The sequence below is a fragment of the Onychomys torridus genome, chromosome 2, assembly GCF_903995425.1.
Source record: "Onychomys torridus chromosome 2, mOncTor1.1, whole genome shotgun sequence".
NCBI lineage: Eukaryota > Metazoa > Chordata > Mammalia > Rodentia > Cricetidae > Onychomys > Onychomys torridus.
This window is the reverse complement of record NC_050444.1, coordinates 130,505,633-130,633,861: the sequence shown is the minus strand read 5'-3', so window position 1 is coordinate 130,633,861 and position 128,229 is coordinate 130,505,633. Positions and strand designations below refer to the sequence as shown.

Below are 128,229 nucleotides of genomic sequence, written 5' to 3'. Positions count from 1 at the left end.
AGAGGTCAGGTGTTCCGGTGTGTATTTGGAGGGAGCTGGGAGTGGTGGTGGTAGTGATGGTGAGTCTAAACCTTGGGTTGAATGGAAGCTGAGTGGGAGTTTCAGTTAGAAATGTTTGGGGTTACAGCGAACACAAGCTCATTGTGGGTATGGTGCCAGGTACATGCTGAGTATTCAATTACACACATTCAAAGAATAATGAGTGTGTATAAGCCCACAAGGAAATGTAATGTATCAAAAGAAAATTAACCTGGTTTATACTTAAGCATTTTAAAACATTGTTTCTTAATCTATAAACAACCCATTGTTACCAACATATTGTTGGATACAAAATTGCTCATTTCAGATAGGTAACAAATAAGCTATGGTACAGAGGAATGCCAATGTGATTGTAAGGCCTTTCATGAAATCCATGGCTCCCCACTTCACCCCCTCAGTCACTCTTTGCATAGTCTCCTAGGAGATCAGGCAGTGTATTGATTTGCTGTTGCTGATGTAATTACCACAAACTATAGTGGCTTAAAAACCAGTTAGGCTGGGCATGCTGGCACATGCTGGCAATCCTAGCCCTCAGGGGGCTGGAACAGGCAGGTTGCAAGTTTGAGGCCAGCCTCAGAAAAGGAGTCAGACTTGGGTGAAAATCCTCAAGCTTTCTGAAGCCTGTAGTCTTTGACCAAGGTGGAGGGTTTCTACAGGCTGGCTCCCTGACAATTTCTCCTTTCCAGTACCACTGTGTACTCCTTCTTCTCCAGGCAGAGGTAATTACACTCCCAGCAGACTAACCCACCCTGGGAAGCGCGCGCGCGCGCATGCACACACACACACACACACACACACACATACACACACACACACACACACACACACGTATGTCTCCTTTATAATTTTTTTTTATTCCTTAGTGATTAATTATCGTTGATACTAGATCCAGTTTTTTTCTTTTTTTTTAGTTCCTGATTCCTCATCTCAGTCTTCTCTTGGGCATAGGCATATACTCAAATGTGTCAATATATGTTTGAAAACATATCTTTAAATATATATGAGTATGTGTTTGTGCATGTGTGTATGTATATGATCCTGGGCTTTTACATATTTAATATGTATATATGGTATACTTTGATAGTAAACTAACTTCTATCATAACTTGTCCTCATATTTCAGTGACTTAACATAATATAAGACCTATTTTTCACTAATTCCACAGAGCACAGATATTCCTGGTTAGACAACTCTCCTCCTCCCTACCCACGTCAGGCCCCATACTCCTTCCAGTTTCAATGGTGACACCCTGATTCCTGCACCGCAAACTTTCCCTCCAATTTTTTACCAAGTTATTTTACCATCCACTGAGACTCACTGGGATTAAAAAACTATGATTTTTCCAGCACTATTAGTATATTTTTATTTATTAGCTCTAAATCTGTACAGAAAAACTTAATATGAACATTTAGTTGCCCTGAAATAAAGTTCATACCAGAATGATAAGACAAATGCTCATGTGTCTTCCATTCCCCACCTCTTTCCACGCCCATTTTTTGTTGAGCAGAGTCTCACATAGCCCAGACTGGCCTTCAACTCACTGTATAGCTAAGGCTTACCCTGAACTCCTGATCGTGCCTCATCTTCCAAGTACTGGGATTATAGGCCTACACCACTATACCTGGAGTTATAAGAATAAACAAAACCCAAACAGGGTCTCACATTGTAGTCCAAGGATCCTCCTGCTTCGGACTCCTGAGACTAGGATTCCATGTGTGTACTACCATGCCTAGTTTTCCATGTCATATTCCAAGTAGTAATGGTGTTCCATTATTTCCTTTTAGTTTACTCTCTTCTCTCTCTCTCTGTTTTTTTTTTTTTTTTTTAAGATTTATTTATTTATTATGTATACAGAAGAGGGTGCCAGATCTCATTACAGATGGTTGTGAGCCACCATGTGGTTGCTGGGAATTGAGCTCAGGACCTCTGGAAGAGCAGTTGGTGCTCTTAACCTCTGAGCCATCTCTCCAGCCCCCCACCCCCTTCTTTTAGACAGAGTTTCTCTGTGTAGCTCTGGCTATCCTGGAACTGGCTCTGTAGATCAGACTGGCCTCCAATTCGCAGAGATCAGCCTGCCTATATCTCATGAGTGCTGGGATTGAAGGCATGTGCCACCACTTCCCAGCTATTCTCTCTTTTAAAGAGCTGGCTCAGTGGTTAAGAGCACTTGCTGCTCTTCTACAGGACTCAAGTTTGGTTCTTAACACATCCAGAAGTTCATAATCACTTGTAACTCCAGCTCCAGGGGATCAGATGCCTGCACTCAAGTACACTTACATTCACAGACCCACGTACAAGCACACACACCTACATATAAGTAAAAAGAATAAAGGAAAATTTTGTTTTGAGCTGGGTGATGGTGGCACACATCTTTAATCCCAGCACTTGGGAGGCAGAGCTAGGTGGATCTCTGTGAGTTCGAGGCCAGCTTGGTTTACAGAGCGAGATGCAGGACAGGCACCAAAACTACACAGAGAAACCCTGTCTCAAAACCAACCAACCAAACAAACAAATTTGTTTTGAGACAGGGTTCTCTGTGTAACAGCCCTGGCTGTCCTAGAACTCACTTTGTAGACAAGGCTGGCCTTGAACTCACAGACATCTGCCTGTTTCTCTGAGTGATGGAATTAAAAGCATGTGCCACCACTGCCTGGCAAAAGTAAAATTATTTTATGTCTACACATATGTGACTGTATGTATGTGCAACATGTGTATACAGGTGGCATGGTGGTTAGAATAACTGGAGATACGGTGGTTGTGAGCTGTTCTATATGGGTGCTGGGAACTGACCCCTAGCCCTCTGAAAAGGCAGAAAGTGTTCTTAATCACTCAGCCATCTTTCCAACCCTAAAAAAAAAATCTGAAAACAATATCAAGATGGGACTGGGAATGTGGCTGGGTTCTGGGCAGGGTGCACACCTGACACGCATGAGGCCAGGACAGTAAAGTAAGGTATGGTGGTGCACTCTGTAACGACAGTGTTGGGAGATAGAAACAGGAAGATCAGAAGTGCAAGTCATTCTTGGCTATAGAGATAAGTTGAGGCCAGCCTGGGCTACATGAGACTGTCTCCACAAGTAAAATAATCAAGAAAAAGTAGAGGAAATAGAGTAATGAATTCTTATATACCTACCAACCAACTTACTTTTTCTTTTTTGAAGACCTTAGTTTATTTATCAGGGGTAAGGATGCATGTACCATATAGTGCATGTGTAGGTCAGAGGACAGCTGTAGGAGTTGGTTTTTTTCCTTCCACCATGTCAGTCCTGGGGACTCAGATAGTCTGGATTAATAGCACATGCCTTTACTCACTGAATAATCACACATGCCCGTGAGGACCTGTGTTTAATCCTTAGAATCTACATAAAAAAGCTAGGTGTGATGGCTAGCACTAAGGGAGGGTGAAACAGGTAAGCCTCTGGCTCATGGGCCAGTCTCACTAGCATACCTGGTGAGTTCCAGGCCAATGAGAGACCCTATCTCAAAAACGCAACAAAACAAAACAAAATGGATACAGCTCCTTTAATAGACTCTGCCATACAGTGAGCACTTGAGTAGCGCATTAAGTAGAAACAAAAAGCTAAGTAAAAATGCCTGCCACAGTGCAGGTACTAGTTTCCTAGAGGTGGGGCAGTTAGAAACAGCTTCCAGTTGAATGCAGCTCTCAGCCAGGCTCAAGGAGTGTAAAGCTTGGCTTTCATAGACCTGAGTAGGGTGGAGCAAGCTGCCAGCTCAAAGCTGTTTAGCAGTTTAAGATCTGGCTCACAGGTCAGAAAAGGCTAGAGACATTCAGTAAAGATGGGTCCAGATGGGAAAAAGCTTCTAAACAGGTTACAGCATGTTTAAAAATGTGCGTAGGCTTAAGAAAAAAAATGAGTTAGACAGTCATAGGAAAAAATAGTTTAAAAATAATCAGTAGAGACTTTAAAGAGAGAGCAAAGTGATACATAAGAAAAAAGCTACATAAAGATGGGAAATACACAGGGAGTCTTGTCCTGTATGGTATTGTGTTGACTTGAATGCTGACAGCTGCTGAGAGACAGGAGATTGTAAAAGGGATTGCTGAATTAAACCAGCCTAGATACTTTAGAAACACCTTAACTTTCAAATGGAATTCAGATAATGTGTTGGGGAAGAGGTTATGCTTTTGTTTCCCTAGGAAACAAAAGGCTGTGGATTCCTTCAAGCTTAATAGACATCAGGTTTGATGGAAGAGACCTCCTGAAAATCTTGGTCACAGACATAAAGAAATAAACCAAGAAAAACTATAAGACAGGTTCCATATATACTGATCCCTCTGCATGGCAATAGTTCAGAGATTGGACAACAAATGTTACAACTAGTTTCCCCAGGACTTGACCATTGTATCAATTTTTTCAGGGTCCCCTAAAGATGCCATCTCCCTCAGGCAATAGGAAGCAGTCTAGAAAACACAATGCCCACATTCCCTAGAGGTGGGGTGGGTGTTTTTTGTCATTTGGTGGGTTATGGATGTTTGTCTTCGTTTAGTGGGGATATAGGAATATAGGATAAAAAGATAACTATTAACCTCAAATATTTTACATTGGTATAGATTTTGATATATTGATACAAATTTAAAGTTACTTTGTTATACTATATGTATGTTTCTACTTTTGTTTGAGGTATTGGGCTTATGCAGCTCATTTAAAAATATAATGTATAGGGTTGGGGATTTAGCTCAGTGGTAGAGTGCTCGCCTAGCAAGCGCAAGGCCCTGGGTTCGATCCTCAGCTCAAAAAACAAAAAGGAAAAATACAATGTATAATTAAGAAATATAGGTTAGTAGTCATCTCTAGTAATTAAACTTGTAGTCATATTAGGTATATTTTCAAGGTTAAAAAGATATATTTTAGATAGGTGCACTTCAAATGCTTCAGAGACCTACACAGAATATGGAATTTAAGATGTTTAATAGCCTGAGGCTTTTCATGACAGTGAGACACATATCTGCTCCTGGCAGAACCAATTTACTTCAGAAAGGATGATGGGCATCGAAGAACCTACATATGGAGTTTGCTTTCAATGTAGCAAAGCTAGCCATTTGGACATGAAACTGTCCTTGCCTCGACTGCTGACAGTATACTGTCCAAACTGGACATGCAGGACACAAAGGAAAACAATTGCTGAACTTTGCCAGAACAAGGGAGAATAGTCCATCAAATATCCTGCTTCATAGAAAAGCCTGCCAGATATTCTAGACCTGTAGGCCGAAGATGGGTGCCCCAATGTTGCAGAGGAACCTTGGGTGACTGTCCAGGCAGTCAGATGTCTCTGTCATTTCTATAGTTTTGGAAGTGTCTTGCACTGCACTTCCTTTTTACTCAGGTAATAAAATAACCTTCTGGGGTCTTTGATGGAGTTGAAGACCAGATAGTTAAAGTTAGTTTTCCTAATTATAATAGAAGGTAAATTAGGTACAAAACTTTGGACTCACCAAGATGGGATAAATAATGGAGTATTTTCTCTGAATTTGTCAAATACAAATGGATCAGATATTATAAATGTAATTGTTACTTGATAATTGTTCTTATTGTATATAGTTTTATTATATTAAAGTTAAAACTTTTCCTTTTTGTTTAGATAAAAAGGGGAGAATGTTGTAGAATATGTCTTTAACTACCCAAAGATGTGTTACATTTGTTTATGTTGTGGAATATTACTTTAACTATGTAAAGGTGTGTTACATTTGTTTATGCTGCATTCATTTAAACTGCATTTTGTAACATAAATCTTAAATGGTCTTTTTAATAAAAAACTCAGAGCCAGATATTGGGGTGAAAGCTGAAAGATCAGAGAAACAGAACAAACCACAGCCAACCTCACCTCACCAACTCCTCAGCTGATTCTGTTTCCTCAGACTGAAAGCCTCTGAGTCCTCACCCAAAAGGGTCTTAGTTGAATTGCTTAAAAGCCTCTAGTTCCTGTTCCTCATACCCTATATACCTTTCTGCTTCCTGCCATCCCTTCCTGGGATTAAAGGTGTGTTCTTCCCAAGCAAAGATCTCAAGTGCTGGGATTATAGGTGTGTGCCACCACCGCCTGGCTCTGTTTTCAGTGTGGCCTTGAACTCCCAGAGATCCAGACAGATCTCTGCCTCCTGAGTGATAGGATTAAAGGTGTGTGTGTGCCACCACTGTCTAGCCTCTATGTCTAATCTAGTGACTGGTTCTGCCCTCTGATGCCCAGATGTTTTATTTTGTTACAGCACAAATAAAATATTATCACAGCATTTGTTTAACTATGTGAAGATGTGTTGCTGTTTTATCTTACCTGCCTAAGGCACCTGATTGGTTTAATAAAAAGCTGAACCAGAAACGAACATAAGCTAAGGCCAAGCAGTCTAACTAATAAGTCTCCATGTCATGATCTGGGAGCTAGTTAGTGGCCCAATAGAAAGCCTGCTAAAATCCAGTGTTGTCCTTTGCCTTCCAGACACCTGTACACACATTTACCTACACACCTACACATATAAGTATACCTGCACACACACACAAGAACATTCAAAACTCAATACTGAAAAAGAATCCAGGATGACAAGATAAAAGCAGGTAAAGGGACTTGCTGCTAAGCCCAAGTTAGGTCCCCAGGACCCACATAGTGGAAGGAGGTTCTGAATGGGGTGGGGATGGAAGGGAAGGGAGGACAGGACTCAAAGAGACGCCAGACAGACTACTAGAGACTAAGGAGTTTATTTTAATTTTTTAAAAATTATTTTATGTGTGTTTGCCTGCATGAATGTATGACTAGGTACTATGTGCATGCCTGGTCCCTGAGGAAACCAGAAGAGTTCAGATCTCTTGGAACTGTAGTTACAGATAGCTGTCCATTGTCATGTGGGTGCTGGGAATCAAACCGAGGTCCTCTGGAAGAGCAGTCAGTGCTCTTCAGTGCTGAGCCATCTCTCCAGTCCCAAAGGAGTTTATTAGAAGAGTTATTAACACTGATGAACCAACCTGCCTCCACCTTAGGCTTAAAAGCCATCTTATAGTAAAGACAAACTAGGCTCATTCTTGTTTATGATTAAACCTGTTTCTCAAGGATTAGACTATGCCCCACCTGTAACCTTAACTACAGATGGTTCTGTGCTGCCTGTTCCAGGAAATGGCAAACATGTCTTTGTTTCAAAAAGTTATTATAACCATTTGCAACCCTATCTTTATTTCAAAAGGTTGTTATGACTACCTTGTTACAACCTCCTTGTGACCATGCCTTTGTTTCAGGGGGTTATTATGACTAACTTGTTATGCTTATGTTCTGCTCCTGAACCCTGCCTATTTTGCCTGTCAAATCCATTTGGAAACCCCCTACCCATAAGCTATAAAAACCTTGTCTTCCTCACATCCAAGGCTGACCTCTTGAACACTGCTTTTAGGAAAAGACAGTACATGAATTAAAAGCAAACACACACACACACACACACACACACACACACACACACCAAGCAAACAAATTTGCTTTAATTAATTGCTTGCTTTAATTAACTTGGCAATGATGATTTGGGTCAGTAGTCTTTCTTCTCGAATCACTGGGATCAACAACATCATAGACAGAGGGACAACAGCATGGTGGAAGAGAGTTCAGGCCTCAGCACCAGAGAAATGGTGGGATCTCTGAACAGATTCAGAGCAACATGGCAGAGTAGGGAGCCTCTTTTCTCCAAGATTTTATTTTTATGTATATGAGTGCTGGTCTGTACGTATACCTGTATGCCATGTGAGGGCCTGGCACCCCTACAACTGGAGTTATAGATGCTTTTGAACTGCCATGTGGGTGTTAGGAACTGAACCTGGGTCCTCTGCAAGAGCAGCAAGTGCTCTTAACCGCAGAGCATCTCTCCAGGGCCTGGAGACCCTCCTCTTACACCTTGTGAGAGCTGAGGAGGCTCACAGCAGGAGGCTATAGCTAGGCTTTCAGATTTCCAGGCTAGAGGCAGGAAGCAAGAAAGAGGGTAGAGAACAGGACATGGCACCCCTTTGAAGTGAGTTTATATCAAGTCTGCTAGGAGACAGTGACCTAGTAGGGAGTCTGTCAGCATCTGTGAAGAGGCCTGAGGAGAATCTACAGTCTAACATTCTTCTTTTTTTAAAGATATATATTTTAGAATTATTTATGTTTATTGAGTGCTTTGCCTGGGTGTATGTATGTGCACCACGTGCATGCCTGCTGGGAGTGCCACCATCTGGGTGCTGGGAACTGAACCTGAGTCCTGTACAAGAGAAACTAGTGCTCTGGACAATCGAGCTGTCTCTAGCCGCATGGTTTTCTTTGACATTATGTGTATATCTGTGTGTCTGTGTATCTATGTGCATGTGAATGTGGGTGCTGAAGAAGGCCAGAGGCATCAGACACCCTAGAGCAGTTGTCAGCCATCCAACATGGGTGCTGGGAGCTGGACTCCTCTGGAAGAGCTGTGTATGCTCCTAACTGCTGAGCTATCCCTCCAGTCTGACCATTACACTCTTTTAAGAAAGACTTGTTGAAAGTCGGTGGCTGCTAGGAGAGGAAGGGTCAGTTTTCTTTTGGAGTTGAAAGCCACCTTTAATTCCAGTGAGGAACTAGGAGTAACATAGATTACATGATAGGCAGACAGGGAGAGGAGCCAGGACTAGATAATAAAGATGGAGAATTTTCAAGATGGCTGGTTGTTTCTTCATTCTTCTGACCTAAGACAAAAACCTGGAAGCTTACAGCAAAGGCCTGGCAAGTTTTTTCTCTGACCGTAGGGACTCTGGCTTGTGGATCGGTCCAACAAATTCAAGGCCAGGATGCCTTTACTCCACAGTTGTAGATCTATTGGTCTTCCTGTCTTTGTTAAAATCCCACCAATCTGCTGGACGGTGGTGAACGCCTTTAATGCCAGCACCCGGGAGGCAGAGTCAGGTGGATCTCTGTGAGTTCAAGGCCAGCCTGGTCGACAGAGTGAGTTCCAGGACAGGCACTGAAACTACACAGAGAAATCCTGTCTTGAAAAACCAAAAAAAAAAAAAAAAAAAAGAAGAAGAAAAAAAAAACCAAAACAAAAAACCAAAAAAAAGCCCACCAATCTGTGTGTCCTCTGCTTGTGCATAGTCTCCCATCCCTAACACAAGCCTTTCTTATCTCCCAGCATGGAGGCAGAGGCAGGCAGTTCTCTCTGAATCCCCGACCAGAGGTGCATAGTGAGAACTGAATTGAGTCCTCTGGAATTAGCAGGAAGCATACTTAACCACTGAGCCATCTTTCCAACCTGGCCTTGAACTCAGAGATCTGCTTGCTTCTTTCTGCCTCCTGAGTACTGGAATTAAAGGAATGTGCCACCACCAACTGGCCTCTTTTTAAAATTAAAAAAAAAAAAAAAAATTTAAATGTATGTTTTGCCTGCATAGCTGTCTGTGTACCACATATGTGCTTGGTGCCTATGGAGGCCAAAGAAGGTATTGGATGCCCTGGAACTGTAGTTACAGATGGTTGTGAGCCACCGTGTGGTGCTGGGCATTGAAAGTGGTCCTCTTAACTTCTTTCCAGCCTCCTAGCTGGAATTTTTGATTCTTAGCTAGTGAGAACATTCAACCAGATTCCAGGGTGTGGGGCTCTTTTCATTTATCATGTTTCTATAATTTTCCTGTCTTTCCATTCTGCCTCTTCCATAGCTCTGGGCATGATGTCGAAGGCCTATGATCCTAGGTCATACAGGAGGCTGAGGCAGGAGGATCTCAATGAGTTCTAGATCAGACGAGGCTACACAGTAAGATGTCTATACATCTCAAGCCAAAAACAAAACCCAAATGTAAACCAAAACAACAACAAACAAACCCCAAACCTCCAAAATGTCCCTGTGAAAAAGATGCTGTCATTGTTACCCACACACTGTTGGGCCCTCTCTTCTGAGAGCGATCCCACACCAGCAGTTATCTCTCTCTTGAAGTAAAAGACTTAATAGGTTGAATACAAGTAGCACAAGTTAATTCAATGGCTAAAGACTGGAGAAATCAGAGTCTCGCTTGCTAATCAACTTCTTTACCCTTTAGGGGTGGAGAAGTCATGGAAAAAGGGTTAGGGACACTGAGCCTGGTGGCTCAGATCTGTAATCTTAGCACTGAGAGATGGAAGCAGGAGGATCAGAAGTTTGAGGCTTAGCCTTGGATACATGAGACCTGTCTCAAAAGAAGCAAAACAAAACAAACCAATAACAGAAGAAATCAGGGGGACAGACAGGATAATAAAAGAGAATATACATTTTCTAGGGCATTTTTCTTTCCTTTAAAAATAAGTTTTCTAGCCAGGAGGTGGCACACGCCTTTAATCCCAGCACTCAGGAGGCAGAGCCAGGGGGATCTCTGTGAATTTGAGGCCAGCCTGGTCTACAGAGCGAGTTCTAGGACAGGCACAAAAACTACACAGAGAAACCCTGTCTCCAAAAACAAAAACAAAAACAAAAAAAGAAAAGGAAAAATATGTTTTCTGTTATTAAGCGTGTGTGTGTACATGTTTGTATGAGGGTGCACATGTGCCATGTTATACATGTGGAGGACAGAGGACAATTTTTGTGGATTCAATTCTCTCCTTCCATCTTTGTATGTGTCATGAGGATTGAACTCAGGCCACCAGGCTTGGGTGACAAGTGCTTTTTTACACATCTACACAGCCTCTCTTCCCTCCTTTTGAGACAGGTGTGGCCCAGGCTGGTTTCAAACTCATGGCAATGAAGTTAACTTTTCTTTTTGTGATGTGTTTTTCTTCTTCTAGTTGCTCACAGCCTCCTCTGCTCCCAGGAAGAGATTCCTAGGGAAATTCAAATTTCTTGGCTTCATTGTTTGCAAAGTCTAAAAGCCAAAGAAGGGACACAAGTATCTCTTTATGATATCCTCATTCCTGCCAGACAGGATGGTGACAGAGGATCCTAAGTTTAAGGCCAACTGGGTTACATAGCAAGACCTTGTCTTAATCAACAACAAATATTAGCAGTGATAGGAACTGAACCTATGGCCTCACGCTTGCTAAGGAGTACTTACATACTGAGCTAACCCCTGCCCCAACAAACAAACAAACAAACAAACCCACACAACAAAACAAAATGGGGACAATAAACCTACCTTATAGCTGAGGACATTAAATGGATTATTATAGCTAAGAAGATTCAGGTAGGTAGTGGTAAATGTCATTGTATGCTTTGAAGGTTAGTGAGCGTTTAGGTGATGCATGGGACTGTGTGAAGTACTTTGTACACTTTTTTTTTTCTTTGAGACAGGGTCTCTTACAGACCCCTCGATGTTCTGGAGCTCACTCTGTAGACCAGGCTAGCCTCATGGAGATCCTCCTGCCTCTGCTTCGTGAGTGCTAGGATTAAAGGCATGCATCAACAGACTCCACCATTTTGCACATTTTAATTCGCATCTGAGAATAACCCTGTAGGGGAGGTACTATAATATCACTTAGATAAAGGGAAACAGGTTTTGAGAGAATGGGTGATTATGTCCAATTTGAAAATCTCAACTCCGCCCCAGGAAACGATGGCTTATTTCAAGACACCTCAGCCCAGCATCAACGCTCCCTCGATTGGCCTCTGGCCTTGCCTACCTCCAGCTCCGACTTCTGCTCCAGGTCTGGCATAGGAAAGATACTCACGGCTCTAAGAGCCCGGACTAAATTCCCAGAAATGTGCCGCCTTTCCTAATCTAGTTCAGGTAGCGAGTCCTCCGCACGCTAGTTCGGCGCAAACCATACATTTGGTTCACCTGCTTGAGCCAAATTCAGCAGCCAGGAAGGCTGACCATCCTGCAAGCAGGAATCCCGTCACCTGCCAGTGGCACCCAACGGGCTGAGCCACGCCTCCTAGAGATCGGTTGACCCTCTAAGCGGAAATCCAAGACCCTTAGCAGCCTGAGCCCTAGCCCCGCCCCCTCCTTCAGGCGGGAACGTCGAGCGCCAAGATCACTGAACGCAGCCAATAGGGGAATTTGGCGGCAGAGTGGCGGGAGGTTCGATTGACACTGCCTGGAGGCTGTTAACGCGCGCTTCGGGAAGAGGAAGGGTAGGGGCAGGATCCCGGAGACGCTCTCTAGCATTTTCTAAGATTCTCCTCCTCCCAACCTGAACCTTTTACTGGCCCTCCCCGCGTTCCTGTTTAACTTCCCTCAAGTCTTTCCTGGGTCCCTACTTGACCTCCCTCAGATTGAGGCTTGGCATCAGTCCAGCTCCGGTAAATTCCCATCCCCCTCTCAAGGATTCAGGCGCCTCGCCTTCGTACTTAAGCCTCTGCTTTTCTCGCGGCTAGTGATAACCCTCAGGGAGGCAGCCCAGCTAGGGACGTTTTTCTTATTCCACTTTCATCTGCAACTTCATCTGCTTCCTCTCCCATTCAAGTGCAAGCCTGGACTTGAACTTGCACTTTGGATTTCTTGAGCCTTGAATAACTGGCGACCGACATTCCTGGTCTGGACCCAAGTTCCAGCCGCTGATTGCGTCTCCCCCACCCATGACGACTCTTTAGACTTTCTTTTCAGTGATATAGCAGCTCCGCTCCATAGCATGGCTGAGTCCTGCATTGTTGGTTGCTGGGTGCTTTTAATTTAGCTGATGGATACTTGACATCTGATGCTTCTGGGCCCAGGATGGTAAGTGTGACCTTAAGCAGATTTAAGGGGCCTTTGCTGCAGGATCTCTGCAGGTACTCACTCACTGTCCTCCCTTACAGAGGAGGAGCTTAGCTCCCAGCCAGTTGGCCAAGAGGCAACCAGAAGGCAGATCGTCTGATGATGAAGCCTGGCAGCCTGAGGCAGTAGTGAGTTTTCAAGGGAATAGGGAAAATGGGGATACAGGGCTGTTTGGACAGGAAAGGAGTCTGGAGTTGGTTTCTGTGGTTCAAAGTCATCTTCAGAAAGTATCTTTTTTTTTTTTAAACGGAGCTGAGGACCGAACCCAGGGCCTTGTGCTTGCTAGGCAAGGCTCTACCACTGAGCTAAATCCCCAACCCCAGGAAGTATCTTTCATACATTTAGTAGCCTTTTTTTTTTTTTTTTGAGACCGGGCTTCACTAGGTAGCTCAGACTGACTGTGGTCTGTGGTCTGCCTTCCCAGACCTCCTGAGGTCACAGGCATGCACCAGCACATCTGCCACTTATTAATGAAAACTTACAATGTACCAGACATTGAATAAGATTAATAAAATTGTTGTCCTTCAGGTAGGTTCACTAGAAAATAATATAGCCTCTGTTTTCTTCATGGGAGGGGTATATTAAAACCAAGGAATGGGTTATGTTGAGTCCCAAATACCGCAAAAAGTGGGTGTGGTGCACACCTGTATTCTGTGTGCTTCCTTAGACTATATAGTGTATTCAGGCCTGCCTGGGATACGTGAAACCCTCCCCCCCCCCAAAGGAATTTTGCCATGTAGGAGCTTGTAAGGAACTTAAGGAAGGATTAGAAGGCACTTTTTTTTTTTTTTTTTTCAAGACAGGGTTTCTCTGATATCTCTGGCTGCCCCTGGAACTTGGTCTATAGACCAGGCTAGCCACTGAATTTAGAGATCCACCTGCCTCTGCCTCCTAAGTGCAAGGATTAAAGGCATGCACCACCATGCCTGGCTGGCACTTCTTTTTTTAAAAATTTAATTTAATTTTTTTTTTTTTTTTTTTTTTTTTTGTCTTTTTGAGACAAGAGTTCTCTATTTTGTAGCTTTTTGGCTGACCTTGAACTCACTATTTGTAGACTAGGCTGGCCTTGGACTCAGAGATCCATCTGCCACTGCTTACAGAGTCTGGGATTAATGGTGTGGGCCACCATACCTGTCCTAGAAGGCACTTCTTGTTAGGGTCTGTGTGTGAGTAAAGGCACTTGAAGAGAAGAAGGCCTGGTAACTGTTTCAGGTGTGCCTTATAGATTCATCATGGATTCAGTCAGCTTGATGCACTGGTACAAATGTGCTCTTGCCTGATGGCTTGGGGTTAACACCTCCCCCCAACCCCCCAGACAGGGTTTCTCTGTGTAGCTTTGCGCCTTTTCTGGATCGTGCTCTGTAGACCAGGCTGGCCTCGAACTCACAGAGATCCGCCTGCCTCTGCCTCCCGAGTGCTGGGATTAAAGGCGTGTGCCACCACCGCCTGGCTCTTTTTTTAAACTTCTTTTGGTGAGAGTGTATATGCTATGACATTTAAGAGGAGAGTCAGTTATCTCCTTCCACTGTGTGGGGTTAGGGGTTGAACTCAGGTCACCAGGCTTGGTGGCAAGTCCATACTTGCTTAGCTGTTTTCAGATATCTCCCTTTCCCCCACCTTTTGTGACAGGGTCTCATGTAGCTCAGCCCGGCCTCAGACTTGTGGTGTAACTAACAGTGACTTTAATGTGTGAGCTTCCTTCCCCCTTTCACCTTCAGAGTAAACCACCATTCATAAAAATCTGAACTTGGGGCAGCATTCTCTGCAGGTGAATAATGAATGGAGCTCTATTTGGGTGTTACTCCTGAAAGCTGTTTTTTGTTTGATTGTTTTGAGGCAGGGTTGAACTTCCTAGTCCAGCCTGGCCTCAGACTCACAGAGATCCACGTGCTTCTGCCTCCTGAGTGCTGAGGCTAGTAAACATAATACCTTAGGGTTGCTGTGATAGTCATATATAATAATACATGTTAAGAGTTCAATGTGGGGGCTGGAGAGATAGCTCAGTGGTTAAGAACACTGGCTGCCAGGCGATCTCTGTGAGTTTGAGGCTAGCCTGGTCTACAGAGCGAGATCCAGGATAGGCACCAAGGCTACATAGAGAAACATTTGGCTCGAGTCTGTAACTCCAGTTCCAGGGGTTCTGACACCCTCACACAGACATACACGCAGGCAAAACACATACAATACAAATAGATAAATTAAAGGAATTCCATTAAAAAAAAAAGTTTAGAGTGGTGCCTGAAAATAACTACTTTTGTTTTTGTTGAGCCAGGGTCTCATTTGGCCAGGCTGGCCTCAAAGTTGCTATGTAGCCAAGGATGGACTTGAACTCCTGATCCTTTTGCCTCCATTGCTCAAATGCTGGGGTTACAGGTGTGTGCCACCATACCTTGCTGGCACTTTTTTTCTGTGCCCACTAGTACTGGTTTTTATATTTGCTAGACAAAACTCAACAACTGAGCAATGCTGCTAGCTTCCCTCAACCTCTCAGATCCCTGGGACTACTCATGGTGCTCAGCATGACTCCTGTTTCTAATAAGCACTCAAGGGCTGTCCCGGTGTTGCAATGTAACTTTCCAGTTTCTCTCCTAGATTCCTAAGAAAAGAAAGTCCAGTAATGAGACCCAGTGTTTCCTGTCTCCTTTTCGTAAACCTTTGACTCAGTTAATCAACCGACCACCCTGTCTGGATAGCAGTCAACATGTAAGTCATAAGTACAACTGGCCTGGTTGTGTCTGTGTATGTACCCAGTTTGGCTGGCCATTTCTGTACGTTTTCCCATCATGATCTTGATGTCCCTTGCTCATAGAATTCCTCCTCTCTCTCATTGATTGGACTCCTGGAGCTCAGCCTGGTGCCCGGCCATGAATCTCTACATCAGTCACTGCTCTATGATGACAGTTAGGGTAGTCACTAATCTGACTATGGGAGTAGGCCAGTTCAGGCACCCTCTCGACTATTGCTAGAAGTTTAAAGTAGGGTCATCCTTGTGGATTCCTGGGAACTTCCCTAGCACTCTGTTTCTCCCTATTCCCATGATGTCTTCATTTAGCATGGTGTCTCATTCCTTGTTCTCCCACTCTGTCACAGTTCCAGCTTGAACCTCCCATTCCCTTATGTTCTCATCCCTCATTCCTTGCCCTCCGTTACCTCCCCACCCCCACCTCCAGTTTGCTCATGTAGATAGATCTCATTTATTTCTCTTTCTCTGGTCTATCTATATGTCTCTCTTAGGGTCCTCCTTGTTAGCTAGCTTCTCTGGAGCTGTGGGTTGTAGTCTGGTTATCCTGTGCTTTACATCTAGTATCCACTTATGAGTGAGTACATACCATGTTTGTCCTTCTGAGTCTGGGTTACCTCACTCAGGATGATATTTTCTAGTTCCATCCATTTGCCTGCAAATTTCATGATATCATTGTTTTTTTACTGCTGAGTATACTCCATTGTTTATATGTACCACATTTTCTTTATCCATTCTTTGGTTGATGGGCATCTAGGTTGTTTCCAGGTTCTGGCTATCATGAATAATGCAATGAACATAGTTGAGCATGTGTCCTTGTGGTATGATTGAGCATTCCTTGGGAATATGCCTAAGAGTGGTATAGCTGGGTCTTGAGGAAGACTGATTCCCAATTTTCTGAGAAACCACCATACTGATTTCTAAAGTGGCTGTACAAGTTTGCACTCCCACCAACAGTGGAGGAGTGTTCCCCTTGCTCTAGATACCAGTACTTGAGAGGGCAGAGGCAGGCAGATCTCTGTGAGTTTGAGGCCAACCTGGTCTACAGAGTGAGTTCTAGGACAGCCAGGATTGTTTCACAGAGAAACTGTCTTGAAAAGCCAAAAAAACCCCAAAAAGACCAAAAACAAACAAACAAAACCCAAATAAAAACCCAAACCAAAAACCGCTTATTTATATATGTATGGGTATTTTGCCGGCATGTATGTCTGTGCATCATGTATGTACCTGGTGCCTGCAGATGCCAGAAGATGGTATCAGATCCCCTGGAATAGGAGTTACAGACATCTGTGACCTGCCTAACGTGGGTGCTGGGACTTGAACTCTGGTCCTCTTGAAGAACAGCCCCAGCCATAAACTTTTAATCCTCCTTCCTCTACCTCCTGGATGCTGGATTATAGGTGCCTGCCATCAAACTTGGTTTTTTTCATGGCTTAGAAAGTACTAGAGTTCTATGGCTTTCATTGTTTTCGATAGTAATCAACTTCTAACCATGACAGGGTCTTGCATTATCTTGCACAACTTTCTTCTTTTGTTTTTTCTAGACAGGGTATCTTTGTGTAGCCTTGACTGTCCTGGAACTAGCTCTATAAACTAGGCTGGCCTCGAACTCACAGAGATCTGCCTGCCTCTGCCTTCTAAGTGCTGGGATCAAAGGCATACCACACCACCTCCTGGCTTTTTTTCTTTTCTTTTTTTCCTTTCCTTTCTTTTCTTTTCTTTTTTTCAAGACAAGATCAAGACCAGCCTTGGCTGATCTGATTGAACTCAGAGATTTACATGCCTCTGCCTCCTGAGTATTGGGATTAAAGGTGTGCTCTACCACACCTGGCTTTTTTTTTTTTTTTTTTAATTGTTGCACATGTTTTTATTTGACTGTGTTTCTCCAAGTATGTGTGTATATGTATGGCCATGCATGCCATACATGTATGGAGGTCAGAGGATAACTTCTGAGAGTTGATCTTTCTCATTTTACCATGTGGATTTCAGGGATTAAATTTAGGTTGCCAAGTTTGGTGGCAAGTGCTGACCAGCCCAAGTTTTTCTCATCAAACTTTCTGAGAAATGTTTGGAAGGAAAATGGGACTATATAACTGAATTTAGCCATTTGTGTATTCAGCAAGCATTTAAAAGTACTTTTGTATGATAGTGGGTGTTGGAAACAGAACCTGGGTCCTCTGCAAGAGCAACAAGTGCTCTTAACCGTCTGAGCCAGCTCTGCAGCACCGACCTCTTGCTTTATGTGTTGAGTGTTTTTTTTAATTCCAAAAGAATCTTGTTATGTGATCTGTAGTCCTGCAGAACAGTTTCCATTAGGCTTTGTTCAAGTTGTCCCATGAGCGCCTAAATGGCTTCACAGTTTGGAGCTTCGAATGGCTGAAGTGTGAAGGGTGTGCTAAATTAACTTCTGATGGTTCTGGAGGTTAGCCCGGTGAAAGGAGTAGGAGAGAGTTTAGTTGAACAGCCTGAGGAAAGCCTGGCCACAGACTGAGGCAGCTCCTGAAAGGTGTTTGCCGAGTTGGTCAGGTGGAGATGTGGGAAGTTGGCAGGAAGAGAGAGATGGTAGGTGGGGTGGACAGCTGTGTAGAGTCCCAGAGTGAAAGGCCTCTTTGTAAGCCATGTTGTGGGAGTCTGGGCTTTATTCTAAGGCAACTGAGGATTTTTGAAGTTTTTTTGTTTTGTTTTATATATATATGTTTTCAGTGTATGAATAGTCACAGGTGTATGTGTGCCCACCAAAGCCAGAAGAGAGCATCAGATCCTTGGAGCTAGAGTTACAGGCAGCTAGCTATGTGCTGCCTGGTGTGGGTGTTGGGAACTGAACTCTGCTCTGCTAGAATAGCAGCAAGGGCTCTAACCACTGAGCTATCTCTACCTCTTTGAAGTCTTAAGTGTGGGGGTAGGAGGTATACAGTGGCGCAGAAACTCCATTTGAATGAGGAATGAGATGGAAAAGCCAGTAAGAAGGTGGAAGTAGTGCCAGGCATTTATCCCACTTCTTGGGAGGCAGAGGCAGGGGAATCTCTGAGTTCAAGACCAGCCTGGTCTACAGAGTGAGTTTCAGAACAGCCAGGGCTACACAGAGAAACCCTGTCTCAAAAACACAGAAAAACACACACACACAAAGAAGTGGAAATAGCAAGACTACAAAGGCTATGGCCTGGACTTGCGTGCCAGGAGAGTGGGAATAGGAAAAAGCAGCAAGTATTTATTAAGACATTAAATATTAGTATGTTTAATATATTTCTATATAGTAAGATATATAGAAAGACTCTGAATTGACTACCTATCAGCAGAGAGACCCTTAAAATGAAGTTGGGATTTCAGACAGAGGCAAAGGAGATGATACTGTTTACTGAGATAGGAAGCAGGAAGTAAGGCATTTGATGGGGGCATAAGTAAGCATCTTAGTCACAGGGCCTGTGATAAAATTAACAGGCCCAAAGGATGCTTTCATTCGGGCCCAAAGGATGCTTTCATTCTTTTTAATCATTAATTTTATTGTTTTCATGTTTTCTAATCAGTATGTTAAGGAGATATTTATGCACTTCATTAATTGCTTAAGTTCTGCTATCCAGATTTAAGCATGTGACCATATGATTACTTTAAATATAACAAAGCTATTGGTTTAATGAAAGTGTCTCAATGTGCTTTTTTTTTTTTTTTTACATTTATTTATGTATTTTTGTGCATGTGCAAGCATACACATGTATGGGCACACTTGTACATGTGTGTCTTGTATATATGTAGAAGTCAGATGACAACTTGTGGGAGTCTACCCTATGGGTTCTTAGAATCAAACTCAGGTCATCAGACTTGCCAAGAGCCTTCACTTGTTAGCCATCTTGCTGGCCCAGCTCAGTGTATGTAACAGCAAGCTTATAGAAACACAACAGGAGTCACAGCAATAACACACACACACACATACATACATACATATATATATATATACATACATACATATATATATATATATATATATATAAAACATATATATATAACATATATATATCAGCTTCAAAAAAATTCCATGGATGGCCTACAAACACCATTTAATTATTGTCAATAAAATAAGACAGTTACATGTTTTGAAAAAATAAGACTAATGATGGCCTTGTACAGAAGAATTTAACAGGGTTATTTCTCCCTCTTACGGAGTTCTGAAATTTGATTCCTGAGATTTTTTTTTTTTTTTTTTTTTTTTTTTTTTTTTTTTTATTGTTTCTAGACAGGGTTTCTCTGTGTTGTTTTGGTGCCTGGAATTAAAGGCATGCACTGCCACCGCCTGGTTAACTTTTTTTTTTTTTTTTAAGATGGGGGTCTCACTTGTAGCCCAGGATGGTCTCAACTCTCAGAGATCCACCTGCCTCTGCCTCCTGAGTGCTAAGATCAAAGGTGTGTGTCACCAAACTCAGCTCTACTGAAACACTTTGATTTGCATTAAGACTTTGCATTTTTTCATTTTTATTAAAATTCACTCCTAAATGAGAATGGAAAACTGCTAATATCTGATTCTTGGCTCCTATCTTTCTGCTTATAATCATATACTTAGGTACTTCCTGAATCCCATGGGAAAATTTAGAACTACCAAATACAGAAAGAAGAGATTTATTTATTTAATTTGTTTTTAGGCTCTTTTGTTTTGAGACAGCATCTCATAAAGCTTACTGACCTCAAACTTAATATAGCCGAGGCAACCTTGATCTCCTGGCCTCTTACTTCTATCTCCCAAATGTGAGGTTCCAGGCCTGCACCATCAAGCCTGGCTTCATTCTTTTTAGAATGAGTATTTTTGCATCATAGTAGATTTTTGTCATGTTCTTTTTGGTTTTTAATTTTATGTTCTTTGGTGTCTTGCCTGTATGTATGTTTTTTTTGTTTGTTTTGTTTTGTTTTTTGTTTTTTTGTTTTTTTTGAGACAGGGTTTCTCTGTAGATTTGGAGCCTATCCTGGACTAGCTCTGTAGACCAGGCTGACCTCGAACTCACAGAGATCATCCTGCCTCTGCCTCCCAAGTGCTAGGATTAAAGGCGTGCGCCACCACCGCCCAGCCTGTATGTATGTTTTGTGTGAAGGTGTTATCCCCTGGACCTGGAGTTTACAGACAGTTGTGAGCGGCCATGTGGGTGCTGGGAATTGAACCCGGGTTCTTTGGAAGAGCAGTCAGTGCTCTTAACTGCTGAGCCATCTCTCCAGCCCCAGCTTAAATGGAAAAAGAGACTAAAAGGTAAAATGTCTAGGTCTCACAAAAGCCTTAGAGATGACGACTTCAGCCTTGGACATGATGAATTTGAAGAGCCCATACATGTTTACTTTTGGAGGCTGTTGCAGATGTGTGTAGGAGTATGGGATGGATTAGGAGGCTGTTGCAGATGTGTGTAGGAGTATGGGATGGTTAGGAGGCTGCTGCAGATGTGTGTAGGAGTATGGGATGGATTAGGAGGCTGTTGCAGATGTGTGTGTAGGAGTATGGGATGGTTAGGAGGCTGCTGCAGATGTGTGTAGGAGTATGGGATGGATTAGGAGGCTGCTGCAGATGTGTGTAGGAGTATGGGATGGTTAGGAGGCTGCTGCAGATGTGTGTAGGAGTATGGGATGGATTAGGAGGCTGTTGCAGATGTGTGTGTAGGAGTATGGGATGGTTAGGAGGCTGCTGCAGATGTGTGTAGGAGTATGGGATGGATTAGGAGGCTGCTGCAGATGTGTGTAGGAGTATGGGATGGTTAGGAGGCTGGGGAGATGGAAAAGAGCACTGGCTGCTCTTCCAGAGGTCTGGGTTCAATTCTCAACACCCACATAGTAGCTCAAGACTGTCTGTAACTCCAGTTCCAGGGCTTCTGGTATCCTCACACAGACACACATGCAGGCAAAACACCAATGCACATAAAATAAAAATAAGTAAATTTTTAAAAAAAGAATAGATTAGGTGGTCTTTGGCAAAGAGACATTTGATATCTCAAAGTGTGTTGGATTATCAGGGTGAATCTACAGTTGGAAGAGATTTGGCTTAAGTCCTGAGCCATGAGGAACACTGACTTTTTAGAGCATTTAGACAAAGGTGGAAACCCCCACTGGGCTGAGCATGAGATTCCAGAGAAGTGCAGTAGTGGGAGAGTGGTCAGGACAGCATATTTGAGAGGAGAGAATGGTTAGCTTTGTTAAGTTAAGAATGGAAACTTGTCCATCGGAATTAGAAGCATGCAGGCCATAGCCTTGTGCAGAGTCACTTAGGAGGAATGGAAGACAGATTGGAGTGGGAGATAAGAAAGAGGCATTGAATTCTTTCTAGAGGTTTGCCTGTAGAAAGGAGAGGTAAAAGGCTAAAGGCATTTTGTTGTCCAGGTAACAGTGCTCATCAGCCTGGTGAGAAAGAACTAGCAGGGATAGAGCAGTTGAGGTGGAAAGATTGGGTATATATAACTACTGAAACAGGAAACTGTGGGGTGTGGAGAATGCTTCTCCCATCAGAAGGCAAGGACATTGTAGAACACTATCCTCCAAGCAAAATGGCCACCATCTTCATTAGATAAACTGACAGTAGGTAGGGCTTGGGGACTGGTGACATTCTCTCTCAGAAGGGAGAAGGGGAGGGTCACTGGACCCCATCTGGGATTCCAGCCCATTCCATTCCCAACCATTTGTGTGCAATTCTTCTCTAATTGTGGTCTGGGGAGGCCCTAGAGTATCTAGGCTGGGAAAAGGTGAAGAAGGGCTCCATCTAAGCTATTGGGAAGCAGTCATCCTTGCTGGGTGAGGACTTCCCAGTGTTACTTTGATGTCACCTCTGTGCCCTGTTAGGGTACTCCCAGTTAATAATAAACTCATTGGCTTCCTGGAGTGAACTTTAGTGGAATTTGGTTGGTTGTTATGGGAAGGAGGTAGACATTGTTTCTTAGGAAAGGAATTCTCAAAATACATGGTATGGATTATCAACAGCTAGTGGAACAAGAGACTGAGAGCATGTCTGTGCCACAGTTTGGTATTGCTAGAGCAGATCCTCGGGGTCTATTCATGCCAAGCCCTGCTGCTGCTTCCCAGCTGATGTTGGCTAAGAGTTTTCATAAATATGAATACCTCAGACAGTAACACAACCTGCTCTTTGCCCAGATTCTATGGCTCCTGAGTTCTATTGGAAATCTTTTAAAGCTTGGAATATAAATTCTTGGCTACTTAGTGTCTAAATCTAGCCTCTCATCCTGATTTATGTACTTATTTAAGTTTTCCTTTTCTCTTTCTTTCTCTCTCTCTTTTTCTGTTTTTTTTTTTTTTTTTTTTTTTTGAGCTGAGGATCGAACACAGGGCCTTGCGCTTGCTAGGCAAGTGCTCTACCACTGAGCTAAATCCTCAACCCTTCTCTCTCTCTCTCTTTCTTTCTTTCTTCTTCTTTTTTTTTTTTTTTAAAGAGTCTCAAGTTCCCTGGCTAGCCTAGAATTCTGTAGACAAGGCAGGCTTGAATTCAGAGAACTGCCCGTCTCTCTCGAATACTGGGATTATAGGCATACACTACTATTCTTAGTGCCAGTAATCTTGAAAGTAACTTTTTAGTTTTAGAATTGATATCAAATCTTTTTTTTTTCTTAATTTCATTTATTTATGTATTTTTTAGGTCTGAATGCTCTGTCTGCATGTACGTCCCCACATGCCAGAAGAGTTCATCAAATCTCATTATAGATGGTTGTGAGCCACCATATGGTTGCTGGGAATTGAACTCAGGACCTCCAGAAGAGTAGCCAGTGCTCTTAACCACTGAGTCATCCCTTCAGCCCTAGAACTGATATCAAATTCTAGTACAGTTCATTCCCTGCTTTTTCTATGATTTATTTGGTTTAGAGAGGTTTTTTTTTTGTTGTTGTTGTTTTTGGTTTGACAAGCTTTCTCTGTGTAGTCCTATCTGTCCTGGGTCTATCTATCTATCTATCTCTCTCTCTCTCTCTCTCTCTCTCTCTCTCTCTCTCTGGACCAGACTGGCCTTGAACTCAGTGATCTGCCTGCCTCTGCCTCTCAAGTGCTGGCATTAAAGGTGTGCACTACCACTGCCTAACTTTAATTTTTTTTTTTTTTAAAGATTTAACCATTTTATTTTATATATGGGGATGTTTTACCTGCATGCATGACTGTGCACCACATGCATGCCTGGTGCCTTCAGGGGTCAGAAGAGGGCAAAGAATCTCCTGGAACTGGAGTTAAGGATGGTTATGAGCCACCATTTGGGACTTGAACTTGGTCTTATGCAAGAGCATCAAGTACTCTGTTTTTTTGTTTGTTTTTAGAGATAGGGTTTCCCTGTGTAGCCCTGGCCATCTTGGACCAGTCTGGCCTTAAACTAAGAGATTCCCCTGCCTCTGCCTCCTGAGTGCTCTTGGTGTGTCTGAGCTATTGCTTTAACATCCCCCTCCTTCCCTTCTTTAAACAAATCTTTGTAGTCTTGGTTGGAACTCACTCTGTAGACCAGACTGTTCTCAAACTCAGAGGTCTGCCTGCTTCTGCCTAAAGGTAGTTGTTGGTAGCATCTTTTTTGTTGTTTCTGTAGGAGCTGGGATTATAGGTTACAGGTGTGAGCTACTGCTCTGGATTCACCAATTATGACAGGAGATAGAAGCTGGTCAGGTAGAGAAGGAACTCCAAAGTAGCAGTTCCATTCCCTGCTGGAAGCCAGAGAGGGCACAGAAATCCTGGCTCCTGTTTTCCTGTTATCTCCTGCACATCTGCCTAGAGCTGTAGATGACTGACTGAACTGGGAAGAGTTCATCTGGACTGGTGATGACCAGTTCATCCCCTGCCCCATTCCCCCACCTTCTGCCATAAAGTCTTTTTTTTTCCTTGTGTATAGCCCAGCCTCGGGTGTTACTGTTTTTTTTTTTTCAATATATTTATTAAAATTTTTTTCATTTTACATACCAACACCATTCCCTCTCCCTCTCCTTCTCCAGCCTCCTCACCTCCCTCCCACTCTACCCCCATCCACTCCTCAGAGTGGGTAAGGCCTCCCATGGTAGTCAACAAAGTCTGGCATACCAAGTTGAAGCAGAGCCTAGCCCCTCTCCATTGTATCAAGGCTGAGCAAGGTATCCCACCACAGGGAATGGGCTCTAAAAAGCCAGTTTATGCACCTGGGATAAGTCCTGGACCTGCTGCCAGGGATCCCACAAACAGATCAAGCCACATAGCTGTCACCCACATTCAGCAAGCCTAGTTCAGTCCCATGCAGGTTCCTGAGCTGTCAGTCCAGAGTCAGTGAGCTTCAACTAGCACCGGTCAGCTGTCTCTGGGTTTCCCCATCATGATCTTGACCCCCTCTTCTTCTTCTTCTTTTTGAATGCCGAATGCCGTTTATTGAAGGAGGGAGGAGGTCTTAAATACAGGCTTACAGCACAATGGGAGAACCCTGGAGGGCTGAAGTTCGATTCTGATTTTTTTTTTTTTAATTTGTTTTTTTTTTTGTTTTGTTTTTTGAGCTGAGGATTGAACCCCAGGCCTTGCACTTGCTAGGCAAGCACTCTACCACTGAACTAAATCCCCAACCCTGCTTCTGATGTTTTACATCTTGCATCTAAGCTGTTAACGCCTAATATGCTGGATACACAGACAAGGAGCTTCCCTTAAGCATTCAGGAGGGTGGAATCTTGCAGGGAATTAGCATAGGGAGGATATCAAGGTCAAGGTCAGCAAGCAAGGCAACAGTTACCCAAAACGGTGGCCAGGGACCTACAGGTCCCCCCCTTTACTAAAAAAATGAGCTTCTGACTTAGGTTGCGTGGGACGTTAGCAGATCACCTTACCCGTCATGGAGACACCTGTCCAGGACACACAGGCGTTCTGTCTTAGGTTGGTGAGCGCCCCCCAGGCATTACCCATCTCTGAATACTCATTATCATACAGGCTCAACCGTGTGAGAGCTGCAGAGTTAACTGTTGCCAAAGATCTCTAAGTGGCGCTGGGCTTGCAATCTGTGTGTTTGACACAGAAAAGAACAACAGAAGTCTTAACCCACCCATAGTCTGTAGGCTAAAGGCAACTGAGCGAGTCTTACTGCAAATTGGAGTCCTTGTAAGATGGTATCCCAAGAGCAAATGGAACTTGAGTTTGTAAATTTATAACTTTCAAAGCCAATCGAAATGTATATAACTATTGATTTAACTTTGTCATGCTCAATAGAATGAAAGATTAACTAACTGTGGTAGCTACTTTTGCTGCCAGGGTCTCCACTGTGCTAGCTGTAGTAACCAGTTATGAAATGGCAATCCCAGAAACAGTAGTAGCGGTGGTCGTCACTGTTATAGCAGCAACATCGGCAGCAGTGATGTCAAATTCTCTTCTGGAGAGTGTGGGTATCCATTGGCATGGACATAACTCCAGGAACACTAACCGCTGAGGCCCATTATTCTTGATCCCAGCACGACTTAAGCTGGCAGCTCTGCAAAAGAACAACTAAGAACCGTAAAGGAAAAATAGGCAGCTCACAAGGAACAGAACTAATGGTCTCATAAGTACCATAAATTCTTTAAAATGCTCCCAGACTAGGTGCTTCAGTGGTACCCTGTATCTTGGGACCTCTCCTGCTAAATAGGAGCTCTGCTCATTCCTGCTCTCCCTTTCCCCTCCCTCTCTTTCCTCCTTCTTAACCTTGTCCCCTCCCATGAATCTATACTAAATTTCCCTCTGAAACTCACCCTCAGGGACTGAAGAGATGGCTCAGCAGTTAAGAACTTTCTGCTCTTGCAGAGGACCTGAGTTTGGTTCACAGATCCCAGGCAGCTCTGACATCTATAACTCCAATTTGGTGATCTAGCACCCCTTCTTGCCTCCCTTGGTGTCAGGCATGCACACAGTGCACTTAAATATATTCAGGCAAAATACTCATAACACATAAAAATAAATAAATTTAAAAAAAACCTCACCCTCTGTGTTTGAGAATTTAATTGTTTGAATTTTTAAAAATATTTATTTTTTATATATAAGTGACCTGTCTTCATGCACACCACAAGTGAGAATCAAATCCCATTATAGATGGTTGTGAGCCACCATGTGGTTGCTGGGAATTGAACTCAGGACCTCTGGAAGAGCAGCCAGTGCTCTTAACCGCTGAGCCATCTCTCTAGTCTTCTAATTGTTTGAATTTTTAAGACAATCTGAAAACTACTGTCTCAAGGTGGCTTGGTGGTTGCCAGGTTTTCTGGGGTTCTAGTCCCTGGAGTCAAGCTAAGATCTGAGAAAGGCTGTGAAATGGCTCTCAAGAGACACTCCAATATTCCTGTATCATTAGCAGGTTTTTTCCTAAAGGCACCACTGTCTCATGTAACCAGGCTAGCCTTGAATTTACTGTGTAGCTGTGGAGACCCTTGAACTCTGGATCCTCCTGCTTCTCTCTGTTAGTGCTGATGTTACAGGCATGCGCTCTCTCTCTCTCTCTCTCTCTCTCTCTCTCTCTCTCTCTCTCTCTCTCTTTGAGCAGGGTGTCTGTATCCCTGGCTGTCCTGTAACTCACTCTGTAGACCAGGCTGGCCTTGAACTTACAGAGATATGCCTGACTCTGCCTCCTGAATGCTGGGAGGTCAAAGGCGTCTACTACTACCGCTGCCTGTAGGGCCCGCAGACTTTTTTCTTTTTTTGGTTAGTGGTTTTTTTTTTTTGGTTTTTTTTTGTTTTTGTTTTTTTTAAGACAGGGTTTCTCTGTAGTTTTGGGTGCCTGTCCTGGATCTCGCTCTGTAGACCAGGCTGGCCTTGAACTCACAGGGATCTGCCTGGCTCTGCCTCCCAAGTGCTGGCATTAAAGGCATGCGCCACTACCGCCCGGCTAGTGTTTTTTCTTAATGATTATGTTTGCTGTTCATAACTACAATATTCATGCTAATTAAGAAAATTTAATTCTCAATTTAAGAAAGAAATTAAAATCACAAATTTAGTCAGAGCTGGGCATGCTTGCATACTCCTAAAATCCCAGCAGTCTAGAAGCTGAAGAAGAATAATTGTGAGTTCAAGACCAAACTGGATTCTATATGGATTTCTAGGCTAGTCTCAATGTAATGACACTGTTTGAATAAAACAAAAGTTTTCTTCAGATAGAAATAAACAGGATTTAGTATTTTGTCATATTATTTAGTGATGGTGATGTTCATTTACCCTTTCTTTTAGTAGATCACAAAAAAAATTATATTTTTTTTGTAAAAAAAATACTGAGTTTCTAGAAATTTATAATCTGTATATGTAAAGAAATGGGTTAGAATATAAAGGTAAAAGTTTCACAGCAAGACAGGCTTGCCTTTGTCTTAAATTACCATTTGGCAGAAAGGAGTTTTTTTTTTTATTAGGAGTCAAATGTGATGGTTCATGCCTGGAATGCTAATGCTTGGGAGGTGGAAGCAGGAGTGAGTTCCAGGCAAGCCTGGGAAACAGTGAGATACTGTCTCAAAAAAATAAATACAAGGGCTGGCTAGATGGTTCAGTGGGAAAAGGAACTTGCCACCAAGCCTGATGGACCCAAGTTTGATCAGCAGGACACACATGGTGGGAGGAGAGAACCCATTTCTATGTGTAGTGCTCCAATAGTGCACACACAGAGAGAAACAAAACTTTAGGGTGTTTGCGTTTCATTCCTCCTTGCTCTCTTGCGTCCTGGCTGTGGCATTGCTAAGGTTCACAAGCTATTATAGTTCACCGAATAACCCAGGTGTATACCGATAAAGATAGAATTTTATTGTCATTTAGCTCATCATTAATTCTCCTGTCTCTTCTTCCTCCTTCTGTCTCCTTCCTCCCCCTCCTTCCCTCCTCTTCTTCCCGTGGCTTTGCCTCATAGTTCGTTTTGTAGTCTTGATTTCAGGCTAGCCCACACTGAATCTTCCTTTCTAGGGCCTGCATGTATCTGCTTTCTGCACCTTTATCTTAATTGCTGTTTTTGTTGATGAGCCTATCCTTTCTTGGTTTTTGTTTTTGTCTGTAGCTCTGGCTGTCCTGGAACTCAATTTGTAGCCCAGGCTGGCCTCGAACTCACAGAGATCTGCCTGCCTCTGCCTCCTGAGTGCTGGCATTTGTGCTATCATGACCAACTTGAGCTTACTCTCTCCTTATGTCCTTTCCATGTTGTTACCTGTCTTGGACCTTTCCGTGGCAGGAAGCACCCATGGCTTTGGGGTGATATGCATGGCCGTAAGTGAAAAGTTAGTAAGAGGTCACAAGTAGAGTTCATAGAATCAGGAATGTTCTCCATCTGTCATAGATGTGTATGTATTGTGTGAGTGGAGGTGGTGTGTGCTTTGGCATTTATGGAAGTCAGAGGACAGCTTGTGGGAATTTGTTCTCTCACTGTGAATCCTGAGAGCCAACTCAGTTCATTGGTGTGACAGCAAGCAGCGCTTGCGCTCTCTCTCTCTCTCTCTCTCTCTCTCTCTCTCTCTGTGAGAGACAGACAGACAGAGTATGTGAATGCGAATGTCTGCCATGTGTATGGGGGTGCTGTCAGAGGCTGGATGAGGGCGTTGGATCTTATGGAGCTGGAGTTACAGGTAGTTGTAAACCTTCCCAAACTGAACTTGAGTCCTGGAAAAGCAGGAGTTACTCTTAACTGTTGAGCTGTTTCTCCAGGCACCTTTTCCCCTTGTTGAAACATGGTCTCATGTAGCCCAGGCTGGTCTCAAAACTTGTATAACTAAGGATAACCTTGAGCTCCTGATCCTCCTGTTTCTACCTCTCAAATTCTGGGTAACAAGTATGAGCTACCACACCAGGCTAAGTTTTCTTTTTGGGACAAGGTTTTACCTGGGCTATCTTCAACCTCAGCATTCTCCTTGATCAGTCTCCTAGGTACTAGGACTATAGGTTTGTATCTCTGTGCTTGTCTGGAATAACAGCAAATTGTAGACTTTATAGGGCTCTTAGTGAGGATTAAATCATAATAGGAGGAAACGAGACGTGATAGTACATGCCTATACTCTCAGTTGAGGCAGGAGAATTGAAAGTTTGAGGCCAACCTAGTTGGAATACATAGACTGTCTTAGCCTTGCCTCCCAATTTTGACATAGTTGTAAGTATTATGTTCTTAATTACATCACCAGCCTGCAACGGCGTCCCAGCCTAAAAAGTGGTCGTGTTCTGTGTTCTGTCTTTCCGTATTGCCTCTCCTTCTGTATTCTCCCTCCTTAGCGCGCTCCTTCTCTCTCTCTCTCTCTCTCCCCCTCCCCCTCCCTCCCTCCCTCCCTCCCTCCCTCCCTCTCCCTCTCTCTCTCTCCCAATAAAGCTCTAGAAAGGAACCGTGGCTCGTGGCTCGTGACTCTTCGGTCATGGATACATCCAGTACTCTTCTCCGTCGGCATGGCCACCGCAGGCGGCAGCCAGCCATGAGTGCCGCTGCTTAACCAACAATAGTGAAAGGGACTTAGCTCTTATTAGCCATCATTGTCATTTTATATTTTACTGATGGCTACTGCTTATATTACTTCTAATCTTTGGGCTGTTTAATTTTCAAGGAAGCTGATATGGATTTATAAAAATTAAATAGTTGGCAGAACTGATACAGCAATAATTTTTTTTGTGTGTGTGCCTGGTGGTTAGGTTGCTGATAGAGTGACAAAACACCCATACACATAAAAAAATGAATGAATTAATTTAAAAAATCCTGAAGTGAATGGGTGGGCAATCGAAGGGAAGGGGATGGAGGATGGGAACATAAGGGAATGGGATGGTCGAGTTGGAACAGGGATGGAGTAGGAAAGCAATGAGAGAGATACCATGATGGAGGGAGATATAGGGATCGGGAGAAACCCGGTGCTAGGGAAGTTGCCAGGAATCCCCAAGGATGACCCCAGCTTAGACTAGAAAGAGTGGAGAGGGTGCCTGAACTGAACTGGTTTACCCCAGTGATCAGATCGGTGAATACCCTGTCATCACAGAGCTTTTCTCCAATGATGGAGGCAGATGCAGAGATCCACAGCCAAACACCAGGCAGAGCTCCAGGAGTCCAGTAGGAGAGAGGGATTCTATGAGCAAGTGCATCAGGATCATGATGGGGAAACCTGCAGAGATGACCAAACCAAACTAGTGGGAACTCATGAAAGTTGGATCAATGGCTGTGGAGCCTGCATGGGACTGGACTAGGCCCTCCGCATGGTAATACAGTTGAGAAGCTTGATCTGCTTGGGGGTCCCCCTGGCGGTAGAATCAGAATCTTCCCTGGTGTATGAAGGGGCTTTTTGGAGCCCACTACCTATGATGGGACACCTCGAGCAGCCTTGAGGCAGGGAGAAGGGCTTGGACTTGCCTCTACTGGATGTGCCTCCCCATGGGAGGCCTTCCTTTCTTGTGAGGGTGGGGAGTGGAAGGTGGGTTTCGGGGGGGGGGGGGGGCGGGGGAGGCAGGATGAGGGAAGAGGGGGAATCTGATTGGTGTGTAAAATGAATGAAAAAATTTTCTTAAAAATAAAAACACCTGAAGTAGAACTTGTTAGATTATTTATTGGTCTATAAAATCTTCATCAGTCCTGAATTTCTGTTTTTCTTTTTCTTTTTAGGAAGCATTTATTCGAAGCATTTTGTCAAAGCCTTTCAAGGTCCCCATTCCAAACTATCAAGGTAAAATGGAGACTGTATTGATTTTCTTTCTTTCTTTTTTTTTTTTTTTAAGTTTATTTTGTGTTTTGTTTGAGACAGGGTCTCACTGTGTAATCCTGGGTGGCCTGAAACTTGCTTTATAGACTAGGCAAACTGGCTTTGAACTTACAGAGGTCTTCCTGCCTCTGCCTCCTAAGTACGTGTGCTACTATGCCTGGTAGTTTATTTTATTTATTTATTTTTTTTTGGTTTTTCGAGACAGGGTTTCTCTGTAGCTTTGGAGGCTGTCCTGGAACTCACTTTGTAGACCAGGCTGGCCTCGAACTCACAGAGATCCACCTACCTCTGCCTCCCGAGTGCTGGGATTACAGGCGTGAGCCACCACTGCCCGGCTTATTTTATTTTTAATTATATATATGTGTCTGTGTAAGTATATGCCGTGTGTGTGTGTGTGTGTGTGTGTGTGTGTGTGTGTGTGTGTGTGTGTTCATCTGGCCACTTGAGGAGGTCAGAGGCATTGGATCCTAGCATGTGTTGTGGCTTGCCTGACAAAGATGCTGGGAATCACACCCAGATTCTTTGGAAGAGCAATGCATGTTCTTAATTGCTTAGACATCTCCATCATCTGTTTGTTTTGATGCAGGCTTTTGTTATATAATCCAGACAGGCCTCAGAGTCACAGCAGTTCTCCTGCCTCAGGATCCTAAATGATGGGATTACAAGTGTACACCACCATGCCTGGCAAATCTTTTCAGTTTTTTTTTTTTTTTAGTCATTTGTGTCAGTGTGCCTGAATAGATTGAAGACTTATGTGCTAACCTGGGAATTAAAGATGTCAGTCCATGGGTGGATGTGTTTGACATGATCCTCTGAGGCCTGTGTGAAGGCTATCCGGCATTTAGCAGGGACTGCCAAGACTAATTGTCTTACACCTTCTTGGGGCATGCCTGCTCAAAAGCTTTTGGTGGGCCTGGTAGCTAATGATACTGCTTTCATGTAGTTCAAGCATGTTCAGTGTTAGTTCCTTTATAAGGCTGATGGTGGAGGAGGTTTAATATCCACGGTTTTCCTTCGTCTTGTTTAGGACATTGCATTGTGCCTGACCTGGGATTAGGGAAGGAAGCAGCCAGATTTCAAGTCCTCACTTATGAAAGGCCTCTGTTGAGTGTTTTTTGTTTTTTGTTTTTCTTCTTTTGTTTTTTGTTTTCCCTCCAGACAGGGTTTCTCTGTGTAGCTTTGCACCTTTCCTGGAACTCACTTGGTAGCCCAGGCTGGCCTTGAACTCACGGAGAGCCACCTGGCTCTGCCTCCCGAGTGCTGGGTTTAAAGGTGTGCGCCACCACCGCCTGGCTCTGTTTTATACCTTGCTACAATTGACTTGAGATGAGCTTGATAAAGCCCTCCAGAAGTTTGTAGTTGAATGGGAGAAATAAAATAGGAAAAATGCTTCAAGGCTGAAGAGATAATGGTCCAATAGATTCACAAATGGTTTGAAGGAGTTCTGGGAAAGAAGTCCTAGTGATTCAGAAAGGTTACATGAGGGATGGGCATTTAAGTTGGGCTTGCTGGAGTTCCTGATTTTAGAGGGTTAGCTCACAGGTTGACTGCTGATTTCTAGGTCCTCTGGGCTCTCGAGCATTGGGCCTGAAAAGGGCTGGAGTTCGTCGTGCCCTCCATGACCCTCTGGAAGAAGGTGCCTTGGTTCTGTATGAGCCTCCCCCACTGAGCGTCCACGACCAGCTGAAGCTTGACAAGTATGCACATTGATATTTTTTGAGTAGTTCTAGTCCACTATAAGTGTATGTGCCTAGAAGGATGGAGGGTGTTTGGTTTTGATATATATCCCCCCACCCCCGGAATTGTCATAGGTTGCCAGAGCTGTCATGACAGCTATACCATATCCAGAGCAAGTGGTCGGGAAGGAGACTGTCTGTGGTTGTGTTCAGGTTGTGGGGGTTCCTCACTGCCTTCTGCCATGCTCATTTGGAGGGGCAAGTGATGAGGTGAGGACAGGAGTCTCACCCTTTCTGAATTTCCTGAGTCCTAAAGCAGGGCCTCACTCTGGTTTATTCCCTGGGGGAGAAGGTGTAAAACCTTCTGGGTCCACAGGATACCACTTCCTGAGTCTGAGCAACATTTATTTTTTTCTGCTATGTTTTCTCAGGGAAAAACTCCCTGTCCACGTGGTTGTTGATCCTATTCTCAGTAAGGTGTTGCGACCTCATCAAAGAGAGGTAAATGAGGGTCAGGGGAAGGATGGGTGGCTAGGGACTAAGTAGGTGTCAGAGTGGACTAAATGGTATTATTCATTAGGGAGTGAAGTTCTTATGGGAGTGTGTCACGAGTCGTCGAATCCCTGGAAGCCATGGCTGCATCATGGCTGATGAGATGGGCCTGGGAAAGACACTACAGTGCATCACATTGATGTGGACACTTTTACGCCAGAGCCCAGAATGCAAGCCAGAAATTGAAAAAGCAGTGGTAGTGTCACCTTCCAGCTTGGTGAAGAACTGGTACAATGAGGTTGGAAAATGGCTTGGAGGGAGGATCCAACCTCTGGCCATCGACGGAGGCTCTAAGGATGAAATAGACCGGAAACTGGGTATGAAGCTTTAACAAATGAGGCTATACTTTTCCACCCAGGTTTTTTACTTTGTGTGTTCGCTTGTGGCCAGTGTTGATGGCAATGTGGGGACAAGTGGGAAAATTGCCATTGAAAACCCAGCACAATTCTTTCTAGGCTATGTTATACATACAACTGTCAGACTATTTTTCTTTAAGATCTTCTGACTTGTTCTCTGACACCTTTCTGTTGTAGAAGGATTCATGAACCAGCGTGGAGCTCGAGTGCCTTCTCCTATCCTCATCATTTCCTATGAGACTTTCCGCCTTCATGTTGGAGTCCTTCAAAAAGGAAATGTTGGACTGGTCATATGTGATGAGGTACTGAACATTTTGTGTCTGGGTGGTAGAAGATCGGGATGTCAGAGTCTTCAAAGCATTACTATCCCAGGACTACACTAGTCATTGGGAAATTGGAAGAACAGAGAATGCCACACTGGAGGGGACAAGTGAGTGGGAGAGCCTGTGACACCAGTTTGCCAAAAGAGGGATGAAACAGTGCATAAAATTGGGGAGAGCTGAGCATGATGGCACACACTTTAATTCCAGCACTCAGGAGGCACACAGGTGGATATCTGAGTTTGTGGCTTGGTCTACTGTAGTGAGTTCTAGGCCAGCCAGGCTAGTGAGTGAGATCCTATCTCAAGCAAACAAACAAACAACTCTGAGGAGAGTTTAGGTACTGGGGTCAATTGGTATTTTTCCCCTCTAAATAGTAATCTTAGACCAAAGAAGGACTTTGAAGATTGGGAGGCATTTACATGTGTAGTGAGACATGTCACAGTGTTTAAGGGAACAGGTGTTTTTTTGTTTGTTTGTTTTGAGACAGAGTTTCCCTGTTTAGTTTTGGTGACTGTCCTGGATCTCGCTCTGTATACTAGGCTGGCCTCAAACTCACAGAGATCTACCTGGCTCTGCCTCCCCAGTGCTGGGATTAAAGGGGTGTGCCACCACCACCCAGTGGGAACAGGTTTTATAGATACCAGGTCCTGCTCTGCCACCTGACAGTAGTGTGACTTATACTTAAGTTACTTAACCATATGACTATCTGTTTCTGCATCTGGAAAATAGGATGATCATACATAGCTCCCTCATATGATTATTGTGGAGACTCAGTAAATTGATTGGGGAAGCTCTTATCCCAGTGTTTGATATCTCCTAAGCCTTGGTAAAGATGGCTTAGATAAGAAAATCTGGTGTGTTATAGGTATGGTGGCAAAAGCCTATAATTCTAGAAACTCAAGGGCTGAGGAGGAGGGTCAAGAGTCATGCCAAGGGCTAGAGAGATGGTTCAACAACTGAGCCTGCTTACTGATGGGCGTGGTATAAGAGTGGCCCTCGAAGGCTCGTCTGAATGCATAGTCACCAGGGAGTAGAGCTGTTTGAAAGGATTTAGAAGGATTAGGACGTATGACCATGTTGGAGGAAGTGTGTCGCTGGGGGTGTGGACTTTGATGTTTCAAAAGCCCACACCTGGCCCAGTCTTTCTCTTTGCCTACAGATCAGGATATAGCTCTCAGCTACTCCTCCAGTGCCTCCATGTTGATAATGAACTAACCCTTTGAAACTGTAAGCAAGATGCTAGTAAATACTTGCTTTTGTAAGAGTTAATTTGGGGGCTGGAGAGATGGCTCAGTGGTTAAGAGAACTGGCTGCTCTTCCAGAGGTCCTGAGTTCAATTCCCAGCACCCACATGGCAGCTCACAACTGCATGTAATTGCAGTTCCAGAGGATCCGACACCTTCCCCTCATAATAGACATACATACAGGCAAAACACCAATGCACATAAGAAAAAATAAATATTAAAAAAAGTGCTAATTTGGTCATGATGTCTTTTCATAACAATAGAATAATGACTAAGACATTGATTGATCTTAAAGATGTTATGGGTTTGGTTCTCAACACCCACATGAGGTGGCTCCCAACTACACATGTGATTCCAGTACCACAGTACCTAACACTTTTTGACTTCCTCAGGCACCTGCACACACATACAGATGAACTCATGCAGACACACATACACATTAATGAAAAATATATTTTAAAAAGTTCAGGGGCTAGAGAGATGTCTCAGCAGTTAAGAGCACTGGCTGTTCTTCTAGAAGACCTGGGTTCAGTTCCCAACATCCACATGGCAGCCCTGCAACTATAGTTCCAGGGGATCTGATGCCCTCATATGGACAAACATTCGGGCAAAACACCAATGCACATAAACTATTAAAAAAAAAAAAAAAAAAAGCCAGGCCGTGGTGGTGCACGCCTTTAATCCCAGCACGTAGGAGGCAGAGGCAGGTGGATCTCTGAGTTTGAGGCCATCGTGGTCTACAACGCAAGTTCCAAGAAAGCCAGAGCTACTACACAGAGAAACCCTGTCTCAAAAAAAAAAAAAAGTTCATGTCAACATAGGCTACAAAAAGAACTGTTTAAAAAACAAAAGTAAAGTAAAGCCCTAGTGTGGGCATTCTACATAGGGTTTTGTTTTTGTATTTATATTTGTGTATATGCTTGAGTGCATGTGTGTGTACCACGTGTGCAGGAGGCTGTGGAGGTCAGAAGTTGTCAGATTCCCGTAAACTGTTAGGGGCTGTTGTGAGCTGCTATGTGGGTGCTGGGTAAAGCACCTGAATCCTCTGAAAAGCAACAAGCACTCCTAACCACTGAGTCATCTCTCCAGTTCCTGTGTCGTTGTCGTCCCGTCCCATCCCGTCTCCCCCCCCCCCCCCCCCCCCCCCCCCCCCCCCAAGACAGGCTAACTGTAAACTTCTTATTAGTACATATGCATGGTGATAGAGATGCTAGAAAGCAGTGAGGCTGGTGAGTCTCACTGTAAAAAAAATTTGTGGCTACCCTGAGACTGCTCTAGCATATTTTCATTTCTTGGAAAGCATAAGATCACTTGGCATATTCTGGGGCTATTGTGGAGAATAGTTGAGAGATGGTCCTGTGTGTTAAGTGGTTACCATGCTCTGACTTCAGATTAGCTTCTCTCTTAGAGAGCTCAAGGAGGTAGGATTTTGGTCTTACTGTTCTGATTGCTCCACTGTTCTGATTGCTCCTGATCTGGTGTGATTTCTGGAGCTAAGCAGGGTTGTGCCTGATTAGTACTTGGATGGGAGATTGCCTGGGAATACTGAGTGCTATTGGCAGAGAAAGAAACAGACAGGCAGATAGAGAGATTGGGGGTGGGAGAAGAGTGTATGGATTTAGGGAGGAAACAGATAGAAAGCTACTTTTGGAGACCATGCTTGCTGGTTGTAAGCTATTTACCAGTTGGCCTTTTATCTTTATAAAAAGTCTGTTATTGATAATCTGGTGAGTTTCCTGATAACCCTGATGGGCAGTCCCTCCCTAATACAGGTGAAGTACATAGCAGGCTAAGGTAGAGTATGTGTGACTATCTTGTGCTCAGGGCCTGGTATCTATTTTGTCACCATGTAGGGTGACTGTTCAGAGCCTGGTCTTAGTCAAGGGGCTATACTAGAGAAAGCAAGCTGAAGCTCTTGTTCTCTGGGAACATTTAGATTTATTTAATTTTCCATAGATAGGATCTCATTCTAATCCAGGTTGGCATAGAACTATGTAGCCCAGGCTAGACTCCTACTTGGCAGTCCTGTTGCCTTGGCCTCCTGAATGCTGGGGTTGTAAGCATGGGCCACCATACCTAGCTCAGAAGCTGTTTAAAAAAAAAAAAAAAAATTGATGGTAATGATAGGAGCTGTCTGGAGCCTCAGTGACTGGTCCAGTAGAGACTCAAGTGTTCGTTCAGTGGATTTCATTATTATGTGCCAGGCCCATAGGATTCTGAGGCCTTTTGTACAGGGAGCCTTAGTTTCAAAGAACCCAATTGTGGATGCCCATTGAAAGTTAGAATTTTATATTTAATTCTTTCATAGATGAACCTTCATTTATCTTACATTTGACTAATACTAACTGATCAGTACTTTGTGCATGACTGTATTCTGTGCACTGAAAGTATTGTAAAAAGCAAATATGTGGATCTATTTTAAGAAGTTCATGTCTAGTTGAGATAAAGCTCAGTGGCTTTGGAATTGACAGCCCTGGTTTCAGTTATAGCTCTGCTAATTGTATAGCATGAGTTTTGGGTGACTGTTTACTTCTCTGAACTTCAATTTCTTTATTTCTAAAATGAATATAATGTTCATTTGTTGTATGGATTATGTAGGAGTTAGAGAAGTCTTTGTTTAATACCATCATCAAAGGCAGACTGAATAGAACAAGTCTAATTTGTTCATTCTTTCACTGGTGGGTGAGTGGTTTTTGAGTTTTGGTGGCTTTCCCAGCATGGAAATGGAAAGCTGTACTTAGAAAGGCTGTTTTTGTGCAGGGTGGTAGTGCACATGTCTTTAATCCCAGCACTTGGGAGGCAGAGGCAGGTGGATCTCTGTGAGTTCAAGGCCAGCCTGGTCTACAAATAGAGTTCCAGGACAGCCAGAGCAGTTAATACAGAGAAACCCTGTCTCGGAAAACAAAAAGAAACAAAAAACCACCAACAACAAAAGAAAGGCCGTTTGCTTGATCTCAGCTTCGTGGCTCTTAGGAAAAGAGTCCTTTTCTATCTTCTTGAAAATAAATGGCGTTAGGGATAGCTACAGAGAGGGGATAGGGTAGGGAAGAGCTGTGAAGGGAAGCTCTTTAGATCTAGTAGCTGTATAGACTCTGCCTGAAGGTGGAGTACAACTGAGTTCTTTTAGCATCATGGCTCAAACAAGACATCGAGGCACTTGGCTCTGAAAGCTCTGTGTTGGTTGGACTGGCAGGGAGGAGGAGGACTCCTGAAAGCATGGGTCTGTATCATGGCCACGTGGACTGTGAAAGATGGGTGAGTAGTAAGGTTCTGGAAGTTTGGAAATGGAAAAATTGGAGGGAACAAAGGGAATCCTTGCCTTTTGGGTGTAGCACTGGTCTACCTTGTCAGCCTAATACTTTGCTTCAAGCCAATGGCAAAGAAGCTTATGCTGGCCTACCTAGTTCTTGCAACCTTAGGACTTGTTATGTTTGTGACTCTTTTCTATCTGCAGACTTTTATCATTGAAGAATATTAAATCATCCTAAGTGAGAATTAATTATCTTGCAGGGACACAGACTTAAAAACTCCGAGAATCAGACTTACCAGGCCCTGGACAGCTTGAATACCAGCCGGCGGGTGCTCATCTCCGGGACCCCCATCCAAAATGACTTGCTTGAATATTTCAGCTTAGTGCACTTCGTTAATTCAGGCATTTTGGGTAAGAAGCCCTGCCTGCTTTGTCCTTAGAGTGTAACTCCGTCTGAGGAGAGCAGGGAGACATTGCCAATTAGGTGTGGATCAGTAGACACTCTTGTTAAAGGCTTCTCTTGGCAGCGGGTAGCCAAGCCTTAGCCAAGCTGATGCCTATAATCTCAGTACCTGGGAGATGGAGACAGGAGGATCAGGAGTTCAAGACCATTTTCAGCTACATAGGGAATTTGAAGTCAGTCTGAGCTCCAAAGAGAAAAAGGGGTGGTGAGGCAAAACTGTCGCTGGCTTTGACTGTGGAGCAACTCAGAAAGACCCACTTGGGCCATTTGTCTTCTGCAGAGGCAGTGTAAGCTATGTAGGCGACGGCACGCCTATCAGTTGGAGCTGGAAATAGCCCTGTGCATTCAATTATGTGTGATCCACGTTAATGTGGTATGAGCATGTGGTACTGTGGGTATGTGTCTTTGCTCTCTACCTTAGTTTTTTAAAATTTCATATGATTTTTTAAAGAGGATTTTACACTGTATTTTTCAAGACTTTTATGTATATGACTGTTTTGTCTGCATGCATGTATATATACCACCATGTGTATGCGTGGTGCTCTTGGCATCGGATCTCCTGGAATTGGAGGAGTACAGATGGTTGTTAGTCACCATGTGGGTTCTGGGAACTGACCCAGGGTTCTTTGCAAGAGGAACAAGTGCTCTTAACTGCTGAGGTACCTCTCTGCCCATTATACTTAGTATTTCATTCATTCATTCATTCATTCTTTCATTCATTCTTTCATTCATTTATTTGAGACAAGGTTTTTTTGTGTTGCCCTAGCTGTCCTGGTACTCATTCTTTAGATCAGGCTGGCTTTGAATTCACAGAAATCTGCCTGCCTGCCTCCAGAGTGCTGGGATTGAAGGTATGTGATACCACTGCCTTCAATACAAATATAAAATACTTAGTACTTTTAATTGTATGTGTGTGTGTGTGTGTGTGTGTGTGTGTGTGTGTGTGTGTGTGTGTGTTGTGTACATTAGCATAGTTCCCCATGTATTTCAGAAGAGAGAGTTAGATCCCCTGGAGCTGGAGTTATAGTCAGGTATGAGCTGCCTTACATGGATGCTGGAAACCGAATTTGGGTCCTTCAAGAATGGTATATGCTCTTAAACCCTGAGCTATCTCTCCAGCGCCACATTTTTATTTAAGTATGAGATGGGGTAAGTGTGTGCATGCCAGAACAGTTCTCAACCATGCTAGTCCTAAGAATTGAACTCGGGTTGTCAGGCTCTGGAGCAAGTGCCTTACTTGCTGAGCCATCCCTCTTGCCTGTCACCTTAGTTTTTTGAGACAAGGTCTTTCACTGAACCAGAGACCTCCAGGGATCTGCCACTGCCACCACCTGGCTAATTTCCTGATTTCTAGACTGGCATTTGTGCTGGGCAGCAGTGGTGCACACCTTTAATCCCAGTACTCGGGAGGCAGAGCCAGGCAGATCTCTGAGTTCGAGGCCAGCCTGGTCTACAGAGTGAGATCCAGGACAGGCACCAAGACTACACAGAGAAACCCTGTCTTGAAAAACAAAAACAAAACAAAAAGGTGATATAGACTGGCAGTTGTGTAACATGGCTGGTAGCTTTTTAAAAAAACTATTTTTACTTTTTTTATATGTGCTTCCCTGCATATGTATATCTATGTATCACATGTGTGCCTGTTTTCCAAGGAACCACAAGAGGGTATGAGATCTCTTGGGGTTAGAGTTAAGGATGGTTATGAGTCACCTTGTGAGTGTTGAGAGGCAATCCTGGGGTTCTGTGGAAGGGAAGCCACAGTCCTTCCTTCCTTCCTTCCCTCCCTCCCTCCCTCCCTCCTTCCCTCCCTCCCTCCTTCCTTCCTTTCTTTCTTTCCACATTTTTACAGGGGCAACAGGGAAGGGGGCCTCTTCTATCATCAGGAGTATTTGCAGGTTCTTTAGACATTCCAGGCTTTGGCCCTGAGGGTCCTGTGTGTGGCTGGGCACATTGGGTATGTTCCCATGATCTTGAACAGGCACTGAGTAGTTGTAGGATGTGGCCTGGTTGATTAGGTCAGCATATTTGGTGTAGGGGTGAGGCCCCAGACAGAGAAGGACACCACCAGTACCAGCTCCTTCATCAGGCATTCTTGAAGGTGGAGAGTCTCCTGGCCACCTTGGTCTTCAGTGGCCAGTGTCCTTAACTACTGAGCCATTTCTTTGTCCTCCATACCCCCAGCATCTTTTATCTTATGTTTATTTATTTTTTTTTTGAGACAAAGTCTCACCGTATAGCCCTAGTTGACCTAGAGTCTCCTATGTTTATTAGGATGGTGTCAAACAGATCTACCTGCCTCTGCTGGGGTTAAAGCTGTGTACCATCATGCCCAACCTATTTTATTTTTTAAATTTATTGTATGTGTGTATGAGAGAGAATATCAAGGTCAAAGGATGATTTTGGGGGATTGATTCTTGCCTTCTACTTTGTTATGACAGGGTCTTTGTTGTTTCTGCTGCTGTGCGCTCAAGCTCCAGGAGATTCTCTGCCTCCCAGCTCCCCATAGCAGTGCTGGATTACAGATGTGTGCCATTATATCTAGATTTTTTTATGGGTTCTGGGGATGGAATTTGGGTTGTCAGGCTTGTGCTGCTAGTGCTTTTACCCATTGAGCCACATCCTCAGCCTGTGACTTTATCTGATTGTTGGAACTTTAGTCCATTTACAGTTACTGTAAGGTTTCTTATTAGGGCATTGCCATCTGACTATATTTAGTCCATTTACAATTACTGTAAGGTTTCTTATTAGGGCATTGCCATCTGACTGTATTAGCCACTCAACTCTTCACTGCTTTGCTGTCTGATTCACTAAATAAAAATTGCTTGTATTTTGTTCAGCTTTGCTTGTCATTATCAGTAGTGAGAAGAATCATTCTACCCTTACATGCTTATTGTTCAATTCTCTCCTGAGTTTAGGAACTGCTCAGGAGTTCAAGAAGCATTTTGAGTTGCCAATTTTGAAGAGTCGAGACGCAGCTGCCAGTGAGGTAGACAGGCAGCTAGGGGAGGAGCGTCTGCGGGAGCTCATCGGTATCGTGAATAGGTAATGGCCTCAACTCTGCTCTCCAAATGATTTGAGACTTTCTGACCTACTTTTTTTTTCTTTTAAGATTTATTTATTTATTCTGTAAACAGAAGAGGGCGCCAGATCTCATTACAGATGGTTGTGAGCCACCATGTGGTTGCTGGGAATTGAACTCAGGACCTCTGGAATAGTAGTCAGTGCTCTCAACCTCTGAGCCATCTCTCCAGCCCCTTCTGAGCTGTTTGAGAACTGCCCAGACCTGTGGGCTTGGTCTGTCTGCAGCCTTTAAGGGCTGGTGTTTGAGGGAAGGGGTAGGATCTGTGCCATGCATTGCACTGAATAAATAACAAAGTCTTACAGGGTAAGTTCCACTTTTGGGAAGCCCTGTGTCCGGGTTTTGTTCTTATCAACTTGCTGAAGAAGTTCTTCTGCGGTGCAGTTAGCTTTCCTGAACAAGACATATCCTTGTTAGTACTTCAGAACCTTCTTGACAGTTACTTTTAGCCTAAAGCATCAGGGTTTCTATGTATAGACTCTAGTTCTGTGGAGAGCTGAAGAATCTCTGTGTGGTCCCAGCCCAAGAGGGCCTTTTTCTTTCAGTGGGTTTCAAATGATCCAGGGGCAAGCACATTTTGGACTCTTGTTGGTATGGGCCCTTGATGAATTACATTTTGAATGTCCTGCTCCTCCCAACTGCTTGGCTACATCTTCCTTTTTTTTTTTTTTTTTTTTTTTTTTTCCTCGAGACAAGGTTTCTCTGTGTAGCTTTGGAGCCTGTCCTAGAACTCTGTAGACCAGGCTGGCCTTGAACTCACAGAGATCCGCCTGGCTCTGCCTCCCAAGTGCTGGGATTAAAGGCGTGTGCTACCACTGCCCGGCTGTTCCTACCAATTTTAGATGGCGGAGTTACTGTGTCCCATGAAGCTGCTGGGTTCTTTCTTTCTTTCTTTCTTTCTTTCTTTTCTTTCTTTCTTTCTCTCTCTCTCTCTCTCTCTCTCTCTCTCTCTCTCTCTCTCTCTCTCAGTCTTTCTTTCTTTCTCTCTCTCTCTTTCTTTCTTTATTTATTTTTAGTATCTCATGTATCCCAGGCCACCTCCCAGATGCTGGGATTCAGGCATGTGCTATCATGCCTGACAAGGTAGTTTACTCAGAAGATGCCTCTCTATTCTTCCTGGTCTGACCAGGAGAAAAGGGTTTAATGATAAGGGATTAATGACTCCTGGGGTCATGTGACAGCTGGTACCTGTGCAAATGCAGATAGAAGCCTCCCAATAAAGACTTATAGTTTAGGGACTGGTGAGTTGGCTTAGTGGTTAAGAACATATGTTGGGGGCTGGAGAGATGGCTCAGAGGTTAAGAGCACCAACTGCTCTTCCAGAGGTCCTGAGTTCAATTCCCAGCAACCATGTGGTGGCTCACAACCATCTGTAATGAGATCTGGTGCCCTCTTCTGTATACATAATAAATAAATAAATCTTAATTTATTTGTTGATTAATTAATTTTCATGTACACTGGTGTTTTTGCCATGGGTATCTGGTCCCCTGAAACTGGTGTTAGAGACACTTGTGAGCTGCCATGTGGGTGCTGGAAGCTGAACCCAGGTCCTCTGGAAGAGCAGCCAGCACTCTTAACTGCTGAACCATCTCTCCAGCCCCTGCACACATGTTCTTGCAGAGGATTCCCAACACCTACATGGTAGTGTCCATAATTCCAGTTCTAGGGCATCTGGTGCCCTCTTCTGACCTTTGAGGGCACTAGCATAAACATGGTACATAGATATACATGCAAGGAGAACACTCATATATGTAAAATTAAGAAAAAAAAAGAAGTCCCCAAAGTTTGTGACCCACTTTGCTTGACAGCTGCAGGGTGAATGCAAGACCTTAGCTTTCTTTTAAAGACCAGCCAACAAGCTGGAAGGAAGAAGAGAAATTTTCAGTCTAAGCGAGGCAATTTTGAAGGTCTTTGTTCCCACGATTAAGATCCTGAAATAAACAAACAAATAAACCTCATATATGGAATGAGTCTATGTGTCATAGAAATGATAGGTCTGACATACTATAAAATACAGTGAGTTTTGGTTCTTTAGGTAGTAGCTTTTATCCTAGTATATAGCACATCAGTTTCACCAGCCTCTTGCTTTTTCTCATTTTCCCTAGGTGCCTGATACGGAGAACATCAGATATCCTCTCTAAATATTTGCCGGTGAAGATTGAGCAGGTGGTTTGTTGTAGGTATGACAAGCGTGCAGGGAGTAGGTAAAAGCTTAGCTTCCGAAGCATGGCTGAATCTCAAGATGCTCTTATGGTAGCAGTGTGTGTGGTCCAACTTCTTCTGGTGAGTCACCTGCCTTTTTATTTTCAGGCTGACACCCCTTCAAACTGAGTTATATAAGAGATTTCTGAGACAGGCTAAGCCTGAAGAAGAATTGCGTGAAGGCAAGATGAGTGTGTCTTCCCTGTCTTCTATCACCTCTTTAAAGAAGCTATGTAACCGTGAGTGTGACCATGCCCAGTATCTTCTGTGTGAGTGAACAAGGGAGAGGAAGGTCCTGTGGATAGGCTGGTGACCTTCATTAGAGACCTCATGGAGGCTGCATGTGGTCTAACTCTCCATAAGATGTGACTCCTGCCTTGTGGACTTTTTGTGAGCTATACCTTTACTTTGGAAACTACATTGTCTTCTGCCCAGTCCATCTTTGGTGCTTGAAATGTGGTGTACTATGTATGTGAATGCTGGTATGTATACATCCTCTTGTACAACATTAGGCAGGAGGAAAAGTAGCAAACAATGCCTCTCGTGTTGATTCCTTTTTTGTTGGGAGAACACAGTAGTGAGTGATAGTGTCCATCTAGGCTTCCAGATTGTACTGGCTACACTCTATGGGAACTTGGGAGGGTGGACCCCAAGAGAGTCTAGCTGTAAGTGAGGGCTTACCTTAGGTGCCAGATATCCAAAGGCTGAGCACAGAAGTGGAAGCTTTAGAAAAGCAAGTCACTAGCATTTTGGTATAGTTTTGATTTTTTTTCAGACCCAGCTCTAATCTATGACAAGTGTGTGACAGAGGAGGATGGCTTTGAGGGCACTTTGGACATCTTCCCACCTGGTTACACCTCTAAAGCTGTAGAGCCACAGCTGTCAGGTGAGCCCTCCCCATCATTAGATCCTCTCCTTGGAGGAACTATAGGAGGACAGGAAATTGTGTCTGTCCTGAAACTATTCTGTCTGAAAGCAGGATATCAAGTGTAACAACCCTGGGCCATTGGGAAGACTAATTGTGAGGACTGATAGTAGTCACTTTTTCCAGGTAAGATGCTGGTCCTGGATTACATTCTGGCCATGACTAGAAGCCGCAGCAGTGACAAAGTTGTGCTGGTGTCTAATTATACTCAGACGTTGGATCTCTTTGAAAAGCTGTGCCGAGCTCGAAGGTAGGGAAGAGTCTAACCAGGCTAGCAAAGGGATGTGTCTCCCTCACTGGTTTTCTAGGACAACTAGGTTTTTCTGATTATTCAATGTTTATCAAGATGTGGGTTTATGAATGACTTTCCTGAGACATTCTCTTCCCTAATGACTGATGGCACTAGCTCCAACTCTACACAAGCTTATATCCTAGTCCCTCAAGTACTCGCACGGATCTTAATTCCGGCCTTTCTCTGTCCTTCTCATTGGGAGGCTTCAGCAGACTATGCATGCATGAGCAGTCTCAAGGTGGTAAACTAGTCTTATTGGTAGCCATAGCTTTGAGGAATTCATCCTTCTTGGGTCTTGATCTTTGGATATCCCTCCAGGTACTTGTATGTTCGCCTGGACGGCACAATGTCCATTAAGAAGCGAGCCAAGGTTGTGGAGCGCTTCAATAGTCCATCGGTAAGTACACCAATGCATGGGAATTACGTGTTGACAGAGAAGCTGTAAAGGAGCTCTGTTTCATTGCTTTACTTTTGTTTTTGTGTTCTGGTGGGTGTGATAAGGTGAAGCTGATCTATGATGACTGGCTTGGAACCTGACTTTGTGGGTTGGGAAACTGAATGGTAGGCATACCAACTTGTCCTCAGTGTGAGTATAAAAGAGTGGGAGACATGTTGGCTGAGCTGAGAAGGATCCTAGCTCATGTTCAAGTGTGTGTACCCTACCCCCTCCTTTCTTGTTTTTTTCCTTCCCAGAGTCCTGATTTTGTCTTCATGCTGAGCAGCAAAGCTGGGGGCTGCGGTCTTAATCTCATTGGTGCTAACCGGCTGGTCATGTTTGATCCTGACTGGAACCCAGCCAATGATGAACAAGCTATGGCCCGAGTCTGGCGTGATGGTCAAAAGAAGACCTGCTATATTTACCGACTGCTATCTGTAAGGATGGTGATGGTGGTCAGAGTTGAGACCATCTTAACTATTTCTCAGTGTCTCTTTTTAGCCCTTCTGCCTCTATCTGACCATACTGTGTACTTAACCCTGAGTCCTTTATTCTTCTGTTCTCCCTCATCCCTCCTCTTTGCTCTCCATCTATTTCCTCCAGATGCTTCTTACCGTGCTCTTCAGATGCCTACTCAATACATACTTTTCATAGGGTACTATTTTCTTTCATACTGTGTCAAAGATTTGCTTTAAAATCTTCTCATGCTCCATGTCCCAAAGGGCTAAGAAGTGGTAAATAGCTGGGCGGTGGTGGTGCACGCCTTTAATCCCAGCACTCGGGAGGCAGAGGCAGGCGGATCTCTGTGAGTTCGAGGCTAGCCTAATCTACGAGTGAGATCCACCAGGAAAGGCGCAAAGCTACACAGAGAAACCCTGTCTCGAAAAACAAAAACAAAAAACAAAAAAAAAAAAAAAAAAAAAAAGTGGTAAATAATGTTAATTATCCACTACAGATCATGCATATTGTTGTCTACATCTCTAGCTTACTGATGTTTTTGGACACAGGTCTTCATTTCTTTCCCAAATCTAGTAGCTATCCTGTGAGTACCATGTTTGACTTCACCTCTAATGATCTCGTTCCTCGTCTAATTTTTCTTAAGGCTATAATATGTTACTCATTTGCTTTCAAAGCTTTAATGGAGATCATCTTACTCTTTCGTCCTTTCTTTCTAGCTTTTTTTTGGGGGGGGGGGGGGAAGAGGGGTTGAGACAGTGCTTCTCTGTGTAGCCCTGGCTGTCCTGGAACTCGCTCTGTAGACCAGGCTGGCCTCGAACTCAAGAGATCCACCTGCCTCTGCCTCTGAGTGCTGGGATTGATTAAAAGCATGCACCACCACTGTCCAGTTCTTTTTTTTTGAGTTAGCTCAAAAATAATCTACTTTCAAAATTTTCTGAACTCCTCTACCATTCTCTTTATGGGACCCTGAGTATCATGCACAGACTCTGTCATTGTACAAATTTGTTTGTAAGTCTGTCTGTTGAAGTGTTCAGTGACCTAAAGGATAGGGACCATATTTCATTCTTCCTTGCATCCTTTTACTAGTATATGACCTGAAAAAATACTCAAATGGTATTGAATAAATCAGAGTTCGGCCTGGTGTAGAGGAAGCTTTGCTACAGATAACCTGTTTTTACCCTAAATGGATTTAGCCCTATCCCTGACACCCTCCATTGGTGCAGAAAATAGCCTGGATGGGCAAAGCAGCACGGTTCTTGACCCTAGAACTAGGAAAATGGATCTCAGCTGAGACCGATATTAGCTCAGGATTTGTACTTTTCATTCATTGCCCTTTTCCAGATGGCTTTAACCCCTTTTTCTGCTCCCTTAGTATCTACAGGGATGACTGAGCCCTGTTTCATCCTCCTTCTAGGCTGGAACCATCGAGGAGAAGATCTTTCAGCGGCAGAGCCACAAGAAGGCACTGAGCAGCTGTGTGGTTGATGAAGAGCAGGATGTAGAGAGACATTTCTCGCTTGGTGAGCTGAAAGAGCTGTTTACCCTGGATGAAGCCAGCCTCAGTGACACACATGACAGGTAGGTGGAGTGCCCTTGTCATATCTCTGAGCTACCTGAATAGCACACAAGTAAGATTTCTAGTGACCACAGCTCTGTCCTCTAACCCCAGGCTGCATTGCCGCCGTTGTGTAAACAGCCGCCAGGTCTGGCCACCCCCTGACGGTTCTGACTGCACTTCAGATCTGGCTCAGTGGAACCATAGCACAGATAAACGGGGGCTCCAGGATGAGGTACTCCAGGCTGCCTGGGATGCTTCATCTACAGCCATCACCTTCGTCTTCCACCAGCGTTCTCATGAGGAGCAGCGGGGTCTCCACTGATAACCAGCTGGTCTGGATGTAGTGGTTAGAGGAAGGATACTGGGAAGGGGGTTCTTTGCCTCATGAGGCTCTGCTCAGTTCTGTTTCCTGGGAGAAAATCATCAAGGAGGGCTATATGATGTTTGCCCAAAATTTATTTTATAAGAAAAACTTTTTTGGCTTAAAAAAAAAAAAAAAAAAAAAAAAAAAAAAAAAAGGAATAAAGGCATGAAAAGGGACTGAGGCCCAGGAATAGATTGGTAAGCCCATGAGGAGGCCTGGTGGTGGGCATTCCTATGCTTCTCTAAAGGCTGAGTGCCTGCTTGAGGAAGGAGGCAGGTAACCCTAGGGCAGGGGTAGGAGGCTTTCCTCAGTGAAGATAATGACCTCCTGGCCTGGGGTTCCCAGGGTACTAAGTAAGTGGCTTTAGCCTCTGAATTTAGCTGTGGGAATGCCTTTGCTGGGCCTCATCAGGGCCTCCAAGACCTCAGTGCAAGGGAAGATGGGGGAAAAAAAACCCAAAAAAACAAAACCAAACAAACAAAAAACCAGACAAAGTGGCAGAAGGAGAATGACAGAATCAGTGGTTGGGGATTCTGGGCAGCCCATGCCTCAGCCCCTGCAAGCTGATGGTACTGAGGGTGGGCCTGTGAGGTATGGGCCCCATCACATGGTGCTGACATAATCTGCAAAGGCCTGGGATGAGTCCCATGAGTCGCTAACCACATGGCAGGTAGCCCGGAGTCGCCGGATTGCTTCCCTTGCTGTGACTGCATCCTGGTCCAGCCAGTTCTGGAAGAGGCGTAGGTGACCAAAGGCTCCACGGCCCCAGCGCTCCAGTCGCTTGGCAAATTCCAGAAGCCCATCTGGCTTGATGCAGTTGGAACTGGCAGGGATGAGATGGATTAGATATCCAGGAAGCAATTAGGCTTTTGTATATATCCCTTTCTCCCATCCCTTCTCTCCCCAGTCCCTAGCAATACCTGATATCCAGCTGACAGAGAGAAGAGGAAGAATCCTCTGAGAAGACATCAGCTAGGGCCAACAGGCCAGCATTCCCTGGAGAGAGGGAGGAGGATACTCATTACCTCCATCCAAGAGGAGGGGAACAAGGGTATCTATCCTATCCCAGCTCCATCTTGGGAAAACCCTAGTCGTAGCAGTTCTGAAGACCTAGTACTCAAATACTTATATTGCTACTACAGCCTTCTCAGTGGAGTAGTCAATACCTTTACCCCAAAAGTGTATAGTCAAAAGCCTGGTTCCTTCCTCCCTCCCTCTCCAGGGTCTGGTTCCCACCCAGGCGGTTCCCTGGTAGTCGAAGGCCCTTCAGTGTAGAGTTGCCCTTCATAGCAGCAACCATCTCAGGAAGAAACTGGGCTGGGCGCTTCTCAAACAGACGGCAGAAGGAGAAGGTAATCTCTGTCAAGTGCAAAAAGAACATTGGGATGAGAAGTAGGGCTAGTGCTGTCCCTCCTGCCCAAGGTGTGTGAACATTTTATACAGACCGGACAAAGAAGAAGAATCTGTAAAGCCCCAAGCAGTGTTGGAACTCAATTCAAATAAGATACTGAGCCTAAATGTTTACTGGGAGGTGCATCTCTGCATGGGCATTTTTTTTTATCCACTTTCTCCTTTCTCTCTAGCCACTGATCCCCTTTACAGGGGTGGAGATTAAAGAGGTGAATACCTGAAGGCAACATGCCACAGTAGCACATTTCTCTCCACTATTTTTCTGTTGTTTTGGTTTTTGAGATAGAGTTTCTCTGTGTAACTGCTTTGGCTGTCCTGGAACTCTCTTTGAGGACTGGGCTGGCCTTGAACTTGCCTTGAACTTGCCTTGAACTCAGACATCCTGCCTCTGCTGGGATTAAAGGTGTGTGCCACCACTGCCCCACCCTCTCTCCACTATCTCATTTTGTTTTTTAAAAATTGAACCCACCCAGGGTGCTATCACCATATCTGCCAGCCCTTACAAAACAAAGCAAAGTGAGGTACTAAAAATTGGGTAAATGCCCATGTTTGAAGAGGAACTGAATTCGGGACATTAGAAGGAAGGTTACACAGGTTCTATATACTTATAGTCAAGGACAATATTATGACTAGGGGAAGAACAGGGGTTTGCATACTGAGGAAGTAGCGAGCTACAGTGAGGACACAGGAATGCTCAGGTTCTGGATTAGGAGCTTACCTTGAAGGGTCAGATTCTGTAGCAAAAAGAGCACCTCACTCTGACAGTCTGCAAGATTCATGTCATGGAAGCTCAGCCTCTTCAGAGAAGGGTTGTACTCTGGATAGGAGGCAGAAGCCATGAGCAGTGAGGCTTAGTTTCCCGGGAACAATGGTAGGTCCTACGTACTCTCCTTTACTCTTCCTACCTTTGAGAGTTTGCAACACAAGCCCAAAATCCTGGGGAGAGGCAAAGGTGGTACTGTCCAGCGACAACTGCTGTAGAGAACCTGAGGCCTTCAGAACAGAGCAGAGCAGTGGCGCTGGCTGAGCTCCCCGTGGAAATCCCATCTCCAATTGCTCTAGGCAGTTGTCTATATGTGATAGGAAAAGGAAATTCCAATCAGTCTGTACTTCACTTAAAAATACATATGTAGGGTGGCAATGGTGCATGATTTTAATTCAGGACAACCAGGGCTACACAGAGAAACTGTCTCACAAAAACAAGGTATGTATTTTATATGTGTACCACTACTGGGAGGTCAAGAAAAAACTTGCAGGTGTTTATTCTACCATGTGGGTTCCAGGGATCACACTGGGTTTTCAGGTCTGATAGCAAGTGCTTTTCTATGCAGAGCCACTGGCCCTCTACTTCTACATACAGTACACTCATTAGAAAAGTGGTTTGTTTATCTACTTATCCTGCTATGTGTCAGGCTTTATGCCGAGTTCTAGAAATGGACCATTAAATATAAAATCTTGTCTTTGCACTCAGGCAAAGTATGCAGGGGTAGGTAGATGGTGCAGGTGTTAAGTGTGAAAACCTGAGTTTGGATCCCTAGAACCTATGTAAATGGCAGGTCTGTGATGGCCCACACCCCAAATGCCAGCACTGGAGAAGTAGAGACTGCCTGGCTGTCCTGGAACTCGATCTATAGACCAGGCTGGCTTTGAAGTCACAGGGATCCATCTGCCTCTGCCTCCTCAGTGCTGGGATTAAAGGCGTGCGCCACCACAACCTGCCTTTTTAAAATTTTATTTATTTTTTTGGTTGTTCCCTGATTTCTATAAACACACACACACACACAGCTGTCCCAATTTCCACAGTGATACATGCATATAAACACACACATAATAACAACAAAATTCTTAAGAGGTGGAGAAGGGATAGAGAAAGACACCCAATGTCAACCTGTGGCCTCCACATACATGTACACATGTACACACACACACACAGATAGCAAATGCATAGTGCTGCAAGAGGAGACATAATAGGAAATAGAAACATAAAGCAGGGCCACTGAATCTATTTTAAAAATTATCTGTTTAGATCCCCTTTCTGGAGACATCTGTCTTGGTCATGTTCACAGCAGTCCCAAGATCTGTCTCAACAGGTTATTTTAAAGAACGGCAGCTTGTAAAGGACAAACATGACAATAACAGCAGGACTGAGTAGAATAATCTACAGTTGAAGTTCCCTATCTCTTCCCAAAGACAAGTGTACATATCACTGGAGATGTGTATGTGCATACACACGGCTTTACCTGGTATTTCCTCATCCCCAGCTATGTGGCTAGGGGGCCCAGCATTCTCCGGCACAGCAGGGTTGTCCCTCTGGCTAGGGTGATCAACACGAATAGACAGGACCCGCAGCAGGGGAAGGGCTCGCACAATGGCGCGAGTCAACTCCAGGATGGGCAGTGGTGAGAATAGGTCACTGAGATGCAGGGCACGGAGGCGGCATCCAGCCTGGCCTGACAGGGCCCTCAGGCTGTCCAGCAGGCGGAAGATATTAGAGCCCAGGCCTATGGCAAAAAAGATTAAATTACTTACAGATGTGGGAAATATAAGCAGAAGTAATACTCAGTGAAACGTTCTATATTTCTATTGATTACTACTAAGTCTTGAGCTTTGGATCAGATTATCAGATTTTTAGTTTTGAGATAAGGCTTCAGACCTTACACTTCCTGCCTGTTTCTCCAAGGCTGGGGTCGTGGGTGTGCACCACCACACCTGGCTGTGATCATGTTTGAAATTTATATCAATTACTCAACCATTCTCTCCTTTTCCTCAGGTAACTAGCAAATTGCTATCTGTTGTAGGGGCTTTGTACTCTAGCGTCGTCAGGGGAAATCCTAAATAAGATAGGATGTGGTTATGCTAGTAATTGTAGACCCAGAGAGCTACACAGGTATCTACATATAGTTTCTAAGTAGTTTCCTAAAGATGCATGGCCTTAAAGGGAATTTTAGATAAGTGGGTACTATCTAGGAGATATTAACTCTTGAGTGGGAAGTATCTCAGGACATAGCTCTTAGAGTCATGTACTGGGGCCAGCATTTGGGGAAGTCTTGAAAACTAAACTGTAGAGAGCTTGATCTTATAGGTCATGGAGTGTACTTGTAAACTGAGAAGTAATGCTGATTCATCCCAGTATATTGTAGGTGGAAAGAATGGCAGAAAAAAAAATTACAGACTGGATGAATATTAGATCAGTGGTAGAGCATGTGCTTAATGTGTGTGAGTCCTTGAGTTTGATATAATAGGAAAGAAACAAGAGAACCATTTCCCACAGAATTAATACAAAGAATCTCAAAGGGTAACTCCTAGGAACCAAGTACTATTCTTTGGATTGTGTAAGCTAATGTTCATTTATTCATCCAACTAATCCCCCACCCCACCCCAAGACAGCTCTTTGTAACCCTGGCTGTCCTGGAACTCACAGAGATCCACCTGCCTCTGCCTCCCAAGTGCTAGTGTTAAAGACATGCACCACTACTGCCCAGCTCATCCAACTATCAACATTTTTTGCCTTCCCTAGACACAAGGAGCACAGTGTCCTTGCCCATATAGCTGATAAAAAATGTAACAGGAATCAAGGACACAAGGGTACAATTGATATGTGAAAAGATGTATACTGAAAAATCTGGCTTCCCAATTCAGATTATTATTTTTTGTTGTTTTTGCTTTTCAAGACAGGGTTTTTCTGTGTAGCCCTGGCTGTCCTCCAACTCAGAGGTCTGCCTCCCCAGTGTTGGGGATTAAAGGCGTGCACCACTACTACCTGGCTCCCAATTCAGATTTAAAGACTATAAAGGAAATTGGGAAAACCAACGAAAAACGACGGTCAGAGCTCTCCGAAGACCGAGCCACAGGTTCTAAACGGGAATACATGGTGAATAAAGCCTGAAGCAGCAAGCACGAGTGCACATGAACAGTTCTATCAAATCAGGAGGCATGGGAGCACATGTCTGTAATCCTGTGTGGGAGACCGAGACAGGCGTGTGTGAGGGCAGCCTAGTTTATGTAGGAAGGCCAGGTGTGTGTGTGTCTCATGTTTCTCCAAACTAAATATGTTGACAATGCTGGACTTAACTCTAGATCTTCCTGCCTCTACTTTCCGAGTACCACCATGCTTAGCCTGTAAAAGGCTCTGAATAAACAAAAGGATCAAACTACATGTTTAAAAGAATATTTGTGTGGTGCAAACAATGAGTTGTATGTAGGACTGCTGGAATTAAGTCAACAGAGTAATAATAGCCCGAATTAAGGACACAGATATAAATGGATTTGGAAAATATAAAAGTAGGGCCTAGAAACTAAATATTGGAAGAGACAGAATCTTGGTTTCTTTGGGCAACTGAATCAAGTTGTGATGCCTTTGAGAGGAGGGGGGTCAGTATAGTGATAGTGTATCCAAGTTGGAAATGAGTTGGAAGGGTGACTTCTAGTAGTAAGCTAAATAAACAGATCTAGGTATTCAGGAAAAAGATAGGGCTAATGTCTTCAGCCAAGGGAAGTGGGGAGGGTCTTAGGATCAGTGGCCATCGAAGCTACAGGAATAGATGTAATTGTCTAGAAAAGGTGATAAAGTGGGACCACAAAATGGCCTCAAATTCACAGATCCATCTACCTCAGCCTCCCAAGTATTGGGATTAAATGTGTGCACTACCACACCCGGCTCTGGAAGAAATAGTGAATGTAATTATGAGGATGGGAAAAGTGCGTGTGAAATGTAGTAAGAAGGACCTCGGTGATCTACACTCTCCTCTGTGCACTGGTGAAGGCATAAGTGAGCCTGAGTGGAGCAGTAAAGACGACTATATCTGGAGAAGAAAGGGAAATGGATGTTGGTGGAGACTTGATTTAATGTTTGGGTAGTAAGAGAAGCAGTAGAGAGAAGGCAAGTAGTATAGTGGTTTTAGAGACTGGAATTTAAACTCAACTTACTCTGGGCTTGAATACTGACTGGCTCTACAGTTTACTAAGCAGAGTTATTCTGGGCAAGTAAACTGTTATCTTAAGTTGATGTTAAAAAATTAGTATTAGAGTGTGGGGAATTAGTTAGCTTCTCATTGATGTGAAGAAGAAAAAGATTAACTCAGAAGTAGGCTAGTTGAAGGAATTCATGTATGACATTATTTTCTTGGTGCAGTCATTTACTAAATAAAGGAGACTTTGAAACTGGCAGATTCGAATGGGAGTTGATGTTGCAGATAAAATGAAGAGTATTAGGAGGCAGATGGCCATGAATGGTACATCTGTATGTTTTCTGTAGTAGTGCTTACTTGGGTAGTTTCAGCCAGATTGTACATTTTGCTGACAGTGTATGATCAAGTGGATGAGGACAGAAGACCGTCTTGTAGGTTTGCTGTTCTGTTTTTTGCCCTCTTTTAAAACTTGGGTAGTTGCTTTGATATGACTGGTGTGATATAAATTCAGAGCCCTGGCTGGGTCTGGATTGCCCCCTGTATCCAGCTGATATCTCAGCCCCTCTAGAAACCTTTCTCTAACATTAACAGTGTGCCAATGTTTTTTGAGTTTACCTCTTGCCTCTGTGAACGTATCTCCACCTCCCTGATCATACTCCCCACCCTGGATTAGGCACAGAGCTGCTGAGAGATCCAAGCCCAGACTGGTTCCTTCAGGTGCTCACCATTGTAGGAAAGTGTAAGGCTCTCCAGTGATACCCAGGAGCTCAGCAGGTGGCACAGTGTCAGAGCTGCCTCTGTGGAGAGTGGAACTGTGAACAGCTCCAAGGTGGAAATGCTGCGGAATCGCTGGGATGCCTCCAGTGCTGGGAGCCCCAAACAGCTGGGATCTGATCCATCCAGAGCTCCACAAGCTACTTCCCCAATCTCCATCTCTTCACCATCCTCTTTCTCACCAGCCACAATAAAAACAAAGTCATACAGGTCTTCAGACTCTGCACCAGACCCCTGACGGGTGCGGGCGCCCTTCTTCCCTGTAGCTCGTTTAAATCGCTTTAAGGGCTTAGGCTGAGAGGCTGAGCTAGCTGGAGCCCGTTTGGATGATGTAGAAGAGGAGGCAGAGGAGGTGGCAGCTGGGGCAGAGGATGGCTGCTTGGTGCCAGAAGCCTCATAAGAGGTGGCTGGAGGGTACAACTCCCTCTTAGAGTCTGTCCCGCCGATCGCCAGGCTTTCTTGTGTGCTGCGGCGTGTTACACGAGTGGTAGGTACAGCCCTGGGCATCTGCTTGACTTCACTCTTCCGCCGGGTGGCCATTAGTGCTGCAGCACATCGCTCTGCTGCATCCCGCCGAGGCCGGCGTGAGCCTAGCAATCCGGAGCCTTCATCTCGGGATGGGGCCCGGCCTCGGGAGGCTTCACCACAGAGGCGGCAAGGCAAGCTACCAGGGCCTGGCTGCCAAAAGCCAGCACTCATAGTGAGGATGAGGATGAAAAGGGCTGACTCAGGCACAGGCCAAGAGTATAGCGACACTTGGCTAACAGCTCCATGATGAATGAGCTGATGCAACAGCTGTCGTAGTGACTGCTGAGCGGCCACATCAGAGAACAGCAGGTGGCGGAACTTGAGGGTATGCAGAGAACTTGCCAGGGTCTCTAGAACCCTGCGGTTTGGCTCAGCAACTAGCTCAGTTGCTCCCTGCAGCATATTGCAGATGGTGAGCTGTCGAACATGACGGGAGCTGTGCAGGAGAGGTGAGAAACGTTGATCACAAAGTCGCTTATCAGAAGACACATCAATGGTTCCACGTAGAACATGGGAAAAGAAGGCTTCCATAAACTTGGCTCGCCAGCAAGTCACACTCTAAAAGCAAAGAAAACACCAGACATTTGTCCAATGCCCTCTTGGTTTCTTTCTAGTAACAAGTACTTTCTGAGCACTCATTGAGCTAGGCAGTCAAAGTAAATTATACAAATCAAATAAGCAAGGGACACGAACATGAAGGAACATATTAGTTCTTTCTGTAGGCAAATGTCTAGTGCTCCTTGTCTGACAAATAATTTTTGTGTATGCCTGTATGTACAGGTATTGAGAAGCCAGAGGTTGTACTTCAGCATTATTCCTCAGGTGCTGTTGTCTACCTTCTTTTGGTAAGATGCTCTTGGGTTGAGACTCGCCAAGTAGGTTAGGATGCCAGGCCATCAAGCTCAAGGAATCTGTTTCCTCCCCAGCACTGGGATTAAAAGTATACACCAATGGAACTGGTGTGGTGGGTGAATGCCTTTAATCCCAGCACTTGTGAGGCAGAAGCAGGTCTGGTCTACATAACTACAGGACAGCCAACACTATGTAGAGAAACAATGTTAAAAAAAAAGTTGTGTGTGTGTGTATGGGGGGGGGGGGGCTATAGGGATGGCTCAGCGGTTAGGTTAGGAGCATTTAGCTGCTCTTGGCAGAGGACCCAGGTTCAGTTCCCAATACCCACATGATGGCTCACAGCCAACTGTAACTCCTGTTTCAGGGTATCCAACATCCCTGGCTCATGTGGTTACATACATGCAAGTAAAACTTTTTTTTTTTTTTTTTTTTGAAGCACCACTATACCTAGCTTTTATGTATTCATGCACATTGAGGCCAAATGACTTGATGTTCAAGGAAGATGCTCTTAGTGTTTGTTGTCAGGCTAGGGGTCCTGTGAGCTAGTAATTCTCACGTCTACCAGTATGGGGGTATGCACTGGGATTACAAATAACTATGTTGTCTGGCTTTTATATAGGTTCTGGGGATCCAAATAGGCCATCAGCATATTACTCACTGAGTCAGACCCCTTTTAAGGGGGTTTTTGGGATCAGACTTTTATGCTTGCAAGGCACTTTACTGATTGAGCTATTCCCCAAGCCTAACAGGTTTTTTTAGTTGCATGCATAATAAATGGTGATTTCTGAAACATGCTTTAGGACATTACTATCTAATGTGTACACACATGTGGGCATGAGTATAGAGGTCCAAAGAGCGTATTGGATCCCCTGGAGTTGGAGCTGCAGGTGGCTGTGAGCCTTTTTTAGGAGGTCATGTTAGGCCAATGGACCCACTTGAAATCACAATCTTTTGAGTGCTGGGGATCAAACCCAGGGACCTGCATAGGACAATCAATTGCTGTATTGCTGACCTTCCCTAGCTAAAATAAGAACCTAAACCTAGAGAGAGAAGTACATAAATTGTCACTGGTTACTGTACAGGTAAGTGATAATCAAGACTTGGACCCAAGAAATCTGGTTCTGAGGAACATACATGTCCGTGTGTGTGTCCGTGTGTGTGTCCGTGTGTGTGTGTGTGTGTGTGTGTGTGTGTGTGTGTGTGTGTATACATTCTTGTGGCTGCAAAAAGTTGATACTGGATGTCTTTGATGCTTTCCTTCACTTTGTTAAGGTAGGATCTCACTTCAACCCAGAGCTGATTTGACCAGTTTAGCAAGCATAGTTTGGGAACCCTGCTTCTAGGTTGGGATTATAGGAAAGTACCATGCCCACTCAGCATTTACATGGGCACTGGGGAGTCCAACTCCATTCCTGAACACTTGTGCATCAAGGACTTCTACCTGCTAAGCTATCTCCTTTTTCTATAATGTCTTACAACTAAGTAATACTCCTTTAAAGTCTTGAACATTTGATTCTAGAGCTTCATCTCAACTTATTTTTTTAGCAAACCAGCTGTGTTCAGTCCTGATCATCTCATGCCTAACCACTTAACTTCTTGATGGTTCATTTTCCAAATTACTTTGCAGGATGATAAATCAATGTTTTCCTACTATCTAGAAATTAAAGTTTTCCAGGCTGACAGCAGAGCTCACCTACTTTCTACAAGAGTTCTGCTAACCTGAAGCTTTCTTCACATGAATATTTTCCCCTGGCTAAATCCATCTGCCTAGCCCAAGCCTTTCTTCCTTTCTTTTTTTTTTTCCCCCAAGACAGGGTTTCTCTGTGTAGTTTCAGTGCCTGTCCTGGATCTCGATCTGTAGATCAGGCTGGCCTCAAACCCACAGAGCTCAGCCTGGCTCTGCCTCCCATGTACTGGTATTAAAGGCATGTACCATTGCTGCCCAGCCACCCAAGCCTTTCTTACACATGTCCTTTGAAACATCTGTCAGGAATGTTCTCCACTGGTAACTCAGTTTCCCAAAGAACTTGCTAACATCCCTTGAGGCTGTTGCTTGTTAGAGATACACCAACTATCAAGCCTTGAGATAATGGCATGCCCCATGGCATTTAGTTTCTGCCTGTGTCAGCAAGATCAGACATTTCTGGGTATAGGAATCACTTCTTAGGGTTGTTTTCTCCAAGGTAGGTTATTTGATGGGAGTGGGACTTCATCAGACTATTTTGATATATTAAAAACTGATGGGAACAGATTTTCAATATTTGGTGCACATCGGAATTTCCTATGGAGTTGTTCTCTTCCCCAAATGCATGTCAGACAGCTTCCCAGACTTGGTGAGTCTGCTAGTGACATCTGAAACAAGGTCCAAACATCCTTATTTGTTTCTTTATTTTTGTTTTTTTGAGACACTGTTTCTCTGTGTAGCTTTGGAGCCTTTCCTGGAACTCACTCTAGCCCAGGCTGGCCTCGAACTCAAGAGTTCTGCCTACCCCTCACCCCCCAAATGCTAGGATTAAAGGTGTGAGTCACCACTGCCTGGCTTCAAACATATTTATTTTTAAAACCGTTCCCCTAAATGATTCTAACGTTCACCAAAGATTAGGAAGGGCTACCTCACTCCGAAAGACACTAAGCATCAGAGTTTACTGCTTCTTTTCTGGTTAGAAGTTTTAGGGTTGTGGGGAGGGGAAAGTCCATGTGCTGTGTGTGTGCGTAGGGGGGTCAGAGGACAACTTCAGAGGTCACTTTCAACTTTATGTAGGTTCTGGAGCTGTAAGTCAGGTTGCCAGGGGTGTCAGGCAAGTAACTTTACTCTGAAGAATCCTGCAAGCTTTGGAAAGTTCGTTTTGTAGACAGGGTCTCATGACCTTGTATTGCTCCTACTGCCTCTTCTGAGTGCTGGAACTACAGGTATGTACCACCACACCCAGCTCAAGGCCCTACTATCCTTTCCTAAGGTGTATTAATTGGTCTGCTGGCTTCAGTGCAGGCTCCAATTTTCATTTGCACACTTGAACTCTCTCCTCTAAGGTGTAGAGAATCTATCACCTGCCTTATGGAGAAGACTGTTACATGAATCAAATAAGATGAAGATGCTTTAAAAGAAAGTGTTACTGCCACAGCAGCTGATTATTAGTCAGGATGGGCAGGCAACACAACAAAACGCTTCTCTTTGATCCTTAACCTACCCATCTCAATCTTCCCTACCAGAGCAACACCCTCAATTCCAATCAGGAGGTATCCAGCCCCTAGTATCCTCAGGCAAAAGTCTGGCCTTCTTGTCCTAGTTTCTGCCTGCAGTGGTAATATTTAAGAGTGATCTCATGCTTGAGTCAACCTACATGTCTTGTTCACCTGCATAAGGACACTGGGGAAGCAGGAAAACTTAGCTGGGAACCAAACCTCTCTTTCCTCTACCTTAGAATGCCAACTAAGCACTGAACCCCCAAGGCCTTGTGCATGTTAGACAACACATTTCTAACTTTTATGTGTATGGGTATTTTGCTTGTGTGTTATCTGTACACCTCACACTAGCCTGGTTTGAAGAGTCAGGAAGAGCCACAATATGGATGTTAAGAACTGAACTTGTGTCCTCTGGGGGGAAAAAAAAATCAACAGGTGCCCTCGTACAACACTTTTAAGACTGACCATTCCTCTACACTCTGCTTAGTTTTGAGTGATAGCAAAGGATGTTCTTGAGTCCTTCAGACACTCACTAGCACTTTCCCTACACATTTGTTGGCCCACATTCAGCTTTTTGTTTTTAGGACAAGATCTTTCTATGTAGCTCAAGCTTATCTCAATTCTGCTTCAGCATCCTGGGATTACAGGCATGTACCAATATAGTTTAATATGCATAGTCCTGGAAATTGTGAAGCTGGGCATGGTGGCATATGGCTTTAATCCCAACACTAGGGAGACAGAGACAGGCAAATCTCGAGTTTCAGGCTAGCCAGAACTATATATAATGAGACCCTGTCTCAAAGTAAGAAGTTGCAAGCAACTTCCATAAGTTTTCAACTTTACAGGTAAGTTATGACTATGAAAAATCTGTACAAGATTGTGATTGAAGTTATTGTGGCTGTTTTCTGCATGAGCAACACATAGGTGAGATGACTAAAGGCTGGACTTTCAGACTTGTTAATGAAAGTGTAACACCTCAAATGTGATAACTGCATGAACAGCATGAGACAACTAATAGAAACAAATACCAGAGCCAAGTTACTTCAAGCTACATCTACCATCTACTAACTATAACCTTTGGGAAGACCTCATTCTACCTATTTATAACAACTTTACCAAGAGTCATTGTAAAGGTTAGATATATAAAATTATAATGGTTATCTCAACTACTTTTCACGAATTCTTACACAAGTAAAAGTTATTTTATTCCACTGCTGCCTTTTACATTATGTGCAAGAAAATCAATGTTGGAAAAATACCTGAGAAATCTAGTCTAAGTAACTCCTTTTTGTGGACTACAGCCCAATACAAACTGAATTAAATACCCTCTTGCATGGGCATAGTGGAAATGATGCATTGCTAATTAAAATAACTTTTTCTCACCTTGGCCTGCCCATGAACTGGAAATAGAGGTGGAAATAAGTATACAAATGAGGGAAAGCTAAATACATCCTTGTTAGCATCAATAGATACTCACAGATATTATTCATTTTATTTCGCATACAACTTTATTTTTGTTTTGCTGCTGTGAGAAAGGGTCTGTAGGGCCAGGCAGTAGTGGCACACATCTTTAGTCCAGCACTTGGGAGGCAGAGGCAGGCATATCTCTGTGAGTTCAAGGCCAGCCTGGTCTACAGAGCGAGATCCAGGACAAGCACCAAAACTACACAGAGAAACCTTTTCTGGGGTTTGGAGGGAAGGAAAGGGTTTGTAGTTAGGCATGGTGCATGCCTTTATTTAATCCCAGGACTCAGGAGGCAGAGGCAGGTGGATCTCTGAGTTCAAGGCCAGCCTGGTTTACAAATTGGTTCCAAGGCAGCCAGGGCTACCTGGACAGAAAAACCTTGTGTGAGAGAGACAGACAGACAGAGACAGAGAGAGGAAAAAGGGCTTATAGTTTGTTACCAGGGCTGGCCTCAAAACTACTAGTTGTAAATGACTTTGAATTTCTTTTTTTTTTTTTTTAAGATTTATTTATTTATTATGTAAACAGTGTTCTTGCTGCAGTATGTCAGAAGAGGGCACCAGATCTCATTACAGATGGTTGTGAGCCACCATGTGGTTGCTGGGAATTGAACTCAGGACCTCTGGAAGAGCAGACAGTACTCTTAACCGCTGAGCCATCTCTCCAGCCCGACTTTGAATTTCTTATCTTCCTACTTCCACCTCTTTAAGTGTAGGTATTACTAGTATGCTTTCGTTGTCATCCCCATTTTTCTCCCTCTCTACATTTGTTTTGTATGTGTATGGGTGTTTTGTCTGCATTTATGTTTCTTTGCACAGTGCCTGAGGAAGTAAAAGAATATCAGATCTCTGGGACTAGAGTTACAGTTTTTAAGACACCATGTGCATGCTGGGAACTGAACCTGGGTCTTCTGGAAGAAAGGCCAGTACTCTCAACCACAAAAGCCCCATTTTAATTTGGCTTTCTGACTCTGTGTCTTCACTCTCACAATGATGTTTTGCTCAATTAGCAAAGCACACCTGATACTGTCATGAACACGTTTAGCACACCAGGAACTAGCATAAATTACAGGCTGGTCCTGTTGATATATTTGTATTTTGGACAATCTCATAGCATGAATCCCTTGAAGTCAGCCTGGGTACACACCATGCTCCCCAGCTTTCTTTGTATAAAGGTAAACGATCCTATCTCTAGGAGTTCAGAATGAACTATTTCTGTTAGAAGTTGTAGAACAATGTTAAATGCTGGACTATTCTAAATCCTTGAAAGAGGAAAAAAGGCAGTTTTTCTGATGGCAGAAAAACTGATTTGGAACCAAAAATCAGGTATAGGCTAACTCTGGAATATGTGTATAATGTTACATATTTGTTTTTATGACATTGAGACAATTTTAAGCATTATACCATACATTTAAATGTTTTTATTTTATTCTTTCAAGATGTAGCTTTGCACCCCATACCTAACAACATATTTTTAGGATGATTTTATTGTTTGAAGATACAGATGTTAACAACTCCTCTATTATGGGATCCTGGACTCTGCACATGCTAAGATAGTGCTCTATCTCTAAGCCAAACCTTTAGCCTTATGAATATTTAAACTGCTTCTAGAGTTTTTGACATTAAACTTAAAATCTTGAAATAAATCTTCATGATTATGTCAACTTCTACATGCTATAAATTCCAAGAAGCAGAATTGCAAACAAACCACCACCGGAGGACAGGCCTAGTAGCGCTAATACCAGCAGTCAGGGGACAAAGGCCCATGGAGCTCTGTGAGTTTGAGATCAGTCTGGCCTTCACAATGAGACCTTGTCCCACAGTGCTTCATGATTTTATGTCTATGAAGGATCCATGCTAATCTGTATTACTCCAATTTTAGTATACTTGTTACTGAAGTAAGTATAAGAAGTAGAATTTCTAGTCAAAGAATTTAAACATTTCAAAGGCTCTTGACTTACATAACTAGATTGCCCACTAAAGAGTTTTAACAGTGACAGGTGTATTGGTACAAGCCTCGCAGCACTTGGGAGGCAGAAACAAGATGATCTATGTGAGCTTGGTAGAGCCAGCCTGATCTACTTAGCAAGTTCTTAGTCATCCAGGGATATACAGAAGACCCTGCCTCAGTAAATAAATAAATGCCTGGTGGTGGCCCATGCCTTTAATCCCAGCATTCAGGAGGCAGAGGCAGGTGAATCTATGTGAGTTTAAGGCCAGCCTGGTCTACAAAGCAAGTTCCATGACAGCCAGGACTGTTACACAGTTTGAGAAACCTTGTCTCAAAATAAGGCTCATCCCTGCCCAGAGTGGTAGCCAAAGGACTTGTGATCTATTTCCCTATGCACACAGGTATGTGGCTTCAGAATCTTCAGGACCAGATAAATAAGTGGATGAATGAAGAAAGAGATGTTGTGATAGTCTTTTTTAAAAAAAAAACCAATAAAACATTAAAGCACAAGGTCCAGACATCTCTGGGTGATCCTAAAAATGACATTTGTAACAAAGGGGGGGGGGGGCTTTACAAACATGAGGTAAAATTTTACTTCCCCACATATTACGTTTTTTACTGAACTGGTTTTTCTTTTCTTCTTCTTCTTTTTTTTTTCTTTTTCAAGACAGGATTTCTTTGTGTAGCCTTGGCTGTCCCAGAACTTGCTCTGCAGACCAGGCTGGCCTCAAACTCAGAGATCCATCTGCCTGCTCTGCCTCCTGAGTGCTGGGATTAAAGGCATGCTCCACCACCACCCAGCTCACTGAAGGTTTTTGAAGTCAGGGTCTCAGTCTCACAAAGGGAAGGTTGGCCTTGAAACGTGTTATGTAGCTAAGGATAATTTCCAACTCCTGATCTTCCTGCCTCCATAGTCCTAGTGCTAGAATTATAGTTATATGTACTACCATGCATGGCTTTATAAAGTGCTGAAGACTAAACCCAGAACTTTGAATATGCCAGGCAAGTATTCTAGCAGCTACACTATATTCCCATTCCCTACTGGTACTTTCTGTATTTCTGTATGTGTCCAACTCTTTGTTCATTTTATTTGTTCCTAATTTTCTTATTCTCTGTATCTTAAATTTTTTTAAAATATTTTTATTTTATAATTAATTTAATTTTACATATCAGCCACGGATTCCCCTGTCTTCCCTCCTCCCACCCCCAGCCTTTTCCCCCACCTTATCTCCCATTCCACCTCCTCCAAGGCAAGGTCTCCCCTGGGGAGTCAGCCCAGCCTGGTAGATTCAGCTGGGGTGGGTCCAGTCTCCTCCTCCCTTCATCAAGGCTGAGCAAAGTATCTCAGCATAGGATATATATATATATATATATATATATATATATATATATATATATATATATAATTTATTTATTTATTTATTTATTTTTTGATTTTTCAAGACAGGGTTTCTCTGTGTAGCTTTGTGCCTTTCCTGGATCTTGCTCTGTAGACCAGGCTGGCCTCGAACTCACAAAGATCCGCCTAGCTCTGCCTCCAGAGTGCTGGGATTAAAGGCGTGCACCACCGCAGCCCGGCGTATCTTTTTTTTTTTCCAGAGCCAAGTACCGAACCCAGGGCCTTGGGCTTGCTAGGCAAGCGCTCTACCACTGAGCTAAATCCCCTGGGCTTGTATCTTAAGTTTTTTTGTTTGTGTGTCTGCCCATCCGTGGAGGCCAGAAGAGGGCATCAGATCTTCTGGAGCTTCAGTCACAGGTAAGCAACCAGACACGAGAGCTGGAAACAGAACTTGGGTCTGCTGAAGAGCAGCAAGTGCTCTCAAATGCTGAACCATCTCTCCAGCTCCTTATCTTTTTGTTTTGCAAATGCTGTTTCAAATGTTGCCTTCCAGTTGATCATTTAAAATTCATTTATGGAAGCTGGAAAGATAATAATTAAAAATAAAAATCTTGGGGCTGGAGAGATGGTTCAGTGGGTAAGAGCACTGGCTGTTCTTCCAGAGGACCTGGGTTGAATTCCCAGCATTCATGGCATCTCACAACTATCTGCAACTCCAGTTCCAGATATACATACATACATACACTCATATATATACATGGTGTTGCCATTTTATGTGATTAAGCAAATCTCCTTCCCTGTCTAGATTATAGAGTCTTACACTTGCTAGGCATTTAATAGTCACTGACCTAACTGCCCAGGCTCCTTATTTCCTCGTTTGGTTTTACCTGTTTAATAAATGGTATTCTATTATGAGACTACATACCAAGCTACTTACTTGTTTTTAGTTGTTTTGTCCTTTGGCTTTTTAAAATTTCATCTTTAATTTACATATATTATCTAAATGTAAAGAAAACATGCTCTAATTTTTCCAGATGGCTAAACAATTGATCCTTCATTCCCTACTACTTTGTTTTCGAAGTATCCATTGCATCACACAGCTCTCTATATACAACAGTACTACATAGTTTTAAGTACTCTTGTTTCATGAACAGTGTCTAGCACAGTGCCTAGAACTATGCAGGAGTCAATAAGTGGCTCTTTTGTTGGTGGTGGGCTTTTGTTGTTGTTGTTGTTCTTTTCGTAGTGCTAGAGATGAAAATTGGTATCTTATTCATGCTAGGCAAACATTCTTACTACTGAGCTCTACATCTAAATCCTCACCAGTTATTTTTACATTATAGGTAAGATGAAGGCTGTTTTTGTGCTAAAGCAGGAATTAGAAAAAGACATCTGGAATAGGTATTTACCAAATCAGAACTTCTGCCTAAGTAACTTAGATCACTCGGCCTATGCCTATCTCTGAAATAATTTGAACCAATAAAACTAAACAATAATAAATCTCTAGAAGCTTGAGATGTTAATTAAGTAAAGAAAGTTTGTATCACTTGCTGGTCGGCCATACTGCAAATGAAATACTGGGAGAAAGTATGTCTATTTGTTTAAGAGCTCCAGTGACTTCTATCTGAATTAGTGAACAGGATTTTGGGCAAAAGGAGTCTTACTAGAAAGAAAATGTTCAACTCCTCTCACACGATTCTGAGTTCCCTATATGCCCTAATCATCTTTATATCAAGTTGTTATCCAGACTATTTGAGTACTTAGTAACAGGATGTTTATTAATTCCGAAATTAGCTTGCTTTATCCTAATAATCTTAAAGTTTCACCTTTAGATTAGCAAAAACATATTCTCTTTTAGATTCAAGTCTTATTAATCTGTAGCTCATGTTTCTTTTTCAGAAATAACATCTCATATTTCAAAGGTGACTCAAATAATGTGGCTTTGAATTTTTTTTCTCCATATCCCAGGGAAAGAGAGCCTGACTACTGAAGAACCAGGCAGGGCTGTGCTCTCCCTTGTTCTATACACTCACAATGAGTAGCTTCAACCATTGTTGACTAGCCCTTAATCCTTTTTATTTTTATTTTATGTGTATGGGTGTTTTGCCTACGTATATATCTATGCATCATGTGCACGCCTGGTGCTCAATGAGGCCAGAAGAGGGTGTTGGATCTCCTGGAACTGGAGTTACAGACAGCTGTGAGGTGCCTGGTAGGTGATGGGAATTGAACCTGGATGTTCTGCAAAAACGGTCAATGCTCTTTACTGTTGGACTATCTCTCCAGACCCCCGCCCCCCACTTAGTACTTTTTATACAGCTTCTCTTAAGCCAGATGAATGTACCAAGGCCTTGCAAACTGAATTTCTGTACTTAGCAAAGATGAGTTAGTTCCTTCTGTTATTTTAATTTTTTTTCCGATAGTTTTGACTACTGCACCAACTCTGTCAAATATTCAAGGAATCTTGGGTCTGCATTCCATTGTAATCACACTCTTTCCTGTGAACCCTGTAGTCATGGTAAACAAGTCAATGCTAAGTGTCAAATGAGCCAAAACCTTGTGACAAATTAGCTCTTAGCTCCCAAATCCAATCTCTGTATTCCAATAGTTCCTAGTTTGTGTCTGTATGTTACACTTGCTTTCACTATTCAAGATTAGCTAGAGTTCTTCTGGTACCTTAACTTACCTCCAAACTGGAAGGCCTTGTTTTCATCAGCTCATCCCAGAGTCGGCGCCAGATGGCCTGAGTGGAGAGACCTGTAGGAAGAAACGTCACAGTTGGCTGCCCACTGCCTACCATGAACGAAGCACGTCATCCTTTCATATTGTTCTCTGGCTTCAGAGGAGCGACACAGCTAGCTGAATAGTTAAGAGCACTGACTCCAAGGACAGTTCATCTAGATTTGAATGTTAATAAACTACTCTAAAGCTATATGATCATGGGCAAACTAAATTTTTAGTTTTCCTCATCTGTAAAATGTAATTAATATCTATTTCATAGGTTAAAAAAGGATTAAGTGATAGATGAATTTCTCTGGGTAAAGTACCTAGGACTGCTTGGCCCATCAAGGTTACATAAATATTAGATGTTAATTGATCCAATGAGGAACAGCACTTTGATAAAATAGAAAAACTAATGTTCGAAAGTTTGAATTATAGCTTGTTTGTGTCTTAGAGTAACAGGGATGGTACACATGTGTCAAGACACTATAGGAAATAAGAAAATAGATGTGAAGGTACTTTTTATTTAAAAAGTTTTTGTTTTTTTAAATGTGGTATGTGTTTTGCCTGCAAGTATATTGTATACCACACGTCTGATGCCCACAGGGGCCAGAAGAGGATGTTGGATCCCTGGAACTGGAGTTATATAAATAGTTGTGAACTGCCATGTGGGTGATAAAATCCAAACACAGGTTCTTTCCAAGAGCAGCAAGTGCTCTTAAACCACTGAGCCATCTCTAGCCATATCAAAGTGCTTTTTTGACTTTTGTTCTTTGAGACAAGGTCTCACTATGTAGCCCTGGCTGGCCTAGAACTCATTCTGTAGACCAGGCTGGTCTCAAACTCACAGATCCACTTGACTCTGCCTCCCTGAGTGCTGGGATTAAAGGTGCATGCTAAGGTACTTTTTTGAAAAGCATGTTCTAATTGGGTATCAGGTGTAAAAGTTACCTGAAGAACATCAAGGTGCCTTGTTCACAACCACTGACTGAGAAAGAATAAGAAAGACACTTACCTTTTTTGAGGGCAGTTTCCTCAATCCTCTCCAAGTAATATATATTGAGCAGAGGTAAGATGCTTTGAAGTATTGGGCCTGGGAGGGCTACAAAAACCAAAACACAAAGTTTACTATCTTAAGGCAGCTGGAAATTCAGGGGAAAGGATGAGTTCAACAAACTGACTTGCTCATTGAAGAAGCACTGGGCCTTGAGTATACTCATACTTCCTATGAAAACTAAAGATAACTTTTGTTCTCTAAAGTCATTATACCTTAAAAACAAAAACCAGTTTTCCCTGTATTCCGGAAGTGGAGGCAGGAGGATCAGGAATTCAAGGCTAGCCCTGACTATGAAAGTTTCCCTATTATAGTCTTTTGGGTTGCCTTTATTTATTCTTCCCCCCTTGGCCTCATTACAAAAAGCAGTGCTAATTTAAAAAAAAAAAAAAAAAAGTAAAGGTCAAATAATTTGTCCAATACATAATTAACTATATGAGTCAGGATTTGTCCAACTCTAGATATAAAGTCCTTTATTTTACTATACTCCCTCTTAGAACTAGCGAAGTTAAGAAGAACTTAAGTTGAGTCAAAATCTTATTCCAGCATTTGGGAGGCTGAGGCAGGAGGGTTACTGCAAGTTCAAGCTAACCTGAGCTATATATAATGAGTACCAAGCCAACCAGGGACCATATAGCAAAACCCTGACTCAATGAAACAAAATAGGAGTATGTGTACTGAGGGAATTGTGTGAAGAGGAAATAGCTAGAAATGACTACCTCATGATATTAAAGATCACGTTTGTAATTTGTTTAACACAATACCTATCTATTCCCTCTTCAGGGGTCAGTGAACATCGGTTATTATGTTTATTCTATCAACGGCATCTCTATTCTATCAAACTTAAGATCTTGTAGTACACCAAAGCTTCCATTCCTTGATCTATGTTTTAAAAATATTGTTTTTAAATTATGTGGATATGTATGTGACTATATGGAGGTATGTGCAAGTGAGTGCAGGTGCCTGCAGTGGCCAAAAGGTGTTGGATCCATTGGAGTTGAAGTTACAGGCAGTTTTAATTTGACATGGGTGCTAGGAACTGAACCCCTGTGTAAAAGGAGTACTCTATTACCAAACCCCCTTCTTTTTTGAGACAGGGTTTCTCTGTGTAACAGTCTTGGCTGTCTTGGAACTCACTTTGTAGATCATGCTGGCCTCGAGCTCATATAGATCACACTGCCTCTGCCTTCGAGTGCTGGGATTAAAGATGTGCACCACTACTGCCTGGCTAGCACTGTGCCTCTTCCCTGCCTTCCGATTTTAAAGACAGGGTCTCATTCCTGGCTGGCCTGTAACTTGAGACAATCTTTCTGTGTCAGTCTCCTGAGTGCTGGGATTACAGATGTGAGCCAGCACACACAGCTCTTCCTCAGTGTATTTTTTTTTTTCTTTACTTGAGGAATAACTGAATCTTGAGATCCAAGAATCTACTGTACTTTGGTATCTATTAGGTATTCAACGATATTCACTGTACCTGTTGAATGAGAGCATTATTTCCCTGTGCTATTACACTGTCATCTGAACGGCTTTCTCCATCCTGTGTCTATATTCTGTGTTTTGCTCTTCCTGATGATATGACTCTGCTCAAACCTTTCAAAAGCTCTCTATTGAAACTATCCATTCAAGATAAAGTTCAAACCTCAATACTGATACCTAAGGCAGCACACTTTATTCTACTGAACTTTTCTCACTGTACTCTTGAGAGATGTGCCACAGCAGCTATTTGAGGTCAGAGGACAATCTGCAGGAGCTCTGTTGTCACGCTTGAATTATCTCACTGGCCCATTCTGTTTTTAATTTTGTTTTCACTCACTCTTGTGTTGCCTCTATTTACTTCCCATCTCAGCAATGCTAGCCCGCACCTTCAGGAAACCTTTCCTGACTGTGCTAGCTCACCCTGCAACTTCCCTCCAAATGGCCCTGCTTGGCAGGCCTCTTCCTTGGCCCCTCTGAACGTTCTCCCTGGAGCCAAGCTCTCACTGGGTGGCTATTTACTTGATCTAGCCCACTAGAGGCTCTCCTCTCTCCTCTCCACCTGGCTGGGGCTCAACCAGGAATAATGAAGTAATGATGAGGACACAGGAAAGACATTCCTCCAAAGCTTCCCACTTTTCCTTTCCATTCTGCTCCTCTCTGTTTAGTTATCCTCTCTCACACCCAATTCTCATCTCTTCTATCTACAAACTCTACAGTTCCTTTCTCTACTTTTTGTTTGTTTTGTTTTTCCAGACGGTTTCTCTATATAGCTTTGGCTGACTGTAGACCAGGCTGGCCTCGAATTCATAGAGATCCACTTGCCTCTGCCTCTGCCTCCCGAGTGCTGGGCTGAAAGGTGTGGACCACCCCCACCTAGCTCTATTGCTTCTAGCTTATAGTTTTTTCTTTTTTAAATGCTTACTTTCTGCAAGCTGGGGCCTCCATATCACTTATCTCCTCTTCTAGCCAAGATTAGCATCTCAGAATGTCCAGGATGATGCAGGCTTCCATGTTTCCAGGACTTCTCTGAGCCTCTGCTCAGCCCCACTGAGGCCTTTCTCCCATTCACCATGGGGTCAGCCTGACCTCCTTCTTCTCAGCTTGGCACAGGGCCTCCACAATCTCCTACACTCACACAGGGCCTGAGAACTTCTTACCCCTTTCTTCTCCCCCACCCCCCACCTACAGGAAGGCCCTTGGGCCTGCTCCGCAGTGAGAGCCTACTCAAAGCACAAAAGGACCTACCTGACCACCCTGGAAGGCCTTAGAAAGTACTCTTGCGCCTCAACCCTTCAAACCAGCCTCCTCATGGTTTATCAAAACCTCACCCTCAATTTTAAAGTGACCAGGGCCTACCTTCTGGCAAGATGTCACTACCACCCTTGGGGCCTCCTGGTGTAACATCCACTGTTCATTCCAAAGCCAGGAGTTACCTCTCTCCTCCCCTACCTTCTGGCCTGACCTGTTATTTCATCCAACTTCAGCCTGACCCTACTCCACCACCATTCTGTCGGGCCCACGGCCTCCCTGTCTTGAAGCCAGGCCCGCCTCAGAGGGCCCTAACTTTCTCTTTAACTCTCTACCATTACTTTTTCACACCGTGGACCCTTTCTCCTCCTAAGTTGCCAGGCCGCTGGCCCGCGGTATACGCCTACAGCAGGGCCTTCTTGAGACCATCTGGTCGGGGCGCTGCAGGCCGCTGGCCTCAGCTGTTCAGTTTGGACCACCTCGACAGGTCCAACCCTTCGGTACGGGCCGCTCTCGGGCCCGCAGCCTCGGTTCCCTCCCATTCGGACCAAGGCCTCTTCCCATGACACGTCCGATCCCATTGGGGCCCGTCTGCGGGGATACCCGGGCCCCTGCCCCGCCTGAGGCCTCCTGGGCCCTTCCCGCCGCCCGGTCGTTCGAGCCTGCTTGCCGATCCTCTCCCGGCCCTCCACTCACTTTCCACCCTTCTTCACCGCCGGCCCATCCAAGGGGCCTCGGGCCGCCGGCGCTGCAGGCGGATCAGCAGCTCACCGAGCAGGGAAGCCTGGGGCGTCGGTGCGCTCCCTTCAGCCCTTGGGCCGTCAAACAGGCCCCGGCGCCCCCAGCCTTTCGGCCTCTCCCCCGAACCCATTCCCCTGCTCTCCTCTCGGCGGGCTCACCCCGCCCATCAGCTGGGCTTCGGGAGTCTCGCTACCCGAGGGGTAGCCCGCCGACAGCGGAGGCCCTGGGCCGTCAGTGTAGGTGGCTCCGGGCCTGGCCTCCCTGCCTCAGGCCGGGCCTGCCAAGTTCGGCCCCTGCCCCGGGGCGGCCGGGCCATCCCTGCCCGTCGGTTCGACATCCGAGACTCCTCAGTCCAGTCCGGCCCTGCCCAGTGTCAGTTCGGAGCCCGCGGCTCCGGCCTGCCGGTCCAGCCCCTGTCGCTAGGGCCCTGCCAGCTCTGCCCCACACCGGGCCTTCTGGCCTCGCCCCCCGCGCCCCCCGCGGCAAGCCGCGGTTCGGGTCCACTTGCTCATCTGGGCGCAGTCTTCACTCCGTCCAGCCCTGTCAGTCAGGGAACTCGTGCTCCGACCCCGTAATCTGACTTCCAGTGCCCCGGGCTGGGCCTTGCCCCGGGCCTCTCGGCCTCGCCCCCCGCGCCCCCAGCCGCCGGGCCGCCCCCGCTCGCTGCTGGAGGTAGCCCCTCACTCGGCGACTTACCCCACACCCCGCTCTCCAGAACCCCCATATGGGCGCTCACTGCCCGCCCGCACAGCTCGAACAGGGCGGGGGGAGCGCTGGGGCCCGAGGCCGAGCTCTTCGCTGGCGCCGCCTCCCGGGACGTGGCCTCCATGGTCGTTGCCGCCGCTACCTCACAGAACCAGCAACTCCGGGCGCGCCAGGCCTCGGGCGCCGCCATCTTGGGGAGGTGCGCGAGCCCGAGAATGGCACACGCAGACCGCCATCTTGAAGAGGTCAGGCTCTTAGGACCGCTCCATAAGAGATATGGGTAAGATCAGTATCTACACTAAGAGAAGGTCAACTAAGTTAGCAAATGTTTCTAGTATCGTAGGAAATTCTACTTTATAAAAGGCTGGATGCCAATACGTTTGGGCCGGGAGTAGCCAAAAGGATGTTTTTTTAGCAAATCCTTCGCAGGCATATATACCGGCTCCCCCTAGCTCCTGCAGTTGGAGAGTAGTACAGGCCAATCTGTGCATGTGTTCCAGACTACGATGAGTATGCCGCACTTCCGGCCAGGTCGCCGGATATCCGTCAAGTGACCCTTACGAGTCCTTCTTGATCTCAAGTGGAGTGGTTACCGTTGTTTCTCCTGGGGTTGAATCCCGAGCAGCGTCGGGACATGGGACTAGAGGACGAACGAAAGATGCTTACCGGGTCCGGAGACCCCAAAGAGGTAAGGTAGGAGGTCGGCTCTTAACTCTGCCCAATGCCCTGAGGACCTAGCCCATCAAAGCACTGTCTTCCCCGCCACCTCGTCCCGGCTTACCTCCGAGCGTTTGAGGGCTTGGAAGAGGTGGTCTCTGCTACTCAACTTCAGAATTCCTTGAGTGACCTTGGGCAGATCAATGGCTAGTCTTCCTCAGGGCTGGCTTCCCAACCTCACGAATGTGAAGGTTTATAATATGTGGAGTTATCATGCTGTATCGATTAAACTTGTGTTAAGAGAAAAAGAAACCTGTGTTTTCAGTTTTAAGGTTGTGATTTGACAAGTGTGGGAAGCAAACAGTCCGGCGTTAGTCTTTAACCTACCTTAGGTCAGGAATCACTATTGTGGAGGTTCCGGGGAATCGAGCCTTATACTACTTGCTGTGAAAAAGCGGTTCAGGAATTGGGGTGTAGCTTCGCGGTAAAACGTTTGCCTAGCACCAAGAAGGCCTGTGTTCGCTCCCCAGCACCTCAAACAAAAAGTAGTTCTTTTTATCTTTTGAGGTGGAGATGGCCGAGGACTTGTGTCTTTGGGGACAGTGTAAGAATGTGCAGTGTAATTCTGTGATGAAAGAGGGAGCTCTTTCCCAATGTGATAATACTAACTGCTTGCTGTTCTGAGTGCTTTGTATGTACTAAGACATTTAACTTGCAGTTTTCCTATGAGGTAAATGTTAGGCACATTTTTTGGGTCATTTTTATAGATAACGCAGCAAGCAAGGAAGTTTATTATCTTTTCTAAATGCACACAACTTAGCAAGACAGTGCAGCTGGGAATAGAGTCTAAACCGCATAACTTCAGAGCCAGAGCTCTAACCACAGTACTTTACAAAAGCGACTCGCTTTGTTTTCATTTCCTATATATTTGTCCTCTCCTTCAAGACAAGCCATTGGGACCATGGATTTGGAATTATTTGGAAAATTGGTTAGCCTTTAATTTTTTCTAGTCTTAGCAATTTTCAGAACGTGCTGGACCAGGCTCAGAAAGTTCAGCAGGGTACTAAAAACTACAACGACAACAGATAAGTTTTAAAATTAAGAAAAGGTGTGTTAGTCCATGTTTTCAATCCCAGCACTCTGGAGGCAAAGGCAGGAAGGATCTCTGAGTTCAAGGCCATCCTCGTCTTCACATCGAGCTCTGGACAGCCAGAAATAGAGAAAGAGACCCTGTGTCAAAAACAAAACAAAACAAAAAGCCACAAAAAACCAAAGCCAGTAAACCAATAAATAATAAAATGAAGAAAGTTGAATTAATTTTATGAAAAATCATAATTACTGGAGATTAAGTCCTTTTATTCAATGTGGCTTTGGTTTTTCTCATTGGTGGAATCAGTCCGTAATTAAACCTTGGCTTTGTTTGATATGGTATCTTTGACATAATTACTAAGTTGTAGCATTGCTAACTGGGAAATGGCACAATGGTCTAGAACACTAATTTCAAGGTTTTTCCCCACAGTTTTTATTTTTTTGGTAAGCGTGTATTTGTGTTTTGCTTGCATGTCTGTGTGCATGCTTGGTGTCCTCTGAGGCCATAAGAGGGCATTTTATCCCCCAGAACTGGAGTTAAAATATCTGTGAGCCACCATGCAGGTGCCAGGAAGAACATGTGTTCTTTGGAATAGGGACAAGTGCTCTTAACTGCTGAGCCATCTTTTGTGTATAGGAGTTGGTGTTTGCATCTGTCTATAGGTCTTTTCACATGGGCTCCTGGGATCAAACTCAGGTTGATAGCAGTAAGCAATTTTACCTGATGGTTCTAGGACTTTTTCTTATGCTGGACCTTGAATCCAGGGCCTTAAGTATTCTCAAGTTGTACTTTACCACTGAGCTCTGATGTCGGGTTTTTGGTTTTTTTGTTTGTTTGTTTGTTGGGGGAGGAGGGGGCTTTTTTGTTGTGAAAAAAAAATTTTTTTTGAAAGGCTACCAGCTGTATGGTTCTATTTATTTATTTATTTATTTATTTATTTATTTATCTATCTATCTATCTATCTATTTATTTATTTATTTTTTAAGATTTATTTATTATGTATACAGCATATATGACTGCAGGCCAGAATCTCATCATAGATGGTTGTGGGCCACCATGTGGTTGCTGGGAATTGAACTCAGGACCTCTGGAAGAGCAGTCAGTGCTCTTAACCTCTGAGTCATCTCTCCAGCCCTCAATGTGAATTTTAAAAACTTTAATTTTTATGCATATGACTGTTGTGCTTGTATGTATGCTGTGCACCTTGTGTAGCCTTGTACTCAGGGAGGTCAGGAGAGGGTGTGGGGTCCCCTGGCACTGGAATTAGAGATGGTTGTGAGCTGACATGTGCGTGTTGTGAATCAAACCTGGTGCTTTTGTAAGAGCAGCAAGTTCTCTTAGCCACTGAGCATCTCTCCGGCTTACTAATAAATCATTTAAGGAACTTGATGAAAAACTAGAATGTGTATCTTAAGTAACAACTTCACACTTAGGAGAAACCTCATGAGAGTGAAGAGGTTGCAGTTGAACCTCCCTTCTAGGGTACTGTCCTGTATTGGGATTTGGGAAACATGATTGTTGAACTCATCTTTTGATTTCCCTATGTGCCTTTCCTTTCTCTTCTCCCAAATGTGGATACCTGCATATATACGCAGGTAAATTACTGTGCCATGCACCAGATAGGACCTGTGCCTATGCTCCTATAGGTAGTCTTTACAATTAGGTAAAGGAAGGAAACGATTTTGAAGGTCCACACTGGGATAAGAAAGATAATGTAGACCTGGTGTTTCTAAGGTCTTGGGTGAAGTTGTGTAGACTTTTATAACTTTATTGATCTGCAAGCCAAAGGACAGTGATTATAGCTTTAGTTAAGGTGACTAAAGAAAAGGATTTAGGTTTGACCATTTCCATATTCAATATTCAAGTTAAGAGACTAGAAAAAGAGCTGGAGATGGTTAAGATCCAGTACTGCTCTTGCAGAGGCTCTGAGTTCAATTCCTAGTACTTACATCAGGCTCAAAATTGCCTGTAACTTTGGTTCCAAGGGATCTGATGTCTCTGGCCTCCACAGGCACCTGCATTAGTGTACATGCTCAACCCCCATACCCATAGTTTAAAAATAGTGAAAATCTTAGAAGGTTTTCCTTTAAACTTAGTTTAGGTTATAAAGACAAAGTGTAGCCATTTTAAGCAATATTTACCAGATACCAGGGTCTTCTATAGTCCAGGTTGGACTCAGACTTGAGCTCCCGGTCCTCTGCCTTTTAAGTGCTGGGATTACAGGAGAGTACTCCACACTTGTTCAAGCCAAAGCAGAGTGTTTTTGTTTTGTAGGTTGGTACGTTGCATGGGTATGTATATATATGGTCATGTGTATGACATTTTGTTTTTCTTTTGAGTGTGGGAATTGGACCAAGGGCTTTGTGCAATGCTAGGAAAGCACTCTCATTGAGCTTCATCCTTAGACCACCAAAATACTTTTTAATCTTAGGTTTCATTGGATTATCTGATGGCTTGAGTCTATTATCAGGAATTATTTAATAATCACTGCTTATTGTTTCTAATTTGGGATTACTTCCTTAAGAGCTGACTACTAATCACATCCTAAAGGCTATATGTATTTCATAAAATGTAGACTGTCCTACACACTTAGATTTTACTGATGAAAGTGAGGTGGTGTCTGTCTCAAAATAATAAAATATATGGTGAGGTGGTATACATGGAGACAGCTACCTTTGAAAGAGTTTATGGACTGAGCATAGTGGCTTATACATGTGATCCTAGCACTTGAGAGGCTGAGGCAGGACAGTGAAGAGTTCAAGACCAGCTAGGGCTACAAGCAGGACACTATCTTAAAAATAAAAGGCCACTGAGATGGTAAAAGTACCTGCCTCCTCCACACTTGACAATCTGAGTTCAACCTCCAGGACCTATGTGACAGAGGAGAAAACTGATTTTCACAAGTTGTCTGCTGACTTCTATGTGTTTGCTGTGGCAGGTGTGCAGACTGTCTAGTGTGTTATCAGAGACCAAGCTCCTTCCATTGTAATAGTGTTTCTTTCTTTTTTTAATGTGGGACCAAATCTTCTGATAATGATGAATCAGATGACAGTGTGGCAGCAGCCCGAGGGGCCCCAGAGAAAGCCACGACCCAGCAGGAGAGGGGAGAAGCCAAAGAGCCAGCAGTCTGCACAGGGAACATGAGAAAGCAGCTAATTCCCGTGTGTTTGGAGCCTGAGCCTGGGCTTGGGCCTGCTCCTGTGGAATGAGCTGCCTGCACAGAGGAATGTGTGAAAGCGGCTAACTCCTGTGGCTTTTGGAGTCCCAAAACCTGTGGAGTTTGCTGCAGAAAGGCTGCAACAAAAAATTAGCCAGCAGGGTGGGGACTCATAGCTCTGGCCTCTGCTGGTGGCAGCAAGCGGCTTTTTCATGAATTCGTGCCCCAAAAGTTGGATGCCAGATTTTTTATTTTTTTTATTTTTTTTGGCATGAATCCTAAATGGTCTTATAATAAAAACCCAGAGCCAGATCAGGGCAGAAAGCTGAAAGATCAGAGAGGCAGAGCAAGCCACAGCCACCACCTCTTACCTTAAAAACTCCTCAGCCTGCAAGAGTTCCTGTCTCTTCTCACCTTTTATTCCTTTCTCTGCCCAGCCATATCACTTCCTGTCTCAAGTTTCCAACTGCTAGGATTAAAGGTGTGTGATCCCAAGTGCTGGAATTAAAGGTGTATGCTATCACTGCCTGTTTCTCTTTAGACTGGATTGATTTCATGTAGCCCAGTGTAGCCTTGAATTCACAGAAATCCAGATGGATCTCTGCCTTCTGAGTACTAGGATTAAAGATGTGTGCCACCACTGCCTGACCTCTGTGGCTAACTCTGTGGCTGGCTCTGTCCTCTGATCCTTTATTTCTTAGATTACAAATATATCACCACAATCTAATTAAAAATTAAATTTAAAAAAGAAAAGAGCAGGGCTGGAGAGATGGCTCAGAGGTTAAGAGCACTGGCTGTGAAGTCTTCCAGAGGTCCTGAGTTCGATTCCTAGCAACCATATGGTGGCTGGCAACCATCTATAATGAGATCTCGTGCCCTTTTCTAGCCTGAAGGCATATGTGTAGAGAGAACACTATACATAATAAATAAATCTTTAAAAAGAAAGGAAGGAAGAAAGAATGGCAGGAGAATTTATTGCATATAGTTTTTGAGAGAAAGGGACATGCCACATAATGTAGGACAGTGTGGAGGAGTAAGCAAAAGGAACCAGAGGAGCTGGCATTAAGGCTGAAGCAGGAGGGCTGCTGCAAATTCAAGGCCAGGCTGGCTGCATAGTGAGACCCTGTCTCCTAAAACAAAACAAGTTAGGGCTGGAGAAATGGCTCAGTGCTTAAGAGCACTTGCTACCCAAGCATGAGGACTAGAGAATGGGTCATAGCACGTGAGTAAAAGCTAGGTATTACACACTGAGGGCACTAGAGACAGGAAGATCACTAGGGCTTACTGCTGCTTCCCTAGCAAGGTTCAAGAGGATGCCTGATGTCCTGGCTATATGGTTTTTAGATTGACTGGTATGTGAAACGTGTGTTCCCAGGCAAACTGCATTTTATCTCTGAAAATTATCTAGTTCTGGGGAGGCAAGATTTAGCACTGAAATTATCAAAGACCGTAGGGTAACAAAACATCATAAAACAGTATGATTAATAGTCTTTTTCCCGTATTTATGGTATCAGTATGATTGGGGAAATGTATGTTATAAAATTTCTGCTGACACTAATTTTCTTTAACTTTTATAGGAAGAAGAGGAGGAAGAATTAGTGGTGAGTGCTGCTTCTGATTTTGAACTACCTTACAAGAAGTAGGAAATTTGAGCTTCGTGAAGGAATTTGTGACAACTTGGGGAAAATGATGGAATAAGCCTTTATTTAACACCTACTATGCAGGGGAGTGTTTGGGGTTGTGAGCCTAGAAAACCATGTGTTTTCTAGGTTTGGGGCTTCTTTGGTTTTGTCAGGAATTAGACAGCATCTTGAAGGTCTGGCATTCAACTGTTATTTGTGGTTTAATAAAGAACTTTGGAAGGAAATTTCTTTGATAGTTCTCTATGTTTGCATTTTCTGGCTTTGCAAGTAGAGTGCTAGGCCTGATTCGTACACAGGGAAATTGAATCCTAAATGCTGTGTTAACAAGTGATGCTGCTGGTAGATCTACTGTGTTTGACCAGGTTTCCCTTACTCCCTTGTTTCTCAGGTAGACCTGAGCCTTTCAGTGCATACTGGCAACCTTGGAAGGCAGGAATTTGAAACTTCCCTAGTACTTAGCGTCTAAGAATTAAATAGGCGTCCCTGTTCTGCCGTTTCTGGCTACAGTATGGTTCTGCTTCCTGGCCTATATGTAAGTCAGAGGTTTCACCTTGATTTGGTGATTATACTGACCAAAGCATATATAGTTGGTGGATGTTTCTGAAGCTTCCTTTTTTTTCTGTTTCTTTGTCAGGACCCCCTAACAACAGTGAGAGAGCAGTGTGAGCAGTTGGAGAAGTGTGCAAAGGCCCGAGAGCGCCTAGAGCTTTGTGATAAGCGTGTGTCTTCCCGATCACAGACAGAGGAGGATTGTACAGAGGAGCTCTTTGACTTCCTGCATGCCCGGGATCACTGTGTAAGTCACTCTGAAGACAGGAGGGGCAGAGCTGAACAGTGGTCTTCGTGCTCCATGTCGACCATCAGTGACCATTTACTATGGGCCTGGAAGTCAGGGTTTGTGACAAGCATTGTACATACATCAATGTCCCCAATCCTTACCACATATGTATCACTATCAGCATTGCACATATTGGAACAGATTCTGACAGGAGAAAAAACAACATCCTAACATGCACTATTAAATAGTAGGGAAGCTGGTGCTTATATTCTTTTTTGTTTTAGTACTGGAGATAAAACACAAGGCCTTATGCATGCTAGGCAAATGGTCCATCTGCCGAGCTACACCCCTAGACCTGGATTTGTGTGGTGTTTTGCCTGCATGTATGTCTTCGTTCCATGTATGTGCCTGGTGCCCAAGGAAGTTAGAAGAGGGCCATCAGATCTCCCGTAACTGGATTTGTCCACAGTTCTGACTACCATGTGGGTGTTGGAAACTGAACCCAGGTCCTCTGCACCTTTAAAAAAGCAACTAGTGTTCTTGATCACTGAGACATCATGTCTCCAGTCCCAGATACTGTGATTTTAATAGTCTGTTCTTTCTGCGTGTGTGTTCCTTCAGTATGTCTTATACCTGGTTGTTTATATACAGTTTTTTTCTTTCTTTCTTTTTTTTTTTTTTTTTTTGGTTTTTGTGACAGGGTTTCTCTGTGAAACAGTCCTGGCTGTCCTGGATCTCACTCTGTAGCCCAGGCTGGCCTCGAACTCACAGAGATCCGCCTCCCTCTGCTTCCCGAGTGCTGGGATTAAAGGTGTGCGCCACCACTGCCCAGTCTGGTCTATAGAATGAGTTCCAGGACAGCCAAGGCTACACAGAGAAACCCTGTCTTCAAAAAACCAAAACACAAAAACAAACAAACAAACTGAATAGGGAAGGCAATCGCTCATGCCTATAATTCTAGCACTCACCATTTGGAATGCTGAGGCAGGAGGATTGCCGTGGAGTTGAGGCCACCCTGGGCTACAGATTGAGTTTTAGTCCAGCCTAGTCTATAGAATGAGGTCCTGCCTAAAAAAAAAAAAGAGAGGGACAACTGATTGGCAGCCACCTTACTGAGAATATATTCTCTGTGTGGGTTGTAGAGCACTTGTCTAGTGAGGCCTGGATTTGATCACCAGTGGGGGCAGGAGGGGTAGTGTCACGTGTTAGAGAAATGTGGGAAACAGAAGACACTTCACACTCTGCAGAAATACAAAGTGGCACAGCCAATGGGTAAAATAGGTTGGTCGTTCCTTAGAAGGGCAAGCATAGAGCCAGCTGTGGGAGCACACATCTGTAGTCCTAGCTACTCATGAGTCTGAGGCAGGAAGGTCACTGGAGCCCCAGGTGTTTGAAGGTAGTCTGGTGTAAACAGAAAGTTCCTTTCTTTTTAGGGTGAAGAGTTAAGCATGGATCTAGCATATGGTCACCGATAGCACTGAGCAGCAATTCCATTCCTACATATATATCCAAGAGAAATCTAAAAAGTTTTAGATTTTTAGTAGGGTGGTGGTACATTCCTGCTAAGGGAATCCTAAAAGCAGATGTGTGGTGATTATTTATTGGAAGCTTACAGGAGATTACATGCAACTTCTAAAAGAAAAAGGTGGGGCTGGAGAGATGGCTCGGCAGTTAAGAGCACTGCTGTTCTTCCAGAAGGACCTGGGTTCAATTCCCAGCACCCACATGGCAGCTCATAGCTATCTGAAACTCCAGTCCCAGTGAATAAAACATCCTCACACTGACATATATACAGGCAAAACACCAACATAAAATAAATTATTTTTAAGAAGTAGATGAAAAATTCAGAGTTGCAGACAGGGAAGAGTCAGGTAAGCGAAGGGAGTTACTAGGGCCCAAGTGTTGGTAAGGATGCTCAAGAATGAGAGTGTCAAGAAAGGAGTACTACTGCTCCAGGTTAGGAAGACCTGTGAGCCGTGATTTTAAATCCAAGTGATGTTGTTATTTTCTTTTTCTTGTCTAGGTGGCCCACAAACTCTTTAGCAGCTTGAAGTGAATACACAGATTCATCCGCCTCAGCCTTGTCACAGAGCATCAGAAGTTCCTTGTGGTTTTGAACCATTTGTTTCTAATGTGTATCATAAGTTCTTGAGAACTTTATCGATTATGGCAAGTAGCCTCTTGCATGTAATAGCAGTGATTCCATCTTAATAAACTGATCTGCAGACTTGCTGTTTGTCCTTCCTCTGCCCCCCCCTTACTTTATTATTTTAGTTTTTAAATTTTTTATTTTTTATTTTTTTTGAAGTAAAATCAAACCCACAGTTTTATGCATTCTAGGCAAGTGCCTTTCTGCTGGGCTACATTTTACCTCTTTATTTTGTGAATCTTGCTAAATTGTGTTGGCCCTCAAATTTTCAATCCTCCTACCTCAGCTTCTTGAATATCAGATTATAGGAAGGTGATAAAAACTCGGTTCCTTGAGACCCTGCCCCCCCACTTTTTTTTTTTTTTTGGTGATGCTAGGAGTTGAACCCAGGGTCTTATGCATGCTAGGCAAGAACTCTACCACTGTGCTGTTTCCCTAGTCCCTATTTCAGAGTGTTATTTAATTTGAAATTTTGTGCAGGGTGTGGTTAGGCATGCCTAAATTTCAGCAATAGGGAGGCTATAGCAGGAATTCAAAGCCAACCTAGGCTACATGGAGGGACCCAACCCCATGCCCCCAGAAAAATGTTCCTTTTCAGACATGTATAAAGGAGAGAATGTAACCAACTCCTGTTACCTAGCAACTAAATAACCTTTAGTGATAGGATGTATATATGTATAAAATAATCACACATAAAGATTAAAGTCATTGTTTAATTCCTTATTTCTCATCTCAAAATTATCTTTTGTCCTTTTTTGGTTGGTTGGTTTTTTTGGTTTTAGTATCTAGTGTTTCTTCCTTAAGATTTAACATTATTTTGTTTGTATGTTTTGAGACAGAGTCCCGTTACGTAGTTCTGGCTCATGCTTTGTAGACTAGGCTAGCCTCATTCACAGATATCTGCTTGTCAATGTCTCCTGAGTGCTAGGATCAAAGGCATGCTTAAAGATTTTTTACTTTTTTTTTTCCTGTTTTTTTTTTTTTTTTTTTTTTTTTTTTTCCGAGACAGGGTTTCTCTGTGTAGTTTTGGTGCCTGTCCTTGATCTCGCTCTGTAGACCAGGCTGGCCTCAAACTCACAGAGATCCACCTGGCTCTGCCTCCCGAGTGCTGGGATTAAAGGCGTGCGCCACCACTGCCCAGCTGTTCTTGTTTTTTTGTTTTTGGTTTTGGTTTTTTTTCTTGAGACAGGATCTCACTATATAGTTCTGGCTGTCTTTGAACTCATTATGTAGACCAGGCTGGCCTCAGACTCACTGATATCCCCTGCCTCTGCCTTCCAGTTGCTGGGATTAAAGGCATGCATCAGTATGCCTGGCTAAAGATTTTGTTTTTGTTTTTGTTTTTTCAAGACAGAGTTTCTCTGTAGCTATGGAGTCTGTCTTGGACTAGCTCTGTAGACCAGGCTGGCCTCGAACTCACAGAGATCCACCTGCCTCTGCCTCCCGAGTGCTGGGATTACAGGTGTGCGCCGCTGCCACCACCACCCGGCCAAGATTTTTATTTTATGTGTATGAGTGTTCTGTCTGCATGTATATAAATAAGTACACCACATGTGTACCTAGTACCCTCAGAAGCCTGCAGACACTTGACGTGGACTTGAGCCACCATGGGCATGAGCACATGAGTGTTCACACAAACATAAAACTTTTTTTTTTTTAATTAAGACTTATTTATTTTATGTATATGGTGCTCTATCTGCATGTACACTTGCATTCCAGAAGAGGGCATCAGATCCCATTATAGGTGGCTGTGAACTACCATGTAGTTGCTGGGAATTAAACTCAGGACCTTTGGAAGAGCTGCCAATGCTCTTAACCACTGAGCCGTCTCTCCAGCCCCGACAAAACATTTTTAAAAGGAAGCCATCAGGGTAGCTTTGTGGATAAGGACACTTGCCTCCATGCCTGACAGCCTGAGTCTGACCCCTGGGACCCACATAGCTGAAGAAAACTGACTCCCAAAAGTAACCCTCTGACCCGCACACATGTGCCATGGCATATGCACATGCACACACACACACAAGTTTTTTAAAGGAGGAAGGAGGGGTGAAATTGAGCATGGTGGCATACTCCTGTAGTCCCAGTTGCCAGGTGCCTTCACTTCTTTTTTTTTTTTTTTGAAAGATTTATTTATTTACTATGTATACAGTGTTCTGTCTGCATGTATGTCTGCAGGCCAGAAGAAGGTACCAGATCTCATTACAGATGGTTGTGAGCCACCATGTGGTTGCTGGGAATTGAACTCAGGACCTCTGGAAGAGCAGCCAGTGCTCTTAACCTCTGAGCCATCTCTCCAGCCCCCTGCCTTCACTTCTTAACAAGGATTGTCTCAGCTGTTTGGAAGGCTAAAGGATGAGGCTCATTTGAGCCAAGGAGTGTAATAGCAGCTGGGCAACATAAGCATCTCTAAAAGAAAAATTTTAAGAAAATTAATGAAGGAAAGAAAATAACCTAAAGAGAAAGTGAATGAAAATTAGTGTCTGTACTTAAATTAGTAGACTAAGGGCTGGAGAGATGGCTCAGAGGTTAAGAGCACCGACCATTCTTCCAGAGGTCCTGAGTTCAATTCCCAGCACTCAAGTATCCTCTAAGCAAAATTCTAGGTAATTCTCTCCTTTATATGACACAAGTATAATCGTTTAATAATACTAAAATCTGGGTGATGGCATAGTAAAGTACACTATAAAGTTTCAGCTTTGCTGTACATTTGAAATAAAAATGTTTTTTTGAGACAGGGTTTCTCTGTGTAGCATTGCTGGAACTCACTCTGGAACTTTCCTGGAACTCACTCTGTAGCCCAGGTTGGCCTCGAACTCACGGAGATCCACCTGCTGGGATTAAAAGCGTGTGCCGCCGCCACCACCTGCCTAGTAAGATGGTGAAAAAAAATACTTTTCTTGAGACAGCATTTACACAGTCCTGGCTGGCCTGGAGCTTGCTAGGTGGACCAGGCAGGCAACTGGCTCCCAAAAGCTGGAATTAAAAGTGTGCATCACAGCAAAGGTCTTCACCATCTGCAATGTTCATCTGTGATGCTTTTTTCAGTATCACTAGTTGTACTGAGTCTACTAATTTAGGGGGAGCTGAGGATCAAACCCAGGGCCTTGCACTTGCTAGGCAAGCGCTCTACCACTGAGCTAAATTCCCAATCTTTTTTTTTTGTTTTCAGATGTACACAAAAGAGGATGCCAGATCTCATTACAGATGGTTGTGAGCCACCATGTGGTTGCTGGGAATTGAACTCAGGACCTTTGGAAGAGCAGCCAGTGCTCTTAATCTCTGAGCCATCTCTCCAGCCCCGGTTACACCAATTCTTTAAAAGACTCAAATTGTCAAGACTGATCCAAGAAGCCAGACATAGTGGCTCGTGCCTATAATCCCAGCCCTTGGAAGGTGACGTTAAGTAGATCAGAAGTTCAGGTCATGCTGAGTTACATAGTGCATCTGAGGCCAGCCTGAACTACAGAGATTCTTCCTTATAAAACCAAAAGTGGGGCCTGTGAGATTGCTCAGAGGGTAGAGACTCTTGTACCCAGGCCTGCTGATCTGGGTTCTATCTCCAGATCCCACAGGTATGGAAGAACCCACTCTGGAGGGTTTCCTGTATCTGACCACTACACATGTATTGTGGCATGTATGCACCTGTATTCACCTAAAAAATTAACTGGTGGGGGGTGGATTGGAGAGATGGCTCAGTGGTTAAGAGCACTGGCTGCTCTTCCAGAGGACCCAGGTTCAGTTCCCAGCACCCACATGGCAGCTCACAGCTGTCTGTAACTCCTGTTCCCTCACACAGTATCCCTTATGTGATAACATTCTCAGCTTTTGATTGGTGGATGCTAGTGGTCTGTGAAGACCTCCCAAAAGGTTTTACATCATAGATCCAGGCAAAACACAATGTACATAAAATACAAATAAACTGGATTTTAAAAAGCAAAAACAAACCAATAAGATTAAGAAGAATCAGAACATTCAAAGATCCCTATTTTCTTTTTATGTTCAATTAATCTATATCTATCTATCTATCTTGAGGCAGATTTCTATGTTCTGGAACTCTCTTTGTAGACCAGGCTGGCCTCAAACTCAGAGATCCACCTGCTTCTGCCTTTGTCTCCTGAGTGCTCTGATTAAAGATGTGCACCACCATGCCAGACAAGATTTATTTTTAAATTGTCTTTGTGTGATATGTACACATGAATACAGGTACCCACAGAGGTGTATACATACACTACACACAAAGGCATTGATTGGAGTCTCTGGAGCTGGAGTGTATAAGAGGTTTTTGATCTTCCTGAAGTGGGTGCTGGGGAGTGAACTCCAGTCCTCTATAAAGTTTTTTTTTTTTTTTTTTTTTTAAAGTTCATTGGTGTTCTGCCTGTATGTATGTCTGTGTGAGGGTGTCAGATGTTGGAGTTATAGACAGTTCCTATCTGCCATATGGGTGCTGGGAATTGAACTCAGGTTCTCTGGAAGAGCAGCCAGTGCTCTTAACTGCTGAGCCATCTCTCCAGCTCCCAATTTGCATTCTTAATTGCTAAAACATCTCTCTAGTCTACGCATATTATTTTTTCAATATTAATATCATTGATATTTTGGGGGTCAGATAATTCTTTGTTGTTGGGAAGGGCTGCCATGTTACCCATGTGCTTAGCAGTATCCCTCTGACTAGTAGATACTGGAAACACCAAGAGGTTATAGCAATCCTAAATATCTCCAAATGTTAAAAATGACCCCTGAGAAATAGACAAAAATCGCCTTTGAGTAACAACCACTGCTCTATTTCAAATAGAAAGTACAGAATTAATAATTAAAAACTTAAAAAAATCATTAAAAACTTAAGCCGGGTGTAGTGGTGCATGTTGTGACTTCTTAGAAGACTGAGGCCATGCTGGGCTACAGAGCATGACAGAACAGGCACCAGATGTCCTCTTCTGGCCTTTGGGGTGTAGATAGGTATTTACAACACTACACACACGAGTAATAATAACCATCTAATATGAATGGCCCTTAATTTGTTTGTGGTCCTATAAGTAGCCCTTCATTCATGCTCCTGTAAGCAACCCAGCTAGATTCATTTCATTGGTTCCCTATCTGGAGTGAACAGGTACTTTTTTTTTTTTTTTTAAAGATTATTTATTATATATACAGCATGTATGACTACAGGCCGGAAGAGGACACCAGATCTCATTACAGTTGGTTGTGAACCGCCATGTGGTTGCTGGGAATTGAACTCAGGACCTCTGGAAGAGCAGTCAGTGCTCTTAACCTCTGAGCCATCCCTCCAGCCTGAACAGGTGCTTTCTTATTCACATCTCCCTAGGAAAAGCCTCAAAACATGTCCCATTAAATTTTTTCTTTTTTTGAAACTTGGAAGATCTGCATAGTTCATGAACCAGTACTTTACAAAAAACCCACTGTATAGGCAAAAGATTCATTCTAAGTATGGCTAAGTCAGTGAATTTTAGTGTAACAAAACTTTAGAAACCTCTAGATATAATCCAGTATCTTCTAACACTCACTAACCTTTACTGTTAATTATCAAGGAAATGGTTACTTATCAAGTTTGGCTGTAATATCAACAAAAATTTAGTTAATATCTCAACACATTGAAGAAGCAAGTGTGATAGATACTCTGTCCTCTATTAAACAGAAAGTAATTTAAAATTATATTTTAGTTTTAAATGTGTGTGTAGGGGCATGTGAATAGACGCCATAGAAGCCAGATGAGAGGGTCTCATCCCCTGGAGCTAGAGTTACAGGCGGTTGTAAGCTGCCTTTTACAGGATTTTCTCCAACCTTATTAGCAAAAGACTTGTAAAAAAAAAAAAAAAAAAAAAAAAAAAAAAAAAAAAAGTACTACTCTATATTTTGTAAGACACTTTCTTTGGGCCACCAACCAGTTCTCAAATCATGACTAGAGACTTACTATTAGTTATGAATGCTTGGCTTTAACTCATGCTTGTCCCACTAGCTCTTAAACTTAACCTGTTTCTCTTCATCTATGTTTTACCTTGGGGCTTTTTACCTTTCTTTTTGTATGTCCTACTCTGTGTCTGTCTGTCTGGTGACTGCCTGCCTAGCTGACCCCGGACGTCTCCGATTCCCCTTCAGTGAGTGTTTCTTCTTCCCCGAGCCTAGATTCTTCCTCTTAGTCTCTCTACCCACCAGCCCTGCCTATTGGCTGTTCAGCTTTTTACTAGACCAATCAGATGCCTTAGGCAGACAAGATGAAACAGCAACACATCTTTACATAATTAAACAACACATTTACATAGTTAATGTAATAGTCCACTGTTGTGTCTGGTGTTCGGTTCACATGGGTCTCTGGAAGAAACAGGGCCACTCTAGGATGAGTAGCCTTCTCATTTGCAGGGGAGTCAGCCTCTGGTGACTTTTCAATGGCCTTCTTATTGTTATACAGTTTACACCTTTTAGCAAGTCAGTTTCTGCATACCAGAACCTCTTATCTTGACGCTCCCACAGAAACAAATTCCAAAGCAATTCCCAGTCACAGAACATCTCAATTTGCTGAGAACCCCCCATAACCAAGTTTTGCATAGGCTTTGAATGTTTAGGAAACCTGATAAGATTTCCATACTTCAAACAGAAGGTACCAGGCAAAAGGCATATTTGTTAATTTCTCCTAAGAAATTACAAGCTTGGGCTCAGAGGTTAAGAGCATTGGCTGCTCTTCCAGAGGTCCTGAGTTCAATTCCCAGCAACCACATGGTGGCTCACAACCATCTGTAATAAGATCTGGTGCCCTCTTCTGGCATGTAATCATACATGCAGGCAGAACACTGTATACATAATAAATAAATCTTAAAAAAAAAATTACAAGCTCTTTGCCAATCATCATTAATCACCCACAATTGCACAATTTCAGCATTAGTATAGGGTACTACAATCTTAGTTGAATCCATTTCTGACAATTAATGAAGTCTTATTCTTCCCTTTATAATTAATTCAGAAACCTTTTCCATATAGGTTTTTAAATTTTTACTCTGTGAGCTAGGAAAATCCACTCCTCAATATTATCCTCCTCTGCATAGTGAGTCCAGTAGGGGAGTGAGTGGAAGAGGTATAATTAGTAAAATACATTCAGTTGTGAGATCTAATTGACCCACATAGGCATTTTGTAATTTTGGTTCTAATTTGGCTAATTACTTTTCAGCTTCAGCTGTTAGTTGTCTTAGACTGTTTAAATATGAGTCATCTTGAAACATTTGAAACTAATTAATTCTTGAGTAGACAATCCAATGGTAGGCCATAACCAGTTAATATCACCCAATAATTTTTTAAAATCATTAAGAGCATGTAATTGGCCAGGTGGTGGTAGTGCATGCCTTTAATCCCAATACTTAGGAGGCAGAGGTAGGTGGATCTGTGAGTTTGAGCCCAGCCTTGTCCACAGAGCCAGTTCAGGACAGCCAGGAATGTTAACACAGAGAAACCCTGTCTAAAAAAAAAAAAGTGTTAATTGATTTCTTCTAATCTGTATCTTTTGTGGCTGGATTCTCTGTTAACTTAAATCCTAAATAATTAAGAGAATCTCCTCTTTGAATTTTTTCAGGAGAAATTTATAATCCCCAGCAGGGTAAAATTTTCTGTATCGCATTAAAACATTCATTCTAAGGTACCTGCATCAAAAGCAGCCAGTAAAATATCATCCATATAATGGTAAATAATAGATTCAGGAAATTGTTGAAGAACCATTTCCAGCGGTTGATGTACAAGATATCGACATAAAGTTGGATTGTTTAACATTGAGAAAGGACCTTCCTGAATAATTTCCTCAACGTACTTAGCTAGCATCTGTTTTTACTAGTTGTTCAAGTGCCCGTAGTTTTTCTCTAGTCAAGGGCCTTGCTCCACTCATACAGGCAGAGCAGTTGGGCTACAGGCAGTGACCCTTGTTCTAAATTTGGAAAACCAATTCTTTTTTATCCTGTTACTGGACAACCTGTATAGTGTACACAGATGTTTCCTGTCCCAGCAGCCCAGTCCCAAATAAACACACAGAAGCTTATATGAATTATAAATGATTGGCCAATAGCTCAGGCTTATTACTAACTAGCTCTTACATTTTTTAAAATGATTTTATTGTGTATACAGTGTTCTTTCTGCACGTATGCCTGCATAGCAGATCTCATTATAGATGGTTGTGAGCCAGTGCTCTTAACCTCTGAGCCATCTCTCCAGCCCTAGTGCTTACATTTAAGTTAACCCATAGTCTTTTTTGTTTGTTTGTTTTGTTTTGTTTTTTGAGACAGGGTTTCTCTTTTTAGCTTTGCGCCTTTCCTGGAACTTGCTTTGTAGACCAGGCTGGCCTCGAACTCACAGAGATCCACTTGCTTCTCGAGTGCTGGGATTAAAGTCATGCGCCACCAACTCCTGGCTTGTTAACCCATATTCTTTATTTACACTCTGCCACGTGGTAATACCTTTATTAGCATGGCACATTCATCTGCTCCCTCTGCATCTGTCTGTCTGGCGACTCCTGACTCCTCCCTTTTCCTTCTCAGCATTCTCAATTTGGCTTTTTTGCTTGACTTTATCTTGTTCAGCTATTGGCCAGTCAGCCTCTTTATTAAACCAATTACAGCGGCAAATCTTTACAGTGTACAAAAGGATTATTCCACAGCAGTACAGCCTGTGATTTTCCATGATAATTTCTTTAACCCTCTTTTAGGAATGTATTCCATTTTTAACATCATTTTACATTCCACAACATAAACAAATGTAACATATCTTTGCCTAGTTAAAGTAATATTCCACAACAATATTTCTTTTGGAAAGTTTGGTGATTTTCATAAAGATACATAATGTTATGGATTAATTATCCTTATGTATGTGTTCCTGTATGTGTACAGGTGTTCATGAGGCCAGAGGTTATTACTGGGTGTCTGTCTCAATTGCTCTCTATGTTTTCCAGAGTCTCTCACTAAGCCTAGAGCATGCTGATTGGCTAGACTGCTTGGCCAGCAAGTCCCAAGGACTTTCCTCCACAGCCTTGGGATTTCAGGCACCCTACTTTTTATGAGGTGCCAGGATCTGAACCCAGGTCTCATGGTTGCATAGTAAGCACTTTACTGAGCCATCTCCCCAGTCCCAAGTGAGACTGAGTCTCAATAAAATAAAATGAAATAAAATGAAATAAAATAAAATACTGAACACCAGCCGTGCAGTGGTGGTGCACTCCTTTGATCCCAGCACTTATGCACAGGTAGGTAGGTGAGTTTGAGGTCAGCCTGGTCTACAGAATGAGTTCCAGGACAGCCAAGGCTACACAGAGGAACTCTGTCTTGAAAAACCAAATAAGTGAATGAATGAATGATACAATAACAAAATTACCAACTTCTAATCCATCACACTTTAGTAGACAAGCTTTTGGGGGTTTTCATTAATTCAGAGTTATGTAGGGGATTGAATATAGCTCAGCAGTAAGTACAAGTCCTTAGACTGTATTCTCAGCACTGTGGAAGCATAGAAAGATCTGAAACCATGAGAATGGTTGATGCAGTTCAACCCTCCCATTTAATTTTTAAGATTTTAAAACTATGTGGGGGACTTGTGGGGGGGCACATGCTATGGCATTCCTGTGGAGGTCAGAGGACAGTTTGAGAGTTGGTTCTCTCCTACTGTATGTGGGTCCTGGGAATTATACTCAGATTGTTGGGTAGTTTTACACACTGATTTTCAAGGCCCAAATCCTCACTCTGAGCTCTCAGGAGGCTGAGGCAGGAAGATAGTTGGAGGCCAGCCTTTCTACTTATTGCTTTAAACCAGCCTGGGTTACAGGGCTAAATCTTGTTGTAAAGTACACAGTAATAACTCTTAGCATCCTATTGAGGTAAGACATGTCTGGAGAAATTGTGCAGAGCTTATAAGTAAGTAGATGAAGATCTTGCTGGGGATTTATTCACTGTGCTGCCAGGGTACACCTGTGGTTTATTTTATATTGACTAGGCTATCTTACGTCCTTCTGTTTCGTTCTCTCAAAAAGTTATGTGTAGGAGTGTTTTCCTTGCATCTATGTATGACATGAGTGCCTGGTACCCGCAGGTGTCAGACGGCACCGCATCTCCTAGAACTGGAGTTACAAATGGTCATGAGCCTGGGAACTGAACCTGGGTCTTCTGCAAGAGCAACAAGTACTCTTAATCACTGAATCATCTCTTCAATTTGTAGGAATTAAAGTGAACTTATACAAAGCTGATGGTGATGTAATTATACTAATCCATGGTAATGCTAATGAATTCTGCCCAGTAAAGATGGAGTTGATTTCCATATAGTTGAAAAGGCCATTCAGACATCATAGGTTTTTTGTTGGCTTTGTCAATATGAAGGATTGAACCTAGGGCCTCAATGCATGCATGCTAGGCAAGCCTTCTACTGAGATATATGTTACACTTTAATACTCAGGATATTAAGATTTCTGCAACTAGTAGCAAAGTCATTTCAACATTCCTCTGATTATATTAGAAGAAAAACATTTCAGACAGTGTTTCAATATATAGCCCTGGCTGGCCTTGAACTCTATGAAGACCAGGCTGATCTCTAACTCAAAGAAATCCACCTACCTCCGACTCCAGAGTGATGGGATAAAAGATATAAATCATCATGCTTCATTTGGTCTGCTAAAAATTTTGAAACTCAAATTCTCACTTAAACAAGTCTTTATTTTCAGTACCCTCATAATTTAAGGTGATGACAGATATGTATGTGACTTAGGATGATGAATAAATTTTGGGATATATATATATATATATATATATATATATATATATATATATATATATATATATATAAATTTGTATGAGTTACATTTTGGGCACACACTTTTTTGTTTGTTTGTTTGTTTGTTTTTGAGACAGGGTTTCTCTGTGTAGCTTTGTGCCTTTACTGGAACTCGCTTTGGAGACCAGGCTGGCCTCGAACTCACAGAGATCCACCTGCCTCTGCCTCCTGAGTGCTGGGATTAAAGGCGTGCGCCACCACCGCCCAGCTGGGCACACACTTTTTTTAATCCCAGCACTTGGGAAACATAGGCAGGCAGGTATGATTTCCAGGCCTATCTGGTCTACATAGAGTTCTAGGCTAGCTAAGGCTACATAGTGAGATCCTGTCTCAAAACAAAACAAAACAAACAAACAAAAATCCAAAAACAACAGCAAAAGGAAGCTGAGCATGGTGGTGCATGCCTTTAATCCCAGCACTTAAGAGGCATAGTCGGGCAGATGTCTGTGAGTTTGAGGCGAGCCTGGTCTACAAAGTGAGTTCCGGGACAGCCAGGACTACACAGAAATCCTGTCTCAGAAAACAAAACAAAACAACAACAACAACAACACAACTGTCTGTGGTGTATGTTCTCCACCTTATATTCTTGAGACAGTCTCATTGAATCTGGAGCTTACTAATTCCTTAAGGGTGATTGGCCCACAACTTCCAGAGATCTCCTTGACATATTTTAACATTTAAAAAATTATAACTTACCTGACTATAAGATAATACATACCAGATAATATATTATAAGAATAAAGGGTTGGGGACTTAGCTTAGTGGTAGAGCGCTTGCCTAGCAAGCACAAAGCCCTGGGTTCGATCCTCAGCTAAAAAAAATAAAATAAAATAAAATAAAAAAATAAACAAAAGTAAAGCTACAGGATAGTTGAAGCTTGAGATATGGTATATATTAATTTGTCTTTGATTTTTCTGAGACTAAGTCTCCTGTGGTCCAGACTGGCCTCCAACCCTTACCTCCACTTACCAGCTGCTAGAATTACAGGTGTTTCCCACCCAGCAGTATTTTACTAAAAAAAAAAAAAAAAAAAAGCAAAACAATACCAAACAAAACCTTGGGAGAGGCTTCTGGGGACTGAACCCAGGGTTTCACGTATGAGAAGCACACAGTGCTTCACTTTCTGCTTTCTGCTACTTTTTAGATAGGACCGATTTGTCGTACAATTCTATCAGTTACTGAAGTCCTCTGTATTCTCGTACACTAATCCAAACCATCCCCTCATCTTTTCTTACTCCTACTTTACATCGTAGACCAGGCTGGCTTCGAACTCAGAGATCGAGTTCTGCTTCTGCCTTATAAGTGCTGGGATTAAAAGACATACGCCACTATGCCAGGTCACAGGATCATTTCTAAAAATACTAATCACTTCTTTCTCTTCCTTGGATCCTGAATAGTAGAGTCAAGTGTGGTTGGATCTAAAGCTTACACAATCTAAGAGTCTCTCAGGAAGAACACAAAACTAGGTACAGAGTCTTGAAAAGTATCGTATAAAAGATCTTGAAACTGAAGCTTCTACATCTTCCCCGCAATTCCGCTTCTGCCAAAAAAATCTGGTCTAATTTCGCTCTACTTCAGGAGCCCAGAAGGCCTTTCCTCTTTACCCCACCCACCAACTCCACCCGGGGAGCCTCTAGGTTTTCTAGCACAGCTAAGGCTGCGACGCTCCCAGTGGTCTCCAGCCGGCGGTGTTTGCTCTCGGCCGGCGGAGGCCAGACGGAACCCTGGGAGAGCCGCAAGCCGAGCTCCCTCCCCTTTTGCCGCTTTATTTTAAGTAGCGGAGAGTCCTCCCCGGAACCGAGAGTGCGCAGCTGCGGTTCCGGTCGGAGTTTCTTGGCGTTGCCAGCTGACATGGCTGCGCCCGTAGTAAGGGGTGTCCGGAAGCTGCTGGAGCTCGTGGACTTGACACCAGTCCCGCGGAGATACCGATATAAGAAGAAATGGGTAAGGCTGGCGGGGGACATTCGACGGAAACTAAAAACAGCTCTTGTGTTTTCCGTCGTTCAGTTGCATCCATTCCAGGGTCCGTAACCTTGTCGAAGTTGTTACCGCACCTCCGCCTGCCCCTTTATTAACGAGTCTCCTCGTCCTGTTGCATAAGCAGCCTCCTGACCCCACCCCTCTATGTTAAGTCATCACCTGCGCTTTCGTTTTTCGGTGACGTCACATCGCCTCATGTTCCTTTTTTCCCCCCTTACCTTTCCCTTACCTTTCCCCCCCCTCCTTTTTCCTTTTATTTCTCCCTCCTCCCCTCCCCCTCCTGTCCCATGACCTCTTCTCCTCCTTTCCTCCTTGAACTTTCAGCCCCTGCCACCTCACCCCTAGCAAAAGGTCATAACAACTACTCCTTCCCTCCTGGGTCTCCGTTGCCCTGCAGTAAAGGATTCAGCCCTGTCCTCTCTCTTGAGGTGCCTTTGCCGTCCAGGAAAGAGTTCAGCGACCACCTTCCCTGTACTACTGGCCTTTCTCCAAATGCAGGCAAAAGGCTCACCATTACATCTCCTTGCTTACCCCAACGGATTCCCTCCCCAGCCCCTCAAGCCCCTGTATCCTCCCCCGCAACCCCACAGAGAAGATGTTCTTTTGAACCCTTTTCTCCACTCCTAGGAAGACTGTACAGCCAAGAGCCGGCCCATCCATCCCCTCCGAGCCCTTGTTTTGACCGATTCAGCCTTCAGGAGTCACCCTCTCCTGGTCAGCGGAACCCTTATTGCAACTGCATCAGTTCCTCAAGATCTCAGCGTCCATGTCCTCCAAGCCCATGTCCTCCAAGCCGGTGCTTTTGTTACTCTAGTCCGGTGACTTCCCCACCTCTCATTCATCAACCCCTTAGAACCAGCCCAGTAACTTCCCCTCAACTCACTCATATATCCTTTGAGCCTGCCCCTGTGATTTCGACTCCCCGTGTGCCCGGGTCCCAGGGAACTTACATAATTTCACCCCTTCTTACCCATAGGCCCCTGAGATCTGGCCTTACAATTTCACCTCCCCTTGTTCACCGAACTGTGGAAAGTAGACCTCTGGTATCCACATCCATTTCTCACAGAGTTTTGGAAACTGGACCTGTGATCTCCCATTGGTCCTCAGGGAGAAGTTACAATGACCTTCCTCTTTCCTCAGCATCTGTCCCACCCGCTGGCAACCTTTACCATGACCACCCTAAGCCTCCAGACTCTCATGAACCTAAACTACAGCTTGATGGATCTCTTGGGAAAAATGGTTGTGGCCCTCCACTTTCTTCTCAGGCAGGCATTTCTTGCTCTCCCATCTTAACCCAAGAGGGCACTTTTCATTATTCCCATCTTTGCTCAGAGTCCCAGATCCCTCCCCCTAGGAGCCCTTACTCTGTCAACCTACCACCTGAGAGTGCTGGTTCTCCTGGCTCATCTCAGCCTCAGCCTTGCTTAGAGTCCTTTCTATCTTGGGAGACCGAGGGGAACTCTTACCTCTTGCTAACTCCCTGCCCCACAGAAGCACCTCTTCCTCAGTATGCTTGTCCTACCCTGTATTTTCCATCTTCCCTGGGCAACCAGTTTTTAGCTCCACCTCAGTCACCCAGAAGTTATAATGAACCTCCTCTCCCTACCCCAGTTCCCCATCAAGGGAAGTCCCCCAGATCCTCAGATTCACGACGCACTCCCTACAGGTGTCGCTCTCTGGTCAACACGTCCCTCCACACCCCTCTTGATCATCCTAAGTCCCATAAGACCAACACCTCCCCTCAGCCTCTCTCCCAGCCCCTTGGCCACTCTTGTCCTCTTATGGAGCCATCCATCACAGCTACTTCAAATTCCTTACCAAAAGAACATTCCCCAGAGACTGCTGTGGATCTAGGAACCCTTAAAACTGTTGCCCCTACTTCCTGTCCTCAGTGCCTGTCTTGTAGTCCTCTCTTGCCCAGTAGATATCCCAAGAGCAGTCCCCATGGGCCACCTCCAGTATCCCCCTGCAATACCCATATGTATTCTGTGGTTCCTCCCACTTCCTATTCATCCCCACTCTCTAGACCCCTGAACCACTCTACACATCTCTCTCAGGGTCAGAACCAGCCTGTGGTTCCCTGTGGCACTTATACTGCCCCCAGGGGTCCACCAGCACCCAATAGCAAGCCTGCGGTGCCTCCTTGTTCTACCCACATCTATTCTTTTATCCCTCTGAGGACACCCTTTGACCCCCGATGTTTACCTGTTGTCCCTCGAGTTCGGCTTTGCCCTAACACTATTCCCTGTGGCCTTCACACCTATGCTGTGTCCCCTCCAGGCCCACCCAAAGACCCCCCCCAGGTTCCCTACAGCAGTTCTTTGCCTTCACCCAAGAGCTCCACCTGTAGCACTGTTGCCAGTTGTTGTAGTTCAACCGTTATTATTAATGCATGTCAGAGCAGTGAGAGCCAGAGTAGCCAAAACAGAAGTCAGAGCCAGAACCAGAACAAGAGTTCCCTTAGTAACCAAAGCAAGAGTCCCCAAGGCAGGGGTTCCCGTCGGAGCCGGAGTCGGAGCCAGAGTCGGAGCCGGAGCAGTAGCCCTTCCCAAAGCCATTCTCAGGACCTTGGCGAGAACACTCACTTGAGCATCAGTGAGGGCCACATTGATAAACTGCACCTTAACAGAAGTCGGAAGGGCAGCAAGAGTCCTCAAGGTGGTAAAAGTAAGAGCCAGAGCAAGAGTCCTCACCAGAGGAGAAGTCATGGTGGGAGCAAGAGTCCCCACAATAAGAAGAAATGATGACCAGAACACACGTTCTGACCGAGCAGAAGCCACAGTAACAAGACCGCCGGTAATAGCATCCCAGTCGCTGCAACCCCAGGCCACGTGTGGGCTCCTCCTCTGAAGGCTTCAGGTCTTTGAATCTGGTTCATGTTCTTCACTGCTATGTTCCATCACAGTCACCCTAGAAGTTTCTGCTTTAGTTCACACCTTAGGATTTTGTGAACTGTCTGTCTTCTTCCTTTCTGGGGTCTGGGAAATCTTCCAAAAGACCTCAGCTCTGTGATTCTGTGCATTCTGTTGCCCATTGACGGCTCCATCTTCGGTAAGTGACTCACTGCTCTGTCAGGATGTGAAAGATGGTGTTATGATTATGTTTGTACCCTACTGAGCACTATTGCCACAGCGCTCTCATAAGCTAGTAGACATGAACACCTTTTTGAGAACAGGATTATAAAGAATAAAAGTGTCTAGGCATGGTGGCATACACCTTTAATCCCAGCACTGGGAAGGCAGAGGCAGGTGGATCTCTGTGAGTTCAAGCCCAGACTAGTCTACAGGGCCAGTTCAGAACAGCCAGGGCTGTTACACAGAGAAACCCTGTCTCGAAAAAAGCCTTACGCCTCAAGCTTTTCCAGGGCTTGAGGAAATCGTTTCTTCAAGAATTTTCCCTTGAGTTACTTCTTAGGTCCCCTCCCTCCTTTTCAGTGCTAGGAATCAAATCTAGGGTATTGCATGTGCTAGGCAAGCACTGTCACACATAAATTGAGGTACATTCCAGCTCAAGTCCTCAATCATTCCCCCTCTTTCATTTTTTGAGACTCTTTTATGTGCTTCTCTCTCTCTCTCTCTCTCTCTCTCTCTCTCTCTCTCTCTCTCGCTCTCTCGCTCTCTCGCTCTCTCCTCTCGTGTGTGTGTGTGTGTGTGTGTGTGTGTGTGTGTGTGTGTGTGTGTGTGTGTTTGAGATAGTCTCTTGTATCTCAATTTGTTTTGAACTCTATGTAGTCAAGAATGACCTTCCCTTCTACCTCCTGAGTAGTAGAATAACAGGAGACTTTTTATATGTTTGTTTGTTTGTTTGTTTTTGGGACAGGGTTTTCTCTGTGTAGTTTTGGTTCCTGTCCTGGATCTCACTCTGTAGAGATCTCAAATTCACAGAGATCTGCCGGCTCTGCCTCCCGAGTGCTGGGATTAAAGGTGTGTGCCACAACCGCCCGGCTCAGGAGGCTTTTTAAAATGACATTATTTATTTATTGGTATGAGTATGGGTGTGTGCATGTGTGCACATATGTGCTGTGGTATACCTGGGGTGGTCAGACAACAACTTGGGGAAATCAGTTCATATGGGCCCCAAAGATCAAACTCAGATAGTCACATCTAGTGGCAAGAACCTGTGGTCATAGTGTGTTTCCCAATATATCGTGCACCCTAATAAACTTATCTGGGGTCAGAGAACAGAACAGTCACTAGACAGACATTGAGGCTAGAAGATGGTGGCACTCACACCTTTAATCCTAGCCTTCTGGAGGCAGAGATCCTTCAGGATCTCTGTGAGTTCAAAGCCACATTGGAAAAGCAGAAAGGTATTTGAGACATGAGGACCAAGAACTAGAGCTGGTTAAGCTTTTAGGCTTTGAGCAGCACAGTTCAGCTGAGATCCATTCTGATGAGGACACAAAGGCTTCCAGTCTGAGGAAACAGGATCAGCTGAGGAATTAGCAAGGAGAGGTAGCTGTGGCCTGTTCTGTTCTGATTTTCCAGCATTCTTCCCAATAACTGGCCTCTGGGTTTGTTTTTATTAATAAGAACTTTTAAGATTCGTGCTACAAGACCCTTTCCCCATTCAGCCACCTTGCTAAGAGACTGTTGGTGTGTAACTCGATCTGGCCTCAAGTTTGTTTTTGTAGCCCCCAAGGCTTGCTTTGAATTCTGGATCCTCCTGCCTCAGCTTGCTGAGTGCTGGGATTACAAGTGTGCATCACTGTGCCTCTCTTTCTTGAAGACCCCTACACACAGTTACTATGAGAGGTATTGTGTCCCCTCCCAATCCTGTGATATGAAGGTTAACTCTTCACTCTCCTAATTCCTAGTTTCTCCTTTGGTAGGCAGAGGCAGGGTGCAAAGGTAGGAGAGAGCACTGAATGGATTTGAATTTGCCTTGGGGGTCTGAGGTGTTGGTAGATATGCTGGCTAGTTTTATGTCAACTTGACACAAGCTAGAGTTATTTGAAAGGAGGGAATCTCAATTGAGAATGCCTCCATAAGATCTGGCTGTAAGGTGTTTTCTTGATTTTGATTGATAGGGAGTACCCAGCCCATTGTGGGTGGTGCCATCCCTGGGCTGGCAGTCCTGGGTTCTGTAAGAAAGCAGGCTGAGCAAGCCATGAGTAAGCAAGCCAGTAAACACCACTCCTCCATGGCCTGTGTATTAGTTCTGTGGTCCCTACCCTGTTTGAGTTCTTGCCTTGAATTCCCTCAGTGATGGACTGTCACCTGGAAGGATAAGCTGAAATAAATCCTTTCCTCCTCAAGATGCCTTGGTCCATCATCACAGCAACAGAAACTCCAGCTAAAACAGTAAAGTCAGATAATAAGAGATAGAGTCAAGATGGAAAGATTAATAAGCTTGCCTTTTCTCTTTTAGGCTACCACAGAACCAGAATTCCCTGCCAGTCGACTTGCTCTGCAAAATTTTGACATGACCTACAGTGTACAATTTGGAGATCTGTGGCCATCGATTCGTGTTAGTCTTCTCTCAGAGCAGAAGTACGGTGCACTGGTCAATAATTTTGCTGCTTGGGATAATGTGAGTGCTAAGCTAGAGCAGCTGAGTGCCAAGGACTTTGTGAATGAAGCCATCTCTTGCCAGGAACGGGAGCCTGAGAGTGGCCTTTCTCCAGCTTCACCCCCAGACTGCAGTCCAAACCTTCGATGCTTCACTTTTTCCAGAGGGGATGTTAGCCGCTTCCCTCCTGCCAGGTAGGATCTGGAACCGTGAGGGTCATCCCGAGTCCCTGCTAGAGGTGGACATGAAGAGTCGCTCGGCTCCTGCCCTCTGTAGTACATATCAGAATTGTTAGTTTTTCTTTCTGGTGTGCTTCTCCAGACCAGGTGTTTGTCTAAGTGCTCTATATGCACCACCTCTTTGGTTTGTTAGCACCCTTATGGAAATAATATCTGCCCTCTTTTATATTTGAGGTGCAAAGAAGTTAAGGAATTTACTCGCTTTTGATCCTTCAGAAAGTAAGTGGTGTAGTTGGTATTCTGAACCCCAGAACCTGCACTAGGAACTTGTGCTCACATGCTGCCTTCTGTAGAAAACATCTGCCTTTCACAGGAGCAACTCACTGCATCCTTTCCAGTGAAAATGTGTTTCCCCTCCCTGCCAGGCACCTGGGAAAGTAAGACAAGAGGCAGTGGACTTTGGTAGGAAATAGAGTTGCCTGGGAGTGCAAGTGAGTGACAGAGCTGGAGAAAGACAGAACTTTCAGTGTCTTGAGGAGGTACGTATGTGCATGAAGTTCAGGGAGAAAAGACTGCTCGATTAGGAAGCTGGACACGGTCGTACAAACCCGTAATGCCAGCACTTGTTATCTTAAAGCATGAGGATGGAGGGGTAGAGGCTGGATGGGCTAAACAGCAAGACTCAGTCTCAAAAAACCAAAGACAGAAAAACAAAACAAAAACTGTAGGGCAGGAGGTTCAGGAGTTTGAAGTTGTCACTACCCCCCCCAAAAAAAATAAATAAAAAATAAAAAACAAAACCCTAAAAAGTCCTGTGTATAATAGCAGATACATTTTCTTTTGCTGACTATTAGAATCCAGAGCCTGACATGCTAGGTAAGCACTCCACTATTTGGCTGCTATAGGTCCTGTTATTTCAGATGGAAAAACCTAGGTACAGAGAAGTGGTTTACTGAAAGTCACACAACTAATGGGAAGTGGGTTAGGTTTGAGACTCAGAAAGCATGGCTGAGGAGTGCAGATTTAACTGTCTTCTAGGACTGTGGCGAGGAGGAGTGAATTTGGCATACTAAAACATCTAACACAGAGTCTATAATACAGCATTCATCAGTAACCTTTCACAGCCAGGTATGGTGTCACACACCTGTGATCCCAGCACTTGGGAGGGTGAGGCAAGAGGATTAGGAGTTTAAGATCATGCTTAGCTGCATACGGAGTTCAAGGCCAGTGTGGGAACCAGTCTCAAAAAACCACGAAGCCTCTCCTAGTGTTTTCACCTGTTCCACTTAAGATCCGTTTAGTTACTGCATGTATCAGCATAGACTGGGTGAGGATCGACAGTCAGTCCTGAGGCACCGGTGTCAGCAGAGCCATGGAGTAAAAACCCTGTGATCTAAGTTGTTTGAGGCACTTGGCACCCCTTACAGGGCTTCTTAGAGAAGGGAGAAAAGTGAGCATGTGGCAGATTCTGAAGATGGTTTTCCCTTTCACCAGTCTCTTACCAACCCCTTATCCTGTTGGGCTTCCTATGAAATCAGTGTCTTTCTCTGCAGACCAGGGAGCTTCTGTCAATTTAGGAATAGCCTGATGATATCTGTAACATTGTGTGTCCTTTTTTTTTTTTTTTTTTAAATAGAGGAACTGTAGCTTTTAGCAGATTCCCCAAACTGAACCAATTTAAGGAGGGAGGGGAAGAGACTTGATGAGGGGGCTTTTTATGGACTGTTGCTTGTATTTTTGCAGTTCTGTGCCTTCCTCATATTTCTCGGTACTCTTATTAATTTTTCTTTTTGAGACCTGAGGCACAAAAACTCAAGTGTGGTTTGACTTTGAAACTACTCCATGGAAGCCTTAGCCCCTCCGTGAGGACTTGGGAGTGCTGTAACTTGGGGCCTGGGGGTTATTGTGGCTGTTGTGGCAGTGGTGCTGGGCTGTGTCTCATCACACCCTTCTCCCAGGGTCATTGTCTTGTTAGGTTTTCTGTGTCTTTGAGTCTGTTCCAAGGCTGCCCATGTGAATTCCATCTTGGGAAAGGGAGTAGCTGCTTACTACCAACTAACTGTGCTCATGGTAACAGGCCTGTGAGTCAGGAAGTCCTAGGACAGGCTGCAGTTGATCTTCTCCCCCTTTCTACCCACACCATCTCTGCCTATCCAGCTTCCTTTCTACCCACACCATCTCTGCCTATCCAGCTTCCTTTCTACCCACACCATCTCTGCCTATCAGCTTCCTTTCTACCCACACCATCTCTGCCTATCCAGCTTCCTTTCTACCCACACCATCTCTGCCTATCCAGCTTTCTTAAGCCCAAAACCAGCTAACCAGGTGATTTCCTTGAAAGCTTTTTATAACTTCTTGTATATATAGTCCAAAATCCTTAATTAGGGTTTAAGACTTTTTTGTTTGTCTTACTTTTGAACCCCAGGCTTGGGCTTTCCCCCCCTTCTTCCTGCCACTAAGGATTAAACCTAAGGCTCCATCCATCCTAGACAGGCATTTTACCACTGAGAATGTAGGCATGCCTCCATTACTCTTCTAAATACTTTTAGTTTTTTTGTTTTTATGTGTGAGTCTATGTCCCCATTGTGTGCAGGATTCTGCAGAGCAGAAGTGGGTGTCAGAACCCCTGGAATTAGAGAAGGTTGTGAGCCGTGGGTGCTGGGAGTTGATCATAGGTTCTCTGGAAGAGAAGCCAGTGTCCTTGACTGCTGAGCCATCTCTCCAGCCCTTCTTTTTTTTTGAAGCTGAGGATCAAACCCAGGGCCTTGCGCTTGCTAGGCAAGTGCTCTACCGCTGAGCTAAATCTCCAACCCCCAGCCCTTCTTACTAAATCTTAAAGAAGCTTTGATTTTTTTTTTTTAATATATATCTTTTTTTTTTTTTTTCCAGAGCAGAGGACTGAACCCAGGGCCTTGTGCTTGCTAGGCAAGTGTTCTACCACTGAGCTAAATCCCCAACCCCAACTTTGAGTTTATATGCTTTTGCCTAGAATGTTCTTCCCCTTTTACCTAATGAAGACCTCTGATCTTCTTCAGGCCCAACTCAAGTAGCTCCAGTACATATAACTGATAGCCCTTCTTTCTGAACCTGTGAAGTACTTTGTATCTTGATGTGTAACCCAATAAAATTGGGTTCCTCCTATGTGCCAAACACTGTTTCAAGCCTTGGGAATAGTACAGAGAACGAAGCGGACAAAATCTTTGCCCTCCCAGAGCTACATCCTAATAGGGGGAAATAAAAGAAACACATACACACACACACACACACACACACACACACACACACACACACACACACACAAGCATGCACGCACGCACTTGTACATTTAAAGTGAGGAACAAGTGCTGTAAAGAAAAATAGTGTATCTAGAGATAGAATGTGACAGGAATGAGGCTGTAATTTTAGGGAGACTAGTCAGGGAATGCCAGCGGCTCTGAAGAGGTCGCTTTGAGCAGTGCCTGATGGAAGTAGTGACTCATACCAGGGATTGTTAAGGGAAGAGTGTTAAGACAGAAGGCATATAATTGAAAGGCCTGAGATAGGAGCACGTGGGGCTCAATGCAGGAATAGCAAGGTGGCTAGTGAGGCTAGTTTGGAGTAGATCGATTGTTTTCAAAAGGATCACTCAGGGATGGGGATGTAGCTTAGTTGGTAGAATGCTTACCGAGCATGCATAGCACCCTGAGTTTTATCCACATTGTATAAGCCAGGTGTGCTGGCACAAACCTGTAATTCCACAGTTCATTAGTGGAGCAGGAAGATCTGAAGTTCAATGTCATTCTCAGCTTCATAGCAAGCTTGAGGCCAGCGTGGGATACATGAGACCTTGATCTTGTTTCTTAAAAGAAAATCACTATGGATATTATATAGATAAATGAATGAGTACAGTGAGTTCTGTATAGATGAATGAATGAGTTCCTGAGAAATAATTTTGCTGAGTGGAGCTTACTGATCCTAAAAGGCATGGACTTGCTCGCCTTGGCTCCCAGTAGGTGTGACGGTCTTCTCTCTTCCAGACTTGGCAGCCTGGGTCTCATGGATTACTACCTGATGGATGCTGCCTCCTTGCTACCTGTCCTGGCTCTTGGTCTGCAGCCTGGAAACACCGTGCTTGACCTGTGTGCAGCTCCTGGGGGGAAAACGCTGGCATTACTTCAGACGGGCTGTTGCCGTAAGTCAGTGGGACGGTATCTTAGACAGGGTCCTCCACTTCACCCAGTCAGGGCACACTGACTGTGATAAGCTTCCTGGCCCCAGGGTCAGAGGGGTAATAATATTTGCTAAGTTTAATTGTCAGTTGGTCAAGAAAAATGGCTGACCAAGGCTTCTGCAGGCTGATTAAATCAGGACTCTGGTAAATGTATCACATGATCCTCACCCTTTGGTATTTGCTGATTTGTCTCTAAAGTCACATTTCTTTGTACTCCTCCCAACATACTCTGTTGCCTTTGCCCATGTTCCATCTCTAGAATTCCTTCTCCACCCAGCTGTGTTATCCAGATCCTTTTAGCTTCCAGGCCTCAGTTCAAGGGTGCTGCCTCCAGAAAGTCTTCTCTCATAGCTGTGATGGCTTGTTCAGGACGGTTCCTTTTCCTGTGCACCCATGCCATGAGCATAACCCACTAGCACATTACTGTTAGTAGCCTTTCCTCAGAGTTTTAATGGGTATGTATCTTTTTTTTTTTTTTTTCCTGAGACAGGGTTTCTCTGTGTAGCTTTGCGCCTTTTCTGGATCTTGCTCCATAGACCAGGCTGGCCTTGAACTCATAAAGATCTGCCTGCCTCTGCCTCCTGAGTGCTGGGATTAAAGGCGTGCACCACCACCACCACCACCACCGCTGGCGTGGGTATGTATCTTCTCCCTCCTCAAGATTATAAATTCTCTGCTGGGGGTGTGGTGACATACTCCTTTAGTCTCAGCACTTGGGAGGCAGAAGTTGGTGGATCTATGTGAGGTTGAGGCCAGCCTGATCTACAGAGCAAGTTCCTAGACAGCCAGGACTACACAAAGAAACCTTGTCTTAAAACACACACACACACACACACACACACACACACACACACACACACACACGAATTCTGTGGGAACAGGCTGAAGCTTTATGTGTCTCGGTGTCATAGGTGATGCTGGCATTCATAAGATAGGTGACATTGGCATTTATAAATGCTCACTTTAGCCAGTCACTGGCCAACATCCTGCCTTAAAGTAGAAGTTACCTTTTCCCTGAGGCCTGAGAGAGAGCCATAGGGGATGTGATGTTCACGTCCGACCCAGAGCTTAGCCAGGCCTCTCCCACCATGGGCTTGGGCCTTTCTATTAGGTGTGAACCTTCTGTTCTTGTTATTCCAAAGCTGGCTTGCATTATTTGAGTTAGCCTCTAGCCTCTTGGTAGGCCCATGAGTGATTTGCTCTCAGCTTTCTGGAAGTTCAGATAGAAAAGATAAAAAAGAAAAGACGTTGACATGGGTTAAGAAGTGAGTCCAGGGCAAGAGCGCCCATGCTTTGCTGTGCTGTGCTGATCTGAATGCTGTGAGAAGCCGTCAGAAGGGAGAAGTGCTTCCAGGGTGTACTAATTAGCAGCACCTCTTCTTCATCCCAGGTACTCACCAGAGTGACTAACTTCTTGACCCCAGAACATAGATAGGGTCACTGAGTATCAGGGTGAGCATGGAACTTAGATTTACTTTGTCAGCCCTCTTGTTTGTGCAGGGGAAACTGAGTTCTAAAGGGATTGTGGAAGGTAAATCTTACAAATGTTGGACACAGAAGCAGAACTGGAAGCCATCTTTCCTTTCTCACTTTGTCTCCTCCTGAAAATTCCTTCAGAACAGAGTATCTGATTTTTTTATGTTGAGTGCCCTCAAAAACTGGGACATTTCTTATGGGAACACTAAACCTCTTCTAGTAGCATCCTGCAGTGCTTCATTACAGTTCACACTTCTTGGTTCTCCTTGCTCTAAGGCTTGCTGTCAACTGTCATTTATTATCAAAGCCTTTTGGGTTTTTGTTTAAAGACAGGATCCCATTTTTTTGACCTGTCTTCAGGCTCTTGATTCTTTCCCCATCCTCCCTGGTGTTGCCATTACAGGCTTGTGCCACCAGGCTTGACTTAACATCACTCTTACAGGAACACTCTTTGTATAGTAGAACTAAAAGCTACCTGGTATTTGTTGTAGAATGTTATTTTAAGACATGTTACATTTGTTTATGCTGTAGAACATTTGTTTAATGAGGCAAAGATACGTTGCATTCTTTTATGTTGCTTTTGTTTAACTCGGTGACACAAGCTGCGTTACTTTGCCTGTCTAAAACATCTGATTGGTCTAATAAAGAACTGAATTGGCTAGCAGGGCAGTGGTGCTGCACGCCTTTAATCCCAGCACTCAGGAGACAGAGCCAGGCGGATCTCTGTGAGTTCAAGGCCAGCCTGGGCTACAGAGTAAGTTCCAGGACAGACCCCAAAGTGACACAGAGAAACCCTGTTCAAAAAACCAAAAAAAAAAAAACCCAAAACCAAACAACAAAAAATAAACCCACAAAACTAAATAGCCAATAGTGAGGCAAGAGAAAGGATAGGCAGGGCTGGCAGGCAGAGAGAATAAATAGGAGGAGAATCTAGAGAAGAGATCTAGGAGCTGGAGAAGGAGGAGGACCCCAGGAACCAGTCACCCAGCTGCACAGCAAGCCATGGAGTAAGAAGTAAAGAAAGAAATACAGAAATAGAGAAAGGTAAAAGCCCAGAGGCAAAAGGTAGATGGGATAATTTAAGAAAAGCTGGCTAGGAATAAGCCAAACTAAGGCCAGGCATTGATTAGAAAGAATAAGTCTCTGTGTGTGATTTATTTGGGAGCTGGGTGGCAGGCCCCCAAAGAGCCTAAAGAGTAAAGAGGAAAAACAAACAACAGGTATATCTTAAATTCATGTTTGTCAGAGAAGAGATAGCAGCTGGAGAGGTAGCTCAGCAGTTATGAACTCTTGGTTCCCAGCACCCATATCAGGCAGTTTAAAACGCCTATAACTTCAGCTCTAGGGGACCTGATTTCTGCTTCTGACCTCCACAGGCATGCACACAGGCATGCATTTACACAGACTTATTACACTTAAATAAAAATAAATAGAAAAGAATGTAAGGTAGTAAATTATTAGGTTTGGTTTTATACATAAGATAATTAAATGGCTTAAAAAAGAAATGTGCCTCTCATACATGAGATGCGTGTCTAAAAGTGTCCAGTGTCCAGAAAGTCTGGGGATCAGTGTGGAGGTGCCATAGACATCAAGGACTTAAGCTGTTTTTATTTATTTTTTAAAGATTTTTATTTATTTATTATGTATACAGCATGTATGACTGCAGGCCAGAAGAGGGCACCAGATCTCATTACAGATGGTTGTGAGCCACTATGTGGTTGCTGGGAATTGAACTCAGGACCTCTGAAAGAGCAGTCAGTGCTCTTAATTAACCTCTGAACCATCTCTCCAGCCCGCTGTTTTTATTTTTGCAGCTTTAGTATAGGCATCTTTTCTTGTTTGTTGTTTTGGTTTTTGTTTTTTGAGACAGGGTTTCTCTTTAGCCCTGGCTGTCCTGGAACTCATGCTGTAGACCAGGCTGGCCTCCAACTCAGAGATCCAGCTGCCTCTGCCTCCTGAGTGCTGGGATGAAAGGCGTGTGCCACCACTGCCTGGCTTATAGGCATCATTCTTAGGATCAGTATCATGGTACAAGATAGCTGCTAGAACTTCAGCCAGCCCGTTTCAGTTTGAGGCAGAAGGGAATGATTGTGTTAGCCTTTTACAAACATTTTCCCAGAGGTCTCACATGATGTTTATGTCTACAATTCACTAACCAAACCTATTGATTTAGTCATACTTAGTTGTAAAAGAAAACTACAAGATGTACTCTGTTGATACACATTGTCCTCTGTTGCTAAAGTTGAGGTTCTGTTATGAAGGAATAAGCTGATAATAATAAATTCTCAGTAAACAACTTGTAGTGTCTACTGAAGCCCAAGAGAGACATAGGGTCCTGTTTTGTTTGTTTTTCAACTTGACACAAGCCTGAGTTATCTGGGAAGAGGAACCTGAGTTGAGAAAAGGTCTCCAACAGATTGCTTAATATGGAGGGCCCAGCCCACTGTGGGTACTACCCTTGGGTTATAGAAGAAAGCAAACTGAACAGGAAGATAACCAGTTCCTACACAGTCTCTGCTTCAGTTTCTGCCTCCAGGTTAATGCCTTGACTTTCCTCCATCATGGACTCTAAAGTGTAAGCTGAAATAAACCCTTTCCTCTCCAAGCTGCTGTTGGTCATGGTGTTTTATCACAGCAATAGATACCTAACTAAGACAATACATGTCTCAAAGAGATTGAGTAGCTAGGCACGGTGACATACACATGTAGTCCCAGCTCCTCAGGAAGCTAAGATAGATTTGCTTGGGAAGTTTGAGGACAGTCTAGGCACCATAGCAATAACCTATGTCAAAAGTGAACAATGAATTGGCATGGCCAGTGTGCCTGTAAACCTAGCATGGAGGCAGGACAGTCACAGGTTGACAGCCAGTCTGGGCTACAGAATAAGACCCTGTCACAGAATGAAGGGGTTGGTAGTGGGAGAGACCATATTTCTTTAGAAATACTCTTTCTTGATCTGCTTTATCTATTTACTTTTCCTTTTGGTGGGTATTTGTCCTCATGACCTCCGCTCCAGAGTGACTGATTTGCTGCCACATAGATAGTAAATATCCCTGTCTCTGGGGTCTGTGTTGATTGGTTATACCTGAGAATTGGTTTCATTTTCCATCAACACCTTTTGTTGGTGTGGTATGCCATTGAGTTGTAGCCTCTGAAGACTCTTTATTTCCACACAGGCAATCTAGCGGCCAATGATCTCTCCGCTTCCCGAATAGGCAGGCTACAGAAGGTCCTTCACAGTTATGTGCCTCAAGAGATCAGGGAAGGGAATCAAGTTCGAGTCACCTCGTGGGATGGCAGGAAGTGGGGAGAACTGGAGGGGGACACCTATGACCGGGTAAGTGACTTCTGACCTTTGTGTTCTCGCCTCAGATTCTGGGAGTAGGATCTAGCTCCTGTGTTTTGAATGTGTGGGGCTGTTTTTGGACCCAGACAGTTCCCCATGAGTGATTTGGAGAAAGAGCTGTTTGCAGAGTTCTCAGTTCAGTGTAGATGACTTGCCTCTATTTTCATTAGAGATAGTTGTCAGCAAAAAGAATTTGAACTTAACTGAGTGTGGAAAAAGTTATTAGGCATATTTTATTTCTGAAGTCAGTTGGTTGCTTGGGAGCCCTCATGAAAATGAGTATGAATGAGAACATTTTATTTATTTCTGAATATTAATATAACACATAGTACAAAATTCAGGAGGTATAAAAGGGTATCAGGTGGGAAATAAGCCTTCTTTTTAGGCCTGTACACAGCCGTCTACTTCCTGTAGATAACAATTATTTTTATTTTTCTGTAGCCTTTATATAATTTCTATTTGAAAATATAATTGTGCTTTCTTAGAAACAGAAATGGTAGTATGCTGATTTCATTCTGACATCTATGATTTTTTAATTAATTAAAAGGTTTAGTCCTTTTTAGTTTTATGCTTTTGAAGTAAAATTGCCCGTTAATGGTTTCTATCAGTTAAGATTTGGACAGAGTTTGAGAAATTCTCTGACAGTCCCTCCCGCCTTGCTTTTGCTGGCAGTGAGCACGTTTTTCTAATCCCATCGGCGCTGCTGCTCTCTGACTGTTTCTATTGCACACTGTCTCTCACGTTCTCCTGTTGTGTACGGAATTGAAACTCCCACCCCCTTTTTTGTTTTCTGGTGTTTGAATCAGGGTTTCTCTGTGTAGCCTTGGCTGTCCTGTAACTTGCTCTGTAGGCCAGGCTGGCCTCGAACTCACAAAGACCCACCTGCCTCTGCCTCCCAAGTGCTGGGACTAAAGGCATGCACCACCACTACCCTCTGGCTTTGAAACTCTTAATATTTTAAAGTTATTTCCTTTTTAAAAAAATTCTTTTAGGTTTATTTATTTTTATGTGTATAAGTGTTCAGCCTTCATGTATGTGTGCACCACATGTGGGTCTGTTGGCCTCAGAGGTCAGAAGAGAGGGAGTCAGATTCTCTGGAACTGGAGTTACAGGCAGTTGTGAACCTCCATGCGGATGCTAGGACTTGAACCTGGGTTCTCTACAAAAGCAGCAAGTGCTCTTCACCACTGAGCCCCTAGTATTTTCTTCTTTTAATTAGTATACTCTAAAATCACTTATTTAAAATGTGGTTTATGGGGCTGGAGAGATGGCTCAGAGGTTAAGAGCACTGTCTGCTCTTGCAGAGGTCCTGAGTTCAATTCCCAGCAACCACAAGGTGGCTCACAACCATCTGTAATGAGATCTGGTGCCCTCTTCTGTGTACATAATAAATAAATAAATCTTTTAAAAAAATGTGGTTTATGATCCCTGTATATTGTATACATGAATAAAATGGGCAAAGAATATAGCTAGGCAGTGATGGTGCACACCTTTAATCCCTACACTCAGGAGGCAGATTTCTGAGTTCAAGGCCAGCCTGGTCCACAGAGTAAGTTCCAGGACAGCCAGGGCTACAGAGACAAAACTTATCTTGAAAAACAGCCACAGCAACAACAACAAATCTGTAGATTTCATGGCATACGGGTAAGGGCTAGCATTCTGGAAGGCTCCTTGGATTGGAGTCCTGGCTTCATGACTTGCCAGCCAGCTGGATGCTTTTTGTGAGTCACTTAAGCTTTGATTTGCTTTAACTTCTTCAGTGCGGGTCAGTGTAGTGCCCGTCCCTCAGGGGACTAAGAATGCCTTTGCCCAGTGTCGGACTCTAGCAAGTGTTCAGCATCATTACCATCATTTTCTGTTCACTGAGGAACAATAGAGAATGAATTCCCTCCCGTTTTACTTGACAGTGCTTCAAGTGTTTGAAACAGCTTTGGTGCTTGAAGATATCTTCATTAATTTATTGGTTGAAGAAACAGTCGTGGGCAGTTTGTTGTGTGCTAGGGAAGGGTTAAACACCTTAGATTCGAAGAATGCTACCCCAGGGCTCAACAGACTATTGATAACTCCACTCTTCCTCACTTTATATTCACACATCAGTTGGAGAGAGCCCAGCACTCTGCATGTTTGTAGCAGAACAGTCACCCTTGCCTTGCATTCACAGGTTCCCTTCTTTCCTTCCTCCCTTCCCAAATTAACTCTTCTTCCTCTTCTTCCTCTTCTTCCTTCTCCTCCTCCTCCTCCCTCCTCCTCCTCTTCTTCTTTTTTGGTTTTTAGAGACAGGGTTTCTCTGTGTAGCTTTGCGCCTTTCCTGGAACTCACTTGGTAGCCCAGGCTGGCCTCGAACTCACGGAGATCCACCTGGCTCTGCCTCCCAAGTGCTGGGATTAAACACATGCGCCACCACTGCCTGGCTCCCCATGTTTTTTCATGAGGAAATCATAAACACACTGGAGGCCAAGATTCAGCTAGCATACCATCCTGGCATATGGTTGGTAACCACACATTGGACATTGCCTGATGTGGAGATGCCTATGCCATATCTGATGGTGACCAGCTTTGCCCTTTCCAAATGTCTCCTAAAAGTAGTACAACAGTACAACTATGTCCCTTTTTCCTTTTGACCGGATGAGGCCAACCACTTTCACAGTTGACACTAATAAGCAATATCCAGGCTATATTGGTACCAAAATAAAGACACATTTGGTACTGATTTTCTAGTCTCATTGAAATCACATAGCTCTGTTGTTCATGTGCATGGGGACTCAGGACCCCAACATCAATGAGTGTACCTGTAGTCATTCTCCTGAGTCCAGCCACCTTTTGGAGGAGTAAGAATTTCCACAACTTTCTCTCCTTCCCCTTCCCCCTGCTCCACTTCCTTTTTAGATAGGGTTTCATGAAGCCTAGGCTGACCTCAAGTTAGCTTATGCAGGAAAGGATGACCTTGAACTTCCCATCCTCCTACCTCTGCTTCCTAATGCTAGGATTATAGGTGGGTACCACCATACCCTGTTCATTTGTCTTACTCTATATATACTGTGTTAGTTCACCAAAGAATATATCAATATTGAAAACTGGAATTTTTTGTTTTCTTTTGGTTTTTGGTTTTTCAAGACAGGCTTTTTCTGTGTAGCCCTAGCTATCCTGGAACTAGCTCTGTAGACCAGGCTTCAAACTTAGAGATCCACCTGCCTCTGCCTCCCCAGTGCTGGAGATTAAAGGCATGCGCACTAATGCCTGGTTAAAAACTGGGTTATTGTTAATTTACTTCATGTTTTCACTTTGTCAAAAAAATCTTTCCAAAGATGATTTTGCCTTTTCAAACATACCTACAGGGGTGTTTAAAACATTTTTGTCTATCACAAGTGCCTAGTATAGAAAAGACTGCAAGTAAATTAATGAATGATTTTGTATTTCTCACTTTAAAATATTGAAATAGTGGAAGCCAGGTGTGGTGGTGCATACTTGTAATCCTTTGGAAAGCTGAGGCAGGAGAATTGTGAGTTCAAGACCAGGCTTTGCTACATAGGGGGTTCCGGATTTGCCCAATTTCAAATAAAACCATATTAAACCAAACTGTCCCTATTGGATCTACCTTTTTGCAGTAATTTTTTAAGTGTGTGTGTGTGTGTGTGTGTGTGTGTGTGTGTGTGTGTGTGTGTGAGAGAGAGAGAGAGAGAGAGAGAGAGAGAGAGAGAGAGAGAGAGAGAGAGAGGCCATAGCTTCAGATCCCATCAGAACTGGAATTACAGGTGACTGTGAGCTGTCTGATAGGATGTAACTCAGCAGCAGGTGCTCTTAACTCTGAGCCATCTCTCCAGCCCCTCCTTTCCTTTCCCTTTTTCTTTTTAAAACAATGCTGAGGAGTGAGCCTAGGGACTTGCACATCTGACATTGTTTTAAGATAATTTGGGGGGCTGGAGAGATGGCTCAGCAGTTAAGAGCCCTGGCTGCTCTCCCAGAGGTCCTGAGTTCAATTCCCAGCAACCATCTATAGTGGGATCTGATGCCATTTTCTGGCATGAAAAAGTGTACATGCAGATAGAGCACATGTGTATACACACACACACACACACACACAATCTTTTAAAAATGATAATTTTTGGGCTGGAGAGATGGTTCAGAGGTTAAGAGCACTGGTTGCTCTTCCAGAGGTCCTGAGTTCAATTCCCAGCACCCACATGGCATCTAACAACTGTCTGTAACTCCAAGATCTGACACCCTCACACAGACATACATGCAGGCAAAACACCAATGTATATAAAGGAATAATAAATAAATTTAAAATAAAATAAAAATAATTTTGAATTCTGATTCTGTTTTATTATGTAATATCTGTAAATTAAGTAATATATGTAAGTTGGATATTTTCAATAAACAGTCAAGGACAGAGCCTTGAAGCACTAAGTTTTTTTTCCTAGGTTGATATCAGTTATTTAATTACAATTAAACTTATATGCAGGTTTTATTTTGAAACAGGGTCTCGTGAAACCTAGGCTGGCCTCAGACTCATTGTGTAAGCTGAGGCTGTATGACTCCTGATTGTCCTGCCTTTGACTCTGAAGCGCTGGAATGATAAGTGTCTACTGTCATGTATAAATTTTCATTTTATTTTGTTTTACTTTTTTATTTATTTTTTATTTTTATTTTATTTTATTTTTCGGGACAGGGTTTCTCTAGCTTTGGAGCCTATCCTGGACTAGCTCTGTAGACCAGGCTGGCCTCGAACTCACAGAGATCCACCTGCCTCTGCCTCCCGAGTGCTGGGAGTGCGCCGCCACCACCCGGCTGTTTTACTTTTTTTGAGACAGGGTCTTACTCTGTACCCCTGGCTGGCCTGGAAAACTGTAGAGACCAGGCTACCTTCAAAGTTGTAGCAATCTCTTCAAGGCTAGAGTTAGAGGCATGTGCCACCATGTCTGGCTTGGTTTGGCGTTTTGATTAACCATGGATATTTCTAAATGTTCTATTTTTCTACTTATTATTTCACAGTTGTCTATCAGGTTAAAATGAGAATCCTTGTCAGGTGCTCTGCAATGGAGGGATGGGTAGAGCTAGCGTTCCCATTGAACTTTGTGGGCTGGGGCCCTAAACTGCTCTGACTTAAGTCAGAAGAACCTAGAAGGAGCTTTAATACTTTATCTCTTAACACTGGGTAGGTGTTGGTAGATGTGCCGTGTACCACAGACCGCCACTCCCTTCATGAGGAAGAGAACAACATCTTCCAGCGCTCAAGGAAGAAGGAGCGACAGATGTTACCTATGCTGCAGGTGCAGCTTCTCGCGTGAGTGATGCAGTTACAGAGTCTCAGACTTTCCTGGGAGTGTGCCAAGACCAGCACATAGAAGAATCTTTTGGTTGGAGATTTGCCTGGAGGCAATAGGCTTCATGAGATTGTCCTTTCTAGAGTAATAACTACGCCCTCACCATTTTACCAAACTCAGTGCCAGTGACTTGCATATTTTTGAAAAGCAGATTCTGGCAGGTATGGTGGTATATATCTGTGTCCCTGGTTATTTGGGGAGCTGAGGCAAAAGGATAGCTTGACCTGAGAGTCTAGGTCATCCTAGGTGCTAACCTGGGCGATGTAGTGAGACCCTATCTCAGAGAAAGAAAGAGACTGGAGAGATGGCTCAGCAGCTAAGAGCACATCTGCTCTTGCAGAAGACCCAAGTTTGATTCCCAGCACCCACTTGGCTGCTCACAACCATCTGTAACTCCACTACCATGGGACCCAATGCCTCTTCTGACCTTCATGGGCTCCTGCACACATGTAGTACATACCCATACATTCAGGCACAGGCATACACATAACATAAAATAAGTAATAAGTATTTTTTAAAGCAAAGAACTATTACATTTATTTATTTTTTAAAAAAGAGATAACTGCCAGGTGGTGGCGGTGCACACCTTTAATCCCAGCACTCAGGAGGCAGAGGCAGGTGGATCTCTGAGTTCAAGTTCAGTCTGGTCTACAGAGTGAATTCTAGGACAGCCAAGGATACACAATGAGATCTTAGAAAAAGCAAAAAGATAGGGAGAGGAGAAAGAGGAAGGAAGGTAAAAAAGAGGAGAGGAAGCGGGAGGGGCCTAGGGGCGGGGGGTCTGTATGACTGAGGAGAGAATTCATCTGGTAGCCAGCGCCAAGGTTTCATTCATAACCAGAATCAGGCTTCAAAGGATCATTCTTTTTTTAATTTTTAATTTTTTTGTTTTTTTGAGACAGGGTTTCTCCATGTAGTTTTGGTACCTGTCCTGGAACTGGCTCTGTAGGACAGGCTGGCCTCGAACTCACAGAGATCCCTCTACCTCTGTCTCTCGAGTGCTGGGATTAAAATTAAAGGTGTGTGCCACCGCCGAAGGGCTAGGATAATTTTTTTTTTAAATAACATTTTTTTTTATGATTGATTTATTTATTACATATACAGTGCTCTGTCTGCATGTGTGCCTGTATGTCAGAAGAGGGCGCCAGATTTCATTATAGATGGTTGTGAGCCACCATGTGGTTGCTGGGAATTGAACTCAGGACCTCTGTTAGAACAGCCAGTGCTCTTAACCTCTGAGCCATCTCTCCAGCCCCCTAGGATCATTTTTTTAAGGTTTATTTTTATTATTTTTAATTATGTATATGCATGTGTGTCTTCATGTAGGTATGTGCATGTAAGTATAGGTGCCCATGCATGGTCAAAGATCTTGGATCCTCATGGACTTGGAGTTATAGAAAATTGTGACATGGGTGTTGGGTACTGAACTTGGGTCCTCCACAAGAGCAGTATGTGCTCTTTACCATGGAGCCATTCTCTCTAGCCCCATCAAAGGATTCTTCTGTGAAGGCTTTCTGGAGCTGGGTATGGTGGTGCTACTCCATCAGGTGGTAGACTGCCCACCCGTGGTCCTAGCCCTGTGTTGCTCACACTTCCGAGAAGTATACTAGTTATTGCTTTTTTTTTCTTGGTTTCAGGGCTGGACTCCTTGCCACCAAACCGGGAGGTCATGTTGTCTACTCCACTTGCTCACTGTCACACTTACAGAATGAGTATGTGGTGCAAGGAGCCATTGAGCTTCTGGCCAATCAATACAGCATCAAGGTTCAAGTGGAAGACCTGTCTCACTTCCGAAAGCTTTTCATGGAGACATTCTGTTTCTTCCCTTCCTGCCAGGTTGGGGAGCTGGTAATACCAAACCTCATGGCCAACTTTGGACCTATGTACTTCTGCAAAATGCAAAGGCTGCCGTAGTGTCACCCTGTCCCTGAAGTAGGAAGACAGTGACTGTTGGAGGCATTGAAACAGACCAGTGGCAGAGGTGCCTGCAAGGCCTGCCTCCATCCTGTGAGTTCTCTAAAGATAGTTGTAAACAGTAAGGGGTAGGACTGATGCCCACTTGTGGATCATCAGCAGGTTTCTAACTCGGACCCTAAATTCCGCCCTTTAGTCTATACTAAGGCCTCTGCTCCATTAGAGATTAGACAGAATCAGTGAATAAGCCCATAGTTTAAGCTGTAAACTTGGGAAGAAACATTCAGCCAATAAAGTTGTTGAAGTGCTATAGAGCTGGGCCTGTAGTTGGGGACTTCATATCAATCTGAGTTCCATTATGGTTTTCTGTGTGTCAGCTAAAGCTGCCAAGAACACTCTCCAAAGTGCCCAACCCGACATACAATGCTCTCCCACTGGTGAGTTCCATTTAATCAGCCCACAGTTCCACCAGCCTCCCCAGTGTCTCCATATGGCACATGTTCTAATTTAAGGAATAAGTAACTAAAACTGTTGAGCCCGTGGCTGGTAATCCTCTTACACTGAGAAAGGTTTCCTGAGCCGAATGCTTCTGGCCTTCCTTCAGATGTGACTGCAAAGGCTGCTTCTGGTACATACTGTTTTTTGTATGTTTCTTTTATGTCCTTGCATAACAACAAGTATTCTGTGCATTCCTGTATGACAGCTGGTAGGGATATGCTTGGGACTGTGGGAAATGACTGGGCTTCCTCATCTTCAAAGTGGCAGCCTACTTCCTTTTACTTTCCAAGTACCTAGGAACCTCCTGATACTTTATTTCAAATGTCTTGTTTTTATTTCTAGTCTGTGCCAGCTCTGGTACCTGTTTTGGCCCATCTCCAAATCCTTCTCCCAGCAGAGCAGGATTTTACCTTACACTGTGTTTTAGGGTGACATTACATAACACGCAGACTTGCATACTAGTTATTTTTTAGCATTTGTCAAAAGAAGGCAACCTTTAGTTCCAGGGGATAGTAAACATTGCTTAGGATCACCCATGTACACACACATATGTGTGTGTATGTATACTTTGTGAATAAATTGAACATTTCTTGACTCTTCCCACTTTTATTTTTTCAATGATATTTTTGAGACAGACTTTCATTGTGTAGCCCTGGTTGTCTGGAACTCCCTTTGTAGACTAGGCTGGTCTTGAACTCAGAGGTCCTCGTGTCTGCCTCCTGAGTGCTGGGATTAAAGGCATGCACCACCACCACCTGGCTTTGAAACTCTTAATATTCTAAAGATATTTCCTTTTTAAAAACATTTTTTTAGATGTATTAGCTATCTTCCAACTTTGTTTATTGGCTGTCTTCCCTCTTTCCTTATCCCTCCTTTGTTGCCATTCTTTTTGTTTTTCATGCTTTCCCTGCTAATCCATATTTGGGTGTCAGAAGTATCCATTGAGAAGGACATTGGCAAAAGTTAAGCCATTTCCTTTCTGGAGATTTATATTATAACTGAGGACCCTGGAAGACCTTTCAGACTTTAAATCAAGTGAAGCCAGTAAGATGGAACTCCAGAGAACTTGGTTCCCAGAGGAGGACCCTTACCAACTTCTGTTCACGGCATATAGTCCCTGCCTGCTGTTTACTCTATACTTACATTGCTGAAGCTGAGAGACCTTTGTGCCTGGGTTTCTGCCCATAGGCTCTTGGATGTCTGCCTGGTGCTAATTGAAAGCTAAGCAGTAATCATTGAGGAGGAGAGGGTCTTCTGGCCCTTGGATCACAGTCTAATTAGGACAGACAGATTAGGTAAGAAAAAACAGAGAACTGCAGTATGAGGAAGGGTTTTCTAAAGGAACAGAAACAATAGCATGTGTATGCAGACACACATATATATGCACGTATGTGTATATGTTATAAAGGGGATTTACTGGCTTGGATAGAGGCTGGGTAGTCCACCAATAGCCATCTGCACACTGAAGAGGCAGAGAACAAGGTATCCAAGGATGCCTAAGCAGTCTCAATACAACACTGAAGTTTGGAAGTTTCCTGGAAAGTTGCAGTATTGAATCAGTATTGAAGAGCTGAAGAATCAGTCTGATGTCAGTGGGCATCAGTAGCAGTAGGTGGTATCACTTGGATCAGAAAGAGACTTGCTGGCTGGAGGGCTGCCTTCTCTATACTTATCTTCATCATTTGGGCAGTTTGCCCTTTTGAGGGTCCCGCCATATTGAGGGTAGATCTTTTCCTTCCTGTCCCAATGGCCAGACCTCTCTGGAAACATTTCTGTAGACATACAGATATATTTCCCCAGTCCAAGGTGTCTCTTAATCCAATCATATTGACACCTTAGACCAACTATCACAACTACTTTGGAAAACAGTTTGTCTCCCATAATTGAACATATACTGCCCTCTAACTCAGTTACTATAGTGCTAAGGATCAGTTCAAGAGAAACTCACACATGCATGCCAGTGCACCTGTGAAGGGTAGCATAGCAATCCTTCTCACAAGCAAAGCCTGGACACAGTCCATGTGTCTCTGAGCAAGAAAGGGAATGAATAAACTGGATATTCATACAATGGGGCATATGATATATAATCTTATTTATATTACCTTGCAATCTGTCAGTGTTCTATTTAGTGAGTATTTAATAATAAAGCCACAATCACTGAGAGACATTGAAAATAATTCTAGAGCTGGAGAGATGGCTCAGAGGATAGGAGCACTGGCTGTTCTTTCAGAGATCCTAAGTTCAATTCCCAGCAACCATGTGGTGGCTTAAAACCATCTATAATGAAATATGGTGCCCTCTTCTGTCCTGCAGGGATACATGCAGGTAGAATACTGTATATGTAATAAATAATTAAATCTTTAAAAAAAAGAAAAAGAAAACAATTCTATCCTTAAAAGTTAACTTCTGACCAGACAGTGGTGGTACACACCGTTAGTCCCAGCACTCGGGAGGCAGAGGCAGCTTGATCTTTGAGTTTGAGGCCAGCCTGGTCTACAGAGCGAGATCCAGGACAGGCACCAAAACTACATAGAGAAACCCTGTCTTAAAATAAATAAATAAATAAAAATAAAAATAAAAAGTTACTTTCTGATCTTGGCTTTCAATCACTTCTTTTGTTGCTAGTCTTAGAAAACGCCTGGTCTGCCTTGGTTGGAAGATGGAGTTGATTTATAACTAGATGTCCTGCAAAACTTTTATATTTGGGACACTGGATTTTTGGTATGTCGCTTTTGAACAAGATAAGGGCATTAGGATTATTTAAAGTCTAAAGATCCCCTAGTGACCCCAGGATCTTTACTGTGGTTTTGCAACTGGTCTAACTGGTTAGGTGTTTTTGGCTTAATTACATGTTCAGGATATCTTTAAAACCCTCCTGAGAACTTCTCATTTGAACTTTCCCAAAGCCAGGATTCAACCACAGCAAAAATCTTGATGATGTGTGGTGCATGCCTGTAATCCTAGCACTTGGTGGGCAAGAGGCAGGAATATCAGGAGTTCAAGGTCATCCTTAACTCAGGTAAATTCCAGTCCTGCCTGGGCTGCATGAGACCCTGTCTCAAAGAACCAAAATCCAAACCAAGCTGGGAGGTGGTGGTGCATGCCTTTGATACTAGTATTTAGGAGGCAGAGGCAGGTGGATCTCTGTGAGTTCAGGGCCAGCCTGGTCTACAGAGCTAGTTACAGGCACTTGTGAGCTGCCATGAGTAAGTTCTGAGAATAGAACCCAGGTCCTCTGGAAAAGCAGTCAGTATTATTAACCACTGAACCACTGGTCCAGCCCAGACTACCTTTGGATTAGCTATGTAGCTGAGGATGCCCTTTGCCTCTGTGGTGCTGAGGTTACAGGTATGCACACCATGCCTGACTTTCCATGTCTGGATCTTCATGTTTCCCCTTGAAATTTCAGTTTCAGTTCCTGTAGCAAAGTTTTTGATTCTTTCTGAATTGATTTGTATACAGAATGAGAGAGGGATCTAGTTTAATTCTCCTATGTATGGATACCTGTTTTCCCAGCACCAGTTTTTGAGGATGCCATCTTTTATGAAATGTGGGGTTTTGTTTGTTTGTTTGTTTGTTTTGCTTTTTGTTTTTTTCTAGACAAGGTTTTTCTGTGTAGCTTTGTGCCTTTCTTGGAACTCATTTGGTAGACCAGTCTGGCCTCATACTCACAGAGATCTGCCTGCCTCTGCCTCCCAAGTGCTGAGATTAAAGGCGAGACTTATTAAGTATGAAAGCTTGGCCTTAGCTTAGGCTTGTTTCCCAACTAGCTCTTCAAACTTAAATTAACCCATTTATATTAATTTATGTTCTGCCTGGCTTGTTACCTCTCCTCAGTACCATCTGTATCTGACTGGCAAATCTCCCACACCTCAGATTCTTTCCCAGATTTACTAGCTCTCCCGGAAAGGCCCGCCTATCCTTTTCTGCCTGGCTATTGGCTGTTCAGCTCTTTATTAAACCAATCAAAAGGTACCTTAGGCAGATGAGGTTAAACAGAGACACATCTCCACACAGTATACAAAAAGTTTATCCCAACATATTATTGACAGTCTTTATCAAAAATTAGGTAGCTGTGTGAGGCATTGTGGCTCAGTCCTTTAATCCCAGGATTCAGCAAGTAGAATCTTCGTGAGTTTGAATACAGCCTGGTCTACATAGCAAGTTTCAGGACAGCCAGGACTACAGAGCGAGCCCCTGTCTCAAAATCAAAATAAGTAAATAACCAGTGGCTTTAGCTGCCTGGGTTTATTTCTGGGTCCTCACTTCTATGAAAGTCGAGTTTCTACCTGGCTTAGAAGAGAAAGCACTACTTGGCAGCTGTCTTGAGGCAAAGCGAACACATGTAGAGAAAGGCGAAACCACGCAGATGGCTGAGAATCTGCCAGGACCTGATGAATGCTATAGCTCACCCCAACTTCGGCTAATTTAAGCTGTCTTTTTTAAAAAAAATCCTAACTGAAAACAAACTGACTGACAGGGAAGTATTGATTGAAAACCCAGAACTCAGTGTTCTTCAAAGTGTGGAGAATAGAATTGCCCTGGGTAATTGTTTAATATATTGCTGCTGAGGTTGGGGAGATGGCTCAATAGTTAAGAACACTGGCTGTTCTTCCAGAGAACCAAGACTCCATTCCCAGCACCCAGATGATGGTTCCCAGCTGAATAACTCCAGTTCCAGGGGATCTGGTACCCTCTGTGATCTTCTCAGGCACCAGGCACACATGTACACAGACATGCAGGCAAAACACCCACACATACAAATAATTTTTAAAAATTACTACCTTGGTCCCTGTATTAATTGATACAGGTTTTCTTTAGAAATATATGTTGCTTTTGTTGTTGATTTGGAGGCTGGTCTCACTATGTAGCCTTGGCTGGCCTGGAACTTGATATGCAGACCAAGCTGGTCTAGAACTCAGAGATCTACCTACTTTTGCCTCCCAAGTATTGGGATTAATGGCATGCCCGATGATGCCCAGCTTTATAAACGTAAGTGGCTTATTTTTTTATTACATTAATAAATGATTGTGTGTATGTGTGCCACAGTCCACATGTAGAAGTCAGAGGACGACTTACCAGACTGGGTCCTCTGCACTATATGGGTTCCTGAGATTGAATTCACAGGTCTGCAGGGTTGGTGACAAACACCTTTAACCAATGAGTGAGCCCCTCACTGTCTCTGGATATGGACATTTTAAGTCTCTTTCCATGATGTGGAGGCACATTAAAAATTGAGAATCGGGGCCTGGAGAGATGGCTCAGTGGTTAAGAGCACCAACTGCTTGCTCTACCAGAGGACCGGGGTTCAATTCCCAGCACCCACATGGCAGCTAACAACTGTCCGTAACTCTAAGATCTGACACCCTCAGACAGACATGCATGCATACACCAATGCACATAAAATAAAAAGATAAATAAATTGTAAAAAAAAAAAAAATTGAGAATCAAGCCGTGATGGCTCAGTGGTAAAGAGTATTAACTGCTCTTGCAGAGGACCCAAGTTTGGTTTCCAGCACCCAAACATCTGCAGCTTTGGGTCTAGGCAATCCTACATCCCCCTTCTGGCATGGGCACTGTACCTAAGTGTTGCATGTACAGACAAGCAGACATACACACACACACTAGTGACCCACCTGGTTCTGAGACAAGGGTATCACTGATAGTATTTATGTCTTACTAGAAGATTGACTGAATGACCTCTGAGGTCTCTTGAGAGCTGACAGAGCCCAAGAGCCTTTCATTGGCATCAGTCTGTCTGTCCTTCCTGTTATGCCCTTCATTTTTCTTTGTAGGTTTCTCAGGTGAATCTCATTCTATGTCATTCCATAGCTTCACAGGGTCTGCAGCTTAACTGGGGTTTCTGTGGATAAAGCCGGGACAGGAGACTCAGTCTGATTGTGTCCATTTTCTCTCTCTCCTCTTTTTTTTTTTTTTTTTTTTTTTTTTTTTCAAGACAGGGTTTCTCTGTGTAGTTTTGGAGCCTGTCCTGGATCTCACTCTGTAGCTAGGCTGGCCTCAAACTCACAGAGATCCGCCTGGCTCTGCCTCCCGAGTGCTGGGATTAAAGGTATGCACCACCACCGCTCGGCTCCATTCTCTTTTTGAAGCAGGACGTGTGCCTGCCATGGGATATTCTGCTTTTGATCTAGTAGTTTGTGAGATGCTAGAGCTTCACAGAAGAGAATGGGTTTTCAAAGTGTGCTAACTTGGAGTTAGCAAGATGGTACTATGAGGTCTGATAATATGAGTTCAGTCCCCAGGCCCCACGTGATGGAAGAGAACTGACCCCCCAGATTGTCCCGTGACTTCCACTGTGCTCGTCTATGTACATACTCTTCCTCACATACAAATGTTAAAAAATTAAATTAGAAAAATTTACTGGGAGCTGGGGGTGGTGGCACATTCCTTTAATCTCAGCATTCAGGAGGCAGAGGCAGGTGGATCACTGTGAGTTTGAGGCCAGCCTGGTCTACAAAGTGAGTTCCAGGACAGCCAGAGCTATTACACAGAGAAACCCTGTCTTGAAAAACTAAAAACTAAAAACTAAATAAATAACAGAATTTTTTTTTTTAAACTGGGGCTAGAGAGATGGCTCAGCATTAAGAGCACTTGTTACTTTTGCAGAGGACCCGGGTTTAATTTCCAGCCCCCACATGGTGGCTTACCATCATCTGTTACTCCAGTTACAAGGGTTTCAACACCCTCTTCTGACCTCTGCGGGCACCAGGCACATACATAGTACATACATACATGCAGACAAAACTTTCCTACACATAAGTAAATCTAAAGTTTTTGTTTTAATTTACCAATTTCATGGGGCAAGCAAGCACCTGTAGTTTATCATTATTAGACATGTTAAAGGCCAGAAGCCACCAATTTAATATACATCCTATTATGATTTGGATAGGAAATGTCCCCCACCAAAAGGCTCATATGGTAATGGTTTGGTCGCCAGCTAGTGGCATTATTGAGAGTGAGTTCCAGCTTCATCAATATTCTACCGATGAATACATAGCTAAATAGACTCTCATATGAGCCTAGTCAGAGGAAGCCAGGCAACCATAGGCTGAAATCTCTGAAACTGTGAGCCAAAATACATCCTATCTTAAGAAGCCACTGGGATATGAACCAAGGAGTCATTAATGCAGTATAGTCTATAATATAATTGCACAGTTCATTGATACAACCCATTGAACAATGCTCAGCTATATACATGTTGCTAACGATAATATGATGGCATAGGCAGAGATCCTACAAGAGTCCAGACAGATAAATACTCAGTTGCATTCCAGCAGGTTGGCACTGGGAGCTTTGGGAAGAGAAAGGCAGACCAGGAAATTATGAAGGCAAGACTGGAAATAAATCTAGTGTATTATAAAGGAATCCATGCGTATGCACATGTACACACACTGACTACAACCATTTGAACACTGTGGGTCCCAACCATGCATTTACAGTTCTCATTTAATTTGGATTTCTATTTTAACCACTATTGATGGTTATTGTTATTACTTCAAATAACCTATTTAAATATTTTTGTCTGTTGTGTTGTTATTTTGAGACAGAGTCTCTTCTGTGTAGCCCTGTCTTTTTGGGAACTCACATTGTATACCAGGCGGGCCTCAAACTCACAGAGGTCCCCTTGCCTCTGCCTCCCAAGTGCTGAGATTAAAGGTGTGTGCCACTATGCCTATTTTTAATTTTTATTATTTATTGACTTATTTATGAGACAGAGTCTTATGTAGCCCATGTTAGTTTTGAACTCATTATGTAGCTGAGGAGGACCTTGCATTTATGATCTCCTGCCTCAGCCTCCTGAGTACTTGCAAGTACAAACAAGACCAGCCATATTCAGCTTTGTGTTATATTTATTGATTTGCATTATAACAACATATATTTTATATGAACACACATTTGGAAGGGAAAGATGTTTGCTGCTAAGCCAGATGACATGAGTTCAGTTATGGAACCCACATGATGGAAGGAGGGAATTGACTCCCAGTCACCCTGTGACCTTTAACCCCAGCACTTGGGAGGCAGCGGCAAGTGGATCTCTTAAGAATTGAGGTCAGCCTGCTCTACATAGCAAGTTCTGGGATAGCCAGGGTTACTTGGTGAGGAAAACAAAACAAAACAAAACAAAACAAAACAAAACAAAACAAAACACCCAGAAAGACAGGCATTAAACAAATGAGTTGTTTATGGGTAAAGAGGGGATGAGACTGGGAAGGATGAATAGGCTGGATGGTGGTGGCACATGCCTTTAATCCCAACACTTGGGAGGCCAGCCTGGGCTACAGAGTGAGTTCCAGCAAAAGCTCCAAAGCTACACAGAGAAACCCTGTCTCAAAAATTTAAAAAAAAAAAATAAATAAATAAAAATAAAGAAAAAGAAAAAGAAAAAAAATACATACAAGAAAACAAGGAAAGGCTTGGTGGATTGGTCAGTCACTATTATACTGGGGACTGAGGAATGTTATGCACTCAGTTCTGCACTTGAGAGGGTAAGTAAGGGCTGAAAGAATAAACAATTGCAAGCAATGTACTAGGTGCTGTGCATTGCTTCCTGGCTGGGCAGCCTCCCAGGAGGCCTTTCTTCTAATTCAAGGCCTGGCTGTTCAGATGAAGAAATGTAACCTAGAATAATACAGGTAGGCAGGGACTCCCACAGCTTTCACAAGGTCACCGTCACTGCAACCCCTGCCTCACTGTCCCCCCTTTTCTGTCTCCTTCAGTCACCTCTGCACTGATGCATCAGACTAGGCACTACAGAGTTTTTCTCTAGAGCTGGACTGGGGGAACCGGGACTGTTAACTATTTATTAGAGGTCAAGGAATACCCCAAAGCCACAATCATTCCCATGGCTGTCCTCATGGCTTATTCTCGCTTAGGGCTTCTCCACTGCACCCTTAGGAGGCACCTTGGTTCCTTCCGGTGTCTTATACTGATTTCTTTTCCTGCTTATCCTTTTAGTTTGACATTTCCTTCTATCTTCTAGTAATTAAATGTTTCGGGTTTATCAATAACTTTTTGTCTTAAAAAATTGCTTTGGCTGGGCAGTAGTGGCACATGCCTTTATACCCAGCAGTTGGGAGGCAGAGGCAGGCAGATCTCTGAGTTCTAAGCCAGTGTGGTCTACAGATCGAGTTCCAGGACAGCCAGGGCTACACAGAGAAATCCTGTCTCAAAAAACAAAAACAACAAAAAAAGCTTTTTGTTGGCAGACTTTTCTTTCCTAACCACCAGTTTTCAAATAATTGACACGGAGACTTAATATTAATTACAAATGCTCAGCCAATAGCTCAGGCTTATTACTAACTCTTAAACTTTAAATTAATCCACAGGGTTTTTGTTTTGTTTTGTTTTGTTGAGACAGGGTTTCTCTATATAGCTTTGTGCCTTTACTGGAACTCACTTGGTAGCCCAGGCTGGCCTCGAACTTACAGAGATCCACCTGGCTCTGCCTCCCAAGTGCTGGGATTAAAGGCATGTGCCACCACTGCCCGGCTTAATCCATAGTTTTTATCTATGCTTTGCCACGTGGCTTGGTATCTTTTATCAATACAGCATGTCCATCTTGCTTCTCTCTGCCTGTGCTCAAGACTCCCCAGACTCTGCCCTTCTTTTCCCAAGTGTTTTCCTAGTCTGGCTCTCCCACCTAATCTCTTCCTGCCCAGCTATTGGCCAGTCAGCTTCTTTATTAAACTAATCACAGTGACATATATTCACACAGTGTAAAGGAGCATTCCACAACTTTTGCTGTATTTTTTACTTGATTTTTTAAAAAGATTTATTTATTATGTATACAGAAAAGGGTGCCAGATCTCATTACAGACAGTTGTGAGCCACTATGTGGGTGCTAGGAATTGAACTCAGGACCTCTGGAAGAGCAGTCAGTGCTCTTAACCTCTGAGCCATCTCTCCAGCCCAACTTTTGCTGTTTTAACAGAGACAGTAAGTGTACATGTTGCCATCTGGATCCAGGAACCTTTAAACTAGGCTTTTGTAGACTTCGTTTATTCTCTTTGCTTTTCAGAAAAGATCTCACCCAGTGGTCAAAGCTGGCCTCCCCAGCTTCCCCAGTGCTGCTGATTTAGATTGTAGATGGAGGCCTACCACACCTGGGTGACCTGGGTCCTGAGGGAAGAGTGCATTTGTCAGGCAGTATGCATTATAGAGTGGGGTTTTTGGTTAGAGGGGGAAAGTCAGAAGTGTCAGGAAAGGGAGCAGCCTGCTCAAAGGCACAGAACAACAGTAGACCCTAAAGTATGGCAGAGGTCAGGCTGAGAGTTGTGTGATGTTCTTCCCTCATCTCAGTGTTCACTCAGCCTGTCAGAACCATCAGATACAGAGATGTACATTGCTTCAGCTCTCAGAACTAGATATGAACATCTTCTGGAGCATGTGACTTGCTGTGGATATCCCTCTGTATGCTGTGAATGTGTTGCTCTAATTGGTTAATAAATAAAGTGCTGATGAAACAGTAGCCAGGCAGGAAGTCTAGGTGGGACAAGCAGAGAAGAGAATTGTGGGAAGAGGAAGGCTGAGCCAGGAGTCGCCAGCCAGACACGGAGGAAGCAACATGTAAAGATACTGGTAAGCCACAAGCCACATGGCAAGGAATAGATTTATAGAAATGGGTTAATTTAAGATGTAAGATCTAGCTAGCAAGAAGCTTGAGCCATTAGGCCATACAGTTTTAATTAATATAAGCCTCTGTGTGTTTATTTGGGTCTGAGTGGCTGCAGGCCCGGGCATGACTGGAGACAACTTCAGCTACAGTGACTTGTCTCTTTTAGATGTCTGTTGTGCTAGATATTCCCAGTACCCTTCAGATGTGGCAGGATCCAGATGGCCTGGAGGCAAGGCAGCAGAGGATCCAGACCAATGGTGTAATAACAGCACAGTCACTGGGAATGCTTTTCCAAACCCTCTGTTTTGAAAGGAGAGG

General features: G+C 43.8%; 4 protein-coding genes across 10 annotated transcripts; 3 read left to right on the top strand and 1 right to left on the bottom strand.

Annotated features, from left to right (window-relative positions):
- The first annotated feature begins 12,033 nt into the window (after nucleotides 1-12,033).
- On the top strand, nucleotides 12,034-48,384 carry Rad54l (RAD54 like). Of its 3 annotated transcripts, none has more exons than XM_036177984.1 (19): nucleotides 12,034-12,216; nucleotides 12,567-12,653; nucleotides 12,734-12,820; nucleotides 15,285-15,395; nucleotides 30,935-30,995; nucleotides 32,593-32,728; nucleotides 33,139-33,208; nucleotides 33,288-33,576; nucleotides 33,793-33,917; nucleotides 38,693-38,843; nucleotides 41,811-41,937; nucleotides 44,080-44,154; nucleotides 44,285-44,415; nucleotides 44,952-45,062; nucleotides 45,228-45,351; nucleotides 45,712-45,790; nucleotides 46,087-46,266; nucleotides 47,703-47,866; nucleotides 47,958-48,384. In XM_036177984.1, exons 2-19 carry the CDS (start codon nucleotides 12,651-12,653, stop codon nucleotides 48,166-48,168), a joined length of 2,235 nt encoding a protein of 744 aa, XP_036033877.1. In that variant the 5' UTR covers nucleotides 12,034-12,216; nucleotides 12,567-12,650; the 3' UTR covers nucleotides 48,169-48,384. The 3 variants fall into 3 exon arrangements, with proteins under 3 accessions (XP_036033877.1, XP_036033876.1, XP_036033875.1); XM_036177983.1 differs by having other exon boundaries at nucleotides 12,035-12,238; XM_036177982.1 differs by having other exon boundaries at nucleotides 12,035-12,653.
- On the bottom strand, nucleotides 48,219-72,871 carry Lrrc41 (leucine rich repeat containing 41). 3 transcript variants are annotated; one of them, XM_036177979.1, is made up of 10 exons: nucleotides 72,555-72,871; nucleotides 68,355-68,441; nucleotides 67,305-67,375; nucleotides 55,253-56,387; nucleotides 51,861-52,121; nucleotides 50,526-50,690; nucleotides 50,339-50,437; nucleotides 49,447-49,569; nucleotides 49,131-49,206; nucleotides 48,219-49,033 (listed from the first exon to the last, which is right to left on the bottom strand). In XM_036177979.1, exons 1-10 carry the CDS (start codon nucleotides 72,751-72,753, stop codon nucleotides 48,814-48,816), a joined length of 2,436 nt encoding a protein of 811 aa, XP_036033872.1. In that variant the 5' UTR covers nucleotides 72,754-72,871; the 3' UTR covers nucleotides 48,219-48,813. The 3 variants fall into 3 exon arrangements, with proteins under 3 accessions (XP_036033872.1, XP_036033873.1, XP_036033874.1); XM_036177980.1 differs by lacking the exon at nucleotides 72,555-72,871 and adding an exon at nucleotides 71,814-72,465 and having other exon boundaries at nucleotides 48,373-49,033; XM_036177981.1 differs by lacking the exon at nucleotides 72,555-72,871 and adding an exon at nucleotides 70,792-71,803 and having other exon boundaries at nucleotides 48,373-49,033.
- Nucleotides 72,872-73,084: 213 nt separating this feature from the next.
- Nucleotides 73,085-82,118, top strand: LOC118577596 (cytochrome b-c1 complex subunit 6, mitochondrial). Of its 2 annotated transcripts, XM_036177986.1 has the most exons (5): nucleotides 73,233-73,251; nucleotides 79,045-79,068; nucleotides 79,499-79,642; nucleotides 79,745-79,906; nucleotides 81,912-82,118. In XM_036177986.1, exons 3-5 carry the CDS (start codon nucleotides 79,619-79,621, stop codon nucleotides 81,942-81,944), a joined length of 219 nt encoding a protein of 72 aa, XP_036033879.1. In that variant the 5' UTR covers nucleotides 73,233-73,251; nucleotides 79,045-79,068; nucleotides 79,499-79,618; the 3' UTR covers nucleotides 81,945-82,118. The 2 variants fall into 2 exon arrangements, with proteins under 2 accessions (XP_036033878.1, XP_036033879.1); XM_036177985.1 differs by lacking the exon at nucleotides 79,499-79,642 and having other exon boundaries at nucleotides 73,085-73,251.
- Nucleotides 82,119-94,611: 12,493 nt separating this feature from the next.
- On the top strand, nucleotides 94,612-117,869 carry Nsun4 (NOP2/Sun RNA methyltransferase 4). 2 transcript variants are annotated; one of them, XM_036179880.1, is made up of 6 exons: nucleotides 94,612-94,781; nucleotides 100,188-100,522; nucleotides 104,524-104,678; nucleotides 109,370-109,530; nucleotides 114,699-114,823; nucleotides 116,501-117,869. In XM_036179880.1, the coding sequence occupies exons 1-6, from the start codon at nucleotides 94,689-94,691 to the stop codon at nucleotides 116,775-116,777; spliced, it is 1,146 nt and encodes a 381-aa protein (XP_036035773.1). In that variant the 5' UTR covers nucleotides 94,612-94,688; the 3' UTR covers nucleotides 116,778-117,869. The 2 variants fall into 2 exon arrangements, 1 of the variants encoding a protein (XP_036035773.1); XR_004944277.1 differs by lacking the exons at nucleotides 94,612-94,781; nucleotides 104,524-104,678; nucleotides 109,370-109,530; nucleotides 114,699-114,823; nucleotides 116,501-117,869 and adding an exon at nucleotides 95,105-97,868 and having other exon boundaries at nucleotides 100,188-100,250.
- Nucleotides 117,870-128,229: the final 10,360 nt, after the last annotated feature.

Excerpts from the sequence above, each read along its gene's own strand:
- Rad54l (XM_036177984.1), top strand. Across the intron at positions 30,996-32,592 it reads CCCCATTCCAAACTATCAAG|GTCCTCTGGGCTCTCGAGCA; the intron begins GTAAAATGGAGA and ends GCTGATTTCTAG. Across the intron at positions 32,729-33,138 it reads GACCAGCTGAAGCTTGACAA|GGAAAAACTCCCTGTCCACG; the intron begins GTATGCACATTG and ends ATGTTTTCTCAG.
- Lrrc41 (XM_036177979.1), bottom strand. The coding sequence starts at position 72,753 with ATGGCGGCGCCCGAGGCCTGGCGCGCCCGGAGTTGCTGGTTCTGTGAG. Across the intron at positions 67,376-68,354 it reads GGAAACTGCCCTCAAAAAAG|GTCTCTCCACTCAGGCCATC; the intron begins GTAAGTGTCTTT and ends TTCTTCCTACAG. Across the intron at positions 52,122-55,252 it reads CCTTACACTTTCCTACAATG|GCCTGGGCTCTAATATCTTC; the intron begins GTGAGCACCTGA and ends TTTTTGCCATAG.
- LOC118577596 (XM_036177985.1), top strand. The coding sequence starts at position 73,198 with ATGGGACTAGAGGACGAACGAAAGATGCTTACCGGGTCCGGAGACCCC. Across the intron at positions 79,069-79,744 it reads AAGAGGAGGAAGAATTAGTG|GACCCCCTAACAACAGTGAG; the intron begins GTGAGTGCTGCT and ends TTTCTTTGTCAG. Across the intron at positions 79,907-81,911 it reads TGCATGCCCGGGATCACTGT|GTGGCCCACAAACTCTTTAG; the intron begins GTAAGTCACTCT and ends TTTCTTGTCTAG.
- Nsun4 (XM_036179880.1), top strand. The coding sequence starts at position 94,689 with ATGGCTGCGCCCGTAGTAAGGGGTGTCCGGAAGCTGCTGGAGCTCGTG. Across the intron at positions 100,523-104,523 it reads AGCCGCTTCCCTCCTGCCAG|ACTTGGCAGCCTGGGTCTCA; the intron begins GTAGGATCTGGA and ends TCTCTCTTCCAG. Across the intron at positions 104,679-109,369 it reads ACTTCAGACGGGCTGTTGCC|GCAATCTAGCGGCCAATGAT; the intron begins GTAAGTCAGTGG and ends ATTTCCACACAG.